We start from the raw sequence: 125,746 nt of genomic DNA, 5'->3' as shown, positions 1-125,746 counted from the left end.
TCTTGTTTTCTTGGATCCTCTAACCAATTCTATCGACATTTCTTTGCTGAAGCCACCCTCATCAGCTTTTATTTTTACATTTTCCCTAACCTTTTTAATGAAAATTTTTGAACATAGAGAAAGTCTGAAATAATTTCATAGTGAACGCTCATCAGTTCAATTCAGTCGCTCAGTCGTGTCCGACTCTTTGCGACCCCATGAATCGCAGCACGCCAGGCCTCCCTGTCCATCACCATCCCCCGGAGTTCACTCAGACTCACGTCCATCGAGTCCGTGATGCCATCCAGCCATCTCATCCTCGGTTGTCCCCTTCTCCTCCTGCCCCCAATTCCTCCCAGCATCAGAGTCTTTTCCAATGAGTCAACTCTTCGCATGAGGTGGCCAAAGTATTGGAGCTACACCTTTAGCATCATTCCTTCCAAAGAAATGCCAGGGCTGATCTCCTTCAGAATGGACTGGTTGGGTCTCCTTGCAGTCCAAGGGACTCTCAAGAGTCTTCTCCAACACCACAGTTCAAAAGCATCAATTCTTTGGCACTCAGCCTTCTTCACAGTCCAACTCTCACATCCATACATGACCACAGGAAAAACCATAGCCTTGACTAGACGGACCTTAGTCAGCAAAGTAATGTCTCTGCTTTTGTATATACTATCTAGGTTGGTCATAACTTTTCTTCCAAGGAGTAAGCGTCTTTTAATTTCATGGCTGCAGTCACCATCTGCAGTGATTTTGGAGCCCGTTGCCTTTCTTTGGGATTGGAATGAAAACTGACCTTTTCCAGTCCTGTGGCCACTGCTGAGTTTTCCTAATTTGCTGGCACATTGAGTGCAGCATTTTCACAGCATCATCCTTCAGGATTTGAAACAGCTCAACTGGAATTCCATCACCTCCACTAGCTTTGTTCGTAGTGATGCTTTCTAAGGCCCACTTGACTTCACATTCCAAGATGTCTGGCTCTAGATTAGTGATCACATCATCATGATTATCTGGGTCGTGAAGATCTTTTTTGTACAGTTCTTCTGTGTATTCTTGCCACCTCTTCTTAATACCTTCTGCTTCTGTTAGGTCCAGACCATTTCTGTCCTTTATTGAGCCCATCTTTGCACGAAATGTTCCCTTGGTATCTCTAATTTTCTTGAAGAGATCTCTAGTCTCTGCTAAGTCACTTCAGTCGTGTCCGACTCTGTGTGATCCCATAGACGGCAGCCCACCAGGCTCCCCCATACCTAGGATTCTCCAGGTAAGAAAACTAAAGTGGGTTGCCATTTCCTTCTCCAGTGCATGAAAGTGAAAAGTGAAAGTGAAGTCGGTCAGTAGTGTCCGACTCTTAGCGACCCTATGGACTGCAGCCTACCAGGCTCCTCTGTCCATGGGATTTTCCAGGCAAGAGTACTGGAGTGGTGTGCCATTGCCTTCTCCAACTCATCACCTAGATTCAACTATTACCATTTAACGCTACTTGCTTTATCACCTGTCCACTTACCTTCCTATCTCCCTGTTTATCTGTTACTCCCTCTGATTTTTCTTTTGCCTTTCAAAGTACACTTCTTTCTCAATGCTATCCCATGTGTAAAAATAATGAGTGTTCAATATTTATTTTCTGTTTTATTTTACTTATTTAGATTTTACTTTTCATATAGAGTTTAAATACACCAAGATACACAATCTTAAGCACCCTTAGACCTATGACAAGCATGTAGATCCGTGCTAACCAGATTCCTATCACGAATCAGAACCTTACCATCTTCCAGAGGGTTCCCTTGCACAATTTTTGGGTCAATTTCTGGGTTTCAGAGAGGAGTAGGGGAGGTGGGGTAATGTGGTGGAAAGTGGGAGACCAGACTTTGAAGACCCTCTTAGACCATGATGAGTATGTCGACTAAAAAAAGATGTACAACTTGAGAGTTGTGAGTTAAGTTTTCTTTGGGGCAAAATGAGGACTGCAGCCTGGGAGGCAGCATCTCAGATAGCTCTGACAGACTGCTCCAAAGCAGCAGTGGGGGAAAGTCAACATATAAGCTTTTGGTGAAGGGGGAGTTCAATGCCATGAAGCACTCCTTTTACAAAAGCTTTCTGTTAGTCACGAGGATCTGATGTCACCAGGAAGGGCTTCTCTAGATGTGAGGAGATGCAAGGACTGAGATCATAAAATCTGTTCCTAAAAACATTCAACTATCTAAAGACCTGTCCCAGCAGCTTCCCTGGACCACAGAGTGCCTCACTCCACCCCGAACTCCCTCAGGGGCTGTGGAAGGTCAACAGCTAAAGGCAGATGGCGAATGCCTTTGTTGTTCAGTTGTTGGGAGTGCTCTTGGCAAGCGCCAATTTGTAGTTGACAAGTAGTTGAATAACAAGATGAATACAGTTGCTGCTGATGATAATACACTGGATATTTTTTGTTTGCTCTTTTCTGATCCACTATGATAAATGTTGGGAGGTTAGTCAATATGGACTACCCTGGGCTTTCTTTCTTTCTTTTTTTTTTTTTTAAATATTATTTATTTGGCTGTATAGGTCTTAGTTGTGGCATACAGGATGTTCAATTTTCGCTGTGGCATGTGGAATCTAGAGTTTCGGCAACTCTTAGTTTCGACATGTGAGATCTAGTTCCCTGACCAGGGATTGAACCTGGGCCCCCTGCATTGGGAGCCTGGAGTCTTAGCCACTGGACCACTAAGGAAGTCCCACCAAGGGTTTTCTTGACCTCTAGCTTCCTGTTTGGGTTGGCCAATGGGGACACAGACAAGAGATTGAAAGGAGGGATGTTTATGTCTCCAGCACCGTGCTTGGTGTGGGAGTTGCCTCCAGTTGGTTGTATCTTTCTGCCCACAGCCTCTGTCTGGGGGTCCACTTCACACATGTCTATGTTCTTCCAAGCCTGGGGGTAATCAAAACTCCCCTCTTTCTTGCCCTTAACTCCTTCACCACCCTTGTGGTCTCCCTGCTCACTGCTCCACCTTTGTAAGTAGTCTCTCTCTTTTTTTTTTTAATTGGCATATAGTTGCTTTAAAGTAGTATGGGGCTTCCCTTGTGGCTCAGATGGTAAAGCGTCTGCCTACAATACCTATCATGTGGGGGACCTGGGTTCAGTCCCTGGGTCGGGAAGATCTCCTGGAGAAGGAACTGGCAACCCACTCCAGTATTCTTGCCTGGAAAATTCCATGGATGGTGGAACCTGGTAGGCTACAGTCCATGGGGTCGCAAAGAGTCGGACACGACTGAGCGACTTCACTTCATAGTTGCTTTAAAGTATTATGTTAGTAGCCGTGTCTGACTTTTTGCAACCCCATGGACTGTAGCCTCTGTACATGAGATTCTCCAGGCAAGAATACTGGTGTGGGTTGCCATTTCCTTCTCTAGGAGATCTTCCTGACCCAGGAATTGAACCTGTGTCGCCTGCTGGGCAGACGGATTCTTTACCACTGAGCCACCTGGGAAGTCTCATAATTCCCTGTGCTATAGATAAATCCCTATTGCTTATCTGCTTTACACATAGTAGTTTGTATCTGTTAATTCTTCTGATTTATCCCTCTTCCCCCTCGCTTCCCTCTTTGGTAAACATAAGGTTGTTTTGTATGTCTGTGGCTCTGTTTTGTATATAGATTCATTTGCATTATTTATTAGATTCTGCATATAAATGATATCATATATGTCTTTCTCTGTCTTAGTTCACTTGTATGATAATCCCTAGGCTCTCTATTTTGCTGCAAATGGCAACATTCCACTCTTTTTTGTGTGTGTGGCTGAGTAATGGTAAGCAGTCTTTTTATTAAACTCACGCCAGTCACTCACTTTGGATCTGATGTCTGCTTTCTGCCCAGACTGGAGGATGTAGTAGTTAGCCGTACTGAGAACATCCTAAGAGACACTGTCCCGGCTTAACAGGAAACACTCTATGTAATTCACCCAATGACCCCACTGGGGTCGTTGAAGAGGTGGCAAGCGTACACAGAAGAACCGTACAAAAAAGATCTTCACAACCCAGATAATCATGATGGTCACCTAGAGCCAGACATCCTGGAATGTGAAGTCAAGTGGGCCTTAGGAAGCGTCACTATGAACAAAGCTAGTGGAGGTGATGGAATTCCAGTTGAGCTGTTTCAAATCCTTAAAGTTGATGCTGTGAAAGTGCTGCACTCAATATGTCAGCAAATTTGGAAAACTCAGCAGTGGCCACAGGACTGGAAAAGGTCACTTTTCATTCCAATTCCAAAGAAAGGCAATGCCAAAGAATGCTCAAACTACCGCACAATTGCACTCATCTCACACGCTAGTAAAGTAATTCTCAAAATTCTCCAAGCCAGGCTTCAGCAATACGTGAACCGTGAACTTCCAGATGTTCAAGCTGGTTTTAGAAAAGGCAGAGGAACCAGAGATCAAATTGCCAACATAGGCTGGTTCATCAAAAAAGCAAGACAGTTCCAGAAAAACATCTATTTCTGCTTTATGGACTATGCCAAAGCCTTTGACTGTGTGGATCACAATAAGCTGTGGAAAATTCTGAAAGAGATGGGCATACCAGACCACCTGACCTGCCTCTTGAGAAACCTATATGCAGGTCAGGAAGCAACAGTTGGAACTGGACATGGAACAATAGACCGGTTCCAAATAGGAAAAGGAGTACGTCAAGGCTGTATATTGTCACCCTGCTTATTTAACTTATATACAGAGTACATCATTAGAAATGCTGGGCTGGAAGAAGCATAAGCTGGAATCAAGATTGCTGGGAGAAATATCAATAACCTCAGATATGCAGATGACACCACCCTTATGGCAGAAAGTGAAGAAGAAACAAGAGCCTCTTGATGCAAGTGAAAGAGGAGAGCGAAAAAGTTGGCTTAAAGCTCAACATTCAGAAAACGAATATCATGGCATCTGGTCCCATCACTTCATGGGAAATAGATGGGGAAACAGTGGAAACAGTAGCTAACTTTTTGGCGAGGGGCCTCCAAAATCACTGCAGATGGTAAATTGCAGCCATGAAATTAAAAGACGCCTACTCCTTGGAAAGAAAGTTATGACCAACCTAAACAGCATATTAAAAAGCAGAGACATTACTTTGTCAACAAAGGTCCGTCTAGTCAAGGCTATGGTTTTCCAGTAGTCATGTATGGATGTGAGAGTCAGACTATAAAAAAGGCTGAGTGCCGAAGAATTGATGCTTTTGAACTGCGGTATTGGAGAAGACTCTCGACAGCCCCTTGGACTGCAAGGAGATCCAACCAGTCCATCTTAAAGATCAGTCCTGGGTGTTCATTGGAAGGACTGATATTGAAGCTGAAACTCCAATACTTTGGCCACCTGATGCGAAGAGCTGACTCATTTGAAAAGACCCTGATGCTGGGAAAGATTGAAGGCAGGAAGAGAAGGGGATGACAGAGGATGAGATGTTTGGATGGCATCACCCACTCAACAGACGTGAGTTTGGGTAGAGTCCAGAGTCGGTGATGGATAGGGAGGCCTGGCATGCTGCGGTTCATGGGGTTGCAAAGAGTCGGACACGACTGAGCGACTGAACTGAACTGAACGACCCCATGGAGAAATAGAGATCTGGAGAGGTAGTCTCTAGTCCAGAGTTTCAGAATGAATCAAGTGGTGGACCCAGGATTTGAACCGATAGCAATCAAGAATAACTCAGAGCCATTGTGGGAATTTGAAGCCAAGAAGTCAGGTTGGTGTTTTGAGAACGCCCTCTGGTGGCTGGATGGAGCACGGTCAGCTGAGTTAGCATCTACGCTGGCCCTGACCCCCGCACCTCCTCTTAGGAGTCCCTGCTTTCTAGGAGACTTAGAGAAAGGCAGAACACACCCTGGTATTCTTTCCTGAGAAATCCCCTAAACATTAGCTCCCTGGCTCTGCAGAGTACTCCTGTTTCAATATTTGGCTAATGCAGCGACAACACTGAACTATATTCAGCTGTGGACACTGCCTGGGTTCCAAGATGCCTTCTTCAAGGAAGTGACATTAGAGCAGAGCTTTAAAGGACAGGTAGTCAAGGCCTGAGAGAATCCCCCTTGTTCTGGGAAAAGGGTGCATCTTTGTGAGGGAGGGAGCCTGGCCAAGGAGGCTTGGTAAATAGGTCAGGACCCATTTGGGAAAGTACTCTGGCTTTGGCACTTTTTCTTGTAGCTTACTTTGGACCTGCAGATTTCCCATACCATTTAGCTTCTGCAGTAGCAATGCTGTGTAACAAACCAGCCCTGACCCTCAGTAACATTCATTTAGCTCACAAGTTTGTGGTGCCTGGGCAATTTAGGCTGAGCTTGGCTGAATGGTTTTCCTGGGCTCAGCTGTGCTTACCCACAAGTCTGGGGCAGGGTAGGGGGTGGTGGTGGGGTGTCAGCTGTTGGGGGATCTAGCCTGGTCTCATCGCAACAAAAGTACAGGTTGAAATGGGTGGGGGCCCCTCAATTAAGACTTAGGCTGGGGATTGGCGCTCTGTCACTTCCAACTCATTCTGCTGGTGAAAGCAGGTCCCACAGCCAACCCAGAGTCATGTAACTACAAAGTTACCTGGTAAAGAGCGTGAATACAGGGAGGGGTGAGGAATCGGGGGCCAAAATTATCATCAGCTCAGAGATCTTGGGCTCTGCTCCCCAGCAGGAGACATCAGAGCTTGTCTCTGAGAGGACCCCAGAGAGCTCCCAGGTCATGGCTCTTTGCAGAAAACTCTCAGGCCCAGGGTTTATGTGGGGAAAGTGAAAGTGAAGTTGCTCAGTCGTGTCCGACTCCTTGCGACCCCATGGACTGTAGCCTACCAGGCTTCTCAGTCCATGAGATTTTCCAGGCAAGAGTACTGGAGTGGGTTGCCATTAGGGAACACAATAGAGAGAATGGCAGGGGGAAGAAGCTGTTGTGTCTGCACTTCTCATTTGGGTGTGGCTGTCTAGAGGGAGCTGGCGGGAAGCTTGGAAGACATCCACGTTTGCTGGCTGTTGACGAGTGAATGCCTTATTTGATCATATCATTGCATTATCTGTTTTCTAAAAATATTTATTTATTTACTTATTTTTCTTTGGCTGCCTGAGCAATCTTTTATCGTGGCATTCGAATTCTTAGTTGCAGCATGTGGGATCTAGTTCCCTGACCAGGGATCGAACCTGAGTCTTAGCCACTGGCCCACCAGGGAGGTCCCTGCATTATCTGATTTGAGGTTTTTAATCTAAATATATTAATTTAGATCTATTTATCATTCAATTATACATGGGCTATGTTTTTCTGAATTTTTGTCTTTAGCTCAATGAAGCCTTGCTTTGTAAATAAAGGTGCAGATGAGGGATTCATGCATCCTAAGATCTTTGGAGTCATTTCGAAATCTTTCCTCCAAGTTCTTGTGTAAGCTTTGAGCCCTGCAAACCCGCATTCCTTCTTGTGTGCCCTGCGGAAGCCACTTAATCATCCCAGCAGTTCCCTATAGCCAGATTATGATTACCTCCATTTGACGAGCGAAGAAAATTGAGTGGTTTCCACAAGTAAGTTTCCCAGAACTTTTGCTGCTTGTAAAAATGATTGGATCCAGATGATTCTAGAACTTCCCTGGTTTTTTTTTTTTTTTTTTTTTTAAGCGAGGCTCACTGGGCTGTCACCCTCAGAATGGAGACAGCTGTCTGGGCACAGAGGCCTGACCGGGACGCAGGCACGCTCCCATCTCTCTGGCAACACAGCATGCGGAACGGAGGGGCTGGTCTCTGCAGCTGTCATTCTTACAGGAACTGTGGGTGTGGGTTTTTCCTGACTCTTGATCTGGAGTAGCCTCCCTATTCTCAGGGCTCATAGGCTTTGAGAAAGTCAAGTCTGGAATAACAGCAATCCTTTTACAGCTAATCTGGCAAGCCCAAGCCCATTCTTTCACATTTGGAAGCTGTATCATTCATTTGGCCTTTCCAAGTGGCCCTAGTGGTAAAGAAGCCGGCTGTCAATGCAGGAGACATGAGACTTGGTTTGATCTCTGGGTCAGGAAGATCCCCTGGAGGAGGGCATGGCAACCCACACCACTATTCTTGCCTAGAGAATCCCATGGACAGAGAAGCCTGGCAGGCTGCAGTTCAGAGGGTCGCAAAGAGTCGGACAGGACTGAAGCAACTTAGCACACAGCAGCATCATGCATTTGGAGTATTAACTATTTTCCCTATGTGTAACCAATCAGAGCTCAAATTTCTTGATCCTTATCTCAAAGCAGTAGGAGGTACAGGGGAGGTGCCAGCCACGCAGAGATATTATTCTGGCCCAGGGCAAAGGACCTGGGTTCAGTGTTGGGCTCTTGTAATACTGATGATGTTCCAGGCTCTTCCCACTCCTATCACTGCACCCAGCTTGGAGATGGAAGGACATTAGCAGCCCACACCCTGGCACCCTCAGCCTGTGCCCACCAACCTCCCGGGAAGGCTGCCCAGGTGCAGGGACAGCCCAACGGTTAGAAAGTGCTTCCAGACAGAGTCTTGAGCCAGGTTGAGTTCTGAGAGTCCCATATGTCCAATTTTTGACAACTGCAAATATTGCTGCCAGGAACATTCTTGTCTGAGTCCTTTGGTGGACATACCTATGCCCTCCTATTCAGTATGTAGGCAGGGCTGCAAGTGCAGGGTTAAAAGATATATATATATATATATATATATATATATATATATATACACACAGTTTTCTCAAGTAGTTGTATACACTTGCTGAATTTTGCCTGTTTAAATTAAAAAAAAAAATTTAGACATACAGCTACAAACACCGCCAAATTGCCCAGACATTGCTTACATTGAGTGTATTAGTTTCCAATCGCTGCTATAACAGCTGACCACAATCTTAATGGCTTAGAATAACACAAGTTTATTATCTTACAGTTCTGGAGGTCAGAAATCTTGCATAGGTCTTCTTGGGCTAAAATCAAAAGCCATCTTCTTTCAAAAGAGACTTCCCTCATGGTCCAGTGGCTAAGACTTCACGCTCCCATTGCAGGGGGCCCAGGTTGTCTCTGCTCAGGGAACTAGATCCCGCATGATGCAACTAAGCGTTCGCATGCTGGAACTAAAGACCCCACAAGACCTGGTGCAGCCAAATTCATAAATATTTTTTAAAAGGAAAAAAAAAAAAAAGGAGGCTCTAAGAAAGAATCTGCTCCTTGCCTTCTCCAGTTTCCAGAGGCTGCCTGCATTCCTTGGCTCCCAGCCACATAACTCTGACTTCCGCTTCTGTCCACACATCTCCTTCTCTGACTCTGACCCTCTTGCCTCCCTTGTATAAAGACCCAAGTAGTTACACTGGACCTTTCCTGATAGTTGTCAGGATAATCTTCCCATCTCAAGATGCTTGAGTTAAGCACACCTGCAAATCCCCTTTTGCCACACAGCATCACATAGTCACAGGTCCTAGGGATTAGGATGTGGAAATTCTAGGGGGGGCATTATTCTATCTCCCAGGCTTCCCAGGTAGCACTAGTGGTAAAGAATCCACCTGCTTAATTCAGGAGACAAAAGAGGCATGGGTTCAATCCCTGAGTCGGGAAGATCCATGGAGGAGGAGATGGCAACTCGCTCCAGTATTTCTGCCTGGAGAACCCCATGGACAGAGGAGCCTGGGGGCTACAGTCCACCAGGTCACACAGAGTCAGACACGACTGAAGCAGTTGAGCACGTGCGTACACATTCTGTCTCCCACACCGAGCCACAGTTTCGGTACCAACAGAAAGACTCGTGTCACCCTCTATGAGTCACAGATCTGAATCAGCACTGGCTGTGGTGGCTGTGAGTGGGCCATCAGGCTCTGACAAAAGAACACAGAACCCAAAATGACATCTCCTGCTTGGCAAGGCTCTCCATACCCAATTGGTCCCTGCAGAAGTGGGTGGCCAGGTCTTCCCCTATTCATTACTGAGATTTCATCTCAATATTATTCTGATAATGACTTTGAGCTCTTCTTCTTTTTTTTTTGCCATGCTGCCCAGCTTATGGGATCTTAGTTCTTTGACCAGGGATCAAACCTGTGCCCCCTGCAGTGGAAAGGCAGAGTCCTAACCACTGGACCATCAGGGAAGTCCCAGAGCTCTTCTTCTGTACAAGGTGATGTTCTAAGAGCTTCATGAAGACTAAGTCATTTTGCATGAACGGACAACAACAACCACACTACAAATTATGATTATTCCACTGTACAAATGAGGATACTGGGGCACAGAGAAGTTAATCAATATTTCCAAGGTCACACAGCTAGGGAGTGACAAAGCTGGGATTCAGTCCCTTGTTTTGAAAGGGCTACAATCCTCTGTAGTGAGGCCAGCATCAATGCACAGCATTTCTACCCTAGGCCTACGCTCTCCTTTCTGGAGCACACAACCTTCCACCTTCAGGAATATTTCTAAGTGAGCAATGTCATCTTCAGTTGGTTTTCCCTCCCAGAGACTTGAGTCTTGAGGGAGGAGAGAGCCACCTTGTGGTGAGACAGGGCATCTGAACCCCTGGGCCCCAATTCTCCATGCGTGCACCCCACTGGACCAGTCCTGCATTCTGCTATTTCATGCCTTGAATGCACCAACGTATTAGTTGTTTATTCTATTCATTAAAAAATTTAAGAATTTACATTTTTAATTATTGTGTAACTTAGAGCACAAAACTGAAGTGTACAGCTCGATATATGCATATACTTATAAAATGAACTGTAGCCTGCCAGGCTCCTCTGTCCATGGAATTAGTCAGGCAGGAATACTGGTAGCCATTCCCTTCTCCATGGGATCTTCCCGACCTAGGAATTGAACCTGGGTCTCCTACCTTGAAGGTAGATTCTTTACCGTCTGAGCCACCAGGGAAGCCTGGTTACATATTATATAAATATAATATATATTAAATACGTATAATATATTATATAATATATTGTATAATATATAATTATATAATATATTTAATACAATTATTTGTATATATAATTATATATTATATTTTAATATAATTGTTTTATATATAATTATATTATATAATATACAAATTTACATTGTGTATAACATTATATAATAATATTAATATATAATATATAAAATATAATATATTATATTTATTATATGCAATATTATATTATATGTAACAGAAATGAATAAATACTATGCAATATAATATGTAGATATATAATATATAATATAAACATATATCTCTATATTATAACATTATATAATATATTATATATAAAATATAATTATATAACACACAATATATAATGTATAAAATACAATAAATTAATATATAATTATATAATATATAATTTTCATTATATAATATAATATATTATTTATATAGTATATTATTATATTTACATTATAATAATTTATATAATATTTAAACTGTTTTCAATACAATATTATTAGTTAACAATAATTGTTAATGATTATTAATAATATTACTAATATAATACATTAATATATTAATGTTTATACTTTTATAAATTTATATTATATATTAATATAATATAACATAATATATAAGAATATATTATAATTAATTATATAAAATATTATATTAAATATATTACAATATATAATATATAAAGTATAATAAAATAATATGATTATATATTTATATAATATAATATATAATATTTATATAATTATATATAATATAATTATAATTTATAATTATAATATTGATTCATAATATAATAATATGTTTGTATATATTATATATAATATTTATATTGTATATTAATATTATATAATATACTATAATATATTATATTATTTTATATAATATTATATAATAATATTATGATATATTAATATACATTATATATTATACTGTATATAGTATTCAGCTTCCCTGGTGGCTCAGAGGTTAAAGTGTCTGCCTCTAATGCGGGAGACCTGGGTTTGATTCCTGGGTCAGGAAGATCCCCTGGAGAAGGAAATGGCAACCCACTCCAGTATTCTTGCCTGGAGAATCCCATGGACAGAAGAGCCTGGTGGGCTACAGTTCACGGGGTAGCAAAGAGTCAGACACTACTGAGCGACTTAACTGAGTATTACATAGTATTATATAAAAATACTATATATAGTATTTTATATATATATACGTTCATTCATGTCACCACCCCTGAGGTCTGGAGACAGAACACTCATCGTTCCAGAAGGTTTCCTTGTGCCCTCCTCCAGTCAGTAACGCCCAGGGCTGGCTGTTAGTGTTCTATCACCGCGAGTCGATACTTGCATGAAAGGAATCTTTCAGTTATGCAGTCTTCTGTCCCTGACGTCTTTCACTCAACATTATGTTGTAAGATTCAACCATGTTATTGCATGTAGCTGTACTGTTATTTTTTAAGTTGCTGTGAAGGGAATTCCCTGGTGGTCCAGTGGTTAGGACTCGTTGCTTTCGCTGACAGGGACCCAGGTTCAATCCCTGGTGGGGGAAATAAGATCCCCAAGCTGCGAGGTGCAGCCAAAAAATATATATATTTCGGTGAAGCATTAAGTCTATTGTTGATGGACGGCTTCCCAAGTAGCACTAGTGGTAAAGAACTTGCCTGCCAATGCAGGAGATATTAAGAGATGGGGGTGTGATCCCTGGGTTGGAAAGGTAACCTGGAGGAGAGCACGGCAACCCACTCCAGTATTCTTGCCCAGAGAATCCCATGCACAGAGGAGCCTGGAGAGCTGTCCATAGAATCCATAGGGTCGCAGAGTTGGACGCAACTAAAGCGACTTAGCACACGTGCACGCATTGTTGATGGATATTTGGGTTGTTTCCAGTCTTTCAGTTCAGTCGCTCAGTCGTGTCCGACTCTTTGCGACCCCATGAATCGCAGCACGCCAGGCCTCCCTGTCCATCACCATCTCCCGGAGTTCACTCAGACTCAACGTCCATCGAGTCCGTGATGCCATCCAGCCATCTCATCCTCTGTCATCCCCTTCTCCTCCTGCCCCCAATCCCTCCCAGCCTCAGAGTCTTTTCCAATGAGTCAACTCTTCTCATGAGGTGGCCAAAGTACCGGAGTTTCAGCTTTAGCATCATTCCTTCCAAAATCCCAGGGCTGATCTCCTTCAGAATGGACTGGTTGGACCTCCTTGCAGTCCAAGGGACTCTCAAGAGTCTTCTCCAACACCACAGTTCAAAAGCATCCATTCTTCGGCGCTCAGCCTTCTTCACAGTCCAGCTCTCACATCCATACATGACCACAGGAAAAACCGTAGCCTTGACTAGATGAACCCTAGTCGGCAAAGTAATGTCTCTGCTTCTGAATATACTATCTAGGTTGGTCATAACTTTTCTTCCAAGGAGTAAGCGTCTTTTAATTTCATGGCTGCAGTCACCATCTGCAGTGATTTTGGAGACCCCAAAAATAAAGTCTGACACTGTTTTTACTGTTTCCCCATCTAGTTCCCTTGAAGTGATGGGACCGGATGCCATGATCTTCGTTTTCTGAATGTTGAGCTTTAAGCCAACTTTTTCGCTTTTTCACTTTCATCAAGAGGCTTTTTAGCTCCTCTTCACTTTCTGCCACAAGGGTGGTGTCATCTGCATATCTGAGGTTATTGATATTTCTCCCAGAAATCTTGATTCCAGCTTGTGTTTCTTCCAGTCCAGCGTTTCTCATGATGTACTCTGCATATAAGTTAAATAAACAGGGTGACAATATACAGCCTTGACATACTCCTTTTCCTATTTGGAACAAGTCTTTTGTTCCATGTCCAGTTCCACCTGTTGCTTCCTGACTTGCATACAGATTTCTCAAGAGGCAGTCAGGTGGTCTGGTATTCCCATCTCTTTCAGAATTTTCCACAGTTTATTGTGATCCACACAGTCAAAGGCTTTGGCATAGTCAATAAAGCAGAAATAGATGTTTTTCTGGAACTCTCTTGCTTTTTCCATGATCCAGCGGACGTTGGCAATTTGATCTCTGGTTCCTCTGCCTTTTCTAAAACCAGCTTGAACATCTGGAAGTTCACGGTTCACGTATTGCTGAAGCCTGGCTTGGAGAATTTTGAGAATTACTTTACTAGCATGTGAGATGAGTGCAATTGTGCGGTAGTTAGAGCATTCTTTGGCATTGCCTTTCTTTGGAATTGGAATGAAAAGTGACCTTTTCCAGTCCTGTGGCCACTGCTGAGTTTTCCAAATTTGCTGGCATATTGAGTGCAGCACTTTCACAGCATCATCTTTCAGGATTTGAAACAGCTCAACTGAAATTCCATCACCTCCACTAGCTTTGTTCGTAGTGATGCTTTCTAAGGCCCACTTGACTTCACTTTCCAAGATGTCTGGCTCTAGATTAGTGATCACATCATCATGATTATCTGGGTCGTGAAGATCTTTTTTATACAGTTCTTCTGTGTATTCTTGCCACCTCTTCTTAATATCTTCTGCTTCTGTTAGGTCCAGACCATTTCTGTCCTTTATCGAGCCCATCTTTGCATGAAATGTTCCCTTGGTATCTTTAATTTTCTTGAAGAGACCTCTAGTCTTTCCCATTCTGTTGTTTTCCTCTATTTCTTTGCATTGATTGCTGAAGAAGGCTTTCTTATCTCTACTTGCTATTCTTTGGAACTCTGCATTCGGATGCTTATATCTTTCCTTTTCTCCTTTGCTTTTCACTTCTCTTCTTTTCACAGCTATTTGTAAGGCCTCCCCAGACAGCCATTTTGCTTTTTTGCATTTCTTTTCCATGGGGATGGTCTTGATCCCTGTCTCCTGTACAATGTCACGAACCTCATTCCATAGTTCATCAGGCACTCTGTCTATCAGATCTAGGCCCTTAAATCTATTTCTCATTTCCACTGTATAATCATAAGGGATTTGATTTAGGTCATACCTGAATGGTCTTTAGTTATTATGGATAAAGCTGCCACCAATATCCTTGTCCATGGATATATGCGCTCATATTTCTTGGGTGTATACCAGATGTGGAATTACAAAGTCAGAGTCTCAGCAGGTCCGGCCAAACTTTTTTTTGCAAGTGCTGACTAGTATTTTTCAACTCCACAATGTAATTTTTTTTTTTTCTGTGACATGTGGCATGTGGGATCTTAGTTCCCTGACCAGGGATTGAACCTAGGCCCCCTGCAGTGGAAGCTCAGAGTCTTAACCATTGGACCACCAGGGAGGTCACCTATTATTTCTGTCTTTTAAAATGAGTCAGAAACTTGAGCCATGTGTCTTGAGACATGCTGAAGAAATCAAAACACTGTTTTAAAATTTTGTCTTGAACGAACTTTGCCCATTTCTGACTAGTTTCCTCCTTTGTTTGAAAAGTTGCCAAGGTAATAGATTGTTTTTCAGTTTGCATTTCCTGGGTTCCTAGGGAAGGAAAATGAACATTTTTTTCCAATCTGCTAGCGCACTAGATCATTTATTTGTTGTTGTTCAGTTGCTAAGTCCAACTCTTTGCGATCCCATGGATTGCAGCACTCCAGGCTTCCCTGTTCTCCACTGTCTCCCAGAGTTTGCTCAAATTCGGGTCGGTTGAGTCAGTGATGCTATCTAACCATCTCATCCTCTGCTGCCCTCTTCTCCTCCTGCCTTCAGTCTTCCCCAGTATCTGGGTTTTTTTTTTTTTTTTTTTTTTCCAATGAGTCCGCTCTTCCCATCAAGTGGCCAAAGTATTGAAGCTTCAGCATCAGTCCTTCTAGTGACTATTCAGGACTGATTTTCTTTAGGATTGACTGTTTTGATCTCCTTGCCATCCAAGGGACCCTCTAGAGTCTTCTTTAACACCGCAGTTCAAAAGCATCGGTTCTTCAGCGCTCAGCCCTCTTTATGGTCCAGCTCTCACATCCATACATGACTACTGGAAAAACCATTGCTTTGACTATACGGACCTTTGTTGGCGAAGTGATGTCTCTTGGTTTCTAAAGTGCTGTCTAGGTTGGTCATAGCTTTCCTTCCAAGGAACAAGCGTCTTTTAATTTCATGGCTGCAATCACCATCTGCAGTGATTTTAGAGCCCAAGAAAATAAAATCTGTTACTGTTTCCACTTTTCCCTCTTCTATTTGCCATAAAGTTATGGGGCCAGATGCCATGATCTTACTTTTTTGAATGTTGAGTTTTAAGCCAACTTTTTTAACTCTCTTCTTTCCCTTTTATGAAACAGCTCTTTACTTCCTCTTCACTTTCTGCCGTTAGAGTGATATCATTTGCATATGTGAGGTTGGTGATATCTCTCCGGGCAATCTTGATTCCAGACTGTGATTCATTCAGCCCAACATTTCACCCCGATGTACTCTGTATATAAGTTAAATAATTGGAGTAACAGTATATAGCTTTGTCTTACTTGTTTCCCAATTTTGAACCAGTCTGTTGTTCCATGTCTGGTTCTAACTGTTGCTTTTTGACCTGCATACAAGTTTCTCAGGAGACAGGTAAGGTGGTCTGGTATTCCCATCTATTTAAGAATGTTCCACAGTTTGTTGTGATCCATGCAATCAAAAGCTTTAGTGTAGTCAATGAAACAGAGGTAAATGATGTTCTGGAATTTTTCTCTATGATCCAAGGAATGTTGGCAATTTGATCTCTGGTTCCTCTGCCTTTTCTAAACCTAGCTGGTACATCTCAAAGTTCTGGGGGTGGGGGTACTGCTGAACCATGTCTTGAAGGATTTTGAGCACAGTCTTCAGTTCAGTCGCTCAGTCGTGTCCGATTCTTTGCGACCCCATGAATTGCAGCACACCAGGCCTCCCTGTCCATCACCAACTCCCGGAGTTCATTCAAGAGCATAACCTTACTGGCATGCAAAATGAGCACAGTTGTTCAGTAGTTTGAACATTCTTTGCTAGTTTGAACCTTTATGGGTAATGCCATTGTTCAAAGACCTGGGTCCACCGCAAGGGGGCACCACCCCACCAGGTGAATTCACAGAGTTCTGCTTCAGGGCTCATCGTTTAGGTGCAAACCTGTAGACTGCAGTGTTAAGACCCTGCCTCTCTTCCCTTAGGATATATATATTTTTTAATCAAGACTTTCTTTCCTAAGTGTCCCATCTGGATTTAGCACATAAATTTGAACCCTGGAGCAATCAAGGCCCCATAATGTCCTGCTTGGTTATGGAAGCAATGCTGTTTCCCATCTGAAGCATCCTTTCTGGTTATATAATTCTCAGACATCTTTGAAGGCTCAGGTCTAGACTTAACTCAGCCTTCCATGACCTCTGTAGGATCCCTCCCTCCCTCCTGCTGCATAATCAGATGGGTAATCCATGCTCAAAAAGATTAGAGTTATTTTTTAAAAGGGTCTCTCTGGCTGCCGTGTTGAAAATAGAATGGGATTGGGGAAGGGGTAAGGTTGCAACACAGAGATCGCTACAATAATCAAGGAGTGAAAGGGTGGTGAATTGGACGAAGGAAGTGGCAGTGAAGGTCATGAGAAGTGGTCAGATTCTAGAGGAAATCTGATAGCTAGATATGCTAATCGACTGGGTGTAGATTAGGAGAGGAAGAGAGGAAGGCCAAGCATAGCTCCAGCGATGTGGTCTGAGCACACTTAGAAAAGCTTTTATTTTGGATGATTTCAAACATATACATAAGTCGACAAAAATAGTACAGGAAACTCCCCAACCCGGACCCAGGCAGTGAAAGCACTGAGGCGTTCACTTCAACAATTGTCACCTTATGGTTAATTTTATTTCTTCTGTGCCTCCACCAGCCTCTATCCCATATTACATTAAAGCAAATGTCAGACTTCATTTCATTGAATTTGTAAATCCTTTGTTATATTTATTTCTTCAAAAATATAAGCTCCCTGCCTTTTTTGTCCTTTTTAAATTGAAGTATGGCTTGTTTGTGACATTGTGTTAATTTCTGCTGCAGAGCAAAGTGATTCAGTTACACATATACACTGTTTTTCATACTCTTTTCTACTATGGTTTATCACAGGATATTGAATATAGTTCCCTGTGCTATACAGTAGGACCTTGTTGGCTATCCATTCAAAAATGATCATTCGCATCTTCTACGCCCAAACTGCTACTCCATCCCACCCTGCCTCTCCCCTTGGCAACCGCAAGTCTGTTCTCTGTGGGTCTGTTTCTGTTTTCCAGCTATGTTAAATTGTGTCATATTTTAGATTCTGCAAGTAACTGATATCCTATGACACTTGTCTTTCTCTTTCTGACTTGCTTCCCTTAGTATGATAATCTCTAGGTCCATCCATGTTGTTGAAAATGGCATTATTTCATTCTTTTTTTTATGATTGAGTAATATTCCATTGTCCCTGGAGTAGGAAATGGTAACCCACTCCAGTATCCTTGCCTGGGAAATCCCATGGACTGAGGAAACTGATGGGCTACAGGAGACTGATGGGGTCGCAAAGAGTTGGACCCCACTTTTCCACTGAACAGCAACAACAAAGGGACAAAGTAGGTGATTAAATCGTGAATCCCACTTGGGGATTGTAAGTAGAAAAAATATGGGAGACCCCTGTAAGCTGATGATTGCTCAAGAAAGCAGGTTTGTCCAGATATGTTAAGCTCCCCTCCCTTTAAAAATAAACATGCCACACAAAATTCTTAAATATTTATTATAATATAAAATATTATTATATTATCAGTATTATTATACATAATGTTGACTATACAATAGCAACAGTTGGTTCTCACAAAGACCACCAGAGTCTCAGTAGTGCCACAAAAGGGAAAATTAAGTAAGGCTATTTGGGATGGGTTTTTCTAAGCAAGGAAGTAGCTAAGATTAAGCCAAGATTATGGCACAATCATTTAGGGTTGGTGAACACAAGGAAACGACAATCTTGCAACAAGCCTTGATAAGCAAACTTTTGTGTAATAAGTGAACTCGTTGCCTACATGAGCGATCTGTTATCCTGAAAAAGGACCTGTTTGCCCAGGTGAATAAACTGTTTGCTTAGATAAACTGGTTTGCATGAATTTCCTGGGGGTAAATATTGAGTTATGTATTATTTTACAGACATCCTTCTGGGTAAGATTTTCTTGGAACAAACCATTAAGTCACATTGAAATGCATAGTTCCAAATGCATAGTCTAAGAGAATTTAAAATACATATAGGTTAAATAGCCAATCGAGGAATGGATTTCCTTACCTGTCTCATAAAGGTATTTTTCCTGGTTTTTCAAGTCAGGAGCCTAGTGAGTTTTACATACTGCACTTGATTTTGTGTGTTTAAGTCTCTTTCGGAGCTATAGCTTCCTTCCTCTCTCTCCTTTTATCCCATTAAAATTATTTTTAAAAATTTATTAATATTTATTGCTGCAGCTGTGCCTGGTCTTAGCTGCAACACACAGGATCTTTAGTTGTGAGACAGAAACTCTTAGTTGCGGCATGTGGGTTCTAGTTCCCTGACCAGGGGTTGAACCCGGGCCGCCTGCACTGTGAGGTTGGAGTCTTAACCACTGGACCACCAGGGAAGTCCCAAACAAAATTAATTTTTGACAAAGCCAGGTCACTATCTTTCAGAGTTTCTGCAGTCTGGGTTTTGCCGATCGTATCCTGCACTGTTGTTTAACATGACCCTTTGCCCTGTGAATTCCGTTTTACTTGACAGTTAGATCTGCTGATCTAAGCCACTTCAATAACTCTGGCAGACAGTGGGAACGCGACAGAGTGAGAAGCACCAGAATCTGTCTCTCCAACCTGACAACAACTGCAACGGCAGAATCTGTCTGATATAACTATTTTGGAACTCTGGCTTCCCAGCTGGCTCAGTGGTAAAGAATCCGCTGGCCAATGCAGGAGACGCGGCTTCAATCCCTGGGTCGGGAAGATCCCCTGGAGGAGGAAATGGCAACCCATCCAGTGTTCTCTCCTGGGGGATCCCACGGACGGAGGAGCCAGGCAGGCTACAGCCCACAGGGGTCGCTAAGAGGTGGACACGACTGCGCATGCTCTCACCACACCAGCGTCTGTCGACAGGCTTAACAACTTCCAGGGGAAGGCTTGATGTAAACTGTAGTTCAGTCAGTTTAAAATACTTGATGTAAATTGTGGTTCATTTCAGTCAATGGCACAGCAGCAGCTACTCATCCACCACCCCCACCCACGCGACAGGCTACGGTGCCTGTGCTCCTGGAGCAATTTGCCTGCTTGCCCTGCAGAGAGCGGAGATCTCTGTTCTGATCGCTGATCGCTGCTTCCCCCCCAACTACCCCACCCCACCACCTATTTCAAAAGACTCCTTAATATTTTCTTTTCCATTTGAGCCTATTTTTTCTAACTGCAATAAAAGCCATTTTAAGATCCGCTTGTGGGTTGTGACCCACAGTTTGAAAGCCACTGTTCTAAGCTTTCATGATCACTTGCTTGACCTACTAGTTTCTTCCCGGCTTGCCTCCTTGTCTCCTGTCCAGCTTCCAGGCTATCTTTCTAAAAGGCACAAACCTAAGGCTTTCTTGTTGACTCAAAGGTAAAGAATCTGCCTGCAATGTGGGAGACCTGGGTTCGATCCCTGGGTGGGGAAGATGCCCTGGAGAAGGGAATGGCTACCTATTTCATTGCCAGGGAAATCCCATGGACAGAGGAGCCTGGCGGACTACAGTCCATGGGGTCACAAAGAGTTGGACATGACTAACACTTTCAAATACACAACAGCCAACACTGCACAGATGAGATTGATGGCAGTGTGTGAGCCACATATGTTCACAGTCTGGGGAGAAGGGCATTGCACACCACGTGGGGCCGCCCAGGGTTTGCACTTCAGTGCAGAGTGAATAAGCAGGGGCTGCAGGAGGCAGGCTTTGTAGTAATAAGAGGAGGAGGTGTCCCCTGGTTCTTTTGGTTTGATGGAAAAATCCAGTCTTGAAAATTCATGAAGGTGATTCAGGGGGGCGGTAATATGCATATAGATGAATCCCTGGGAGATGTCTGGGACTTTCTGATTAGTATCAAGAACATTCAATCTGTAAAAGGGAAGAACTCATTGTCCACGTCTCCTGCTGACTGGATAATAGGCCAGACTATGGGGCCCAGTACAAGCACCCAAGGAACTTACCCTAATACCCTCCAAGTCCAACCATGCTGTTGCAAACAACAACATTTCATAAAAGTGTCCGAGTAGCATTCTATTGTATAGACATCCCACGTCTTTTTTATCCATTCATCTGATGGATGTTTAAGTCGCTTCTGTATCTTGGCAACTGTAAATAATGCTGCTGTGAACACCGGGCTGGAAGTATCCACTGTTGGCCTTCCGGTTAGAATGAAGAGGTATATCATTGAGATTTTCTTTATGTCTAATGATACTGAACATTTTTTCACGTGCCTATTGGCCATTTGAACATATTCTTTGGTGAAGTATCTAGTAACTCTCTTAGAAAAGAAAGAGTTAACCACCCAGTCGTGTCCTACTCTTTGGGATCCCATGGACTATAGGCCACAAGGCTCCTGTGTCCATGGGATTCTCCAGGCAAGAACGCTGGAGTGGGTTGCCATGCCCTTCTCCAGGGGATCTTCCCGACCCAGGGGTCGAACCCAGGTCTCCTGCATCGCAGGCGGGTTCTTTACCATCTGAGCCACCAGGGGGAGCTTCAGTCTCTTAGCTTCATTTTAAATGGGTTATTTTTCACTTTATTCTTGAGGTGTAAGTGTTCTCTACGTGTTCTAGTACAACTTCCTTATCTGACATCTACCTGCAAATACTTTTCTCCTATTCTGGCAGTTTTCTTTTCATTTTTATGAAAACTAAAGCGTAAACAATTTAATTTTACAAAGTCCAATTTACACACATTTTCTTTTGTCGTTCAGCCTTTTAGTGTCATATATGAGAACTCATTTCTTAACCAAAGGTCTTAAAGATTTACTCTTACATTTTCTAAGAATTTTATAGTTTCACCTTTAGAAATGGAGTCTGTGGCTCATTTTGGCTTAACTTTTGGGCATGGTATGAAGAAGGTATCCAGCTTACTTATTTTGCGTGCAGATATGCTTGTCTCAGCACCGCTTGTTGCAAAGATTATTATATTATTCCTGCCACGTTGGCCTACCTTTTTTTTCTTGGCCGTGCCTGGCAACGTGTGGGATCTTAGTTCCTTGACCAGGGTTTGAACTCACACCCCCTGCATTAGAAGTGTGGAGTCTTAACCTCTGGAACGCCAGGGAAGTCCCACATTGAACTATCTTGATAGGTTATTGAAGATCAGTTGCAAATGTGGAGGATTAATTCCGGACTTTCAGTTAGATAGAGTTCCTTGATCTAAAACATAAAGACTAATAATAAGGTTCATTTTTTTCTATAACTTATTCTTTTACCTTTCCTTGTCATAGCTGGTGATACCTAATATATCAGACACATCTGAGATGTGCGGAATTTTTGGTTTGTTTTTGGTAGGAGCGTCAAGATGGGTTTTAATTTTTTGTTTGTGTCTTGGCTGCACCACATAGCATGTAACATCTTAGTTTCCCCACCAGCGGTCGAACCTGGCCCTGATAGTGAAAGCTCCTCGTCCTGAGGAATGGATTGGCAGGAAACTCCCTTGGAGATTTGGTTTTAAATCTTTTTTCCTGCCCATGCTGCAAACTTTTCGTGACTCCTCAGCTAGGAACGCGAGTGTGTGTGTGCGTGTTTGTGTATACACTATGTGTATGTATGATTGGGCCCCTTTTCACTTGTGTAAATTCAGTGTCATGAATAAGTGTGTGAAGGGTATGAGAATGGACGTTCCCCAAGGGCAATATTTCCTTAAAATCTACTTGCAGGGTCCAAAAAGGAGGCTTCTTTGCCGTTTCTCTGGGACCAGAAGGGAAGATCTTCTGATCCCCATTAACTGCATTGCTCTTACAATGTCCCAGTTGCCTTTTCTAAATTTTTAGTATTTATTGGTTGATTTTGGCCTCGCTGGGTCTTTGTTGCTGTGTGACTTTTCTCTCATTGTGGTGAGCAGGAGCTACTCTCTAGTTGCGATGCCCAGGCTTCCTTCTCATTGCTGTGGTTTCTCTTGTTGCAGAGCCCGGGCTCTAGGGTCCACGGGCTTCAGCAGTTGCAGTGTGTGGGCTCAGTAATTGCAGCTCTGGGGCCTCTGAACTTGGGCTCAATATTTGTGACACACGGGCTTGGTTGCTCTGTAGGGTGTGGGATCTTCCTACACCAGAGATGGAGCCAGTGTCTCCTGAATTGGCAGGCAGGTTCTTTACCACTGAGCCACCAGGGAAGCCCCTGATTTCCTTTTATTTGTTTTTAATTGAAGTCTTTTTAATGAAAATACTTTTTATGTTTTAAGTTTAAAATTATTTAATGTCCTGGTTTCAAGTGAGGCTCTGCGTCTCTGGCCTTAAAACACAGAGGACAAATATTCTGTCAACACAACCTTCCTGCACGGTGATTAAACATCTGTGTACCTCTTCCCTGGATGGTGAACGGAAGTCCATCACGGGTCTCGTGGACTCCTTAGATAGGCACTGGGTGTTTCGGACCAGGATAAAATTTAGTGATCAGGACCTTTCAGGACCTTCATTATTTCTAACACGTGTATATTTAACCTTCTTTCAATCAGGCCCAGTTAGTGACGGACAAGTTTGTCTAAAATTCCTATTTGTTTTAAAAAGGAGAGTGGTCCTGTTGATAAATACCAAGGATGTGTCAGATTCTGTACTAGTACTGAGGTCAAGGAAAACAGTCCATCCTGACCCTTCTCCAAATTACAGCCCCACCATGGAAGATGGGCAGTTTAATTTTAAGGAAAGAAAGGATGAACTGGAAAGACGTGATCAAGACTGCTTATCCTATGGAGTCAGAGAACAGGTCCAGGAAGGAATAACATTTCAGCTAAGTTGGGAAAAGACAAATCTTTTATGACAAGGAGCAGTCCTCCATACCTTCTGGGGCCCTCCTCCCCCCACCTCAAATCTTACCACCAGGTCTTCACCTGTCAATCAAGCCCCCAGGAGGGACAATTGTGATGTGTATTGATTTTCCATTGGGACCCCAAGGAAGGGAAAGGAAAACAAGAAGATCCTGCCTGGTTAACCTGAGCACATTGAGACCTTCCCAGTCAGGTTTCTTTGTGGAGGAAAAAAAAAAAACAAAGACCACACCTGCTGAGAAAGTGGTTTATTGATTGGACCCACACACAGGGGGAACATGGTGGAGATGTAGGGAAAGGATTTCACCTCTGTCTTTCAGAGCATCACCTTCATGCTTGAGATTTCTTGATTTTCTTCACTGAGGTTTCAAAGGCTTGATGCATCCATGGCCAACGGTGGATGCCCTGGACAGTAACTGAACATAGTTTTGGGGTCAATGTTAACGAGTCTATTTTGCTTCTCAGTCAGTCCCACGGAGGGCAAAGGTCTCTTTCTCCTTTGCTCTCTGCTCTTCCTGTCTCAATTCTGCTATCTCGCATGTGCTCCTAAGACTCTTGTCCTCTCTCTGCCCCTCTCTCCCCGTCTCTTCTGCCTCGTCTTGGCACCGATCCTCCCCAGATCCTCCTCCTTCCATTTGTCATCCTGCAAACTCCCTTTCTCCTTCCCTCGGGGACTCCCCTCTCTCCAGTGTTTGCAGTTTGCCTTTGTCTCGCCCTCTGTTTCCCTCTTTTGTCCCCTTTCTCCTCTTCATCCTCTCTGCATGTTTCTCCTCGTGAAACTCTGCTCCTCACTCTTCCTTCTGCATGTTTCTCCCCAATCCACTCCCTCCACCTGCCTCCTCTCTCTTCACTGGGCATCTGACTCCACCTCTTTATCCAGCTCCATCTCTTCCCTGCTCACCGCTGTCTCTTCCCACCCTCCCTGGCCACTCTTACCTCTTTTTATGGCTAGCAATACTTCCAAGCTCCATCCTGGTCGTAGTTTGGAGAGAGTGAGCACCAAGCCCCAAAAATACTCCCAATTTTTGTGCAAGTCTCATGTTTCTTGCCTCCAAAGATAAAGGGAAAGACACAGTTGGCATGGTCTGAAAAATAGAAGGGATGGGTGAAACATTAATTGCGGGAGGGTTGTTTTTAATCACGTCAGGAGAAAAGGGGGCTTCCCTGGTGGTCTGTGGCAGAGAATGCCTTGCAATGCAAGTCAAAATGCTTTCTGTTTGAACATGGGTTCGAACCCTGGTCTGAAAGATCCAGCAGGTGGAGGAGCTGTTAAGCCCAGGCACCTCAACTACTGAGCTGACACCCTGCAACTACAGAAGCTTGTACTCCTAGAAACCTGTGCTTCCCGACAAAAGAGGCCACTGCAATGAGAAGCCCAGACACCAATGGAGAGTAGACCCCACTCACTGCAACTAGAGAACTGGGCATAGCAACAAAGACCCAGAGCCACCAGAGAGAGAGAGAAAGAGAGAGAGAGAGAGAGAGAGAGAGAGAGAGAGAGAGAGAGAGAGAGAAAGGGACATGAATGGGACACCTGGGGCTGGATCAGGAGACGCCTGAGACTACCCTCTCAGTTCAGTTCAGTTCAGTCCTTCAGTTGTGTCTGACTCTTTGCGACCCCTTGCTGCATGCCAGGCTTCCCTGTCCATCACCAACTCCCAGAGCTTGCTCAGACTCGTGTCCAAGGCTTCCCTCTGGGAGGCAGTTATGGACTTTCCCCCTTCATCTGGGGAGCCAGGTGCTTCTCACACGAGGACAGGCTGCACACTCACCGCTCTCAGAACAGAATTTCCATCTTCCTACATAGTCTGCATCAAGGGAACACCACGGGAATATGGAACCATGGAATGTGCAGTCAAAATGCCTTTTGTCTTTGTAGGTGAATGGGAAAACACATTCTTCATCTGAAAGAAGAAAGACATTGTTCGCTTCTTTGGCACTTAGGGTTTCATGATGTCTGTGGTAACTCTGGCGAAATCTCCATCCAAGCCTGCCCATCAGCCCCAAACCTGCTGTGTACAGAGCCCCTGCTGAGCATCAGGGATGTCAGGGTCAATGTGGTGTGGTCCTTCCCTCAGGGACTAGGAAGGCTTCTCTAATTTTGGGAAGTTTCTACTTTATTTATTTATTTTTTTGGCAGTGAAGAAAATTTTACTTAGAAATATAAGCCTGTCTATGTGCTGTTCTGTACTTAGTTGCTCAGTCGTGTCTGTTTATAGATACAGAGAAACTGGTATAAAGAGTGACCACTACGTTGCTTCCGTTGTGTCCGACTCTTTGAGACCCTATGGACTGTAACCAGCCAGGCTCCTCTGTCCATGGGATTTCCCAAGCAAGAATACTGGAGTGGGTTGCCATTTCCTTCTCCAGGGGATCTTCCCCACCCAAGGGTTGAACCTGCATCTCTTACGTCTCCTGTCCTGGAAGGCAGGTTCTTTACCACTAGCACCACCTGGGAAGCTGTAAAGAGTGACTAGTGGACATGTTAAAAAGATATAAATTGGGAGGTTTTGTGCACAGATGTGAATTTGGGGGAGTTTCTACTTTAGCCTCTGACACCAGCTCTGAAGCCTGGACCCTATGTTCAGAGTCCAATCCCATCGTCTACAAAACATTCACCCCCGATGCTGGCTTGGACACCCCCTGGGGGTATGTGTGTGACCGAGAGGGTAGCATTAGCTCATGCTTGTGAGGCATCTTTGGAGAATCCCCGTCACAGTTCCCCGGCCACGCATGTTAGTTTGTTGCACTGGGCTGTTCTTTTCTTGTCGTTCGCTTCCCTTGTGGATCATCTTGAGGATCTGCACCGGGAACACTACCTTCGTGTGATACCTCAGAAGACTTGTCTCGGGTAAGTTCATCATCTGGAGGAAAAGCAGGAGAAAGGGAGACCGATGGAGGAAGAGCAGGAGCAAAGCAGCGTCAAGGTTTGGTGGAACAAATTGAGAGAGTAACGTGGACATATATACACCCCCGTGTGTAAAATAGATAGCCAGTGGGGAGCTGCTGTATAACGCAGGGAGCCCCGCCCAGCACTCTGCTGTCAACCTAGAGGGAGAGGATGGTGGGTGGGGTGGGAGGGAGGGTCAAGAGGGTGGGGACATATATAGTAAAGTGAAGTCGCTCAGTTGTGTCTGACTCTTCGCAACCCCATGGACTGTAGCCTACCAGGCTTCTCCGTCCATGGGATTCTCCAGGCAAGAATACTGGAGTGGGTTACCATTTCCTGTTCCAGGGGATCTTCCCAACCCAGGGATCAAACCCGGGTCTCCCGCATTGGAGGCAGACACTTTAACCTCTGAGCCACCAGTTTGTGTGTGTGTGTGCTGAGTCGCATCCAACTCTTTGCAATCCCATGGACTGCAGCCCGCCAGACTCCTAAACCCATGGGATTCTCCAGGCAAGAATACTGGAGCGGGTTGCCGTCTCCTCTTCCAGGGGATCTTCTCAACCCAGGGATCGAACCAGTGTCTCCTGGACCTCCTGCATAGGCAATCACATTCCTTTACCACTAACCCCATGAGATGCCCATATGCATATATAAATATATGTGTATATGTGCACACACATACGTATATATGGGCTTCCCTCCTGGCTAAGATGGTAACGAACCTGCCTGCAATGCGGGAGACCTGGGATCAATTCCTGGGTTGGGAAGATCCCCTGGAGGAGGGCCAGGTAACCCACTCCAGTATTCTTGCCTGGAGAATCCCCATGGACAGAGGAGCCTGGCGGGCTACTGTCCATGGGGTCACAAAGAGTTGGACATGACTGAGCGACTAAACACACACACACACACACCTCTCTCTATATATATGCACCTATGGCTGACTGGAGATGTTGTAGAAACCAACAAAGCACCATAAAGCAATTATCCTTCAATTAAAAATGAAAAACCAAAGCCACGATAACAGAAAAATAACAACCAAAAAAGAACGAAGCAGGGCCGCAACCGGAATATCACCTCTAGTGGGACCTGCCCCGCGTCTCTAGCTTTTATCTTCTTGTATGTTTTGGAGTCCTTGTTCCCCCTGGACAGACACACTTGCTGACTAGAAGGCTAAGAGAACAGGTGAGGGAGACACCGGGCGGTCCTCACCACTTGCCTCTGGACCCGCATGGATCCAGCTACAAAGCACAGGCACTGTCGTAGCAGGCAATGCGCAGGGCCTGCCTGGAGGCCACGCTGTCCTTCCCACGGCGTTCCGGAAAAAAATCTGAACGGACTTTTTGGCCAACCCGGTATTTCAAACAGTTAGCTCTACAAAGATAGAAATACTCTTCATTTGGACAAGACAGCCAACGCTGGGAGTAGGCTTCCCATGTCTGGGACAGTGCGGTGGAGATTTAGGAATGAGGCAGCTCCCAAAAAGGCCTTTGGCTTTACTGCCAAACTCACCTGGGTTTCAGTGTCATGGGGTTGGTGGGAAATTAATAAAATGTGAAACCCTTCATAGCGTCTTGCCCTTGGGACATACTCAAGAAATGGGAGATATATTTGTAACCACTATGATTATTCTCGTGACTTTTACGCTTCGGTCCATGTCTGGGGCAGGCGCTCTCTCACCAGGTCTAGCCCATCTCCCCTCTCTCACCTCCGTTCACAGGGTGCAGCTGCAGAATCACAGACACGCCGGCCCAAATCAGAAAGAGCCCCAGCCACGGCGCCATGATAGCCTGTGCTCCTGCGACTGACCGGCATCCATCTGCTCCTTTTGTAATCGGTGACCTCACCATCCCTTCAGCCTGATAAGAATCAAGCTCACCTGGATGATGCTTGATCATTCCCCAGGCTGAGAGCAAGAAGTTCAAGTTTATCTCTCAGATGGAAAGTACAGGACCTTGGCTGGCACTTTCGTGTCTCCAAGCCTCAGTGGTTTGAAAGGTATTTAAAAGGAGACCTAGGTCCAGTGGTTATGAATTCGACAAGGCAGCAGGGAGCGATAGCAGGAAGCGAGATCTTAATTCCCTGCCCAGGAATTGAACCTGGATGAGAACCAGGAATCCTAGCCATCTGCCAGCAAAGGCTAGATTCTAGAAGCAATTTTTCCCTGGATCTTTGCTCCCAGTGAAAAATGCATTTGTCATGGAGGCAAAAACTTTGAATGCAGGTACAAAGTTTATTGTTAGAGACACAGAGCAACAGCTAGTGGGAGAGCACACGGAAAAACAGTTCAGTTAAGTTAGAAGCAAGGCAGAGACGCACAACCAGAAAGGGTGCGGGTGTCTGCTTTAGTGAAGAGGAGCGTGGCAAAGAGACCCTTAAGTCATTTATATAAGTGAGTTCTTCAGGGTGTGTGTTTATCTTTAGCCAATTATCTGGTTTCCTTTTCTACACCTAACCTACCCTGGGGCCCTCCCCTGGGTGCTCATGCACCCCTTCAGCCAGGATGGATCTCCAGTGAAGGCTTCTGGGAGGAGAAAGACTCATTATGGCCTCCTGTTACTCCTGACTTTTGACCCACAAGGAGCCTTTCTGCACACTTGGAGTGGCTCACTTCTTCCCAAAAGTGGAGGGTTGGGAGTGTGGAGACCCCTTAATCCTTTATTCAAACAGGGTTTTTCCCCTCTTTGTCCTTGCCTTGATTATCACCTTGACAATTGCCATGAACCTTAAGGTGTTTACAAGAGACAAAGACTGGCTATTACCCTTGTTTCTATTGTTACTCCCCATTCCTGAGAGCAAAAGGTGGTTGAGGGTGAGTGCCTTAATTAGAGCTCATCTGTCTCTTGTCTCAGAAAATGCTAACAGTTCTAAGTATTTAGCCTGAAGCCCACTTCCTCATATCCCATGAAATGCAAACAGGAGGCTAGTTGTAAATATCTAACCTGGAACTCACTGATCTCCTGCCTGAGTTAAGACTCCATGCTTCCGCTGCAGGGGACAAGGGTTCAATCCCTGCTCAGGAGGTTAAGATCCTGCCAGCCACATGGTATGGCCAAAAAGAGAAAGACACTACTGACTTCCCAGTTGTAAGGACCACTGATAGTCCATGGTGTGAACTGTTCTAGAGTCAGGCAAAATATCTTTTCAGTTCAGTACAGTCCAGTTGCTCAGTCGTGTCTGACTCTTTGTGACCCCATGGATCGCAGCAAGCCAGGCCTCCCTGTCCATCACCAGCTCCTGGAGTTTACTCAAACTCATGTCCATCGAGTCATTAATGCCATCCAGCCATCTCATCCTCGGTCGTCCCCTTCTCCTCCTGCCCCCAATCCCTCCCAGCATCAGGGTCTTTTCCAATGAGTCAACTCTTCTCATGAGGTTAGATATGCCTAATCAACCACTTAAAGCAAGCAGAGTGCCACGTGACTCTGTAGACGATAGTTTCGGATATTTTTTGCAAGGAAACTAAGAAACATAATGACTTGGTTGGTTGCTCCTAAAGTCATCGTACTAAATGGTGAAAGAAGGTGAGCTCAGGAATTCAAACTTTCAGCCCAAGTGCTGCCTAAATGACTTGAGAGTTTCTTGATGCCTTTCTCCTAGAGCTGCATGGCTGAAATCTGGAAATCAAACATAGAACCTCATCTTTCCACTGACAGATTTGGCAACTTGATTGCAATGCAAGTTGAACCCTCAGCCTCCCTGTATGCCTACATTTGTTATTGTTGTTTCTTTGTTTCTTTTGATCACACTTTGTGTCATGGGGATTTGTTAATTCTGAGACCAGAGAGGGAACCCCAGCCCCCTGCAGTGGAAGCCTGCAGTCTTAACCACTGGACCACCAAGGAAGTCCCTGTCTATCATTTTAATTGTTCTTAGCATATAGGATTTATGGTATAAAACTTTATCTATTTCTTTTTTGGTCTTCCCTGGTAGCTCAGTGGTAAAGAATCCGCCTGCCAGTGCAGAAGACACAGGTTCTGTCCCTGGGTCGGGAAGATCTCCTGGAGAAGGACATGGCAACTGACGCCGTTATTCTTGGCTTGGAGATTCCAAGGTCCGAGGAGCCTAGAGGGCCACAGTCCATAGGGGTCACAAAAGAGTTGGGCGCAACTTAGCGACTAAATAGCAACAAGAACGGCAGCATAGCTGCTTCGCTGTGTTAGCTTCTACTGCAGAGAAGAATGAACCAGCCGTGCACACACACATATCTCCTCCTTTTTGAGTTTGAGTTTCCTTCCCATTAGTCCCTGTCTTTACTTTTTTTTTTTTAATAATAATTTTCATTTATTTCTTTGTCTTTGCCTGTGCTGGGTCTTTACTGCTCCAAGGGCTTTTCGCTAGTTGTGCCAAGTGAGGGCTATGCTCTGGTTCCAGTGCTCAGGCTTCTCATTGGAGTGGCTTCTCTTGCTGTGGAGCATAGGTTCTAGAGCACAGACTCGGGAGAGGTGACGCACAAGCTTAGTTGCTCCAAGGCACATGGGAATCTTGCCAGATCAGGGATCGACCTCATGTCTCCTGCATTGATAGATGGATTCTTTACCAATGAGCCACCAGGGAAACCCTTCCTAGCATCTTTGATGTTAAAAATAATTTCTTGTGGAGTTCCCTGGTGATAGAATGGTTAAGATTCTACACTTTCACTGCCCAGGGCCCAGGTTCAATCCCTGGTCCGGGAACTATGATCCCACAAGCACCCTGGCAAAAAAACAAACCAACCAACCAAAAAAAAAAAAAAAACAAACACACCCAACAATAAAATAAAACCCACCAACAAAAAACCCACCCCAAATAAAACAACAATTCTTGTTTTAGATGAAAGCATAGACTCAATGAGAAACTTATACCAGACCTAAGAGATAGAAATAAATGTAGAGAGAGAGAAATAGAGACAAAGAGGGTGGGAGAGAAAGCAAAAGGAAAGAGATGGCTTTTTTTTTTTTTTTAAGGTGGGGTGCGGGCACAGAATCAGTGAGAGTCATAGCAGATTCCCAGTATTAGGAGGAGGATGGAGGTATGCAGGCTGCCTGAGAAGTGGACCACTGACTCTACCCCTTGCCATTCAGTAGTACTCGTAGGATCAAGAGAAACAGCCGTGCTGTTCCGATCATCCTCTATCCAGCCCACCTTAAATATTAGAAGAAAACCAAATACCCATCACCCAACACTGTGCAGATGAGGCTGACAGCAGTGTGTGAGCCTTGTATATTCACAGTCTGGGGAGGAGGACATTGCACACCATGTGGGGCCACCCAGGGTTTGCACTTTGGTGCAGAGCAAATAAGCAGGGGCTGCAGGCTGCTTTGTAGTAACAAGAGGTGGAGGTGTCCCCTGGTTCTCTTGGTTTGAAGGAAAAATCCAGTTATGAAAATTCATGAAGTTGATGCAGGGGGTAATATGCATATAGATGAATCCCTGGGAGATGTCTAGGACTTTCTGATTAGTATCAAGAACATTCAATCTGTAAAAGAGAAGAACTCATTCTCCACCTCTCCCGCTGACTGATCAATAGTTCAGACTATGGAACCCGGTGTGAGCACCCAAGGAACTTTCTTATATTCTTGTTTTGTATCTTTTTAAAAGCATATGTATTTTTTCTTTTTGTTTATTTATTTGGCTGCTTCGGGTCTTTTAGTTGTGGTGCACAGGCTTAGCTGCCCATCAACATGTGGGATCTTAGCTCCTTGACCAGGAATTGAATGCAAGTACCCCTGGTGGCTCAGAGGTTAAAGCGTTTGCCTGCAATTTGGGAGACCACGGTTCGATCCCTGGGTCGGGAAGATTCCCCTGGAGAAGGAAATGGCAACACACTCCAGTATTCTTGCCTGGAGAATCCCATGGCTGGAGGAGCCTGGTGGGCTACAGTCCACGGGTTTGCAAACAGTCAGACACGACTGAGGACTTCACTTTCACCCTGATGCTGAAGCTGAAGCTCCAATACTTTGGCCACCTGATGGGAAGAGCTGACTCATTGGAAAAGATGCTGGTGCTGGATAAGATTAAGGGCAGAAGGAGAAGAGGGAGACAGAGGATGAGCTATCTGGATGGCGTCACTGACTCAATGGACATGTGTTTGAGCAAACTTGGGAGACAGTGAAGGACAGGGAAGCCTGGCATGCTGCAGTCCATGGAATTGTAAAGAGTCACACAGGTCTTAGCTACTGAATAACCCCTGAGTTGCAAAGCAGATTCTAAGCCATTGGATCACCAGCAAATTTCCTATTCTTATTTTTAAAAAGAGCTTTACTGAAGTAGAGGCTTCCCTGGTGGCTCAGATGGTAAAGAATCCGCCTGTAATGTGGGAGACCTGGGTTCCATCCCTGGGTTGGGAAGATCCCCTGGAGAAGGAAACGGCTACCCACTCCGTCATTCTGGCCTGGAGAATTCCATGGATAGAGGAGTCTGGAAGACCACGGGGTTGCAAAGAGTCAGACACAACTGAGCAACTTTCAAAAAAATTACTCAAGTATGGTTTGCATGCTGATCAAAAATCCACCTGTTCGATGTGTACAGAGCATTGTAGGAAGAAATTAAGAAGATCTAAATCAATAGAAAGACATTCCACGTTCATGGATGAGGAGACTTAACGTTGATAAGATGAACATACTCACTAAGTTGATCTTGCTGTTTTTATTTTTGCTGCTTTCCCTCGTCTCCTGCAGGTATTCCCACATGTGTATGTTGCTAAACCCGATAGTATCCCACGGATTGCCAAGGCTCCACTGAATTTTCTTCATTCTTTTTCTTTTCTTCAGGTTGGATAATCTCTATTGACCGATCATTAAGTTCACTGATTTTTTTATTTTGCTAGCTCAAATCTGCTGTTGGGGCCCTCAAGTGGGTTTTTTTTAATTTTTGTTATTATACTTTCCAACTTCGGAATTTCCATTTGGTTCTTTTGAAAAAAACTTCTCACTTGCTATTAGTTTTCTCTATTTGATGTATCAATATCATTAAACTTTCTTTTAAATCTATGCCATGGATTTTTTTTTTTTTTAGCTCTCAAATTTTTCTTTTCTTTTTTTTTTTTTTTTTACTGAGGGTACAGTAAATAGAGAGCTTCCCTGGTGGCTCAGTGCTAAAGAATCTGCCTGCCATAGCGGGAGACGTATATTCGGTCCCTGGGTCTGAAAGCTCCCCTGGAGAAGGAGGTGGCAACCCACTCCAGTATTCTTGCTTGGGAAATCCCATGAACAGAAGAGCTTGTGGGCTATAGTCCATGGGGTCAAAAAAGAGTTGGACACGACTCAGCAACAACAACAACATAATTAATAGACTTTTAGAAAGAACAAAATAATGCCATTTTCAGCAACATGGATGGGCCTAGAGATTGTAGTACTGAGTGAAGTAAGTTATTTGAACATATTCATAATATAAACTTTGGAATCTTTGTCTGGTAAAAGTCTATCATCTGAATCTCTGAAAGACAGTAACTTCTGATTGTCTTTTTGTGTGTAAAGTTCCCTTTTCTATATCTTTGCATAGCTCATACTTTTTGTTGAAATCAAACATTTTATTTTATTAAACATTTTTTTTAATATTGGCTAGAGCTGTTTAACAATGTTGTATTAATTTCAGCGGTTCCATTATCCATGTGTCTATTCTTTTTCAAATTCTGTTCCCATTTAGGTTATTACAGAAAATTGAGCAGAGTTCCCTGTGCTATAGAGTAGGTCTTTGTTGGTTATCTATTTTAAATATAGCAACGTGTATGTGGACATTTTATTTTTATTTTGCCTTTTAAAATTGAGGTAGGTTGATATACAGTGTTGTATGTCTCTGGCATACAAAACAGTACTTCACCTTTTAAAGGCTTATTTCATTCATAGTTATTATCAACTATTGGCTATATTCCCCGATGTTGTACAATATGCCCTTGTAGCTTATTTATTTTATTCATCGCAGTTTTTACTTCTTAACCCTCTACTTTGCTCTTCGCCCTTCTCACTGCTGTGGCTTCTCTTGTTGCAGAACATGGACTCCAGGGTGCATGGGCTTCCAAAGTTGTGGCGCGTGGGCTCAGCGGTTGCAGCTCCCGGGCGCAGGCTCGATAGTTGTGGCCCGTGGGCTTAGTTGCTCTGTGGCGTGTGGGAACTTCCCAGCCAAGGGATGGCCCAGTGTCCTCTGCGTTGGCAGGCAGATTCTTTACCACTGAGCCACCAGGGAAGCCTCTGGTTTCCTTTTATTTTGATTGAAGTGTTTTTAATTAAAACACGTTTTTTTCTGTTGTAAGTTTAAAATTATTTATTTTATGTCCTGGTTTGAAGCGAGGTTCTGCATCTCTGGCCTTAAATCAGAGGACAAATATTCTATCAACACAACCTTCTTGCGCAGTGATTAGAAGTCTGTGTGCCTCTTCCCCGGATGGGGACTGAAAGTCCATCACTAGTTCTCTTGATTCCTTAGATAGGCACTGGGTGCTTTTCATGAGGATAAAATTTTGTGGCTAGGCTCTTTCAGACCCTTCATTGTTTCTGCCACTTGTGAATTTAATCGTCTTTCAACCAGACCCAGTTAGTGATGGAAATAATATTTGTTTAAAATTCCTGTATGTTTTAAAAAGAAAAGTGGCCCTTTTGATCAATACCAAGGTATGTCAGGTTCTGCACTTAGGAGTGAGGCCACCCACGGTGAACACAGTCCATCCTGACCCTCCTCCAAATTCCTTCCCCCGTGGAAGATGGGCAGTTTAATTGTGAGGGGAGAAAAGACGAACTGGGAAGGCATGATGGGGACTCCTTATACAGGGGCATCAGAGAGGAGCTCCAGGAAGGCATAACATTTCAGCTAAGCCTGGAAAATCTTTATGACAAGGCCCATGGGATCCTTCTCCCACCCCACCTCAAATCTTACCATGGGGTCTTCACCTGTCAATCAAGCCCCCAAAAGGGACAATTGTGATGCATACAGATGTTCCATTGGGACCCCGAAGAAGGGGAAGGAAGACAAGAAGATCCTGCCTGGTTAACTGGCGCACACGGAGACCCTCCCATTTGATACACAGGTTTCTTTGTGGGACAAGGACCACACTTGCAGAGAAAGTGTTTATTGATTGGACCCATGCACAGGGGGAACATGGTGGCGATTCAGGGAATGCATTTCACTTCTGTCATCAGAGCATCACCTTCATGCTTGAGAGTTCTTAACTTTCTTCACTGATGTTTCAAGGTCTGGATTGCACCCATGGCCACGGGTGGATGCGCTGGACAGTAACAACATGGTCCTGGGGTCAGTGGTAACGAGTCTAGTTTTGTTTCTGAGCCAGTCCCACAGAGGGCAAAGGTCTGTTTCTCCTTTGCTCTCTGCTCATCCCATCTCAGCTCCTACTGTCTCATGCCTGCTCCAAAGACTCTGTTATCCTCTCTCTGCCCCTCTCTCCCCGTCTCTTCCTCCTCGTCTTGGCACCGATCCTCCCCAGATCCTCCCCCTTCCATTTGTCATCCTGCAAACTCCCTTTCTCCTTCCCTCGGGGACTCCCCTCTCTCCAGTGTTTGCATATATGCCTTTGTCTCGCCCTCTGTTTCCCTCTTTTGTCCCCTTTCTCCTCTTCATCCTCTCTGCGTGTTTCTCCTCCTGAAACTCTGCTCCTCACTCTTCCTTCTGCATCTTTCTCCCTCATCCCCTCCCTCCACCTTCCTCTTCTCTCCTCACTGGGCATCTGACTCCACCTCTTTATCCAGCTCTGTCTCTTCCCCGTTCACCCCTGTCTCTTCCCATCCTCCCTGGGCATTCTTACCATATTATTATTATTATTGCTAGCAATACTTCCAAGCTCTATCTTCGTCGAAGTTTGGAGAGAGTGAACACCAATATCTTCTAGTAACACTCCCAGTTTTTGTGCAGGTCTGATAAGACTTGTTTCCATAGATAAAGGGAAAGACACATTTAGCGTAGTCTGAAAAACAGAAGGAATGGGTGAAAACATTAATTGTGGGAGGGTCATTTTTAGTCTCATTAAGAGAAAGGGAGGCTTCCCTAGGGGTCAATGGTTAAGGATGCCTTGCAATGCAAGGGACATCAGCTCGATCCTTGGCCTGAAAGATCCCACAGGCGGAGGAGCAATTAAGCGTGGGCATCTCAACTACTGAGCCAACCCGATGCAGCTAATGAAGCCAGCGCCCCTTTAGCCTGTGCTCCTGAACAAGAGAAGCATTGCACCGGGAAGCCCACACACCAACAGAGAGTAGACCCCACTCGCTGCAACTAGAGAAAGCTCTTGCTCACTAATGAAGACCCAGAGCAGCCAAAGAGAGAGAAAGAGAGGAAGGGATGTGAACAGAACACACGGGGCTGGGTCAGAAGATGTCCGAACCTTCCATCTAGGAGACAGTTTTGACCTTCCCCCTTCATCTGGGAAGCCATGGGCTCCTCCTGTGAGGACAGTCTGCACACTCACCTGTCTTACTACACGATTTCCGTCTCCCTGTATAGTCTGCATTGAGAGAACACCAAAGGAATATGGAATCATGGGATGTGCAGTCAACAAATTTTATGCCCCTGTAGATGAACGGGAAAACACATTTCATATCTGAAAGAAGAAAAACATCGTTCGGTTCTTTGTCTCTTAGGGTTTCATGATCTCCGTGGTAATTCTGGTAACGTCTCTGTTTCAGCTTCCCGGGTGCAGAGCTCCCTGCTAAGCATTGGGGATGTCAAGGTCAGCACGATGTGGCCCCTCCCTCAGGGATTAGGAAGGGTTCTCTAACTTTGGGCAGTGTTTGCTTTATTACATTTTTGACAATGAAAAAATTTTATTTAAAAATATATGCCCATTTATAGATACAAAGAACTGGATGTAAAGAATGACTAGCTGGCACGTTAAAACTACATAAATTATGAGGACTGGTGTGCAGATGTGAGATGGGGCAGTTTCTACTTTAGCACTTTGGTGACACCAGCTCTGAAGCTTGGACCCTGGGTTCAGATTCCAGCCCTGCCGGCTATACGTTGTTCATGTCTGATGCTGTCTGGGGTCGCCCCCTTGGGGGACATGCACAGCTGCCTCCTCCCGGGACTGAGGGGGTGCAATGAGCTCCTGCCTGTAAGGTGCCTCTGGAGAATCCCTCGGTTGCCCTGCCGCACATGGTAATCTGTTGCACTGGATTGTGGCTTGTGGTCTTTCTCTTCCGTTGTTGATTACCTTTGGTTTCTGCACCAGAAGCAGTGTCTTTCTTTTCTTCAGGAGGAATGCAGTAGTCCTCAGACAGCTGCTGATCTGGAAGAAAAGCGGGAGCAGAGGAGATGGACGGAGGAGGGGCAGGAACAAAGCAGGTCGTCCCCTTCCCCTCCTGCCCCCAATCCCTCCCAGCATCAGGCTTAGGCGGGACGAATTGAGAGCATAACTTCGATACATACACACCACCCGGTGTGCAACAGACAGCTAGTGGGGAGCTGCTGTATAACGCAGGGAGCCCAATGGCGCACTCTGTGTTGTCAACATAGAGGGGTAGGTTGAGGGGTGGGGTGGGAAGGAGATTCAAACAGGAGGAGATATATATATATCCCATATGCATATATAATATACACATATTTATGTATACATATATATATACACATATTTATGGATGATTAACGTTGTGGTATGGCAGAAACCAACACAACATGGGAAAGCAGTTATCCTCCAATTAAAAATAAAAAACAGAAACAAGAGAACAGAAAAAGAGCAACAACCAAAATAGAACAAAGCAGGCCTCCACCAGAATACCTTCTGTGGCAGGACCTGCCCTGCATCTCTAACTTTTATTTTTTTTTATATTTTGAAGCCCTTGTTTACCCTGAACAGATATACTCAATGACTAGAGGGCTAACAGAACGGGTGAGGAAGACCCTGACCTGCTCTTACTGCTTAGCTGTGGACATACATGAAATCAACCACAAGGTCAGACTCAGCTGTGTCAGTCTGTTCCTAGGATATGCCCTGAGTCCACACTGTCTCTCTTATTTCTTGCAATGTTAAGGGAAAACACAGACTGAACCCAATATTCCAAACAGTGAACTCTCCAAACATCAAAAATTCTTCATCTGAACAACGTAACCAACCCTGGTCTAGGCTGCCCATGTCTGGGACAGTGCCGTGGAGATTCAGGGGTGAGACAGCTCTCAGAAAGGATTTTGGCTCTGCTGCCAAACTCACCTGGGTTTCAATTTCAGAGAGTTGCTGGAAAATCAAATACCATGTGAATCCCTTCACAGCATCTGGCCTTTCCGGCATACTTATGGTAGACGTATTTGCCATCACCATGGCCGCCTGATATGAGTAGCTGACTCTTTGGAAAAGGCCCTGATGCTGAGAAAGATTGAAGGCAAAAGGAGAGGAGGACGGCAGAGGGTAAGATGGTTGGATAGTATCACTGATTCAACAGACATCAACCTGGGCAACCTCCAGGAGACACTGAGGGACAGGGAGGCCTGGCGGGCTGCAGTCCATGGGGTTGCAAAGAGTGGGAAACCACTTAGCGACTGAACATCAAAAAGATCATTATGATTATGTGACTTTTGCACGTCAATCCGCATCTGGGGCAGGGTCTTTCGCACCAATTCGAGCCTGTCTCCCCTCTGTCACCTCCAATGACAGGGTCCAGTTGTAGAAGCATAGACGCGCCAACCCAAATCACAAAGATTCCCAAACACAGTGCCACGGTAGCTTGCTCTCCTGTGGCTGACCCACGTCGATCTGCCCAACATCTCTTCAACCTGGTAAGAATCAACTTCACCGGCACGGGGCTTGATCACTGCCCAGCCTGAGCGCATGCTGTTCAAGTTTATTTCTCAGGTGGAAAGTACAGGACATTGGCTGGCATTCTAACGTCTCCAAGCCTCAGCGGTTTGAAATACATTTAAAAGGAGACTAAGGTCCAGTCCTTACGATTTCAAGGAGGCAGAGCAGCAGAGAGTGCCAGCAGGAAGCGAGATCTTAATTCCCTGCCCAGGAATTGAAGCAGCCTGGATAAGAACCTGGAACCCTAGCCATCAGACAGCAAAGTCTAGACTCTAGCAGCAACTTTTCCCTGGATTTTTGCCCCCAGTGAAAAATCCATCTAACAGAGGCAAAAACTACAAATGTGGGTGCAAAGTTTATTGTTAGACATAGCACACGTGGAAAGCACACAGTGAGAAACAGTTTGTTTAATTAAGACAGAAGCAAGGCAGAGATGCACACCAGAGAGAAAGGGTGCGGGTGTCCCCTTTAGCGAGGCGGACCGCGGTAAAGAGGTGGTGAAGTCATTTATGTAAGTCAGTTCTTCAGGGGCTTTGTTTACCTTTTGCCAGTTATCTGGTTTCTTTTCCTACACGTGACCTACCTTGGGATCCTCCTCTGGGAGCGCATGCACCCCTCAACCAAGACAGATCGCAAGTGAAGGCTTCTAGGAGGAGCAAGACTCATTATGGCCTGCTGTTATCCCCTGACTTTTGACCCACAAGGAGCTCTTTTGCACACCTGGAGTATCTCCCTTGTCCCAGAAATTGAGGGAGGAGAAACCCCTTAATCCTTTACTCAGACAGGGTTTTTCCCCTCTTTGTCCTTGCCTTGATTATTACCTTGACGATTGCCATCCTGGTTTTCTCAAGGTGTTTACAAGAGACCAAGACTTTCCATTAACCCTGTTACTTCCGTTCTAGAGAGCAAGCAGGAGGCTGATGGTAAAGGCTTAACTGGAGTCCTTCTATCTCTTGTCTCAGAAAACCTAAATATCCAGCCTGAAGCCTACTTCTTCAGACCCCATGAAATCCAAACAGGAAGCCAGTTATTATTTTTTTTCTGATTTAATTTATCTTTTATTTTTTCTTTTAGCAAACATTAGATAATATGAACAAAATTATACTGTTAACTATAGTTACACATCCTTATTTGCTTTATATGTTATAAACATACTTAAGCATATAACATTCACTGAAGTAAATTAGACATATTCCAGAACTCTGACACATAGTTTTCTAAGTCAGGACAAAAGAAAGCTTATCAGATTTTCCTACAAGACCAGCATCATACAGCAAACTAAACTAGTATATGCTGCTTTTAACTTAACATGTGCCATTTTTCAGACTTTAATTTTAGGTCACAGCTAAAATAATTTTTGGAGAAGGCAATGGCACCCCACTCCAGTACTCTTGCCTGGAAAATCCCATGGGCGGAGGAGCCTGGTGGGCTGCAATCCATGGGGTCGCTGAGAGTTGGACATGACTGAGCGACTTCACTTTCACTTTTCACTTTCATGCATTGGAGAAGGAAATGGCAACCCACTCCAGTGTTCTTGCCTGGAGAATCCCAGGGAAGGGGGAGCCTGGTGGGCTGCCATCTATGGGGTCGCACAGAGTCGGACACGACTGAAGTGGCTTAGCAGCAGCAGCAGCAAAATAATTTTTATCTCAAGTTTTATGAAAGAACAGAAGCTGAGACATGCAAATCCTGTCCATAACCAGTTATAAATATCTGAGCTGGAGCCTATCTCCTGCCTGAGTTAGGGCTCCACGCTTTCACTGCAGGGGGCATGGGTTCAACCCCTGGTCAGGGAAATAAGATCCCACAAGCAGCATGGTGTGGCCCAAAAATGACTGCTGACTTCCCAGTCATAAGCAGACCACTGATAGTCCATGGTGTGAACTGTTTTAGGATCAGGCAAAATATCTGTTAGATATGCCTAATCAATCACTTATAACAAACAGGGTGTTATATGGTTCTGTGGATGATAATTTTGAACATTTTGGGGGAAACTAAGGAATATGATGACCTTGGTCTGTTGCTCCTGACATCAGCACACAAAATGATGAAATAAAAAGATGAGCTCAAGAATTCAAACTTTCAGCCCAAGTGCTGCCTAAGTGACTTGGGAGTTTCTTGACCCCTTTCTGCTAAAACTGCAGGGCTGAAATTGCTGGAAAATCAAACACAGAACCTCATCCGGCCACTGGCTGATTTGGCAGCTTGATTACAATGCAAGTTGAACCCTCAACCTCTCAGGGTGCATACTCTTTTTTTTTGTTGTTGTTATTTGTTTTTTTTTTTGGTCACCCTTTGCGGCATGGGGGTTCACTAGTTCCATGACCAGGGATGGGACCCAGGCCTGCAGCGGAACCCTGGAGTCTTAACCATTGGACCAGCAGGGAAATCCCTCTATATAGTTTTTACTGTTATTAGTGTATAGGATTTATAATGTATACCTTATTTTTTTTTTTATTAACTAACTTTTATTGCAGTATAGTTGCTTTGGTCTTCCCTGGTGGCTGCTCAGTGGTAAAGAATTGTCCTGCCAACGCAGAGGACACAAGTTTGGTCCCTGGGCTGGGGAGGTCTCCTGGAGAAGGAAACAGAACTCAGGCTAGTATTCTCGCCTTGGAGATCCCAAGGTCTGAGGAGCCTGGCAAGCTACAGTCCGTGGGGTTCACAAAAGAGCTGGACATGACATAGTGGCTAAACAGTAACAATGTAGTTGGTTTGCCATGTTGTGTTAGCTTCTACTGCATAGCAAGATGATATATAAGCATGTATGCATATGCATATATGAATATATATGCTTATATGAATATATATGCATATATGCATACATGTATATATATCCCCTCCTTTTTGAATTTCCCTTCCATTAGTCCCTGTCTCCTGTTTTCCTCTTTTTTTTTTTTAATTTATAATTTTTACTTATTTACTTGTTTTTGGTCTGTGACGGGTCTTCATTGCTCCAGCAAACAACAACAAAGGACTTTCCGCCAGTTGTGAAAAGCAGGGTCTACCCCCTAGTTCCAGTGCTCAGGCTTCTCATTGTGGAGACTTCTCTTGTTGCCACGCACAGACTCTAGGGCACAGATTCAATAGTGGTGGCACACAAGCTTAGTTGCTCCGAGGCATGCGGGATCTTCCCAGATCAGGGACCGATCTTGCGTCTCCTGCATTGGCTGGCAGGTTCTTTATCACTGAGCCACTTGGGAAACCCTTCCTAGCATCTTTGAGTGTGTAAAAAAAACTTTTTTTTTGAAATTCGCTGGCGATGGAATGGTTAAGACTCTGCCCTTTCATTGCCTAGGTTCAATCCCTAGTCTGGGAACTATGATCCCACAAGCACCAAGGCAAAAAACCAAACAAACAACCAGACCAGAAACCATCCCAAACAAAAACAACAACAAAAAACCTCTTTTTTTTTTTTTTTGTGAAAACCTCGACTCATCAAGAAATTTATGCCAGATCTGAGTGATAGAAACAAATATAGAGAGAAATAGAAACAATGAGAGTAAGGGAGAAATAAAAAGGAAAAATAAGGCAGGTTTGTTTTTTTTTTTTTTTTTAGTGTGGAATGTGGGAGTAAAAACAGTGAAAGTGAAAGTGAAGTCGCTCTGTCGTGTCCGACTCTTTGAGACCCCGTGGACTGTAGCCTGCCAGGCTCCTCTGTCCATGGGATTCTCCAGGCAAGAATACTGGAGTGGGTTGCCATTTCCTTCCCCAGGGCATCTTCCCAACCCAGGGGTTGAACCCGGGTCTCCCGCACTGCAGGCAGACGCTTTACCCTCTGAACCACCAGGGAAAAACAGTGAGAGTCACAGCAAATTCCCAGTATTAGGAGGAGGATGGAGGCATGCAGGCTGCCAGAGAAGTGGGCCTTCTGCCCCTCGCAGTTCAGTAGCACTGGTAGAGTCATGAGGGAAAAAGCCATGCTGTTCTGACCATGTTCTGTTCAGTCCACCTTAAATATTAGGGATGAACCACACACGCGACACGCGACACCCGACTGCGCAGATGAGGCTGACGGCAGTGTATGAGCCTCAGATACTCACAGCCTGGGGAGGAGGACATCCCACATCACGTGGGGCCACCCAGGGTTTGCACTTGGGTGCAGAGCGAATAAGCAGGAGCTGCGGGAGGCAGGCTTTGTGGCAAGAAGAGGAGGAGGTGCCCCCTGGTTCTCTTGGTTTGAAGGAAAAATCCAGTCATGAAAATTCATGAGCTTAATGCAGGGGGGATAATATGCATATATCCTGGGGGATGTCTAGGACTTTCTGATAAGTATCAAGAACATTCAATCTGTAAACGAGAAGAACTCATTGTCCATCTCTCCTGCTGACTGGATAATAGTCCAGGCCATGGGACCCAGTGTAAACACCCATGGAACTTCCTTTTATTCTTTCTTTTTTTTTAAGTCTCTATTTTTTCTTTCTTTCTTTTTACTTATTTATTTGGCTGTTTCGGGTCTTTAGTTGTGGCATTCAAGTTTAGTTGCCTGTCGACATCTGGGATCTTAGTTCCCTGACTAGGGATTGAACCGGTACACCCTGTGTTGCAAAGCAGATTCTTAGCCACTGGACCATCAGGGAATTCCCTATTCTAGTTTTTAAAAAGAGCTTTGCTGAGTATAGTTTGCATGCCTATCAAAAACCCACCTGTTTGACGTGTACAGCGCATTGCAGGAAGAAATTAAGAAGACGTAAATCCACAGAAAGACGTTTTATCTTCATGGTTGAGGAGACTCAACGTTGTTATGATGGCAATACTGGACAAATCGATCTCACCATCATTTCTGCCCCTTTCTTCTCCGGCTGATATTCCTATGTGTGCATGTTGCTAAATGGGGTAGTGGCCCACGGATTGCCAAGGCCTTGTTGAATTTTCTTCATGCTTTGATTTTTCTAAAATTGTGCTTAGTCGCTCAGTCCTGTCTGACTCTCTGCGACCCCATGGACTGTAGCCCACCAGGCTCCTTTTTCCATGCGGACTCTCCAGGCAAGAACACTGGAGTGGGTTGCCGTTTCCTCCTCCAGTTTTTCAGACTGGATTATCTTTATTGATCTATCACCTAGTTCACTGATCCTTTTGTTAGCTCAAGTCTGCTGTTAGGGCCCTCTAGTGAGTTTTTTGTTGTTTTTGTTATTGTGCTTTCCAACTAAGGAATTTACATTTGGTCCTTTTGAAAAAAACATTCTAATTATTGGTATTCTCTATTGGATGTATCAATATCATTACATTTTCTTTTAAATCTGTTTGTTGTTTTGCTCAGTTGCTCAGTCATATCCAACTCTTTGTGACCCCATGGATTGCAGCATGCCAGGCTTCCCTGTTTTTCACTATGTCCTGGAGTTTTCTCAAACTCATCTCCATTGAATCGGTGAGGCCATCCAACCCATCTCATCCTCTGTTGCCCTCTTCTCCTCCTACCCTCAATCTTTCCCAGCATCAGGGTATTTTTCAATGAGTCAGCTCTTCACATCAGGTGGCCAAAGTGTTGGAGCTTCAACTTCAGCATCAGTCCTTCAAATGAATATTCAGGGTTGATTTCCTTTAGTTGATTGACTGGTTTGATCTCCTTACTACCTGAGAGACTCTCAGAAGTCTTCTCCAACACCACAGTTCAAAAGCATCAGTTCTTCAGCACTCGGCCTTCTTTATGATCCAACTCTCACATCTCTATATGACTACCGGAAAAACCATAGTTTTGACTATATGGAATTTTTATTGGCAAATCAATGCCTCTGGTGTTTAATACACTTTTATAGGTTTGTCATAGCTTTTCTTCCAAGGAGCAAGGATCTTTTAATTTCATGGTTGCAGTCACCGCCCACAGTGATTTTGGAGCCCAAGAAAATAAAGTCTGTCACTGTTTCCAGTTTTTGCCCCATCTATTTGCCATGAAGTGATGGGACCTAATGCCATGATCTTCATTTTTTGAATGTTAAGTTTAAACCAGCTTTTTCACTCTCCTCTTTTCACCTTCATCAAGAGGCTGTTTAGTTCCTCTTCATGTTCCACCATTAGGGTGGTGTCATCTGCATATCTGAGGTTATTGATAACTTCTCCTGGCAATCTTGATTCCAGCTTAAGCTTCATCTAGCCTGGCATTTTGCATGATGTAGCTTAAGCTTCATCTAGCCTGGCATTTTGCATGATGTACTCTAGCCTCAGATATGCAGATGACACCACCCTTATGACCCCAAGATGCTTGTTCCTTGAAAGAAAAGCTATGACAAACCTAGAAAGTGTATTAAAAAGCAGAGGCATTACTTTGCCTACAAACTTCTGTATAGTCAAATCTATGGTTTTCTCAGTAGTCATGTATGGATGTGAGAGCTGGACCAGAAAGAAGACTGATGCTTTAGAACTGTGGTGTTGGAGAAGACTCTTGAGAGTGCTTTGGACTGCAAGGAGATCAAACCAGTCAATCCTAAAGGAGATCAACCCTGAATATTCATTGGAAGGACTGATGCTGAAGCTGGAACTTTAATACTTGGGCCACCTGATGATGAAATGACTGATTAATTGGAAAAGACACTGAGGCCGGGAAAGATTGAAGGCAGGAGGAGAGGGCGAGATGGTTGGATGGTGTCACGGACTCCATGAAAATGAGTCTGAGTAAGCTCTAGGAGATGGTGAAGAACAGGGGCGCCTGGCGCCCTGCAGTCCATGGGGTCACAAAGAGTTGGGCATGACTGAGCGACTGAACAAAAAAACTCTGCATAGAGGTTATAAAAGCAGAGTGACAAGACACAGCCTGATGTACTCCTTTCCCAGTTTTGAACTACTCCGTTGTCCGGTTCTAACTGTTGCTTCTTGACCTGCATACAGATTTCTCAGGAGACAGGTCAGGTGGTCCAGTATTCCCATCTCTTTAAGAATTTCCCACAGTTTCTTGTGACCCACACAGTTAAAGGTTTTAGGGTAGTCAATGAAGCAGAAGTAGATGATTTGGGGAATTCTCTTTCTTTTTCTCTGATACAACAGATGTTGGCAATTTGATCTCTAGTTCCTCTACCTTTTCTGAATCCAGCTTGTACCTTTGGAAGTACTCAATTCAGGTACTGTTAAAGCCTAGCTGGAAGAATTTTGAGCATTACCTTGCTAGCGTGTGAAATGAGTGCAATTGTGTGGTAGTTTGAGCATTCTTTGGCATTGCCTTTTTTTGGGATTGGAATGAAAACTGACCTTTTCCAGTCCTGTGGCTACTATTGAGTTTTCCAAATTTCCTGGCATATTGAATGCAGTACTTTCAAAGCATCATCATTTAGGATTTGAAACAGTTCAACTGGAATGCCATCACCTCCACTAGCTTTGTTCATAGTGATGCTTCCTAAGGCCCACTTGACTTCACACTCCAGGATGTCTGGCTCTAGGTCAGTGACCACACCATCGTGGTTATCTGGGTTATTGAGACCTTTTTTGTATAGTTTTTCTGTGTATTCTTGCCATCTTTTCTTAATCTTCTGCTTCTATTTTGTATATCATTGGTATTTTCTTTATGTCTGATGATGTTGAACACTTTTTCATGTGTCTATTAGCCATTTGTACAATTCTTTGGTGAAGTATCTATTCAATCGCTGTAGCTCATGTTTAAATTGTGTTATCACTTTATTATTGAGGTGTCAGTATTCTCTACATGTCCTAGATTCAAGTTCTTTATCTGATACCTGACCTGCAAATACTTTTCTCCCATTCTGTCAGTTTTCATTTCTCTGGAAACTAAAGCCTAAATTTAATTCTGATAAAGTCCAATTTATAAACCTTTTCTTTTGTCATTTGTCCTTTCAGTGTTACATATAAAAACTCATTTTTTTACCCCATGGTCTTGAAGATTTACTTGTATATTTTTTCTAAGAATTGTGTAGATTCAGCTTTTAAAATTAAGCACACGACTCATTTTGACTTTACTTTTGCACGTGGTATGAAGTAGGTATCCAGTTTATTTAGTCTGCTTGCAGATATACTTGTCTTGTAGAGAAGGGATTGGCAACTCACCCCAGTGTTCATGCCTGGAGGATTCCATGGACAGAAGAGCCTGGTGGGCGATGGTCTATGGGATCGCAAAGAGCGAGTGATGTGACTGAGCAACTATCACACACACGCAATATGCTTGTCTCAGCACCGCTTGTTGCAAAGAGTATAATATTATTCTTGCCATGTTGAGCTATCTTTTTTGTTTTTTGACCACACCTCGTGGCATATGGGATCTTAGTTCCCTGATCAGGGTTAGAACTCGCACCCTCTGCATTGGAACTGCCGAGTCTTAACCATGGGACCTCTAGGGAAGTCTCCACACTAAACTACCTTGATGTGTTGTTGAAGATCAATTGCAAATGTGATGGATTATTTCTGGATTTTCAAGTAGAGTTCATTGATTTAAAAAATAAAGAAAGAAAATAAGGTTCATTTTTTATATAACATTTTCTATTTTTTTCTTTGGCATGGCCAGTGATATCTAACATACCAATTATTTAGCATGTATTGTCTGAGATGTGCTAGTTTTTTGATTTGTTTTTGGTAGAAGCATCAAGATTGGTTTTATTTGTATTTATTTATTTATGTTTTGGCTGCACCAAGCAGCATTTGAGATGTTAGTTTCCTCACCAGGGATCGAACAGTGAAAATGCTGCATTTAACCACCAACTACCAGGGAATTCCCTTAGAGACTGGTTCTAAATCTTTTTTCTGCTTATGCTGTAGACTTTTCATTATTATTCAACTGGGAATGCATGTGTCTGTGTATGTGTGTGTGTGTGATCTTTCCAATCTTCAGTTGTGTGATTTCATGAACCACTGTGTGAAGGGCTTGGGAAAAGACTTCACCCAAAGGGCAGTATTTCTATATAATCGGTTCAGAGAGTCAAAAATGGAAGCTTTTTTGCTCTTTCTCTAGGACCAGGAGAGATTTTCTGAGCTCTAGTAACTGCATAGCCCTTATATTATCTGGGTTTCTTTAAAAAAATTTTTTTTTAAATTATTTATGTTATTTTTGGTGTGCTGGTTCATCCTCGCTTAGCAGGCTTTTCTCTAGTTGTGGCGAGTTGGGACTACTCTCCAGTCTCGATGGGCAGGCTTCTCAATGCAGTGGCTTCTCTTGTTGTGGAGCACAGGCTCCTCTGTGGTTGCGGCACGTGGGCTCAGTAACTGTGCCTCCCAGACTCTAGAGCACAGACTCAATAGCTGTGGTTAGGCTTAGCTGCTCCGAGGCTTCTGGGAGCTTCCAAGACCACGGATCAAACCCATGTCTCCTGTATTGCCAGGCAGATTCTTTACCGCTGATCTGCCAGGGGAAGCACTGTTTTTTTCTTATTTGTACATTTTTATTAAGCATTTTTTTAACAGCTTAATTTATTCATTTTTAATTGAAGTATAATTGCTTTCAATATTGTGTTGGTTTCTGCCATACATCATCATGATTGTTTCCTTTTACTTATTTTTATTAAAACATTTATAATGAAAACTTTTTATTTATTACCTTAAAATTATTTATTTATTTTTATGTCCTGGTTTTAAGTGAGGCTCCAAGTTTCTGGCCTTAAATCACAGAAGACAAATATTCTATCGATACCTCCTTCCTGCACAGTGATTAAAAGTCTGTGCATCTCTTCCCCAGATAGTGACTGAACATCCATCACCAGATCCCGAGGATCCTATAGACTCTAGATGTTTTTGAAGAGGATAAAATTTAGTGTTTAGGCCCTTTCAGGCCCTTCATTATTTCTGACATCTATGAATTTGACCTTCGTTCAGTCAGGCCCTGTTAGTGATAGAAAAAATATTTGTCTAAATTTCCTTTTTTTTTTTTAACAAAATTCAAATCAAATTTAATTCTCCCATCCAGACTATTCACTTATTTTGCAGTATTTCCTTTTGATTTTTAAAGAACTAATTAATTAGTTAATTTTAATTGGAGGCTAATTACTTTCCAATATTGTAGTGGGTTTTGCCATACACTGACATGAATCAGACATGGGTGTACATGTGTCCCCCATCCTGAACTGTCCTCCCCACTCCCTCCCCATCCCATCCCTCAGGGTCATCCCAGTGCACCGGCTTTGAGTGCCCAGTTTCGTGCATTGAACTTGGACTGGTGATCTATTTCACATATGGTAATATACATGTTTCAATGCTATTCTCTAAAATTCTTATTTGTTTTTAAAAGGAGAGTAGTCCTTTTGATAAATGCAAAGGATGTTAGGACTGAGGCCAGGGCAAGCACAGTTCTCCTTGTTCCCTTCCTGTCAATTATAGTCCACCTGGAAAGATGGGCAGTTTAACTGTAAGGAGAGAAAGGATAAACTGGGAAGACTCGATTGGGCCTCCTTATACTGGGGAGTCAGAGAATAACTCCAGGAAGAAATAACATTTCAGCTAAGTTGGGAAAAGACAAATCGTTTATGACAAGGACCAGCCCTCCATACCCTCTGGGACTCTCCTCCCATCCCACCTCAGGTCTCACCGCTAGGTCTTCATCTGTCAGTCAGGCCCCCAGGAGGGACAATTGTCATGTGCATTGATGTTCCATCAGGACTCCGAGGAAGGGAAAGGAACACTAGAAGATCCTGCCTGGTTAACCTGAGAATGCTGAGAGCCTCTCATTGGATACACAGGTTTCTTTGTGGGACAAAGAAAGGCCACACCTGCAGAGAAAGTGGTTTATTGACTGGACCCATGCACAGGGGGAACACGGTGGACATGCTGGGAAAGAATTCACCTCTGTCATTCAGAGCACCACCTTCATGCTTGAGAGTTCTTGATTTTCTTCACTGAAGTTTCAAAGGCTGGATTGCATCCATGGCCAAGGGTGGATGCACTGGACAGTAACTGAACATAGTTTTGGGGTCAGAATTAATGAGTCCGTTTCATAGTCAGTTCCACGGAGGGCAAATGTCTGTTCCTCCTTTGCTCTCTGCTCTTCTTGTCTAGATTCTTGTCCCATCTCAGCTCCTAGTGTCTCTCGCCTGCTCCAAGATTATCTTGTCCTGTCTCTGCCCCTCTCTCCCCTTCTCTTCCACCTCATCGTGGCACTGATCCTCTTCAGATCCTCCTCCTTCCATTTATCATCCTGCAAACTGCCTTTCTCCTTCCCTCCGGGACTCTCCTCTCTCCAGTGTTTGCACTTTGCCTTTGAGTCTCCCTCTGTCTCCCTCTTTTGTCCCCTTTCTCCTCCTCATCCTCTCTGCGTGGTTCTCCTCACTCTTCCTCCTGCCTCTTTCTCCCTCATCCCCTCCCTCCACCTGCCTCCTTTCTCCTTCTCAGTGGGCATCTGACTCCACCTCTTTATCCAGCTCTGTCTCTTCCTTGCTCACCCCTGTCTCTTCCCATCCTCCCCAGAACACTCTTACCTTTTTTTTTTTTTAATACCGATCGCAGTACTGCCAAGCATATTCTCGCTCAAAGTATTCAGTGAGTGAACACCAAGCTAAACCAAAAGCACTCCCTTCTGTTGTGCAACGGAAATATCGTTTATCGCGATATATAAAGGGGAAATGACATTTGGGACGGTCTGAAAAAAGAATGGGTGAAAACATTAATGGTGGGAGGGTTATTTTTAGGCTTGTCAAAAGAAAAGGGGGCTTGCCTGGTGGTCCCGTGGTTAAGAATGCCTTGCAATGCAAGAGATACTGGCTCGATCCCTGGTCCAGGAAGAAACCAATGCTGAGGAACAATTAAGCCGCTGCCTCAACTACTGAGTCCACACATGGCAGTGACAGAAGCTGGTGCACCCAGAGCCTGTACTGCACCAGCCAAGCCGCTGCAACGAGAAACCCACCCGCCAGCGAAGAGCAGCCCCCACTGAGACTAGAGAAAGCCCACGTGCAGCGACAAGACTCAGCACAGCCTCCCCCCCGCCCCCAAAAGAGACCCAGAATCAGATCCGAATAGAACTCATGGGGCTGGGTCAGAGGCTGCCTGAGGCTTCCATCTAGGAGACAGTTATGAACCAACCCTCTTCATCTGGGAAGCCACATACTCCTCATATGAAGACGAGCTGCACACTTACCTCTCTTACTACAGATTTTCCATCTTCCTACATAATCTTCATCAAGAGAGCACCATTCTCTTTCGGAATTCACTGACGTGCACTTATAATATATTTTGCGTTTATAGGTGAATGGGAAAGCACATGGAGGACCTGAAAGAAGAAGTCCTTGTTCCCTTCATTGACTCCTAGGCTTTCATGATCGCTGGTAACTCTGGCAAAGTCTCCGTTCGAGACTGTTGTGTACAGAGTCCCCCGCTAAGCCCTGGGGATGTCAAGGTCTGTCTATCGTGGTCCCTCCCTCAGGGACTAGGAGATTTCTTTAACTTTGGACAGCCTCTACTTTAGCATGTGGCGGCAGCTCTGAAGCCCGGACCGTGGGTTCAGGTTCCGGTCCCACCATCTACACATGCTCACCCTTGATGCTCTCCTGGGTCGCCCCCTTGGGGAACGTGGACGCCTGCCTCCTCCTGTGACTGAGAGGATAAGATTCGCCTTGCCTGTGTAGTGTCTTTGGAGGATCCCCATCACAGGCACCAGGGCACCCGAGTTAGCTTATTGCATTTGGTCGTGGTTTGGCTGTCATTCTGTCCCTTGTTGATTACCTCAAGGAACTCAACTAGGAAAGTAGGACGTACTGTCGTCCTCATGCGGCTTCTCCACTAGAAGAAAAGCAGGTGCGGAGGAGGTGGATGGAGGAAGAGAAGAGCAAAGTAGGGCTGGGGTTAGGGTTAGGAGGCAGGAACTGCTAGAGTAGGGTTGACGTATATACATTTCAGGAGTGAAATAGCTAGCTAGTGGGAAGCTGCTATATAACACAGGGATCCCAGCCTGGCGCTCTGTATTGTCAATGTAAATGGGTAGGATGTGGGCTGAGGTGAGAGGGATGCTCAAGAGAAGCGCAAATGTATATACTTATGGCTGATTCATGTTATTGTGTGGCAGAAATCAACACAAGATTATAAAGCAATTATCCTCCAATTAAAAATAAAAACAAAACCAAAATAAGAAAAAAACCACCACCACAAAAGAACACAGCAGAGCCACACCCAGAATATCATCTGTGGTGGGGCCTGCCCTGCATCTCTAACTTTATGTTCTCATTGCTCCCGGAGGACACACAGGGACTCAAGCTCAAAACCGGGGCTCAGCCGAAGCACCCTGCCTCCCCCATGCCCCTGCTCTGCCCATCTCGACTCCTGCCCTGTCATGCCTGCGCCAAAGACTGTGCTGTCCTCTCTCTGCCTCTCTCTCACCTTCTCTTGCCATGAATCCTTCCCAGGTCCCCCTCCTTCCGTTTACCATCCTTAGCATCCGGCTACGGATCAGGGATGTCAAGGTCAATATGGCGTAGTCCCTCCCTCAGGGACTAGGAAGGGTTCTCTGACTGTGGGCAGTTTTTACTTTATTGTTTTTGACAGTGAAAAAAAATTTATTTACAGATATACACATGTCTATAGATAGGAAGAAATCAAAGTCAAGAGTGGCTAGTCGACATGTTAAAAGCATCTAAGTTGTGAGGATTGGTGTACTGATGTGAATCTGGGGAGCTGCTACTTTATCATGGGACACCAGCTCTGAATCCCGGGCCCTGGGTTCCGATTGCAGCCCCACCATCTACAGAGGCGTATCCCTCATGCTCTCCGGAGAAGCCCTCTTGGGGACTGTGCACACCTGCCTCCTCCCGTGACTGAGAGGGTAAAGTTGGCTCCTGCCCTTCAGCATCTTTGGAAGACCCCCATCACAGTCTCCAGGACCCGCGTGTCAGCTTGTTGCATTTGATCGCTGTTTCGTTGTCATTCTCTTCAGTGTGTGATTACCTTGATCAGCAGTGGTGTAAGACCAAGTTGTAGTGAGCATTCCGAGAACGTTGTACACAGCCGGCGGCGGCTCATCTAGAAGAAAGGCAGGAGCAGAGGAGATGGATGGAACGGAGTAAGAGCAAAGCAGGGTTAGGGTTAGCTGGGATGAATTGAGAGAGGAGCATTGACGTGTACACCGCCATGTGTCAAACAGAGAGCTGGTGGGAAGCTGCTCAGTAACAGGGAGCAGAGGATGGGGCGGCGTGGGAGGGAGGCTTGCGAGGGCGGGGATGATATACATATTTGATATTATAAATATATTTGCTACTCCATAGGCTGCATAAATACATATATACATGTTTATGGCTGATTTGCATTGTCACACGGCAGACACCAACACAACATTGTAAAGCAGTTATCCTCCAATTCAAACTAGAAAACAAAGTAAGAACAGCTAAAAACTAGCAGCAACAGCCAGACAAGCCCAAAGCAGAGCCGCAAGCAGACTGTGGTCGGTCGCAGGACATGCCCTGCGTCTCTTTCACTCTCTTTGATGTTCTGAAGCCCTTGTGCACCCTGAACAGATACACTCGATGACTAGAGGGTGAACACACAGGTGAGAGAGACCCTGACACATTCGCATTGCCCCCCTACCGAGACACATGGATTCGACCACAAAGTCAGACACTCACTGTTCTTTGAACCTGCCCTGAGACCACACGGTCCCTGTGACTGGGTTGGCCCCAAAGTTGGTTCTGGTTTTTCCATACAATGGTACGGCAAAACAGGAAGGAATGTTTTTTGGCCAACCCGATATTTCCAACAGTCAACTCTACAAACATCAAAAACTCTTCATTTGAACAACATAACCAACCCTGGCATAGGTTGCCCATGTCTGGGACAGTGCAATGGAGATTTAGGAAGGAGACAGCTCCCAGAAAGGCCTTTGGCTCTGTTGCCAAACTCACCCGGGTTTCAATTTCATAGAGTTGCTGGAAAACTAAATAAAATGTGACTGTCATAGCGGCTGGCCCTTCTGACACATTCAAGAGATGGCAGCGGTATTGGTTACAGTATTATTATTGTCGTGACTTTTACTCATCAGTCCACGTCTGGCGTGGGCTTCCTTGGTGGTTCAGCATTAAAGAACCCACCTGCCATTGCAGGAGGCGTGGGTTTGCTCCCTGGGTCGGGAAGACCCCCTGGGGAAGAAATGGCAACCCACTGCAGTATTCTTGCCTGGGAAATTCCACGGACCAAGAACCTGACGGGCTACAGTCAAGTGGGTTGCAAAAGGGTCAGACACGACTGAGCGACTAGCACTGCAAATCAGCGTGTCTGGGGCAGGGTCTTTCTCACCAATTCTAGTCCGTCTCCCCTCCCTCACCTCCATTCACAGGGTGCAGTTGTAGAAACACAGGCACACCAGCCCAAATCAGAAAGAGCCCCAGACGCGGTGCCATGGTAGCTTGCTCTCCTGAGGCTGACCAGCATCGATCTGCTTCTTATTTAACCGGTGACCCCAGCGTCCCTTCACCCTGATAAGAATCAACCTCACCTGGTCAATGGTTGATCATTCCTCAGCCTGAGAGCATGCAGGGCAAGTTTATCTCTCAGATGGAAAGTACAGGACATTGGCCGGCAGTCTAACGTCTCCAAGCCTCAGGGGTTTGAAATGCACTTAAAACGAGACCCGGGGCTCTGTCTTCCACTGCTGAGGCACAGATTCGGCCCCTGTTGGGAACTAAGATCCTGCAAGTCACACCGTGTGACCAACAAATAGGAAAAAACACTAACGAGCTCCCAGGCTTAAAGTGACTGATCTCGGAGGGAGAGCAGTGACTGGTCCTCTAGAAAGAACTTAGCTCCCTGCCCTGGAATTAAACCTGGGTCACCCGGATGAAAACTAGGAGTCTAAGCCGCTAAACTAGCTTAGGCTAGAGTCTAGAAGCTAAGGAGGCCTGGCTCTTGCTCCTGTTTGAAAGCAAGAATGTTTCCAGGAATCAAAAGTGTCACAACAAGTACCACGGTTATTATCAGAGACATTGCACAACAGAGGGAGACCACACAGAAAAACAGTTTGTTTACCCAACTCAGAAGTTAGGCAGAGATGCACACCCAGAGAGACATACCCAGAGAGACAAAGGGTATGAGCATCCTCTCCAAGGAGAAGAGTGTAGGAGCTCAGAAGCTGGGCAGAGATGCACACCCTGAGAGGAGTGCGGGCGACCTGGAGGAGGAGTGTGAGGTACGGAGGTGACGTGCACCACTTTTATAGGACAGCCCCTCCGGGTGTCTGTTCACATTTGGGCAATTATCTTGCTTCTTTCTTCACAGCTGTCTGGTCCATGGACCAGCAAGATATGTGCTCAAGTTCTTGCTAAGATGGATCCCAACACAGAGGCCTACGCCTGCTTGTCTACACTTATTCTGGAGTGGGGCCGCCTCCCTCTTTGACTCCGAGAAGGCTTTCTGGACAAGTGCAGACGGGGCAGTCAGCCTTGATCTCTTGACCTCAGGAGTGGGCACCTTATCTCTTCATTTGAGCCGAGCTCAGCGCCTGCCTCTAGCTTTGTCCTTGGAGTATCTGAATTTTACTTGAATTTTACTCCACTTGACGAATACCAGGTGTCCAGCTCAGAGACCCACTATCTCCTACCTTAAGGTGACTCAGAGTCCACGGTGTGAACTGTCTTAGAATCAGGCAAAATGTCTGTTAGATATTCCTGATCAACCACTTACAACAGTCAGGGAGCTCTGTGACTCTGTCGGGGATACTTTTGAACATTTGAGTGGAACCTAAGGAATATGAAGGTCTTGGTTGCTTGCTCCCAATGTCACTGGTGAAAGAAAGAGGGGCGCTCAGGAATTCCAACGTTCAAGCCAACTGCTGCCTAAATGACTTAAGAGGTTCTTGATCCCTTTCTACTATAGCTGCTGGGCTGAAACTGGTAGAAATCAAACATAACACCTCCTCTGGCCATTGGCTGACTTGCCACCCGATTCCGAGGGAAGCAGAGCCCTCCGTCTGTCAGGTGGCTGCGAGTTTTCTTTTTGTTTGTTAGTTTTGTTTGCCTTGCCACCTGGGGTTTCCTAGGACCCTGAGCAGCGGAAGCGCAGAGTTTAACCACTGGACCACCAGGGAAATCCCTGGCTGCTGCTTCTGTTGTTGTCAGCATGCAGTCTTTATGATATAAAGCTCCTTTGTTTTTTCTTACGCAACCTCTGTTACAGTGTAGTAGCTTTAGGCTTCAGTGGTGGCTCAGTGGTAAAGAATCGCCCTGGGATATCTGGGTCAGGAAACTCCCCGGGAGTAAGAAACGGCAAGCCACTCCAGTATTCTCGCCTGGGGAATCCCGAGGCCAGAGGAGCCTAGTCGGCTACAGTCCATGGGGGTAACAAAAGAGCGGACATGACTCAGTGACTAAACAACCACACAGTTGTGTTCGCTTCTACTGCATTAGCAAAGTGAATCAGCCACACAGATACACATATCCCCTCCTTTTTCGATTTCTCTTTGATTCGCTTTTTATTGATTGGTTTGTTTACGGCAAGTGGGGGCTAGTCCCTGGCTGTGATGTGCGGGCTTCTCATTGCGGTGGCTTGTCCTGTTGCAGAGCAAGGGCCCTAGGGCCCTAGGGCTTCAGCAGTTGCAGTCCCCAGGCTCTAGAGTAGGCTCAGTAGCTGTGAGCCGCGAGCTAAGCTTGCTCTGCGAAACGTGGGATTGTCCGCGACCAGTGCTGGGACCCGTGTATCCTGCATTGGCAGATGAATTCTTTACCTCTGAGCCCCCAGGGAAGCCCCTGGTTTCCTTTTATTTATCTATTTTTATTAAAACATTTTCAACTGAAACTTTTTATAATTTAACTTGAAAATTATGTTTCATTTTTACCTCCTGGTTTCAAGTGAAGCTCTGAGATACTGGCCTTAAATCACAGAGGACAGACATTCTCTCTCTCTTTTTTTTTTCCCCATGCACTTTTCCATAACCCTTTGTAAATACCCACTGTCAGATTCTCAGTGTGAGACCAAACTCTTGGGGGCTAGAGCTGGTCTGAACTGCCTTTTGAGCTACCCTGCTGCTGCTGAGTCACTTTAGTCGTGTCCGACTCTGTGCGACCCCATAGATGGCAGCCCACCAGGCTCCCCCGTCCCTAGGATTCTCCAGGCAAGAACACTGGAGTGGGTTGCCATTTCCTTCTCCACAGACACTCTCTGAATACCTCCTTGCTGCACAGTGATTGAAAGTCTGGGTCGCTCTTGCCTGGGTGGAGACTCAAAATCCACTGCCAGGTGCCAAGGATTCCTTAGATAGGCACTGAGGGTTTTTTTTTAATTTAAATGTATTCATTTTTAACTGAAGGACAATCGCTTTGTAATTTTGTGTTGGTTTCTGCCATACGTCAACATGAGTCAGCCGTAAGTACACACGTGTCCCTTCCCTCCACCTCTGGCCCCATCCCACTCCTCTAGGCTGTCACAGAGCCCGGGTCCGAGCTCCGGGAGCCGTCTCGCAGATCCCCACTGACTGCTTTGCGTATGGGACTGCGTGTGCTTCCCTGCTCCTCTCTTCATTCGTCCCATCCTCTCCTTCCCACCCTGTTTCCAAAAGTCTGTGTCTATGTCTGTGTCTCCACTGCTGCCCTACAAATAGGCTCATCAGTACCCTCTCTCTAGATTCCATACGTGTGTGTTAATACGCAATATTTGTTTTTCTCTTTCTGAGTTACTGCACTCGGTGTAATAGCCTCTAGGGTAACCTGCCTCACTGGAACTGACTCAGATGTGTTCCTTTGTATGGCTGAGTAATATTCCATGGTATATATGTACCACAGCTTCTTTACCCGTTCATCTGTTGACGGACATCCAGGTTGCTTCTATGTCCTAGCTGTTGTAAACAGTGGTGCAATGAACATTGGAGTGTGTGTTGGTGTTTTTCCAGTTATGGCTTTCACAAGGTATATGCCCAGTACTGAGGCTGTCGGGTCATGTGTAGTTTTATTCCCACTTTTAAAGGAATCTCCATACTGTATTCGATAGTGGCTGTTATCAATTTACACCCCCACCAACAGCACAAGAAGTCTCTCTTCTCCACACCTTTTCCAGCATTAATGGTGTGTACATTTTTGGATGATGGCTATTCTGACTGGTGTGAGGTGAGACCCCACTGTAGTTTTGATTTGCATTTCTCTAATAATGAGTGACGGTAAGCATCTTGTTGTGTGTTTATTAACCATCTGTATGTCTTTGAAGAAATGTCTATTTAGGTCTTCTCTCCATTTTTTGATTGGGTTGTTTGTTTTCTGGTATTGAGTTGCACGAGCTGCTTGTATATTTTGGAAATTAATCCTTTGTCAGTTTTTCATCTGCTGTTATTTCCTCCCTATGCTGAGGGCTGTCTTTTCACCTTCTTTACAGTTTTCTTTGCTATGCAAAAGCTTTTAACTTTAATTAGGTGCTACTTGTTTATTTCTGCTTTTATTCCGTGACTCTAGGAGGTGGATCATGGAGGGTCTTGCTGTGATTTGTGTCAGAGAGTGTTCTGCCTGTGTTTTCCTCTAAGAGTTTTCAAGTTCCCTGTCTTCCATTTAAGTCTTTAACCCATTATTGAGTTTATCTTTGTGTGTGGTGGTAGGAAGTGCTCCGGGTTCATTCTTTCACATGTAGCTGTAAGAGTTTCCCAGCACCGCTCAGTGAAGAGACTACCCTTCCTTCATTGTCTGTTCTCGCCTCCTTTGTCAAATGTCAAGTTCCGTGGATGCACGGGTCACTGTCTGGGCTTTCTCTCGTATTCCGTTGGTCTGTATTTCTGTTCTTGTGATAGGCACTGAGTGATTTCTCAGGACAAAATTTAGTGATCAGGCCTTTACAGGCCCTTCATTATTTCTGACACCTGTGAATTTAACCTTCTTTCAGTCAGGCCCAGTTAGTGATGGAAAAAGTATTTGCCTAAAATTCCTGCTCATTTTAAAAGGGAGAGTAGTCCTTTTGAAAAATGCCGAGGATATGTTGGATTCTGCACTTACGTCTGAGGCCAGGGCAAACAGAGTCCATCCTGACCCTCCCCGCTAATCACAGCCCCCTAGGAAGACAGGCCATTTAATAGTAAGGAGAAAAAGGGTGAACTGAGAAGAAATCTGGGGACTCCTTATACTGGGGCGTCAGAGACTACCTCCAGAAAAAATAACATTTCAGCTAAGTTGAGAAAACAAAACTTTTATGACAAGGACGAGTCCTCGGTACCCTCTTGGACCCTCCTCCCACCCCATTTCAAGTCTCATGACCAGGTCTTCACCTGTCAATCAAACCCCCAGGAGGGACAATTGTGATGTATATTGAGATGTGTGTTGATGTTCCAGCCTAAGGAGAGGAAAGGAAGACAAGAAGGTCCTCCCTGATTAACCTGAGCACGCTGAGAGCCTCTCATTGGATACACAGGTTTCTTTGTGGGACAAAGAAAGGCCACACCTGCAGAGAAAGTGGTTTATTGACTGGACCCATGCACAGGGGGAACACGGTGGACATGCTGGGAAAGAATTCACCTCTGTCATTCAGAGCACCACCTTCATGCTTGAGAGTTCTTGATTTTCTTCACTGAGGTTTCAAAGGCTGGATTGCATCCATGGCCAAGGGTGGATGCACTGGACAGTAACTGAACATAGTTTTGGGGTCAGAATTAATGAGTCCGTTTCGTAGTCAGTTCCGCGGAGGGCAAATGTCTGTTCCTCCTTTGCTCTCTGCTCTTCTTGTCTAGATTCTTGTCCCATCTCAGCTCCTAGTGTCTCTCGCCTGCTCCAAGATTATCTTGTCCTGTCTCTGCCCCTCTCTCCCCTTCTCTTCCACCTCATCGTGGCACTGATCCTCTTCAGATCCTCCTCCTTCCATTTATCATCCTGCAAACTGCCTTTCTCCTTCCCTCCGGGACTCTCCTCTCTCCAGTGTTTGCACTTTGCCTTTGAGTCTCCCTCTGTCTCCCTCTTTTGTCCCCTTTCTCCTCCTCATCCTCTCTGCGTGGTTCTCCTCACTCTTCCTCCTGCCTCTTTCTCCCTCATCCCCTCCCTCCACCTGCCTCCTTTCTCCTTCTCAGTGGGCATCTGACTCCACCTCTTTATCCAGCTCTGTCTCTTCCTTGCTCACCCCTGTCTCTTCCCATCCTCCCCAGAACACTCTTACCTTTTTTTTTTTTAATACCGATCGCAGTACTGCCAAGCATATTCTCGCTCAAAGTATTCAGTGAGTGAACACCAAGCTAAACCAAAAGCACTCCCTTCTGTTGTGCAACGGAAATATCGTTTATCGCGATATATAAAGGGGAAATGACATTTGGGACGGTCTGAAAAAGAATGGGTGAAAACATTAATGGTGGGAGGGTTATTTTAGGCTTGTCAAAAGAAAAGGGGGCTTGCCTGGTGGTCCCGTGGTTAAGAATGCCTTGCAATGCAAGAGATACTGGCTCGATCCCTGGTCCAGGAAGAAACCAATGCTGAGGAACAATTAAGCCGCTGCCTCAACTACTGAGTCCACACATGGCAGTGACAGAAGCTGGTGCACCCAGAGCCTGTGCTGCACCAGCCAAGCCGCTGCAACGAGAAACCCACCCGCCAGCGAAGAGCAGCCCCCACTGAGACTAGAGAAAGCCCACGTGCAGCGACAAGACTCAGCACAGCCTCCCCCCGCCCCCAAAAGAGACCCAGAATCAGATCCGAATAGAACTCATGGGGCTGGGTCAGAGGCTGCCTGAGGCTTCCATCTAGGAGACAGTTATGAACCAACCTCTTCATCTGGGAAGCCACATACTCCTCATATGAAGACGAGCTGCACACTTACCTCCATCACTACAGATTTTCCATCTTCCTACATAATCTTCATCAAGAGAGCACCATTCTCTTTCGGAATTCACTGACGTGCACTTATAATATATTCTGCGTTTATAGGTGAATGGGAAAGCACATGGAGGACCTGAAAGAAGAAGTCCTTGTTCCCTTCATTGACTCCTAGGCTTTCATGATCGCTGGTAACTCTGGCAAAGTCTCCGTTCGAGACTGTTGTGTACAGAGTCCCCGCTAAGCCCTGGGGATGTCAAGGTCTGTCTATCGTGGTCCCTCCCTCAGGGACTAGGAGATTTCTTTAACTTTGGACAGCCTCTACTTTAGCATGTGGCGGCAGCTCTGAAGCCCGGACCGTGGGTTCAGGTTCCGGTCCCACCATCTACACATGCTCACCCTTGATGCTCTCCAGGGTCGCCCCCTTGGGGAATGTGGACGCCTGCCTCCTCCTGTGACTGAGAGGATAAGATTCGCCTTGCCTGTGTAGTGTCTTTGGAGGATCCCCATCACAGGCACCAGGGCACCCGAGTTAGCTTATTGCATTTGGTCGTGGTTTGGCTGTCATTCTGTCCCTTGTTGATTACCTCAAGGAACTCAACTAGGAAAGTAGGCTTTGGGATACGTACTGTCGTCCTCATGCGGCTTCTCCACTAGAAGAAAAGCAGGTGCGGAGGAGGTGGATGGAGGAAGAGAAGAACAAAGTAGGGTTAGGGTTAGGGCTAGGAGGCAGGAACTGCGAGAGTAGGGTTGACGTATATACATTTCAGGAGTGAAATAGCTAGCTAGTGGGAAGCTGCTATATAACACAGGGATCCCAGCCTGGCGCTCTGTATTGTCAATGTAAATGGGTAGGATGTGGGCTGAGGTGAGAGGGATGCTCAAGAGAAGCGCAAATGTATATACTTATGGCTGATTCATGTTATTGTGTGGCAGAAATCAACACAAGATTATAAAGCAATTATCCTCCAATTAAAAATAAAAACAAAACCAAAATAAGAAAAAACCACCACCACAAAGAACACAGCAGAGCCACACCCAGAATATCATCTGTGGTGGGGCCTGCCCTGCATCTCTAACTTTATGTTCTCATTGCTCCCGGAGGACACACAGGGACTCAAGCTCAAAACCGGGGCTCAGCCGAAGCACCCTGCCTCCCCATGCCCCTGCTCTGCCCATCTCGACTCCTGCCCTGTCATGCCTGCGCCAAAGACTGTGCTGTCCTCTCTCTGCCTCTCTCTCACCTTCTCTTGCCATGAATCCTTCCCAGGTCCCCCTCCTTCCGTTTACCATCCTTAGCATCCGGCTACGGATCAGGGATGTCAAGGTCAATATGGCGTAGTCCCTCCCTCAGGGACTAGGAAGGGTTCTCTGACTGTGGGCAGTTTTTACTTTATTGTTTTTGACAGTGAAAAAAATTTATTTACAGATATACACATGTCTATAGATAGGAAGAAATCAAAGTCAAGAGTGGCTAGTCGACATGTTAAAAGCATCTAAGTTGTGAGGATTGGTGTACTGATGTGAATCTGGGGAGCTGCTACTTTATCATGGGACACCAGCTCTGAATCCCGGGCCCTGGGTTCCGATTGCAGCCCCACCATCTACAGAGGCGTATCCCTCATGCTCTCCGGAGAAGCCCTCTTGGGGACTGTGCACACCTGCCTCCTCCCGTGACTGAGAGGGTAAAGTTGGCTCCTGCCCTTCAGCATCTTTGGAAGACCCCATCACAGTCTCCAGGACCCGCGTGTCAGCTTGTTGCATTTGATCGCTGTTTCGTTGTCATTCTCTTCAGTGTGTGATTACCTTGATCAGCAGTGGTGTAAGACCAAGTTGTAGTGAGCATTCCGAGAACGTTGTACACAGCCGGCGGCGGCTCATCTAGAAGAAAGGCAGGAGCAGAGGAGATGGATGGAACGGAGTAAGAGCAAAGCAGGGTTAGGGTTAGCTGGGATGAATTGAGAGAGGAGCATTGACGTGTACACCGCCATGTGTCAAACAGAGAGCTGGTGGGAAGCTGCTCAGTAACAGGGAGCAGAGGATGGGGCGGCGTGGGAGGGAGGCTTGCGAGGCGGGGATGATATACATATTTGATATTATAAATATATTTGCTACTCCATAGGCTGCATAAATACATATATACATGTTTATGGCTGATTTGCATTGTCACACGGCAGACACCAACACAACATTGTAAAGCAGTTATCCTCCAATTCAAAATAGAAAACAAAGTAAGAACAGCTAAAAACTAGCAGCAACAGCCAGACAAGCCCAAAGCAGAGCCGCAAGCAGACTGTGGTCGGTCGCAGGACATGCCCTGCGTCTCTTTCACTCTCTTTGATGTTCTGAAGCCCTTGTGCACCCTGAACAGATACACTCGATGACTAGAGGGTGAACACACAGGTGAGAGAGACCCTGACACATTCGCATTGCCCCCTACCGAGACACATGGATTCGACCACAAAGTCAGACACTCACTGTTCTTTGAACCTGCCCTGAGACCACACGGTCCCTGTGACTGGGTTGGCCCCAAAGTTGGTTCTGGTTTTCCATACAATGGTACGGCAAAACAGGAAGGAATGTTTTTGGCCAACCCGATATTTCCAACAGTCAACTCTACAAACATCAAAACTCTTCATTTGAACAACATAACCAACCCTGGCATAGGTTGCCCATGTCTGGGACAGTGCAATGGAGATTTAGGAAGGAGACAGCTCCCAGAAAGGCCTTTGGCTCTGTTGCCAAACTCACCCGGGTTTCAATTTCATAGAGTTGCTGGAAAACTAAATAAAATGTGACTGTCATAGCGGCTGGCCCTTCCGACACATTCAAGAGATGGCAGCGGTATTGGTTACAGTATTATTATTGTCGTGACTTTTACTCATCAGTCCACGTCTGGCGTGGGCTTCCCTAGTGGTTCAGCATTAAGGGACCCACCTGCCATTGCAGGAGGCGTGGGTTTGCTCCCTGGGTCGGGAAGACCCCCTGGGGAAGAAATGGCAACCCACTGCAGTATTCTTGCCTGGGAAATTCCACGGACCGAGAACCTGACGGGCTACAGTCAAGTGGGTTGCAAAAGGGTCAGACACGACTGAGCGACTAGCACTGCAAATCAGCGTGTCTGGGGCAGGGTCTTTCTCACCAATTCTAGTCCGTCTCCCCTCCCTCACCTCCATTCACAGGGTGCAGTTGTAGAAACACAGGCACACCAGCCCAAATCAGAAAGAGCCCCAGACGCGGTGCCATGGTAGCTTGCTCTCCTGAGGCTGACCAGCATCGATCTGCTTCTTATTTAACCGGTGACCCCAGCGTCCCTTCACCCTGATAAGAATCAACCTCACCTGGTCAATGGTTGATCATTCCTCAGCCTGAGAGCATGCAGGGCAAGTTTATCTCTCAGATGGAAAGTACAGGACATTGGCCGGCAGTCTAACGTCTCCAAGCCTCAGGGTTTGAAATGCACTTAAAACGAGACCCGGGGCTCTGTCTTCCACTGCTGAGGCACAGATTCGGCCCCTGTTGGGAACTAAGATCCTGCAAGTCACACCGTGTGACCAACAAATAGGAAAAAACACTAACGAGCTCCCAGGCTTAAAGTGACTGATCTCGGAGGGAGAGCAGTGACTGGTCCTCTAGAAAGAACTTAGCTCCCTGCCCTGGAATTAAACCTGGGTCACCCGGATGAAAACTAGGAGTCTAAGCCGCTAAACTAGCTTAGGCTAGAGTCTAGAAGCTAAGGAGGCCTGGCTCTTGCTCCTGTTTGAAAGCAAGAATGTTTCCAGGAATCAAAAGTGTCACAACAAGTACCACGGTTATTATCAGAGACATTGCACAACAGAGGGAGACCACACAGAAAAACAGTTTGTTTACCCAACTCAGAAGTTAGGCAGAGATGCACACCCAGAGAGACATACCCAGAGAGACAAAGGGTATGAGCATCCTCTCCAAGGAGAAGAGTGTAGGAGCTCAGAAGCTGGGCAGAGATGCACACCCTGAGAGGAGTGCGGGCGACCTGGAGGAGGAGTGTGAGGTACGGAGGTGACGTGCACCACTTTTATAGGACAGCCCCTCCGGGTGTCTGTTCACATTTGGGCAATTATCTTGCTTCTTTCTTCACAGCTGTCTGGTCCATGGACCAGCAAGATATGTGCTCAAGTTCTTGCTAAGATGGATCCCAACACAGAGGCCTACGCCTGCTTGTCTACACTTATTCTGGAGTGGGGCCGCCTCCCTCTTTGACTCCGAGAAGGCTTTCTGGACAAGTGCAGACGGGGCAGTCAGCCTTGATCTCTTGACCTCAGGAGTGGGCACCTTATCTCTTCATTTGAGCCGAGCTCAGCGCCTGCCTCTAGCTTTGTCCTTGGAGTATCTGAATTTTACTTGAATTTTACTCCACTTGACGAATACCAGGTGTCCAGCTCAGAGACCCACTATCTCCTACCTTAAGGTGACTCAGAGTCCACGGTGTGAACTGTCTTAGAATCAGGCAAATGTCTGTTAGATATTCCTGATCAACCACTTACAACAGTCAGGGAGCTCTGTGACTCTGTCGGGGATACTTTTGAACATTTGAGTGGAACCTAAGGAATATGAAGGTCTTGGTTGCTTGCTCCCAATGTCACTGGTGAAAGAAAGAGGGGCGCTCAGGAATTCCAACGTTCAAGCCAACTGCTGCCTAAATGACTTAAGAGGTTCTTGATCCCTTTCTACTATAGCTGCTGGGCTGAAACTGGTAGAAATCAAACATAACACCTCCTCTGGCCATTGGCTGACTTGCCACCCGATTCCGAGGGAAGCAGAGCCCTCCGTCTGTCAGGTGGCTGCGAGTTTTCTTTTGTTTGTTAGTTTTGTTTGCCTTGCCACCTGGGGTTTCCTAGGACCCTGAGCAGCGGAAGCGCAGAGTTTAACCACTGGACCACCAGGGAAATCCCTGGCTGCTGCTTCTGTTGTTGTCAGCATGCAGTCTTTATGATATAAAGCTCCTTTGTTTTTTCTTACGCAACCTCTGTTACAGTGTAGTAGCTTTAGGCTTCAGTGGTGGCTCAGTGGTAAAGAATCGCCCTGGGATATCTGGGTCAGGAAACTCCCCGGGAGTAAGAAACGGCAAGCCACTCCAGTATTCTCGCCTGGGGAATCCCGAGGCCAGAGGAGCCTAGTCGGCTACAGTCCATGGGGGTAACAAAAGAGCGGACATGACTCAGTGACTAAACAACCACACAGTTGTGTTCGCTTCTACTGCATTAGCAAAGTGAATCAGCCACACAGATACACATATCCCCTCCTTTTCGATTTCTCTTTGATTCGCTTTTATTGATTGGTTTGTTTACGGCAAGTGGGGGCTAGTCCCTGGCTGTGATGTGCGGGCTTCTCATTGCGGTGGCTTGTCCTGTTGCAGAGCAAGGGCCCTAGGGCCCTAGGGCTTCAGCAGTTGCAGTCCCCAGGCTCTAGAGTAGGCTCAGTAGCTGTGAGCCGCGAGCTAAGCTTGCTCTGCGAAACGTGGGATTGTCCGCGACCAGTGCTGGGACCCGTGTATCCTGCATTGGCAGATGAATTCTTTACCTCTGAGCCCCCAGGGAAGCCCCTGGTTTCCTTTTATTTATCTATTTTTATTAAAACATTTTCAACTGAAACTTTTTATAATTTAACTTGAAAATTATGTTTCATTTTTACCTCCTGGTTTCAAGTGAAGCTCTGAGATACTGGCCTTAAATCACAGAGGACAGACATTCTCTCTCTCTTTTTTTTTTCCCCATGCACTTTTCCATAACCCTTTGTAAATACCCACTGTCAGATTCTCAGTGTGAGACCAAACTCTTGGGGGCTAGAGCTGGTCTGAACTGCCTTTTGAGCTACCCTGCTGCTGCTGAGTCACTTTAGTCGTGTCCGACTCTGTGCGACCCCATAGATGGCAGCCCACCAGGCTCCCCCGTCCCTAGGATTCTCCAGGCAAGAACACTGGAGTGGGTTGCCATTTCCTTCTCCACAGACACTCTCTGAATACCTCCTTGCTGCACAGTGATTGAAAGTCTGGGTCGCTCTTGCCTGGGTGGAGACTCAAAATCCACTGCCAGGTGCCAAGGATTCCTTAGATAGGCACTGAGGGTTTTTTTTTTTTAATTTAAATGTATTCATTTTTAACTGAAGGACAATCGCTTTGTAATTTTGTGTTGGTTTCTGCCATACGTCAACATGAGTCAGCCGTAAGTACACACGTGTCCCTTCCCTCCACCTCTGGCCCCATCCCACTCCTCTAGGCTGTCACAGAGCCCGGGTCCGAGCTCCGGGAGCCGTCTCGCAGATCCCCACTGACTGCTTTGCGTATGGGACTGCGTGTGCTTCCCTGCTCCTCTCTTCATTCATCCCATCCTCTCCTTCCCACCCTGTTTCCAAAAGTCTGTGTCTATGTCTGTGTCTCCACTGCTGCCCTACAAATAGGCTCATCAGTACCCTCTCTCTAGATTCCATACGTGTGTGTTAATACGCAATATTTGTTTTTCTCTTTCTGAGTTACTGCACTCGGTGTAATAGCCTCTAGGGTAACCTGCCTCACTGGAACTGACTCAGATGTGTTCCTTTGTATGGCTGAGTAATATTCCATGGTATATATGTACCACAGCTTCTTTACCCGTTCATCTGTTGACGGACATCCAGGTTGCTTCTATGTCCTAGCTGTTGTAAACAGTGGTGCAATGAACATTGGAGTGTGTGTTGGTGTTTTTCCAGTTATGGCTTTCACAAGGTATATGCCCAGTACTGAGGCTGTCGGGTCATGTGTAGTTTTATTCCCACTTTTTAAAGGAATCTCCATACTGTATTCGATAGTGGCTGTTATCAATTTACACCCCCACCAACAGCACAAGAAGTCTCTCTTCTCCACACCTTTTCCAGCATTAATGGTGTGTACATTTTTGGATGATGGCTATTCTGACTGGTGTGAGGTGAGACCCCACTGTAGTTTTGATTTGCATTTCTCTAATAATGAGTGACGGTAAGCATCTTGTTGTGTGTTTATTAACCATCTGTATGTCTTTGAAGAAATGTCTATTTAGGTCTTCTCTCCATTTTTGATTGGGTTGTTTGTTTTCTGGTATTGAGTTGCACGAGCTGCTTGTATATTTTGGAAATTAATCCTTTGTCAGTTTTTCATCTGCTGTTATTTCCTCCCTATGCTGAGGGCTGTCTTTTCACCTTCTTTACAGTTTTCTTTGCTATGCAAAAGCTTTTAACTTTAATTAGGTGCTACTTGTTTATTTCTGCTTTTATTCCGTGACTCTAGGAGGTGGATCATGGAGGGTCTTGCTGTGATTTGTGTCAGAGAGTGTTCTGCCTGTGTTTTCCTCTAAGAGTTTTCAAGTTCCCTGTCTTCCATTTAAGTCTTTAACCCATTATTGAGTTTATCTTTGTGTGTGGTGGTAGGAAGTGCTCCGGGTTCATTCTTTCACATGTAGCTGTAAGAGTTTCCCAGCACCGCTCAGTGAAGAGACTACCCTTCCTTCATTGTCTGTTCTCGCCTCCTTTGTCAAATGTCAAGTTCCGTGGATGCACGGGTCACTGTCTGGGCTTTCTCTCGTATTCCGTTGGTCTGTATTTCTGTTCTTGTGATAGGCACTGAGTGATTTCTCAGGACAAAATTTAGTGATCAGGCCTTTACAGGCCCTTCATTATTTCTGACACCTGTGAATTTAACCTTCTTTCAGTCAGGCCCAGTTAGTGATGGAAAAGTATTTGCCTAAAATTCCTGCTCATTTTAAAAGGAGAGTAGTCCTTTTGAAAATGCCGAGGATATGTTGGATTCTGCACTTACGTCTGAGGCCAGGGCAAACAGAGTCCATCCTGACCCTCCCGCTAATCACAGCCCCTAGGAAGACAGGCCATTTAATAGTAAGGAGAAAAGGTGAACTGAGAAGAAATCTGGGGACTCCTTATACTGGGGGCGTCAGAGACTACCTCCAGAAAAAATAACATTTCAGCTAAGTTGAGAAAACAAAACTTTTATGACAAGGACGAGTCCTCGGTACCCTCTTGGACCCTCCTCCCACCCCATTTCAAGTCTCATGACCAGGTCTTCACCTGTCAATCAAACCCCCAGGAGGGACAATTGTGATGTATATTGAGATGTGTGTTGATGTTCCAGCCTAAGGAGAGGAAAGGAAGACAAGAAGGTCCTCCCTGATTAACCTGAGCACGCTGAGAGCCTCTCATTGGATACACAGGTTTCTTTGTGGGACAAAGAAAGGCCACACCTGCAGAGAAAGTGGTTTATTGACTGGACCCATGCACAGGGGGAACACGGTGGACATGCTGGGAAAGAATTCACCTCTGTCATTCAGAGCACCACCTTCATGCTTGAGAGTTCTTGATTTTCTTCACTGAGGTTTCAAAGGCTGGATTGCATCCATGGCCAAGGGTGGATGCACTGGACAGTAACTGAACATAGTTTTGGGGTCAGAATTAATGAGTCCGTTTCGTAGTCAGTTCCGCGGAGGGCAAATGTCTGTTCCTCCTTTGCTCTCTGCTCTTCTTGTCTAGATTCTTGTCCCATCTCAGCTCCTAGTGTCTCTCGCCTGCTCCAAGATTATCTTGTCCTGTCTCTGCCCTCTCTCCCCTTCTCTTCCACCTCATCGTGGCACTGATCCTCTTCAGATCCTCCTCCTTCCATTTATCATCCTGCAAACTGCCTTTCTCCTTCCCTCCGGGACTCTCCTCTCTCCAGTGTTTGCACTTTGCCTTTGAGTCTCCCTCTGTCTCCCTCTTTTGTCCCCTTTCTCCTCCTCATCCTCTCTGCGTGGTTCTCCTCACTCTTCCTCCTGCCTCTTTCTCCCTCATCCCCTCCCTCCACCTGCCTCCTTTCTCCTTCTCAGTGGGCATCTGACTCCACCTCTTTATCCAGCTCTGTCTCTTCCTTGCTCACCCCTGTCTCTTCCCATCCTCCCAGAACACTCTTACCTTTTTTTTTTTTAATACCGATCGCAGTACTGCCAAGCATATTCTCGCTCAAAGTATTCAGTGAGTGAACACCAAGCTAAACCAAAAGCACTCCCTTCTGTTGTGCAACGGAAATATCGTTTATCGCGATATATAAAGGGAAATGACATTTGGGACGGTCTGAAAAAGAATGGGTGAAAACATTAATGGTGGGAGGGTTATTTTTAGGCTTGTCAAAAGAAAAGGGGCTTGCCTGGTGGTCCCGTGGTTAAGAATGCCTTGCAATGCAAGAGATACTGGCTCGATCCCTGGTCCAGGAAGAAACCAATGCTGAGGAACAATTAAGCCGCTGCCTCAACTACTGAGTCCACACATGGCAGTGACAGAAGCTGGTGCACCCAGAGCCTGTGCTGCACCAGCCAAGCCGCTGCAACGAGAAACCCACCCGCCAGCGAAGAGCAGCCCCCACTGAGACTAGAGAAAGCCCACGTGCAGCGACAAGACTCAGCACAGCCTCCCCCGCCCCCAAAAGAGACCCAGAATCAGATCCGAATAGAACTCATGGGGCTGGGTCAGAGGCTGCCTGAGGCTTCCATCTAGGAGACAGTTATGAACCAACCCTCTTCATCTGGGAAGCCACATACTCCTCATATGAAGACGAGCTGCACACTTACCTCCATCACTACAGATTTTCCATCTTCCTACATAATCTTCATCAAGAGAGCACCATTCTCTTTCGGAATTCACTGACGTGCACTTATAATATATTCTGCGTTTATAGGTGAATGGGAAAGCACATGGAGGACCTGAAAGAAGAAGTCCTTGTTCCCTTCATTGACTCCTAGGCTTTCATGATCGCTGGTAACTCTGGCAAAGTCTCCGTTCGAGACTGTTGTGTACAGAGTCCCCGCTAAGCCCTGGGGATGTCAAGGTCTGTCTATCGTGGTCCCTCCCTCAGGGACTAGGAGATTTCTTTAACTTTGGACAGCCTCTACTTTAGCATGTGGCGGCAGCTCTGAAGCCCGGACCGTGGGTTCAGGTTCCGGTCCCACCATCTACACATGCTCACCCTTGATGCTCTCCAGGGTCGCCCCCTTGGGAATGTGGACGCCTGCCTCCTCCTGTGACTGAGAGGATAAGATTCGCCTTGCCTGTGTAGTGTCTTTGGAGGATCCCCATCACAGGCACCAGGGCACCCGAGTTAGCTTATTGCATTTGGTCGTGGTTTGGCTGTCATTCTGTCCCTTGTTGATTACCTCAAGGAACTCAACTAGGAAAGTAGGCTTTGGGATACGTACTGTCGTCCTCATGCGGCTTCTCCACTAGAAGAAAAGCAGGTGCGGAGGAGGTGGATGGAGGAAGAGAAGAACAAAGTAGGGTTAGGGTTAGGGCTAGGAGGCAGGAACTGCGAGAGTAGGGTTGACGTATATACATTTCAGGAGTGAAATAGCTAGCTAGTGGGAAGCTGCTATATAACACAGGGATCCCAGCCTGGCGCTCTGTATTGTCAATGTAAATGGGTAGGATGTGGGCTGAGGTGAGAGGGATGCTCAAGAGAAGCGCAAATGTATATACTTATGGCTGATTCATGTTATTGTGTGGCAGAAATCAACACAAGATTATAAAGCAATTATCCTCCAATTAAAAATAAAACAAAACCAAAATAAGAAAAAACCACCACCACAAAAGAACACAGCAGAGCCACACCCAGAATATCATCTGTGGTGGGGCCTGCCCTGCATCTCTAACTTTATGTTCTCATTGCTCCCGGAGGACACACAGGGACTCAAGCTCAAAACCGGGGCTCAGCCGAAGCACCCTGCCTCCCCATGCCCCTGCTCTGCCCATCTCGACTCCTGCCCTGTCATGCCTGCGCCAAAGACTGTGCTGTCCTCTCTCTGCCTCTCTCTCACCTTCTCTTGCCATGAATCCTTCCCAGGTCCCCTCCTTCCGTTTACCATCCTTAGCATCCGGCTACGGATCAGGGATGTCAAGGTCAATATGGCGTAGTCCCTCCCTCAGGGACTAGGAAGGGTTCTCTGACTGTGGGCAGTTTTTACTTTATTGTTTTTGACAGTGAAAAAAATTTATTTACAGATATACACATGTCTATAGATAGGAAGAAATCAAAGTCAAGAGTGGCTAGTCGACATGTTAAAAGCATCTAAGTTGTGAGGATTGGTGTACTGATGTGAATCTGGGGAGCTGCTACTTTATCATGGGACACCAGCTCTGAATCCCGGGCCCTGGGTTCCGATTGCAGCCCCACCATCTACAGAGGCGTATCCCTCATGCTCTCCGGAGAAGCCCTCTTGGGGACTGTGCACACCTGCCTCCTCCCGTGACTGAGAGGGTAAAGTTGGCTCCTGCCCTTCAGCATCTTTGGAAGACCCCCATCACAGTCTCCAGGACCCGCGTGTCAGCTTGTTGCATTTGATCGCTGTTTCGTTGTCATTCTCTTCAGTGTGTGATTACCTTGATCAGCAGTGGTGTAAGACCAAGTTGTAGTGAGCATTCCGAGAACGTTGTACACAGCCGGCGGCTCATCTAGAAGAAAGGCAGGAGCAGAGGAGATGGATGGAACGGAGTAAGAGCAAAGCAGGGTTAGGGTTAGCTGGGATGAATTGAGAGAGGAGCATTGACGTGTACACCGCCATGTGTCAAACAGAGAGCTGGTGGGAAGCTGCTCAGTAACAGGGAGCAGAGGATGGGGCGGCGTGGGAGGGAGGCTTGCGAGGGCGGGGATGATATACATATTTGATATTATAAATATATTTGCTACTCCATAGGCTGCATAAATACATATATACATGTTTATGGCTGATTTGCATTGTCACACGGCAGACACCAACACAACATTGTAAAGCAGTTATCCTCCAATTCAAAATAGAAAACAAAGTAAGAACAGCTAAAACTAGCAGCAACAGCCAGACAAGCCCAAAGCAGAGCCGCAAGCAGACTGTGGTCGGTCGCAGGACATGCCCTGCGTCTCTTTCACTCTCTTTGATGTTCTGAAGCCCTTGTGCACCCTGAACAGATACACTCGATGACTAGAGGGTGAACACACAGGTGAGAGAGACCCTGACACATTCGCATTGCCCCCTACCGAGACACATGGATTCGACCACAAAGTCAGACACTCACTGTTCTTTGAACCTGCCCTGAGACCACACGGTCCCTGTGACTGGGTTGGCCCCAAAGTTGGTTCTGGTTTTCCATACAATGGTACGGCAAAACAGGAAGGAATGTTTTTGGCCAACCCGATATTTCCAACAGTCAACTCTACAAACATCAAAACTCTTCATTTGAACAACATAACCAACCCTGGCATAGGTTGCCCATGTCTGGGACAGTGCAATGGAGATTTAGGAAGGAGACAGCTCCCAGAAAGGCCTTTGGCTCTGTTGCCAAACTCACCCGGGTTTCAATTTCATAGAGTTGCTGGAAAACTAAATAAAATGTGACTGTCATAGCGGCTGGCCCTTCTGACACATTCAAGAGATGGCAGCGGTATTGGTTACAGTATTATTATTGTCGTGACTTTTACTCATCAGTCCACGTCTGGCGTGGGCTTCCCTAGTGGTTCAGCATTAAGGGACCCACCTGCCATTGCAGGAGGCGTGGGTTTGCTCCTGGGTCGGGAAGACCCCTGGGAAGAAATGGCAACCCACTGCAGTATTCTTGCCTGGGAAATTCCACGGACCGAGAACCTGACGGGCTACAGTCAAGTGGGTTGCAAAAGGGTCAGACACGACTGAGCGACTAGCACTGCAAATCAGCGTGTCTGGGGCAGGGTCTTTCTCACCAATTCTAGTCCGTCTCCCCTCCCTCACCTCCATTCACAGGGTGCAGTTGTAGAAACACAGGCACACCAGCCCAAATCAGAAAGAGCCCCAGACGCGGTGCCATGGTAGCTTGCTCTCCTGAGGCTGACCAGCATCGATCTGCTTCTTATTTAACCGGTGACCCCAGCGTCCCTTCAACCTGATAAGAATCAACCTCACCTGGTCAATGGTTGATCATTCCTCAGCCTGAGAGCATGCAGGGCAAGTTTATCTCTCAGATGGAAAGTACAGGACATTGGCCGGCAGTCTAACGTCTCCAAGCCTCAGGGGTTTGAAATGCACTTAAAACGAGACCCGGGGCTCTGTCTTCCACTGCTGAGGCACAGATTCGGCCCCTGTTGGGAACTAAGATCCTGCAAGTCACACCGTGTGACCAACAAATAGGAAAAAACACTAACGAGCTCCCAGGCTTAAAGTGACTGATCTCGGAGGGAGAGCAGTGACTGGTCCTCTAGAAAGAACTTAGCTCCCTGCCCTGGAATTAAACCTGGGTCACCCGGATGAAAACTAGGAGTCTAAGCCGCTAAACTAGCTTAGGCTAGAGTCTAGAAGCTAAGGAGGCCTGGCTCTTGCTCCTGTTTGAAAGCAAGAATGTTTCCAGGAATCAAAAGTGTCACAACAAGTACCACGGTTATTATCAGAGACATTGCACAACAGAGGGAGACCACACAGAAAAACAGTTTGTTTACCCAACTCAGAAGTTAGGCAGAGATGCACACCCAGAGAGACATACCCAGAGAGACAAAGGGTGTGAGCATCCTCTCCAAGGAGAAGAGTGTAGGAGCTCAGAAGCTGGGCAGAGATGCACACCCTGAGAGGAGTGCGGGCGACCTGGAGGAGGAGTGTGAGGTACGGAGGTGACGTGCACCACTTTTATAGGACAGCCCCTCCGGGTGTCTGTTCACATTTGGGCAATTATCTTGCTTCTTTCTTCACAGCTGTCTGGTCCATGGACCAGCAAGATATGTGCTCAAGTTCTTGCTAAGATGGATCCCAACACAGAGGCCTACGCCTGCTTGTCTACACTTATTCTGGAGTGGGGCCGCCTCCTCTTTGACTCCGAGAAGGCTTTCTGGACAAGTGCAGACGGGGCAGTCAGCCTTGATCTCTTGACCTCAGGAGTGGGCACCTTATCTCTTCATTTGAGCCGAGCTCAGCGCCTGCCTCTAGCTTTGTCCTTGGAGTATCTGAATTTTACTTGAATTTTACTCCACTTGACGAATACCAGGTGTCCAGCTCAGAGACCCACTATCTCCTACCTTAAGGTGACTCAGAGTCCACGGTGTGAACTGTCTTAGAATCAGGCAAAATGTCTGTTAGATATTCCTGATCAACCACTTACAACAGTCAGGGAGCTCTGTGACTCTGTCGGGGATACTTTTGAACATTTGAGTGGAACCTAAGGAATATGAAGGTCTTGGTTGCTTGCTCCCAATGTCACTGGTGAAAGAAAGAGGGGCGCTCAGGAATTCCAACGTTCAAGCCAACTGCTGCCTAAATGACTTAAGAGGTTCTTGATCCCTTTCTACTATAGCTGCTGGGCTGAAACTGGTAGAAATCAAACATAACACCTCCTCTGGCCATTGGCTGACTTGCCACCCGATTCCGAGGGAAGCGGAGCCCTCCATCTGTCAGGTGGCTGCGAGTTTTCTTTTGTTTGTTAGTTTTGTTTGCCTTGCCACCTGGGGTTTCCTAGGACCCTGAGCAGCGGAAGCGCAGAGTTTAACCACTGGACCACCAGGGAAATCCCTGGCTGCTGCTTCTGTTGTTGTCAGCATGCAGTCTTTATGATATAAAGCTCCTTTGTTTTTTCTTACGCAACCTCTGTTACAGTGTAGTAGCTTTAGGCTTCAGTGGTGGCTCAGTGGTAAAGAATCGCCCTGGGATATCTGGGTCAGGAAACTCCCCGGGAGTAAGAAACGGCAAGCCACTCCAGTATTCTCGCCTGGGGAATCCCGAGGCCAGAGGAGCCTAGTCGGCTACAGTCCATGGGGGTAACAAAAGAGCGGACATGACTCAGTGACTAAACAACCACACAGTTGTGTTCGCTTCTACTGCATTAGCAAAGTGAATCAGCCACACAGATACACATATCCCCTCCTTTTCGATTTCTCTTTGATTCGCTTTTGATTGGTTTTGTTTTACGGCAAGTGGGGGCTAGTCCCTGGCTGTGATGTGCGGGCTTCTCATTGCGGTGGCTTGTCCTGTTGCAGAGCAAGGGCCCTAGGGCCCTAGGGCTTCAGCAGTTGCAGTCCCCAGGCTCTAGAGTAGGCTCAGTAGCTGTGAGCCGCGAGCTAAGCTTGCTCTGCGAAACGTGGGATTGTCCGCGACCAGTGCTGGGACCCGTGTATCCTGCATTGGCAGATGAATTCTTTACCTCTGAGCCCCCAGGAAGCCCCTGGTTTCCTTTTATTTATCTATTTTTATTAAAACATTTTCAACTGAAACTTTTTATAATTTAACTTGAAAATTATGTTTCATTTTTACCTCCTGGTTTCAAGTGAAGCTCTGAGATACTGGCCTTAAATCACAGAGGACAGACATTCTCTCTCTTTTTTTTCCCCATGCACTTTTCCATAACCCTTTGTAAATACCCACTGTCAGATTCTCAGTGTGAGACCAAACTCTTGGGGGCTAGAGCTGGTCTGAACTGCCTTTTGAGCTACCCTGCTGCTGCTGAGTCACTTTAGTCGTGTCCGACTCTGTGCGACCCCATAGATGGCAGCCCACCAGGCTCCCCCGTCCCTAGGATTCTCCAGGCAAGAACACTGGAGTGGGTTGCCATTTCCTTCTCCACAGACACTCTCTGAATACCTCCTTGCTGCACAGTGATTGAAAGTCTGGGTCGCTCTTGCCTGGGTGGAGACTCAAAATCCACTGCCAGGTGCCAAGGATTCCTTAGATAGGCACTGAGGGTTTTTTTTTAATTTAAATGTATTCATTTTTAACTGAAGGACAATCGCTTTGTAATTTTGTGTTGGTTTCTGCCATACGTCAACATGAGTCAGCCGTAAGTACACACGTGTCCCTTCCCTCCACCTCTGGCCCCATCCCACTCCTCTAGGCTGTCACAGAGCCCGGGTCCGAGCTCCGGGAGCCGTCTCGCAGATCCCCACTGACTGCTTTGCGTATGGGACTGCGTGTGCTTCCCTGCTCCTCTCTTCATTCGTCCCATCCTCTCCTTCCCACCCTGTTTCCAAAAGTCTGTGTCTATGTCTGTGTCTCCACTGCTGCCCTACAAATAGGCTCATCAGTACCCTCTCTCTAGATTCCATACGTGTGTGTTAATACGCAATATTTGTTTTTCTCTTTCTGAGTTACTGCACTCGGTGTAATAGCCTCTAGGGTAACCTGCCTCACTGGAACTGACTCAGATGTGTTCCTTTGTATGGCTGAGTAATATTCCATGGTATATATGTACCACAGCTTCTTTACCCGTTCATCTGTTGACGGACATCCAGGTTGCTTCTATGTCCTAGCTGTTGTAAACAGTGGTGCAATGAACATTGGAGTGTGTGTTGGTGTTTTTTCCAGTTATGGCTTTCACAAGGTATATGCCCAGTACTGAGGCTGTCGGGTCATGTGTAGTTTTATTCCCACTTTTTAAAGGAATCTCCATACTGTATTCGATAGTGGCTGTTATCAATTTACACCCCCACCAACAGCACAAGAAGTCTCTCTTCTCCACACCTTTTCCAGCATTAATGGTGTGTACATTTTTGGATGATGGCTATTCTGACTGGTGTGAGGTGAGACCCCACTGTAGTTTTGATTTGCATTTCTCTAATAATGAGTGACGGTAAGCATCTTGTTGTGTGTTTATTAACCATCTGTATGTCTTTGAAGAAATGTCTATTTAGGTCTTCTCTCCATTTTTTGATTGGGTTGTTTGTTTTTCTGGTATTGAGTTGCACGAGCTGCTTGTATATTTTGGAAATTAATCCTTTGTCAGTTTTTCATCTGCTGTTATTTCCTCCCTATGCTGAGGGCTGTCTTTTCACCTTCTTTACAGTTTTCTTTGCTATGCAAAAGCTTTTAACTTTAATTAGGTGCTACTTGTTTATTTCTGCTTTTATTCCGTGACTCTAGGAGGTGGATCATGGAGGGTCTTGCTGTGATTTGTGTCAGAGAGTGTTCTGCCTGTGTTTTCCTCTAAGAGTTTTCAAGTTCCCTGTCTTCCATTTAAGTCTTTAACCCATTATTGAGTTTATCTTTGTGTGTGGTGGTAGGAAGTGCTCCGGGTTCATTCTTTCACATGTAGCTGTAAGAGTTTCCCAGCACCGCTCAGTGAAGAGACTACCCTTCCTTCATTGTCTGTTCTCGCCTCCTTTGTCAAATGTCAAGTTCCGTGGATGCACGGGTCACTGTCTGGGCTTTCTCTCGTATTCCGTTGGTCTGTATTTCTGTTCTTGTGATAGGCACTGAGTGATTTCTCAGGACAAAATTTAGTGATCAGGCCTTTACAGGCCCTTCATTATTTCTGACACCTGTGAATTTAACCTTCTTTCAGTCAGGCCCAGTTAGTGATGGAAAAGTATTTGCCTAAAATTCCTGCTCATTTTAAAAGGGAGAGTAGTCCTTTTGAAAATGCCGAGGATATGTTGGATTCTGCACTTACGTCTGAGGCCAGGGCAAACAGAGTCCATCCTGACCCTCCCCGCTAATCACAGCCCCCTAGGAAGACAGGCCATTTAATAGTAAGGAGAAAAGGGTGAACTGAGAAGAAATCTGGGGACTCCTTATACTGGGGCGTCAGAGACTACCTCCAGAAAAAATAACATTTCAGCTAAGTTGAGAAAACAAAACTTTTATGACAAGGACGAGTCCTCGGTACCCTCTTGGACCCTCCTCCCACCCCATTTCAAGTCTCATGACCAGGTCTTCACCTGTCAATCAAACCCCCAGGAGGGACAATTGTGATGTATATTGAGATGTGTGTTGATGTTCCAGCCTAAGGAGAGGAAAGGAAGACAAGAAGGTCCTCCCTGATTAACCTGAGCACGCTGAGAGCCTCTCATTGGATACACAGGTTTCTTTGTGGGACAAAGAAAGGCCACACCTGCAGAGAAAGTGGTTTATTGACTGGACCCATGCACAGGGGGAACACGGTGGACATGCTGGGAAAGAATTCACCTCTGTCATTCAGAGCACCACCTTCATGCTTGAGAGTTCTTGATTTTCTTCACTGAGGTTTCAAGGCTGGATTGCATCCATGGCCAAGGGTGGATGCACTGGACAGTAACTGAACATAGTTTTGGGGTCAGAATTAATGAGTCCGTTTCGTAGTCAGTTCCGCGGAGGGCAAATGTCTGTTCCTCCTTTGCTCTCTGCTCTTCTTGTCTAGATTCTTGTCCCATCTCAGCTCCTAGTGTCTCTCGCCTGCTCCAAGATTATCTTGTCCTGTCTCTGCCCCTCTCTCCCCTTCTCTTCCACCTCATCGTGGCACTGATCCTCTTCAGATCCTCCTCCTTCCATTTATCATCCTGCAAACTGCCTTTCTCCTTCCCTCCGGGACTCTCCTCTCTCCAGTGTTTGCACTTTGCCTTTGAGTCTCCCTCTGTCTCCCTCTTTTGTCCCCTTTCTCCTCCTCATCCTCTCTGCGTGGTTCTCCTCACTCTTCCTCCTGCCTCTTTCTCCCTCATCCCCTCCCTCCACCTGCCTCCTTTCTCCTTCTCAGTGGGCATCTGACTCCACCTCTTTATCCAGCTCTGTCTCTTCCTTGCTCACCCCTGTCTCTTCCCATCCTCCCCAGAACACTCTTACCTTTTTTTTTTTTAATACCGATCGCAGTACTGCCAAGCATATTCTCGCTCAAAGTATTCAGTGAGTGAACACCAAGCTAAACCAAAAGCACTCCCTTCTGTTGTGCAACGGAAATATCGTTTATCGCGATATATAAAGGGGAAATGACATTTGGGACGGTCTGAAAAAAGAATGGGTGAAAACATTAATGGTGGGAGGGTTATTTTTAGGCTTGTCAAAAGAAAAGGGGGCTTGCCTGGTGGTCCCGTGGTTAAGAATGCCTTGCAATGCAAGAGATACTGGCTCGATCCCTGGTCCAGGAAGAAACCAATGCTGAGGAACAATTAAGCCGCTGCCTCAACTACTGAGTCCACACATGGCAGTGACAGAAGCTGGTGCACCCAGAGCCTGTGCTGCACCAGCCAAGCCGCTGCAACGAGAAACCCACCCGCCAGCGAAGAGCAGCCCCCACTGAGACTAGAGAAAGCCCACGTGCAGCGACAAGACTCAGCACAGCCTCCCCCCCGCCCCCAAAAGAGACCCAGAATCAGATCCGAATAGAACTCATGGGGCTGGGTCAGAGGCTGCCTGAGGCTTCCATCTAGGAGACAGTTATGAACCAACCCTCTTCATCTGGGAAGCCACATACTCCTCATATGAAGACGAGCTGCACACTTACCTCCATCACTACAGATTTTCCATCTTCCTACATAATCTTCATCAAGAGAGCACCATTCTCTTTCGGAATTCACTGACGTGCACTTATAATATATTCTGCGTTTATAGGTGAATGGGAAAGCACATGGAGGACCTGAAAGAAGAAGTCCTTGTTCCCTTCATTGACTCCTAGGCTTTCATGATCGCTGGTAACTCTGGCAAAGTCTCCGTTCGAGACTGTTGTGTACAGAGTCCCCGCTAAGCCCTGGGGATGTCAAGGTCTGTCTATCGTGGTCCCTCCCTCAGGGACTAGGAGATTTCTTTAACTTTGGACAGCCTCTACTTTAGCATGTGGCGGCAGCTCTGAAGCCCGGACCGTGGGTTCAGGTTCCGGTCCCACCATCTACACATGCTCACCCTTGATGCTCTCCAGGGTCGCCCCCTTGGGGAATGTGGACGCCTGCCTCCTCCTGTGACTGAGAGGATAAGATTCGCCTTGCCTGTGTAGTGTCTTTGGAGGATCCCCATCACAGGCACCAGGGCACCCGAGTTAGCTTATTGCATTTGGTCGTGGTTTGGCTGTCATTCTGTCCCTTGTTGATTACCTCAAGGAACTCAACTAGGAAAGTAGGCTTTGGGATACGTACTGTCGTCCTCATGCGGCTTCTCCACTAGAAGAAAAGCAGGTGCGGAGGAGGTGGATGGAGGAAGAGAAGAACAAAGTAGGGTTAGGGTTAGGGCTAGGAGGCAGGAACTGCGAGAGTAGGGTTGACGTATATACATTTCAGGAGTGAAATAGCTAGCTAGTGGGAAGCTGCTATATAACACAGGGATCCCAGCCTGGCGCTCTGTATTGTCAATGTAAATGGGTAGGATGTGGGCTGAGGTGAGAGGGATGCTCAAGAGAAGCGCAAATGTATATACTTATGGCTGATTCATGTTATTGTGTGGCAGAAATCAACACAAGATTATAAAGCAATTATCCTCCAATTAAAAATAAAAACAAAACCAAAATAAGAAAAAACCACCACCACAAAGAACACAGCAGAGCCACACCCAGAATATCATCTGTGGTGGGGCCTGCCCTGCATCTCTAACTTTATGTTCTCATTGCTCCCGGAGGACACACAGGGACTCAAGCTCAAAACCGGGGCTCAGCCGAAGCACCCTGCCTCCCCCATGCCCCTGCTCTGCCCATCTCGACTCCTGCCCTGTCATGCCTGCGCCAAAGACTGTGCTGTCCTCTCTCTGCCTCTCTCTCACCTTCTCTTGCCATGAATCCTTCCCAGGTCCCCCTCCTTCCGTTTACCATCCTTAGCATCCGGCTACGGATCAGGGATGTCAAGGTCAATATGGCGTAGTCCCTCCCTCAGGGACTAGGAAGGGTTCTCTGACTGTGGGCAGTTTTTACTTTATTGTTTTTGACAGTGAAAAAAAATTTATTTACAGATATACACATGTCTATAGATAGGAAGAAATCAAAGTCAAGAGTGGCTAGTCGACATGTTAAAAGCATCTAAGTTGTGAGGATTGGTGTACTGATGTGAATCTGGGGAGCTGCTACTTTATCATGGGACACCAGCTCTGAATCCCGGGCCCTGGGTTCCGATTGCAGCCCCACCATCTACAGAGGCATATCCCTGATGCTCTCCGGAGAAGCCCTCTTGGGGACTGTGCACACCTGCCTCCTCCCGTGACTGAGAGGGTAAAGTTGGCTCCTGCCCTTCAGCATCTTTGGAAGACCCCCATCACAGTCTCCAGGACCCGCGTGTCAGCTTGTTGCATTTGATCGCTGTTTCGTTGTCATTCTCTTCAGTGTGTGATTACCTTGAGCACCAGCAATGGTGTAAGACGGAGTTGTAGTGGGCGTTTCGGGAAGGTCGTACACATCCGGCAGCGGCTCATCTAGAAGAAAGGCAGGAGCAGAGGAGATGGCTGGAACGGAGTAAGAGCAAAGCAGGGTTAGGGTTAGCTGGGATGAATTGAGAGAGGAGCATTGACGTGTACACCGCCATGTGTCAAACAGAGAGCTGGTGGGAAGCTGCTCAGTAACAGGGAGCAGAGGATGGGGCGGCGTGGGAGGGAGGCTTGCGAGGGCGGGGATGATATACATATTTGATATTATAAATATATTTGCTACTCCATAGGCTGCATAAATACATATATACATGTTTATGGCTGATTTGCATTGTCACACGGCAGACACCAACACAACATTGTAAAGCAGTTATCCTCCAATTCAAAATAGAAAACAAAGTAAGAACAGCTAAAAACTAGCAGCAACAGCCAGACAAGCCCAAAGCAGAGCCGCAAGCAGACTGTGGTCGGTCGCAGGACATGCCCTGCGTCTCTTTCACTCTCTTTGATGTTCTGAAGCCCTTGTGCACCCTGAACAGATACACTCGATGACTAGAGGGTGAACACACAGGTGAGAGAGACCCTGACACATTCGCATTGCCCCCCTACCGAGACACATGGATTCGACCACAAAGTCAGACACTCACTGTTCTTTGAACCTGCCCTGAGACCACACGGTCCCTGTGACTGGGTTGGCCCCAAAGTTGGTTCTGGTTTTTCCATACAATGGTACGGCAAAACAGGAAGGAATGTTTTTTGGCCAACCCGATATTTCCAACAGTCAACTCTACAAACATCAAAAACTCTTCATTTGAACAACATAACCAACCCTGGCATAGGTTGCCCATGTCTGGGACAGTGCAATGGAGATTTAGGAAGGAGACAGCTCCCAGAAAGGCCTTTGGCTCTGTTGCCAAACTCACCCGGGTTTCAATTTCATAGAGTTGCTGGAAAACTAAATAAAATGTGACTGTCATAGCGGCTGGCCCTTCTGACACATTCAAGAGATGGCAGCGGTATTGGTTACAGTATTATTATTGTCGTGACTTTTACTCATCAGTCCACGTCTGGCGTGGGCTTCCCTAGTGGTTCAGCATTAAGGGACCCACCTGCCATTGCAGGAGGCGTGGGTTTGCTCCCTGGGTCGGGAAGACCCCCTGGGGAAGAAATGGCAACCCACTGCAGTATTCTTGCCTGGGAAATTCCACGGACCAAGAACCTGACGGGCTACAGTCAAGTGGGTTGCAAAAGGGTCAGACACGACTGAGTGACTAGCACTGCAAATCAGCGTGTCTGGGGCAGGGTCTTTCTCACCAATTCTAGTCCGTCTCCCCTCCCTCACCTCCATTCACAGGGTGCAGTTGTAGAAACACAGGCACACCAGCCCAAATCAGAAAGAGCCCCAGACGCGGTGCCATGGTAGCTTGCTCTCCTGTGGCTGACCAGCGTCGATCTGCTTCTTATTTAACCGGTGACCCCAGCGTCCCTTCAACCTGATAAGAATCAACCTCACCTGGTCAATGGTTGAACATTCCTCAGCCTGAGAGCATGGTGTTCAAGTTTATCTCTCAGATGGAAAGTGCAGGACATCGGCTGGCAGTCTAATGTCTCCAAGCCTCAGTGGTTTGAAATGCATTTAAAATGAGACCTAGGGCTTTGAATTCTGCTTCAGGAGTGCAAGTTTGATCCCTGGTTGAGGAACTAAGATCCTACAAGCTGCGTGGTGTGGCCGAAATAAAATACACTATTGACCTCCCAGTTTTAAAGCAACCACTGATAGGCAAAATATCTGTTAGATATGCCTAATCAACCATTTAAAGTAACAAGCAGGGTTCTATGTGACTCTGTTGATAGTACATTTGAACATTTGGGGAGAAACTAAGGAATATAATGACCTTGGTTGGTTGCTCCTAAAGTCATCAGACAAAATGGTGAAAGAAAAAGGTGAGCTCAGGCACTCAAACTTTTAGCCCAAGTGCTGCCTAAATGGCTTAAGAGTTTCTTGACCCCTTTCTCCTAGAGCTGCTGGGCTGAAATTGCTGAAAATCATACATAGAACTTTATCCTGCCATTGGCTGATTTGCCAACTTGATTGCAAGGCATGTTGAACCCATAGTCACTCAAGTTGTCTTCTGGTTTTCTTTTTGTTTGCTTGTTTGTCTGTGTCTTGTGATACAGGGGTTCTTGGTTCTACAGCCAGGGATGGAACCCAAGCCCCTTGCAATGAAAGCTCAGAGTCTTAACCACTGGCCCACCAGGGAAGTCCCTGTCTACTGTTTTTGTTAGCATATAGTATTTGTGATATAAGCTTTTTTTTTATTAAATAATTTTTATTTCAGTATAGTTACTTTGGGCTTCCCTGGTGGCTCAGTGGTAAAGAATCTGCCTGCCAGTGCAGGAGACACGAATAGATCCCAGGGTCAGGAAGATCCCCTGGAGAAGGAAATGGCAACCCACTCCAATATTCTTGCCTGGGAAATCCCAGGTGGAAAGGAGCCTGGTGGGCTACAGTCCATGGGGTCACAAAAGCGTCGGTTATGACTTACTGACTAAACAACAGGATCATAGCTGCTTTACAATGTTGGATTAGCTTCCACTACATAGCAAAATGAGTCAGCCATGCATATACAATATCCCTGCCTTTCTCAATTTCCCTCCCATTTGTCCCTGCATACTATCGGGACTCCCAAGTGTCCCATTGGTAAAGAATCCTCATGCCAATACAGGAGACCCACAAGAGGCAGGAGATAAGGGTTCAGTCCCTGGGTCGAGAAGATCCCCTGGAGAAAGGAATGGCAAGCCGCTCCAGTATTCTTGCCTGGAGAATTCCATGGACAGAGGAGACTGTCAGGCTATAGTCCATGCGGTCGCAAAGAGTCAGACACAACTGAGTGACTAACTTTCACGCGTTCACTCAGAGAAATACCATATGATATTACTCACATTTGGAATCTATTTTTTTTAAGATATAAACAAACTTATTTACAAAACTGAAGCAGAGTGTATACAGTTTGAAAACAAATGGTTACCAAAAGATATTGGAGTGGGGTGCCATTTCCTTCTCCAGGAAATGAAACATGAAAGCTGGGAGGGATAAATCAGGAGCTTGGGATGAGCACGTGCACCTTGCTGCTGCTGCTGCTGCTAAGTCACTTCAGTTGTGTCCAACTCTGTGCGACCCCATAGACGGCAGCCCACCAGGCTCCGCCACGTGTACCCTACTCTGTATAAGATAGACAACCAGTGAGGACCTACTGTATAGCACGGGGAACTCTACCCAATACTCTGTGATAACCTGTATGAGAAAAGGATCTAAAAGAGAATTAATAAATGTATATGCATAACTAAATAGCTTTGCTATACAGCTGAAACTAACACAGCAGGGTGTGAGCTCAGTCACTTCAGTCGTGTCCGACTCTTTGCCACCCTATGGGCTGTGGCACGCCAGGCTCCTCTGTCCGTGGGGATTCTCCAGGCAAGAATACTGGAGTGGGGGGCCGTGCCCTCCTCCAGGGGATCTTCTCCACCTGGGAATTGAAATCATGTTTGCCAGCATCTCCTGCATTGCAGGTGGATTCTTTATCCACTGAGCCACGTGGGAAGCCCATATAACATGGTAAAACAACGGTACTCTATAAAATTAAAATATTAAATAAATAAAGGATTTGTTCTTTCCTGACCTATCTGAAATGTTCTTTCTGGAAATATATTGGGGCTCCTCAGTATGAGGATCTCTGGTCAGGTCCTGCCAGGTTTCTTACTTCCTTCTTGCAGTTAAGTTGTCCCTCCTCCTCAGCGGACTGTAATCTTTGGAAGAACCAGGTGGACTGGGCTCTCTGCCTTGGCATCATTCCTTAATGTAGAACCTGGCACAGATTTGGTCCCCCGATGTTTTTCAAAGGGCATGTTTTCCTTTAAAATAAAAACCAGATATTCTGGAGAGCAATATATGAGTTAGTAGCTGAACTTGAATAAGACAAAGTTAAATTCACAAGTGTCAGAAATAATGAAGGACCTGGAAGCCAGAGCCTAATCTTTGGGTGTAATAGAGGCTGTGGGAGCTGGTGATTGACCTTTAAGTCACCATTCAGGTGAGGTTGCCATTCTTGGCCTTTATGATGTGGAGATTGATAACTGAGGCTAAAACTAAAAACCTGGAGAAGAGCACAGCAACCCACTCCAGTATTCTTGCCTGGAGAATCCCGTGGACAGAGGAGCCTGGCGGGCTACAGTTCATAGGGTTGCACAGAGTCAGACACGACTGAAGAGACTTAGCGCTCACAAAACTAAAAAACGGGTGATATTAAGGGCTATCCAGTTAAGGAACCTAGAAAACCTTCACCTGTGGTTCCAGAAAAGCAGCAAAGAAATTTTCATTTTTGTGACTCTAAGTGGATCACAAAGAAACATTTATTTAGGGACCTGCCTGGCAGTCCAGTTGTTAAGACTCTGAAGTTCCATCCCTGGTTGGGGGAACTAAGATCCCGCATGCTAGCACTGTGCGGCCAAAATAAAAGAGAAGAAATATTTATTTAAGGAAATACACTGAATATCAGTAGAACAGCAAAAGTCTGTGAGATTTGGAATGATGCTCTGTATGTGCCTCCAGCTCTGGTTGATGAAAGTAACGTTAACTGGGTGTAGCAAAAAGAAGGTTCCTGGGCTTCCCTGCGGGTCCAGTGGTTAAGAATGCACCTTTTTTTTGCTTTTGTTTTATGTTTTGGTAGGTTGTTTTTTTTTTTTTTTTGGCTGTGAGATATGTGGGATCTTAGCTCCCTGCTGTTGCTGCTGTTAAGTCGCTTCAGTCATATCCGACCAGGGATCAAATCTGCACACCCTTAAGTGGAAGGTGAAGTCTTAACTGGACTCTCAGGGACATCCCCAACAATGGAGATTTTGGTGGTAAGCAATGAAGAGGCGACTAGTAGCCCCACCGTGTCAACTAATTAAACCCTAGGCTCACTGTCTAACAAAAGAGAACTAGAGAAAGAGATAACTAACAGGAGTCCTCTGGGGGTCAGGACAAACTCAAAGCTTGGCCTCGGAAATGACCCTTGACTGAATTTAATAGAGTCTGAATGTAAAGCAATTTATATCCCAGGCACTGTCAAAAACAATAGGATAGGTGCTTTCCTGGGGGGTCCAATAGTTAAGAATCCACCTGCCAATGCAGGGGACACGGGTTCCATCCCCGGTCGAGGAAGCTTTCGCATGCTGTGGGGCAACTAAGCTCATGGGCCACAATTATTGAGCCCTAGAGCCTGTCCCCTGCAGCAGGGGAGGCTGCAGCAATGAGAAGCCTGTGCACTGCAGCAAGAGAGTAGCCCCTGCTCACTGCAGCAAGACAGTAGCCTGTGCAGGGCAGCAAAGGCCCATTGCAGCCAAAAATAAATTTAAATTTTTTTTTAAAAAAAGAAGAATCAGCCAGAAACTACTGGGACCTAAGAGCTGGGTGTGATAACCAGAGAGATTGGGGGAAAGACAGACAGGTGGCCTTGGTAGAACCACTGTCTTTCCAGGTAGACTGTGTGTATGCCCAAAGGAGGTGCCCTCCCAAAGGGAAGACTAACATCAGAGGCTCTCTGCAGAGAAAATAGACATCACTGAAATAGTCTAGCCAAGTCACTGAACAAACAAACAGACAAGCAAAGAACAACAAAAGGAAGCCTGTTGTTTATTATTATTGCTGGTTCTAATCAGTATCCAGAGTAGGGACAATGTATTATATAAAATGTTCAGGTTTCAATAAAAATACTGGACACTTATAATGATACAAGAAAGTAAGACTCTTATACAAAGTTGCAGGTTACAAAATAAATTTTAAAATCAATTGTATTTCGATAATACACTGGCAATGAATACTCTAAAAACAAAATTAATAAAAATATCAAAAAGAATAAAACACTTGTTCAGTTGCTAAAGAAGCACAAATTATTTTAAAAAATCAGAAACTATTTCTGAAAGAAATTAAGAAAGGCCTAAATAAATGGAAAGACCCCACGTTCATGGATTGGAAGACCTAAAATACTGTTAAGATGGCCTGTGCCCTTGTGCTTAGCCACTCCGTCATGTCCGACTCTTTGAGACCTCAGGGAGGGACTGTAGCCCGCCAGGCTCCTCTATCCCATGGGATTTCCCAGGCAAGAATGCTGGAGTGGGTTGCCATTTTCTTCTCCAGGGGATCTTCCTGATCCAGCGACCGAACCCACGTCTCCTGAATTGCAGGCAGATTCTTTACTGTCTGAGCCACTAGGGAAGCCCATTAAGATGGCAATACCCCCAAACTGATCCAGAGATTCAACTCAGTCCTTATCAAAACTCCAGCTTTCTTCTTATTCTAAGATTTGTGTGGAAACTCAAGGGACCCAGAATAATTTAAGCAGTCTTTTTTTTTGTTTTCCAAGATTTGTGTTTTAAAATCATTTAATTTTTTTTTTTTTTTTTTTTTTACTTTGGCCACACCACACAGCTATTGGGATCTCCGTTCCCTGACCAAGGATTGAATCTGGGCCATGGCAGAGACAGCCCAGAATCCTAATTACTTAGGTCTCCAGAGAACTGCCCAAACTAGTTAATTTATACAAGTGATATTTTGCTACAAAATAATTTTCTTACTTTAAAAAAATACATATAGTGCAAATTTAATGTGTTGCGCACCTGAAGATTATGTCTGCCACCTTTTGTTTATCTGTTCCCCTAGTCGTGGATATTTGAGTTGCCTCCGACTCCCTACAAAAATGCACGGAGGGGTTATACAAATTGTAGTTCCAAAGTTTTTAGTGTAGAGCAAGGAACAGATAAATTGCCCAATAAATGATTATTGTCTTCATTAACATTAAACAATAATAAAAGAATCTGAACAACTAATTCTGCAACCCCTGATCAAAACTCACCTCCCCCTCTGACATCACTGCCCTAAACGAGGATGTGCCCATCTGGGTACTAAAACATCATCACAAAACAAAGGAATTTTCAGATTCTTTCCTTTCTGCAGTGCTCATCCTTCTCAGACTTCTGCCTCTCTTCTTGTCTACTCTCTAGAACTTACTGCCTTTTTTTTTTTTTTCTTTCTCATTAGCATCAAGTTTCAGGTAATCAGCGGCAGTTGGTGGTGGTTAGTTTTGTTGTTTCTTTTTTTTAAAGATTTCTTTGGAGAGGGTTGTTGGCAGAATAAGGAGTTTAGGGGTTTTTTATTTAGACTTTACATTTTATTTATTTATTCATTTACGGCTGCACTGTGTCTTCATTGCTTTGAGTGGGCTTTCTCTACTTGCGGCCAGCTGGGGCTACTCTTCATTGTGGTGTGTGGGCTCTATACTCCAGCTCAGTACTTGTATCATACAGGTTTAGTTGCCCCACAGCATGTGGGATCTTTCTAGACCAGGAATTGAACCCACGTCCTCTGCACTGGCAGACAGATTCTTAACCATTGGACCACCAGGCAAGTCCCTAGTTTTGTTGTTCAAGAGGAATGTGTGTGCATGCATAGTAGAAGTTTGAAAGTGAAAAGTGAAAGTGTTAGTGAGTCGTGTCTAACTCTGCGACTCCATGGACGGTAGTCCACCAGGCTCCTCTGTCTGTGGAATTCTCCAAGCAAGAATACTGGAGTGGGAAACCATTTCCTTCTCCGGGGGAGTCTTCCTGACCCAGGAATCAAATCCACATTTCCTGTATTGCAGGCAGATTCTTTACCATCTGAGTCACCCAGGAAGACTCAACAGCGGAAGTTTGGCTCACTTCAATAAGCAGTTCCGGAAGACCCGTAGCATCAAGTTGCCAGTCACATTTCATGGATGCTATTAAGTCGTAAAGCTGTCGGAAACAATGCCTGTCCCTGAAGTGTTGTTACCTTGTCTGGGGAGGTTATACATTGTGTGGGAACAGTATGATATTGAAGGGAAGCTGGCAGGTACGTCAGGGCTCTGTGGAGGGAGATCAGTGCCAGCGAAATCAAGCAAGGTCTGCTGGAGTTGCAGGGAGGCATCTAGTGGGACCCTCCAGGGTGGGTAAATGGGAACAGGAGATGGAGTTTCAGAGAGGAAAGGACACAAATGCAGCCCTAGAGGGAGCGACGAGTATCATGGGTGATGTGGAGGCTGACGTGGGTGGGTGAAGTATCTACATGGCAGGGTTATATTTTGCTGTCACTTTTATCTGCCTACACTCCCGTTCTTCTTCTTCTTCTTTTTTTTCCCGTATTTTTGGCTGCACTAGGTCTTCCTTGTTGCACACAGGCTTTCTTCTAGTTGCAGTGCCCGAGCTTCCCGTTGTGGTCGCTCTCTTGCTACAGAGCCCAGGCTCTAGGGCGTGTGGGGTCAGTAGTTTCCACCACCCGGGCTTAGTTGCCCCGCAGCATGTGGGATCTTCCTAGAACAAGGATGGAACCAGTGTCCCCTGCACTGCAAGGGGAACTCTTTAACTACTGGACCAAGGGGGAAGCCCCCCATTCTTTGTATTACTTCTCTTGCCCTTTCTCCTCCAGTTAGTCAGTAGGCCTATTACTCTAGAAATGCAAAGAGCCAAAAACACCTTTATGTTGAGCCTTGAAGTTTCAAAAGAGATTATGTAAATTGAAATGGAAGTAGATGTAATTCCAAAGGCCTAACTTTTGCTTATTAGACATGGAATTTTTAAGTTTCAGTGTAAGAATGAAGGCTTTATGGTATGAGTGGTTTTTTTTTTTTGTTGTTTATTTGTTTTTAAGCTATTCATCTTATGGAATTTCAGTTTCTTGATCAGGGATTGAACCTGGGCCCTAGTGTTTGTTGGCAGTCAAAATCTTGGCTTTCTCTGCCCCACAAAGAGAAATAAAAATACAGAGATAGAGTTGAAAACAATAGGTGGCTTAAATTCTCAGCTGGCAGAGGGGAAAGCTAGGCTCATGCCTCAAGAGCTGTGCCCACCCCACCGTGAGGAGCCTAGGGGCTTATATAAGATGAGGGCTTGAAATGGGGGCGGGGTGGGGGGGGTCAGTGATGAGGATCAAAGGTGTTAGGGTCTTGTCTTCTCCCTCCTGCATTGTTTCAAAATAGCCACAGGCTGGTGTCAGGTAGCCTCCGGCAGTCTGGAGGCCCAGTAGTTGGGTCTATTGTCTTCTGTGTATTGTTATAGAGGCCTCCTTTCTGATCTGCAAGAAGAGAAAAACTACAAGGGTTGGTTTGTAGAGAGTGGTAAGCACCAGATACAGAATGTAATTAGCATAGAATCAAAGGATAAGAGGTGCAAAATGTAGCTCATGCAGAATTAGGGGTCAGAAAAGAAAATTTAGTTGCAGACTACAAATAAGAAAGTGAAATTGCTCAATTGAGTCTGACTCTTTGCAACCCCATGGACTGTAGCCATGGGGTTTTCCTGGCAAGAATACTGGAGTGGGTTGCCATTTCCTTCTCCAGGAGATCTTCCCGATTTGAACCCAGGTCTCCCGTATTGTAGGCAGACGCTTTACCATCTGAGCCACCAGGGAAGTCACATAAATAAGAAACAAAGTAAAAACATCCCTGGTGGCTCAAATGGTAAAAAAAAAAAAAAAAAGTGCCTGCAATGTAGGAGATCCAGGTTCAATCCCTGGACCAGGGAGGTCCCCTGGAGAAGGGAATGGTTACCCACTCCAGTATTCTTGCTTGGAGAATCCTATGGACAGAAAAGCCTGGCAGGCTATAATCCTTGGGGGTTGCAAAGAGTCCGACAGGACAGAACTACTAACGTTTTCACTTTCAAAGTAAAAACTAGGAATGTTCAGGCCTGTTCACTGTTCTGTTTACCTTCTTTGTTCTCAGAAAAGGGAAAGAAAAACGCATTCCTCTTTTTTCCTTTTCAGTGCAAAATAGGCCCTCAGCAGTGAGAGGGCCAAGTCCCCAACCACTGGACTGGCAGGGAATTCTTATGGCATGATTGTTGAAAAAAGAAAAAATAGATATGAGAAGAATGTGTGCTAGTGGCCTGTAGGTGGTGGGTAATAAATTCCAGGGTCTAGGTCCCATCTCTTTCCCAGGGACCTTAGGAAAAAGCAAGTCTCTATGAAATTATCTTTTCTCCAGAACTTGGAGGAATTTCATCTATTATATGGGATTCCTAGGCTGCTTCAGATTCCTGGAGGACCTCAGTGGGATTTCAGAGCAGTTGGAAGAGGCTCCAGAGTGGTTAAGAGGGATGGCAGAGCTCACAGGGCCTGCATGGAGCCCATGAACACCAGACCAGATCAAAGGTTTCCCAGTGGAAGCCAGCAGGACTGGAAGCTGAGAACCAGACATCAGTAAGAACTTGAACTTCAGCTGCATGAGGGGTGAAAACTAGACAGTCACCTCATTCCCACCAGCACTACCGCAAAGCTGTGGATAAAGAGAGTGGAAAGGAAAAGAAGTCCTGAATTGATCGATTAGATCTGAAATGATGCTTCCCCATCTGCCTACAATGCAAGAGACCTGGGTTCAATCCCTGGTTCGGGAAGATGCCCTGGAGAAGGGAATGACAGCCTCCTCCAATATCCTTGCCTGGGAAATCACATGGACAGAGGAGCCTGGCAGACGACAGTCCACGAGGTTGCAGAGTATAGACACGACTGAGCGACGAAGCATGAGCAGGGGATCTGAAATGGCTGAGAAAACTCTGGCTGAATTTATAACAATTTATTCAAACAGGTTAAGTTTCTTTTTCTTCTTCTTCTTTTTTTTTCATAATTACTTGGCCCTGCTGGGTCTTAGTTGCAGCATAAGAACTCTTGATTGTGGCATATGAGATCGAGTTCCCTGACCAGAGATTAAACTGGGCTCCCTGAACTGGAAGCACAGTCTTAGCCACTGGATCACCAGGGAAGTCCCAAACTGATTAGGTTTTATCTACCACTAGGTAGCAGCAGCAGGTAGAATGGGGGTTGTTATAAGCAAAAGTATCATAAAAATTAGTCATACATTTGAATAGCTTATATATTTATATTATGAAATTAGAAAGTTTGCACACTTGAGTTTTTGGCCTGAGAAATTTGTTCATGCCATGTCAAGCTTATTAGCATATTATAATTTTTTAAATACCAAAACTATTCACAGGCCAAATTTTTTAAAATGGTAGCTTTCCTTCATTCACTCAGGAATGTCTTCTGCAACTGTATTCAGTGCCGTTAAGAAACCAGCATCAGATTTCAATCATGGCGGCTTCCATTTCGGGCTACACCTTCAGGGCTGTGTGTTTCCACAGCGCCAACAGCAACGCTGACCACCTGCAACTCTCTTCTTCCATTGCTCTCAGGAAGGATTTTTTCGGGGAGAGGTAAGGCGAGAGGAAACCCTCAGCATCAGTGACTCCCAAATCATCAACACAGAATTTCTGCAAGTAATTGAAATCCATAACCATCAGCCTTGTTCAAGACTTTTTAGTTTTTATGACTATGCAAGCAAAGGTAATGAAGAGAGCTTGGACAGGATTCTTCAGGATCGGAGAAAGAAGGTTATTGGGTGGTACCGATTCCAGTGAAACACACAGCAGCAGATGTTATACAGAGAGCAAGTGATCCATAAGCAGCTCACCTGCACCCTCGGGGCGGCTGACCTCATCTTCCTCCCCTTCAGCTTCATCTCCATGCCAACAATTCCACTCATGCTTTAGAATATGTTCTGTTTAGATACAAGATATAATTAAAGGCTATCCCCCACTATTCCCAATCTAGGCAATACTAGCCAGCAAGAGTATAAGGTGTCTTCAGTGCCAAATACTTCTTAGAATTATGTCAAAGTTATTAAAGAACATGGTACTGACTTTTTTTGACAAGGACAGACTAATGAAAGCCATCAGGGTGATTTATCAGGTTTATAACGCGGTTCAGCAGAAAGTGCAAGCAGTGCGTGCAACTGTAGAAAAGAGCAAGCAAGTTGTTGAATCTTGTCAGGCAGAAGTGAACCAATTAAGAAGACAGATCACTCAGAGGAAGAATGAAAAGGAAAAAGAAAGACGATTGCCGCAGGCAACACTGAGCAGACAGATGCCATCTGAAAGTGTGGACCCCACCTTCAGCCCTCAGATGCTCTATCCAGGGTTCACAGCAGAAGGTCAAAGTACACCTGGAGATGCAGAGGCCTCAGACCCGCCTCTGCCTAATTCTGATCTTCACCCAAACAATCAAGAAAGTACTCTGAGCCATTCTCACATGGAAACTAGCATGTTTATGCCTCAACCTCAAGTCATGGACTCCTCCAGTTATGCCTCCACCAATGCTGGACTGAAATATCCTGAAAGTGGAGCAGACCCCCTCCTTCCCAGAGAGCAGCTGGAGACAGTGCTGAGTAATCACACGACAGTGATTGTGAAAATTTGATTGACCCTACAGAGTCCTCTAATAGTGAATACTCACATTCAAGGGATTCTGGACCCATGACACATCCTGACGAGGGCTCCAGGAATGCTTAGACCTCCCAGATTTAACTGAACGCAAGAAACTCTCCAGTTAGCACTGTTTTTCTTAATTGCTAATTGAGAGAGTTTTTGAGGACTTCCTCTTGGGCGAGAACTGCTTTCTCAGACCCCTGGACTCCCCAAGACAAGTTTCTGGGCACAGACTTTGGAGGAGCCTCCAAGGGGTCCATGTGGGGTCCTTGCCTGCAGACACAGTGCAAGGCTCACAACAGAGTCATTAAGATAATCAAATTGTCCGAATTCTGGTGCAATTCATGATGTACTGGTAAATTTAGGCAAAGATAAATTTATCAATGCCGTTTCTGTTCTTTAAAATAATTTGGAAATTAGAGACTAACCACAATTAATCTATAAATGTTCTATAAACAAAAACCTCATCTCTTGCATTATCATGCCTTCAAATTTACTTTTTAAAAGGAAAACTAGTTTAGCAGCAATGTTCAAAGATTGGAGCAAATCAGATGTACCTTCTTTTGTCTGCATGACTTTGTGAGATCAAAAGAGAGGGCTTTGTTTCCACTTTTTTTCTATTCGCCTGATATGTGTTGTCACTTACAATGGTTGCCTTTAAAAAAAAAATGTAGGAATACTAATCACCAGTAAGTAATCATCCAAATAAGTATGTCATAAAATAAATTACTTGGTTTTCTTTCAGGGAATTCCAGTGACTGTTATGTTGCACTAGCCATGTTTATGGTCTCTGTTCTGGAGTCTTTTTTTTTTTTTAATGTTTCTACTGTTCTTTTTTTTAAATATAAATTTATTTATTTGATTGGAGGTTGTTCTGGAGTCATAAATGAAGTACACACAGCAGTATAACAGAAAGGAGTTATGTTCTAGACCCGAGTTTTACGAAGAACAGACTCCAGACACCGTGGATTTAGCCAAGTTCGTACATAAAGGAGATAACTTGTGTAGATCTTCTGACAAATCCTAGTGTTAGTCTTATTTGTGGAAGAAAGACATTTAATAAACTGTTTGGGAAGCTTGGTTATTGAACAGAGATTCATTTTCAATCGGAATAACCATACTTTTTAAAGTTACCGTTCGGCATATAGCTGTGGAATGTGTAGAGACTGTCTTTGGGGATGCACTTAACATTTTTATTTACTGCTTCTTTTCTAGTTTTGCCCAGAATGTGTGAAACCACTACAGAAGTTCATGAGTATGACATGCTCCTGGTTTGGAAACGACAAGACCCCTTCTCCATTTATGACAGGGCCAGCCCACAAAGCTAATGCCATGGATTATAACTGCCTTTTCTTTGGACTAGTTACAACCTGTAAGAATAAGGAAGTTGTTAAAAAAAAAAAAAAAAGCTTAAAATCCAGGTTCTGAAAAAGTAGTTTCGTTTTCTAAGAAAGAAGTTTTAGTCTGACTGGAAATTAAGTGCTCAAACTGCCATTCTTCAGGTAGTCACTTGACGGATTCTGTATCTTACTACTCTCCAGTTTTACTGGCCTATACCACTCCCATTTGATTTGAAATGTTTCAGGGCTTCCCTTGTGGCTCAGCTGGTAAAGAATCTGCCTGCAATGTGGGAGACCTGGGTTTGATCCCTGGGTTGGGAAGATCCCCTGGAGAAGGGAAAGGCTACCCACTCCAGTATTCTGGCCTGGAGAGTACAGTCCATGGGGTCACAAAGAGTCAGATATGACTGGGCAACTTTCACATCACTTCACTTCAGACCGCTTAATCCGCGAATGTGTTCCAGTGTTTACCAGCTACCTTCTCGTGGCTTCAGCACCAGTGTGAATTTTTTTATCTTTTTAAGTGCCATCACCATCTCCTCTGTTCAGATTTTGACATTCAGGAAAACATTTTTATTTTTATGCCATACTGAAACCTACAATGCATATCTGACAAAGCAGTTAAATGTGACAATAAAAACTTATTTAATCATGAAAAAAAAAAAAAAAAAAGAAACCAGTGTCTTATAGGAAACACCCACTTGGCTTTTTTGGTTTATTTTATTTGTTTCTGATTTTGTGTTTTACCTTGAATAGTATTTACCAGCTATGGCTCTGAATGCTTGTAATTTCCCACATTTATATGTCCCCTCATTAAGTTAACATTTTGTTGGTGTTTCTTCTCACTCTTTAGATTTACCAAACTGACACAATGGAGAGCTGGATGCCTAAGAACAAAGATAAAATATTAACTTGTGTGGGGAAACTTTAACTCCAAAAGTTAGAACTAGAGAACTTTCTAGAAAGAACTTGGCTGGACTATGCTACGATCAGCCTCCCTGTCCTTTGTGGGAGGGGTCAACAGTTTGCAATAAAAGTCTCTCCTCCCACCTCCAGTGCAATTTATTGTATGTCTGTTAAGTCTCAATAAAGCTGCTTTTTATAAAATGAAAAAAGTCTGTTTCTCTTTACTCTTTTACTTTGCTCTATATAGCTCCTGTATCACTGGAGTCTTTTACAATAACATAGACTTTATGTATTCTTGAGTAATAAGTTAAATAAAAAAGCGTAAGAATTTGAAAAAAAAACAAAAACAAAACCTCCCCATCCACGTTATTGTTTGGCTCACACTCACCAGAACCTATGGAGCCCTAGCTCCATCCTAAGTTCTCTCTGTCCACTGAAGAGGCATTAAGTAAGCAGCAGAGTTGAAAAAGAATGATATAAAGTGGGCAAGGAACAAACAGGATAGGGGAGACAGGGCCCATTGTAACTGAAGAATTGGAATCTGATTTTTCTGACACACCTCCCCAGGAATTATTAGAACCCCAAAGCACATGATTTTGGCCTTATGACTGGGTTGGGAGTGTTCTAGAGGAGGATAATGTTAGTCTCCTGTCTAGCCAGCAAGAGAAGGAAGCCTACTACAGTGAAAGGAATACCAGACTTTATGGCTTTGTCCATAGCTATGTAAGTGTGAGAAATTCACTCAAGTTTTTGAGATCTTTGATTCCCTTTCTGCAGATGTGTGGGTTGGAGACCACGAATTTTAAGGACACTCTTAGCTCAATAACACCACGTCTAGTCTTGAGGCATACACAAATCACAGCAGAAACTTTACTAGAAATGTCAAATACATTCACAGGAGCTGCTCTTCAAATCTCCACCTGCTCCTCAAGCTGCCAACGATCAGTCTGAAGAGATGATTAGGGACCAGAAGCACTCCCTCCAAGGACAAGCAGTAACAGCATCAGCAGTAGCTTTAACTTCCAAACTGAAGTGTGAAGCCACGTGGCCCCACTGTCAATCTTTCGGGTCGAAATGGACATGAAGGGGCAAGTTTCCTTCACCCACAGAGGTCCTATTTTAAAGACCCCAGACATCAGCCTGCAACCAATGATCGATGTACAGCCTTTGACCTCCAAAAGTGAGCTGACATTTCCTGTGGAACAAGGACGGGGCGACACATAGATGTTTGAGGAAATCAGAGGGGAATCCAGTCCTCACCTCATTCCTGGAACTCAGTGTCAGAACCTCGTAGGCTACATGCATATGCCTGAGGTTTTCTGGCCTCTGAAACCATCAGAGGTTCGGCTTACCTTCAGCGATCTGGAGTTTCCCCTGATAGCATCGATCTGTATCGTTGGGGCAGGCCAGAGAAGGAGCATTCAAACAGGACCCCACAGCCAGACAGGTTGGGCAGCGGAGGCCTGTTGTCCCTTTGGTTTCTGAAGAGTGAAGAGAGAGAAAGTTAAGGATGTGTCCTGCCTCTGGAGTTCTCTCTCCTTGCTGCCTTCTCTTCCTTGAGTCTTTCCTGCTGATGCCTCTCTACTCAAGGCCTGTTACTACCACCTCCCCATCCCTTTCCAACTGATTTCTGTGCTGTCAGAACACAATCCAACATGACTTCCAAACTGTGCATAGGTGTGGAGGTACAGATACACAAAGGACCCAGTTCCTGCCATCTAGGATCACTGTCCTGAAAAGGACAGACATGTAAGTAATTAGCTACCATACAACCCTGTGAGCACTGTGGCCACGGTATGGTAGCAAAGAAATGGAAGAATGCTTAATTATCTAAAATAATTTGGTTGAATTTTTCCCAGAATAGACACCTCAGTTGAGATGGAGGAAGAACAGAGGTTAGCTGTGTGAAGTGGGGGTTGCGTGAGGGTAAAAAAGGCAACAGCAAGGACAGAGGCCTGGAAGTGTCAGCTGGCTTGGTGGATTTGGGAATTGTGAGAAATCACCAGGTGTTGCTATTCAGCTGGTAGGCACAGACAGGCAGGGCTGGACTGTTTTTTATAGCCAGCATCCATTCTGATTGGTCAGCAGCATCTCCATTGTTAAAATATTTTGAATCCTGCCCTAGCTAAAACACAATAAATGAGGGAAGAGAAGAAAATGACCTGAAAAGGTAGGTGTGGCCAGGTTACTGTAGACTTTGAGGACAAATGCAGGAACTGGGCTGTGGCCACATGGCAATGGGGAAGCTGGAGCAGTTAGACCGATGCCACCAGCCTGCTCAGAAACCTCCACTGACATCTTATTGCTTAATAAACCCCAAATCCACTTTACACTGCAGCCTTCACTGATGTCCCTCTGCTTGGAGTACTGTTTACAGTACTCCGAGGTGACAATTTAGAAAAAGAGAGACAAGCAGAAGGTCTGAGGTTCTTTTGTGTATGGCCCACTTGAACCTAAACCAAGTAAGAACACAGAGAAGGAAGCCTCCCATTTTCTTTTCAGGAGTGTATAGAGTTTCTCTTATGGGGGAAGAGCACCCATCTCTCCCCTCACAGGGTACCTTCTTTGGTCTCTTGTATATTCCATATATCATATAATCCCTCTCTGTTGTTGCAAAAGGGATCCTCGCAGTAATTACTGTAGGAGATTGCAACTAGGCCAGGGTCTGCAGCGTGCCTGATATACGTTATTGCCGGTGTCCCATCCAAGCTGCAGCTCTTAGTGGCCAAAATCGCTGTCTTGGTCCCTGCTGTGAGACAGGAAGGAAAGAAAGCGGGTGGGGATGCTACTGTTTGGCCTGGGGAAAGCGGAACAGTCTTAACATGAACATAATCCTCTCCCCTCTACCCCGCCCCCACCAACCCAATCGCCCCTTTCTCATTTTACCAGTTTTGACCAGCAGGATGGTTTCCTGGCACAATGCCCCATTGTCACAAGCTTCAACTTTCTCTGAGGTCCAGTTGAACGTGTTTGCTGGATCCTCTTGGATACCCGTGAATGTACCCTTTTGACAAAACAATTTCTGTGCCACTGGGGAGAGAAGGAGATAAAGATGAGCACTTGTCCTTCTCTGCCGGGGCCCCAAATCACTCTTTTTTCACCAGAAATCCACCCTCCTTGACCCAACCACTCCCTACCCCCACATCTCCAATACATACTGATCAAGGTCGAGGCTCCTACAAGAAACAGCAGCAGCAGACCCTGAAAGCGACAGGCTCCCATGGCTTCTTTTAGAGACGTCTGGAAGAACTGATCAGGATCTGTGATTTGATGGACATGGACAGGAAGCTTTTCAGCCACATGGAATAAGATAAAATCTGAGCAAGCACCGACTTAAGGGCAGAGCTTACGGGGATATATAAAACGATGGCTTCTAAAGTCATTCTTTCCCGATCTAGCTTGTGAGTTTCGGCAACTTAACTAGTTAACAAGCCTCGGTTTCCATAGCTGTACTTCTCAGACTCGGCCACCCATACCAACGAGCTCCACAACCTGTACTCTCCAACCTCTGGAGCCATAATCCGGCCTACAGGCCCCTTCTCCCTCAGACTCTAGAGTCCAGATTCAAACCTATGCCCTGGAGGCTCAGCTCTCTCGGCCTCCATCTTCATCCGAACCCGGGATTCTGAGATCTCAGCCTGGTCCTAACTAAGGATCCAGGAGTTTGGGTTCAGCCACCTTTCCTGGCAGGACGCGTGATTCTGGGCACCCAGCCCTCCCCCTCTCAGATCAACGAGCGCAAGGCTCCAGCTTTCGCCCCGCTAACTCCAGGAGTCCCGCTCCCACCCCAGCCTTATCTTTACCCAGGACCCAGGAAACTGGGTCCTCAGCCCCTCTTTTTCTCTTTAAGGGACCAAAATTCCTCCTGACTTCCAGATAATCTCACAAAAATATACTGGTGCTGAAGCAACGCCCTGGAACGCTAACACTCTCGCAACCCCGCCTTCTCCTTCAAGCTCCCTCAGGCACGGAAGGCGGGACCTGTTTCACGCGACAGCTCATTCGAAGCCCCATTGGTTGACACAAAAGAGTCTTCTAGCTCATTGGATGAGCCTGGAGGAACCCCTGCACCCCATTGGCCTATCCTTGACCGGCTTGGAACATACACAGGCACAGAATGGCGAGTGGCGTAGAAGCTGGAGGACCGAGAACTCGCCGGTGTTGGTAGTGCTAGGCGCGTTCAGTTTCGGGGTGGCGCATACCCAAATGACCTTGCTTAAACTTTTCTACAGTTTGATCTATAGAGTTCATACTTCCCTAGGCTCACTAGGAAGGCAAACCTTTGGCTTTCACCCCCGGAACTCTTCTCCTAGCCCAGGTTCCTCTCATGGTACCAGCTTGGCCCATTCCCAGCATCCATCCCAGTGGCCATTATCTGTTGGGAGTCAACTTGGTCCCCTCACTCTTCACTTGCAGTGGTTCCTGCTCAGCCCAGGCCTCATCCTCTGTACACACCAGGGTGCCAGCCTCCTCCGTGGTCTTCTGGAAGACTGAATAGAGGGATGCTGGCTTCAGCGTTATTTCTGGCACCCTTAAACGGCAGAATGCCATTGTAGCTAACCCACATATTGGTGTCAGTATCATAAACCAGACGCAGCATTCAGATTTCTTGTTTATGGCTGGAAATCATTACATATATATATATATATATATATATATATATATATATATATTACACATATGTATACTTACATATAAGTTCTCTGGATGTAACAAAGATGCCATATGTGTTCTTTTAGACTTGGTACTGTTTCTGTGAGTTTTGTGGTTATTTTTCATAGAGAAAATACCACAGTAAGAATGGTGTTGGTAAAATTCTTAACTTTATGTGAAAACATATTAAGAGCTTCCAGTTGGGGACTGTTAACATTAAGAATATAATTATTAATATTGTTATTCATGTAAATATTAGAAAGAGTTAATATACATAGTAAGAGAGCATTCTGGTCCAAAGACCCTGCCCCTCAGGACCCAGGAATCTGAGCCACACTCCCTTATTTTGGGGACTCAGGCCTCCAGAACTCACCTCCTCTGATCTGTAACAGTATGTGGTTTTCCTGGGTTATTGTGTAACTGTAGGTCTGGAGCAAGGTCTCAGATCTTGGCCACCAATGCCAGTGTGGGACCAATGAGTTAAGGGTAACTGGAGGGCAGAGAGGGTGGTTGGAAGCTGCATAGACACCTGCTTGGAGCTCCAGAATCTTAAGACCCTTATCCCTTCCCATGCCTCTGAGTAGCACTCATCCTGCCTCTTCAGTTCTAGCTCCATACCTGGCATCTAGCAACTGTAGTGAAGGTCATCTTAAATAACACATTGGCCTGTTAATTAGTTTGCTGAGGCTGCCATAGCTAAGTACCATGGGATTGAGAGGCTGGAAGACTCTTTTTCTGTCTTTGGACATTGTTCCATGTATTTCTCCCTGGAAGGTTGTTTGCACCCAAATGCACAAGCTTAAATAAAGGGCTTCCCCCACAACCCCTGCTCTATTCTAAAGTAAATTGCCTGTGTCTGCTCACTTAGCCCTGGTAGGGATACATGGCATTTTACTTCTGTGTTTTAAATTAACTTTTGGCATGGTTAAGGTGGCCTCAAACCACCTCTGAATAAAGTAACTAAAAGCAGACATTTTAACAAGAGCTAGTGCTGCTTTAAAATGTTAATCACTAAAAAAAATAAAAATAAAAAAATTAAAATGTTAATCACTGATATAAATATAGTAAATCTTTCTTTGAGTTCGGTTTTTAAAGCCATCAGTAACTCGGTAGAAATTCCTTTTTTTTTTTTTTTAAATTTTATTTCTTTATATTTGTCTGTGCCAGGTCTTAGTTACCACACATGGAATCTGTTAGTTTCAGCATGCGGGATCTAGTTACCTGACCAGGGATTGAACTCAGGCTTCCTGCATCAGGAGGTGGAGTCTTAGCCACTGGACCACCAGGGAAGTCCCCATCCTTCTCATATCTTGGGAATTGTAGGTGTTGGTCATCTCGGGTAACTTCTCAAGACATAATAGGGAGACCCATAGTGTTGCTGGTTTCAATGCTCACGCACCACAAATCTTGGATATTGAGGTGCCCATGCTTCCGGCAGTGAGCCAACTTGGTCCCTTACCCACCCACCCTGGGTGAGGCTACCCTGACGGGTTCAGAGATGGACGAATACGGATCTACTCTTTAAGACTTGAGAGCTCAGGGTAGGTTGTGCAAGAGCATTTGTGCATACTCATTGGCTCTCTCTGGGGTGTGGGCCATGCTGTGCTGGGACTGACTCCACCTGGTTCATGAGAGTCAATTTTCAGGAGTTTTTCAAGCCAGTTGCTAAATAGAGCCACTATTAAAAATTAAATTTTGTCAACTTAAAACTAAATTATATTGAAGCAAAGGTAAGACTTCCCTAGTAGTCCAGTGGTTAAGAATCTTCCTGCCAATGCAGGGGACCCAGGTTCAATCCCTGGTCTGGGCAGATTCCACATGCTTCAGGGCAACCAAGCCCACGTGCCACAGCTATTGAGCCTGTGCACTGCAGCTACTGAAGTTCACACACCCTAGAGCTTGTGCTCCACAGCAAGAGAAGCCAGCAAAATGAGAAAGCCTGCTTAGCCATAAATAAACAAATAACAAACACTTTAAAACGAAGGTAATAAATACTCAAAAATCATCACTTCCTAAATTATCTATTATTTTACCATTACCTATGCCCTTGAGGCTATTTATAACTATTGTATTTGTATGGTGTGTGTGTGTGTTCGCAGTCTCTCAATCACGTCTGACTCTTTTGTGACCCCCATGGACTGTAGCCCGCCAGGCTCCTCTGTCCATGGGATTCTCCGGGCAAGAATACTAGAGTAGGTTTCCATTTCCTCTTCCAGGGGATCTTCCCGACCCAGGGATCAAACCTGTGTCTCCTGCATGGTCATTTTTTCCCAACTCCATAGGCAAGGACATCATGATAGCTTGAAACCAGCCACAGTGGGAGTATTTACACCAAGGACATTGGCAAATGCTACAGATCAGAGTTTTTCTTTCTCCCTTCGGGGAGGCAGCTGTTCATTTACCAGCACACCATGAGTGTACGTGGCTTTGTGTTCAAGTGTGGATTTATGTAGAAAGGAGTTCTCTCCCCCATTTCAGTACTGGGCCTCTTCATGCCAGTTATAAATCTATGAAGTGCATGGCACCCCCCGCCCTAGATGTAGAGCAATCCTCTTTGTTATATATTGTTGCAGTCATATGTTTCAAATACATGAAGGAGTTCCCTGGTGGCTTAGTGGTTATGATTCTGGGCTTTCATTGCCATGGCCTGGGTTCAGTCCCTAGATGGGGAACTGAGATCCCGCAAGCTGTGCAGCACAGCCAAAAATAAATAAAATTAAATTAAATATACGATTACTCCCAACTCCTGCACCATCCTTTGTGGTTTCCCTGGATCCAGTATTAATGGTTGTAATCAGCACTGCCCTTAATAAATTCGACTCATTACCCAACTTGGGTGAACAATTTATTTCCTGCTACCAGGTGGCTCAGTGGTAAAGAATCCGTTGCCAATGCAGGAGATGAGGGTTCAATTCCTGGGTCAGGAAGATCCCTGGAATAAGAAATGACAACCCACTCCAGTATTCTTCCTTGGAAAATCCCATGGACAGAGGAGCCTGGAGGACTTGGCAGGCTATAGTTCATAGGGTCACAAATAGCTGGACATGACTGAGTGACTGAACCTGAAGCCGGGACCCTGACCAATTCAGACATCAGGATCAGCAGTGGCATCCAGCAACAGACAAACAAACTTGTATTCTGGGATTAGGTTTCCACTACATGGGAGAAGCACAGGGATGACCACCTTGATGGAAAAAGATAGGGCGCAGGTGAAAGAAGTCCTGTGACAATTTCATAGTTGGTCAAGTTATCACTGGGGTAGCAGTGAAAGAAGTGCAGATGGAAAGCAGGGTATTGGGGGCTGAAGTGGGTGTGGCACCTTGTTACTATGGCAACAGTGGTGCACAGGTTGACTGGGGAGTCAGCTGGTTTCTTCCGATGACCCTAGTGAGCAAACGTGGGGGAAGAGGAGCAATGGAAAGATGAGATCGTCCAAATGGAAATGTGACGGACAATCAGAGAACTCGCGTGGCAGAGCATCTCTTGTTTCCAGTCACAGGGCAGATCTGGCTGAGGACCAAGCCTAAGACTCGAGTGAACGGGCTGCAGAGATGCACTGCCAGGTAAATGTTCAGTGTTGCCAGTCTGTGTTAAGGGAATGTGACTCTCAGATGTGGGATAGAGACCACTCACAGGAAAATGCTTCTCCTCCAGACCCACAAGAACGAATTTCTAATGTAGTCCAAAGAAGCACAGGACTTGGTCTTGCACGTACACACCACACATTGAGAGCGTTAGAGAACCTCACCAGTTTGCACGGGCAGGAATCCCAGAGCGTGTGTATGGGCAGATTCTGCGCCAGTTATGGCCTCTCAGCTCCAGATTCATTGCCCTGCTGGATCCTGCAAGCAATTTTGTTCATCAGTGGCACCCCACTCCAGTACTCTTGCCTGGAAAATCCCATGGACGGAGGAGCCTGGAGGGCTGCAGTCCGTGGGGTCGCAAAGAGTCGGACACGACTGAGTGACTTCACTTTCACTTTTCACTTTCATACATTGGAGAAGGAAATGGCAACCCACTCCAGTGTTCTTGCCTGGAGAATCCCAGGGGCGGAGCCTGGTAGGCTGCCGTCTATGGGGTTGCACAGAGTCGGACACGACTGAAGCCACTTAACAGCAGCAGCAGCAGCAGCCAGGGACAATGTTAGGCTTTGCCAGTAGAGGGTGGTAGAGGGACACTGCAGGCTGAAGAGCTTGTCTTCCAGCCCCAAGTGTGGAGGTTGCTCCCTAGATGCACTTATCTTATCTTCGTCATGTGCTAAGTCGCTTCAGTCGTGTCCGACTCAGTGCGACGCTATGGACTATAGCCTCCCAGGCTCCTCCATCCATGGGATTCTCCAGGCGAGAATACGGGAGTGTGTTGCCATGCCCTTCTCCAGGGCATCTTCCCGACCCAGGGATCAAACCCTTGTCTCTTACATCTCCTGCATTGGCAGGCAGGTTCTTTACCACTAGCGCAACCTGGGAAGCTCTGTGTTCTTCAGGCTTAGTAGCAAATCCCCTCTTAATCCTCACCCCGTGTTGCTAGATAATGATTCTTTCTTTCCTCTCTGGTCTCGTGGATCTTAGTTCCTAACTAGAGATGGAACCATGTCCCCTGAAGTGGAAGCTCAGAGCCCTAGCCGTTGGACTACCAGGGAATTCCCTCATGATTCTTTCATTTTTAAATATTTCCTTTTTTAAATATTTATTTTTATTTATTTTGTTGTGCTAGGTCTTAGTTGCAGCACTTGGGATCTTCAATCTTTGTTGCAGTATGTGGGATCTCACTCCCTGACCAGGGATTGAACCCAGGCCCCCTGCATTGGAAGGGCAGTCTTAGCCACTGGACTCTCAGGGAAGTCCAATAATGATTCCTTATACTAACTGGGGTTTGATCCCTGGTCAGGGAACTAAGATCCCACGGGCTGCGTGGCCAAAATAAAAACAAAATAAAAAACTTTACCTGTTAAAATTAGCATGTGGTTCCTGACACATGCCTGGACCCCGACTGATACAGATTCTAAGGGTGTGAGACTAGACAGGACCAAGGGGAAGGCTTCATGGGGCCAAAATCTTTCACAGGGAATATAGGAGCGGATGTATTTGTTCAAGCACCCGGGGATAGAATTACTACTCTATTGGGTTAGTGAGTTAACTAATGTCTCCATGCAGTGACAACAAGTGCGTTAACTTTCTCCAGGTGACCTGGCTTTTGACTCCACTCAGCGCCCAAACCAACAAAGGCAGAGGCCAACCTCAGCCTGTTATGGCATCTTTCTACAGCAGGACTCTTCAGGACGTATACCCAGCTCTCGAGACTGACCTTTCTCCCTGCAGGGTAATGCACACTGTGGGTGCTGTTCCGCCTGCCTTGTGCTCACTGCTTCTGTCAACATTGCCATCTGGGGACTTAGGAAATAAATGTCTGCTCTATTGCTACAGGATCCCAGGAAGTTTTTTAAAATTAATTAATTAATTTTTCTCTTTTTTGTGTGTGTGCTGCCCTAGGTCTTCCTTGCTACATGGGCTTTCTCTAGTTGGGGTGCACAGGCTTCTCATTGCTGTGGCTTCTCTTGTTGCGGAGCACAGGCTCTAGGGCGTGTGGGCTCAGTAGTGGTGGCATACAAGCTTATTTGCCATGTGGCCTGTGGGATCGTTCTGGACCAGGGATTGAACCCCTGTCCCCTGTACTGGCAGATGGAGTCTTAATCACAGGACCACCAGGGAAGTCCTCCCATGAAGTATTGCTTCCAACTAGAGGACGTATTTTAAGGCAAAGGAACTGAGGCAGTTAACTACCCCCAGGGAGCTCACTGACCTTCCAGGTGCCCCCCTACACAGACACAATTGGCTTATCAGAAGGGTCAAGTGGCCACGATGGCTTTTGAAGGCACCAGGAAGAGAAAGTACCTTGCCACCCAACAGGAGATGCCCTAGGTCTCAAACTGGCCAGTCTATCGTGTCACCTGCCCTAGAGCCAGAAGGCAGGGGTCCATGACACAGGGGAGGATAAGGGAGTGTCCCCGCCCATCAGTACACATGACAACCCACCTAAAGGATTTTTGCTCCTGGTCTCTGTGACCGCGGGCTTGGTGTGGGTGAGAAACCCAATCAGAGCCCTAATCAGCCAGAAGCCAGGCCTGCCCCCAGGCTATTTTGTGTTCCTCGTGCTGCTGAAAGAAGAGGCAGAGAAGACGACCAGAGGGACCGTGACCACCAGAGGGGGGCTGGTTTGCCGGGTCAAGGGGGACTAAGTTTGGAAGCCAGGGGATGTGTTGGGGGTAATATTTACTTGCCGGTGGCCCTGTTCAGCAGAAAGTGGCCAAAAGCCAATAAAGACAAGACTATTGAACACTTACTTCCCTTAGGAATGAAGATTTGTGTCCCAACGATGTCCAGAGGAGGTTTGGCAGGTGGTAAGAGAACGTAGAAGGGGTGGTAGAAGCAGGCGGCTCTCATCACCACCAGCCACACAGTCAGGGCCTTTGCAGCTCTCTTACAGGTTTTTCCCCCATTCCCCTCTCATTGAGGTTCATGAAGAACTGGCCATCTAAAGCTGCGGGCGTGCGATCCCTTGTCGTTAGCACAAGATGATTCTATGATTAAGGAACAGATGGGAACTGTGTGTCTTCTGTACTGCGGACTCATGGGGTGGATTGTGCAGTTTCCTTTTCCTCATTCATTCTCTCCCCTTCTCCCCCTGCCCTGAGTTGTGGGGACTGTTAGTGGGATCTCCACCTTCCAGCTGGGTCCGGTGGAAGGGGAGCCCCAGCAGGAAACCGCAGGGAGGACACTGAGTGAGGTTGGGGTGTTCATTCCCCGGCTCCCTCCCTGTAGCGTCGTTGTGGGCTGGGTGGATTTTTCAGCCTGAGATCACGGCTCCTGTCAGGCAGCCCTCTCTAAACACCACCCCCTTCCAGATTCTAACAACAGTAATGACTTCCTAGTCTTTCAAGCCTAGGATAACAGACCCAGTGATATCAGCCTCAGGAAATGGTGCCAACCCTCTCATTTCTCTGCTTCACACAAACCATTATGTCAATTTATTCAAGTGGTGTGAGCCCCCTGTTGGTGCTGCCTGCTAAAATAGAAGCTTCACTGGTACACCTTCACTTCCCAAGTGATTGTTTGTGTGTGCTCAGCGGCTCAGTCGTGTCTGACTCTGCAACACCATGGACTGTAGCACGCCGGATTCCTCTGTCCATGGAATTTTCCAGGCAAGAACATTGGAGTGGGTTGCCATGCCCTCCTGTGGGGGATCTTCCCCACCCAGGGATCAAACCCAGGACTCCTGCATTGCAGGCAGATTCTTTACTGCTGAGCTGCCTGGAAAGGCCCCCCAAGAGGCCCTAATACTTCTGCTTGCAGGGCCTGGAAGACTCTGCTACCACCCAAGCTGGTCCAGGGGGGCTGTGGAGAAGACCAGTGAGGGATGACCTGAAATGTGACTCTCTCACCGGCTTCCTCTCCTCCCTTGAGCCAGATCTCTGGGAGCCCTGCCCTCCCCTCACATAGAAAAACCCCTGCGTGTGGGGAAAGGACAATGTCTTTATTATCGCACACAGGTGGCCTCTGGGTGAATGTCCCTCCTCCCAGCGGATCAGTTCAGCTGTTCTCAGGCCCTTCCATATACTGTCACCAGGTCAGATAGTGTGTGTGTGTGTGAGTGTGTGTGTGAGTGTGTGTGTGTGTGTGTGGTGGTGGTGGAGGGGGTGGTGATAAGGACTGGGACATCATTCAGTGTCCAAGGCTGTTGAGTTATGAGGTCAGAGGGAGAGATGGGGCGTGGGGGGTCAGCAGGAGCTAAGGATCATGGGGGAACAGGGTCAGCAAGGAGGGCGCCCCATACCAAAGGGCTAGGGACAGCCCCACTGCCCAAGCCAGGGAAGGGACAGGGGCAGCTCCACTTTGGATTAGAGGCTGATCCACCTCAGTGACACCCTCACGGGTCTCAGTCACATCAAAGACCCCGATACTCTTCGTACGGCTCAACAAGGTGCTGGAAGGGTGGGCCACGCAGCCCTGGATGCCCACTGGGGAGACCAGCCCACCTAGAGAGAATAGATAGAGTCAGAGAGGGTTCAATGCTCCTCATGCTTAAGTTCCTAGACCCTATTAATCCTAGACCTTCCCCTACTCCACCTCAGACCAAGAGACCAGGCTTAGTCCCCTCCTCCCTCAGACCTAGAAAATCTGGGTTCCCAAGCCCCTCCCCTCAACCCCAAACTTGTGAGCCAGGTGTGGAGCCCTGTACCAAGGTCACAGGATAAAAATCTCTGGAACTGACCAAGCCCCATAGCAACTGTTGCCATGAGCCTCTGGATCTAAAGCGACCAGTTCCCTGACCTGGTAGTAGATAAAATAGCCACCCTATAGCATCCTAACCAATCACCTAATGCCACCATTCCAGTAGGAATTTTCTCTGTCTTGAGGCTGTAAAAACTGGCTACTAGCCTGCGAAAGGGTTTGGCTCTCCCTTGAACCAGCCCACTGTTTGGTTTTCCCACTCTATTAAACTTTATTCTCCTCTCTTTCTGCCTCATATCTGGAAATTCTTTTCCAGCCTGCACATGGACCACAACACCAGGGTCTCAAGCACTCTCCCACCTCGGGACCCCGTGAATCCAGGCCCCCAGCTCGAGTACTCACCTCCCTGGAGAAAAATCTCACCCTTGTAACAGTGACTGGTGCCCTTAGGACACGTCACAACGTTAGAGCTTTGTGAGCAGGATCCAAGGGCCAGACAGATGGGACATTGCAGGTGTCCTGGGGCCGGGGCGGCTGGGGAGCAGAGAGAAGGTTGGGAACACAGAGCCCTGCGCTTAGCTGCAGCCACCCTCCTTGAGCGCCGAGATGTGTCCCTCCCTATCCTGGGCCCCACCCAACCCGCTGGCATCACACACCTGGACGAGGGAGGACATTGATCAGGACACTGCTGCTGGCAGCCGAGTTGCAGTAGTTGGAGGAGCAGACCCGGGTATAGGAGGCGACCAGCACTCCGGGGGGCCTCGAGTGGATGGAGGTAGCCTGGGTTCTGACCTGGCTGCAGCCTTTGCTTCCCAGCAGGATCGACCTGGGTCCTGAGGGGTGAGAGAGAGAAAGCTGGGCGGTGAGAGTGGAGGCTCCAAGGGCAGCAGAGTCAGGGGCTCGTCAGGCAGGAGACAGGTACGTGACCAGGGGCACAGGTCCTGTAGAGAGCACAGGGGAGCCTGGGGCCAGAGTCGGGGTCCTCACCAGTCAACACGCCTTTTTCAAATGCAAATTTCTGAGCCCAGATGAAACAAAGCTAGGTTTTTGGAAGCCAGTAGGAGCGCTCTCTCTCTCTCTCTCTCTCTCTCTCTCTCTCTCTCTCTCTCTCTCTCTCTCTCTCTCTCTCTCGGCAGCCATCCACCACATTTGCCACCTCTTGGACACGACTGAAGTGACTTAGCAGCAGCAGCAGCACGATAAACAAGAAATTAGTTTGTGAACAATAAAGAAAGCAGGACTGGCCCCAGATAGCTAGATACATGTGAAGCTCCAATACTCTGGCCACCTGATACGAAGAGCCGACACACTAGAAAAGACTCTGATGCTGGGAAAGATTGAGGGCAGGAGGAGAAGGGGACGACAGAGGATGAGATGGTTGGATGGCGTCACCGACTCAATGGACATGAGTTTGAGCAAGCTCTGGGAGATGGTGAAGGACAGGGAAGCATAGTGTGCTACAGTTCATGGGGTTGCAAAGGGTCAGACACAACTGAGCGATTGAACAACAACAGCAACAAATATGAAGGAAATGATTTCAGCAAGTCTGAACACTTGCATCTTCCCATAGAAGATAGAAGATTGCTAAATCTCTTCATGTGAGAGATTTAGTTTTCTCTTAATTAACAATAATCTTTCCTACTCAGATTACCTGCTGCTTGCTGCAAATGTGTATAACATTCCCACTGAATAAATAACTCTCAACTTTTAGGTTTGGGGGTTTTTTAGTGACAGGGAGCCTTCAGAGCACAAACTGTAACCTTCACATCATTCTCCCGATCTCCCGTCCCCACTGGACTTCTGTCCACAGCTCTTGTCTTCATACACGATATCTTACTCTTTTGTTTTGTTTTGCCTGTAGCTTCCCCACTGGCCTGTAAAGCTACAAGAAGGCAAATGTAATGGGATCTATTGCACCTAAAACAGTGCCTGACTCATAACAGCAGTTCCTTAGACTTTGAATGAAATGAGTTAAGAGCCACACACGACTGAAATGACTGAGCAAAAGCTTTCTCTGTGCTGGCTCTGTTCTCAGCCCTTTGCCTGGACTTCCAGCTGTATCCTAGTGACTACTCTGTGAAGTAAGTCATTGTTACTGCCATCATTTCATCCCAATTTTCAGAAGGGGAAACCAAGGCACAGATAGAGGAAGAATTGGATTTAGAACTGCAAGCCTGAAGGGACCGTGGCAGGAAATTAAGTGCACAGAATCCAGGGCAGGGGGCTTCCCTGGTGCTCCAGTGGTTCAAATTCCTTAACCACTTAAGGAGGATTCCTTGCAATGCTGGGGACACCGGTTCGATCCCTGGCCCAGGAAGATCCCACAAGCTGTGGGGCAACCAAGCCCGTGAGTTGCAATTACTGAAGCCCACACGCCCTAGAGCCTGTGCTCCCCAACAAGAGAGCAATGAGAAGCCGGCGCACGGCAGCTAGAGAGTAGCCCCTGCTCTCCGCAACTGGAGAAGAGCTCATGTAGCAACGAAGATCCAGAGCAGCCAAAAATAAACAGAGAAGTATGTTTTTTTAATCCAAGGCCGGATACGACCCAGCAATCCCACTCCTGGGCATACACACTGAGGAAACCAGAATGGAAAGACACACATGTACCCCCAGTGTTCATCACAGCACTGTGTACAATAGCCAGGACATGGAAGCAACCTAGATGTCCACCGGCAGACGAATGGATAAGAAAGCTGTGGTACATATACACAATGGAATATTACCAGCTATTAAAAAGAATGCATTTGAATCAGTTCTAAAGAGGTGGATGAAACTGGAGCCTATTATACAGAGTGAAGCAAATCAGAAAGAAAAGCACCAATACAGTATATTAACGCATATATATGGAATTTAGAAAGATGGTAACAATGGCCCTGTATGCGAGACAGCAAAAGAGACACAGATGTAAAGAACAGACTTGGACTCTGTGAGAGAAGGTGAGGGTGGGATGATTTGAGAGAATGGCATTGAAACGCATATTACCATATGTGAAATAGATTGCCAGTCCAGGTTCAATGTATGAGACAGGGTGCTCAGGGCTGGTGGGATGAGATGGTGAGAGAGGTGGGAGGAGGTTCAGGATGGGGAACACAGGTACGCCCATGGCTGATTCATGTCAATGTATGGGAAAACCACTACAATATTGTAAAGTAATTAGCCTCCAGTTAAAATAAATTAATTAATTTTTTAAAAATCCAAGGCAGGGAGACACAGGACCCCATGCAGGGGTCTTGCCCTCTTGCGCAGCCCACGCACCTACATCTATGAGCAGAAGGGTCTCCTGACACACCTCCCCAGGGTTACACTGCTGCTCCCTGGATGTGGACCACTTGACAGGGTCCCGGCTCAGGTTTGGAGACATCTGCAGTATGATCCCCCGATAACACGTCAGAACACCTGCAGAGAAAGAATCAACAGGGTCTGTGGAAGCCAGGGACCCGCTGTGTGTCTTCCTTCTGGTCCCACGCTTGGGAAGATGCCCACATTCTTGAGCTACCCTGCCAGCCCGTTGGGCCACTGGTCCCTCAACCTCAGATGTAGAAGGGATCTTCAGGGCTTCCCTGGTGGCTCAGATGATAAACAATCTGCTTGCAATGTGGGAGATCCTGATTCAATCCCTGGGTCAGGAGGATCCCCTGGAGAAGAGAATGGCCACCCACTCCAGTATTCTTGCCTGGAGAATCCCACGGACAGAGGAGCCTGGCTACAGTCCATGGGGTTGCAAAAGAATCAGACATGACTGAGTGACTAACACTTTCACTTCTTTCATTTTGGAAGTCTGAGCCCTATCCTCATTCATTACCCTGTTTCTGCTCAAACACACTACAGGGGCCTTTTTCAATGCCCCCCGAGGACAGCTGCTCTTTCCATCAGCTGCGATGGAGACAGATGGCTCTTCCTTAGCCTGAGTCAATCTCTACTTCCCTCTCTGGGCCTCAAGGTCCTCATCTGGATAAAGAGAAATGTAGCCTAACACCATATATGTCTTCACTGAGCAACGCTATGTTCCAAACAGAAATACTCAAATGCCTTGTGTGCACTGAACACTTAAAATGTGTCCAGCTGCCATCATCAGTTTCCAAGGATGAACCCTCTCCAGAAGCTCACCTCACCTGGATTGCTTCATTTCCTCCTGGCACCCCCTACCCCAAACAGGTTGTCATCCTCATCACCCCGATTTTCCAAGTGAGAAACAGAGGAGTTTTGAAAGCCGCTTGCCCAGTGTCCCACCGCAAGTGAGTTAGGAGCTAGGCTGGGAACTCAGGCATTATTCTGGCTCCTTGCAGGGGGTGATGGGGAAGAGGAGGACTGATGACCACCCTGGGCCACCTCAGCCCCTGTAGCCCTCGGCAGTCTAGTTTGAAAACCATCACACCGACTCTTGAGACCATCACACGATCAGCTGGGATGTGTCTCCTGATGCAGAACCTCTCGGGGCTGACCAGGCAAGTAACCCACAAATGTGTTAACTTTCACAACAGCCCCCGTGAAGGAGGGTCACTCATTCCCCGACTTCACAGACACGTCATGGCTCCTGCAGCCATCCTCTCAGCCTGGTTCCCGCTCTGCCTACTCCCGTCTTTCCCATCTTGGCCAATGGCACCTCCTTTCTTGCAGTTGCTCAAGTTGAAGACATCGCTGTTATTCTCGACAAGCCCTCTTCTCTTACACCCCATGTTGCGCCCATCAGGAAATCCTGTCGGCTGAAGCTGCCTCCTCCACGGCTTCCACCAGGGTCTAAGACTCCTTGGCTCTCACCTGCTTCTTCCTGAGTCTCCCTGGAGGGTCCCCCCCCCCTCCCGCCGCCATGCCCACATTCCCTTCACTCTATTCTCCACCAGGCATTCAGAATGATTCCTATAAAAGAAAGGTTGTTTCACATCAATCTTTTGTTCAGAAAACTCCAGTAGATCCTCAGCCCATGCAGAATAAAATTCCAAGTCCTAAAAATGGCCCCAAAGGCTCTACCTGAGGTGCCCTCCTCCCTCTGCACAGTCCTCCTGTCCTGCTCTGCTCCCGCTTAATCACTCTGCTGGAGTCCCACTGATTCCTGGAGTCTTCTTTGAACCACACATGGAGGCACATGCCTGCCCCCATGCCTTTGGATATGCTCTGCCACCTCTGACCATCAGTGAGAGTCTCCTCCTCTCTGAACTTGGTGAAAGAGGCTCTAAGCAGTGGTAATCCTCAAAAGCTGGTTCAGTGGCAGAGCCCAGACTGAAACCCATGTCTTTCCATTCAGAAGCTAAGCTCTTAACAGTTGCGCTCTCCCGGGCCGAGCTGACTCACTGCTCTAGCTGGAACCACGATCCAGTTCCTTAGGGGGACAGTCAAGGCTGTTAAAATCCCGGACCTTTGGTTCTTCTTCGGTCTGGGCTCCTGCGGTGGCCTGTTTTGCACCCAGTCCTCTCCTGCCCCCATGCCTTCCGGGAGCTGTTCCCTGGGATGTCCTTCTGTTCTCCACTTACTCCCTGACATCTTGCTCCACCCTAGCTGGGGGCTTCCCTTTTGGTCCAGTGGCTAAGATGCCACACTCCTATTGCAGGGGGCCCAGGTTCAATCCCTGGTTGGGGACTAGCCTCCACATGCCACAACTAAGAATTCACATGTCTCAACTAAGACCCAGTGCCGCTGCTGCTGCTGCGTCGCTTCAGTTGTGTCCGACTCTGTGCGACCCTATAGACGGCAGCCCACCAGGCTCCCCCATCTCTGGGATTCTCCAGGCAAGAATACTGAAGTGGGTTGCCATTTCCTTCTCCAATGCATGAAAGTAAAAAGTGAAAGTGAAGCCGCTCAGTCGTGTCCGACCCAGTGCAGCCACATATATCAATAAAAATTAAACAATTTTTAAAAAAATCTGGCTTTGATGCGGAAAGCCAATGAAACAGGGACATATGTGAGGAATATCCATTTGTGGTGTAACGGCTGTGTTGTATGTGACACGTGTGTGGTCTGGGCAGCGCACATATGTGGGATATGTGTGGGGTGTGTGAATGTGTAGCAGGCCTGTGGAGGGTGTGGGGTAGTATGGGAATGTGTGAATGTGCACGGCGGGTGGGTGCGTGCTGTGTGGTGTGTGTGTATAGTGACAGAGTGCGTTGGTGATGCATGTGGTGTGTGCTCGTCATATGAGTGCACCGTGGTGCGTGTCCCGCGTCTCTGTGCTGCGTGTGTGTGTCTGGTGTTGGGTATGCGCCGGGTGTGGCATGTGGTGTTGTATGGTGTGTGAGGGGGAGGAAACACGTGTGTGGTGTGTACACAGCACAGTGTGTGTGGTTGTGTCTCTCGTGTGTATTGTGTGATGTGTGGTGTGTGTGTCTAATTTGTGTCTGAATGTCTGCTGGACTATGTTACCTAATATTCCTGCTAGTCCCAGAGATGTGGGCCAAATAAGTAAACTAGCATTAATTAAAAAAAAAAAAGATTCAGACTCTGTCCCTCCCTGACCATGGTTCCCCTGCCTTTAGCAGAAAGGCCAGCCCCATCAGTCTGGCTAGGAAGCTATCTGACCCACCACCAGGACCCCCACCTACCTCTCGGCTCCCCCCACCAACATCCAGTCCCAAGACACAGCAGGGTGTTCCTTCTGCTTGGAAGGGCTCTGCCTTCACCACCCACACTCCCCTTGTCCGCCTGGAAAACTTGTCACTGCTCACCGCTCCCAGCTGTACCTCATCCTCGCCATGAGCCCTCCTCGGGCAGAGCCCAGGGAGCCTTCTTGAAAACAGCGGGCTGCCCCCACCTCCAAGCCTTTGCCCATACTATCTCCTCTGGCTGTTTGTGCCCTTTTGCTCTTCTGTGAATGAACTGCCGCTCATCGTTAAGACATGGGTCATAGCTCACCTCCTCTGTGAAGTCCTCCCTGATTTCCCCCTTCCAGAACATCAGTATCTTCTTCCTCTGAGCTCCCCCAGGCTCCCTTCAGGACAGCCTCGTGGCTACCTGTGTCTGTGATGTCTCTGTTCCCAGTCCCAGAGGCCCTTTAGGGCAGGGCCAGGGTCTGAGTCCTCTGGGGTCTCCACAGGAGACCTTGGAAAGCTGTATGAACTCCTGTCAGCAAACACATCCTGGGGAACCCATCCTTACCCAGCCCTTGTGCTGCCCGAGGCTGGAAACCTTGGTGCCAGGGACATCTGGGTTCTGTCCTCAAAGCTCCCAGTCCAGCCAGAGAGATCCAAACAGGAACGTTTGCTGAACTCACTCAATTCTCTGCCTGAAGCTTGGTCAGGGAGGACCCTCCTCCCACTTTCTCCAGACCCCACTTCCCTCCTCGCCCCACCCCTCTCCTCATCCTGCTCCCTGACATCAAGACGTGCCAGGCCACGCTCATCCACTGGTGTTCCACCTGGACTGGGTTTCCGTGGGTGAGTGGGAACCCTCCCCGGGTCCTCGTTTGGCTCTCACTCTCCTTGTCACACCTGAAGCACCCTTGACATCCTTCTGATCACTTTTTCTCTGCAGCAGGGCTGCTGGGGCCTCCGGTACCAGGGGTGGGGGTTGGGTGAGGGTGGGATGCCAGAGTTGGGGCGGGTGTCAAGGGGAAGCCAGAGACCCCAAGGTCAGGGAGGTGGAGAAATAGAATCGGAAGCAGCTAGTCACGCCCAGCAGGGAAACCAGCAGGCAACTCCTGCAGCCAATGGAGAGAGCGGCATTCGATGTGGCCCACCCTCTTTGCCTCTCTGACCTTCCTCCTAGCTCCGTTGCTCCTCTCCCACCTGGACAGGCTGTCCTAACTGAGCCAGGCTCAGCATCATTTAAAACACCTGTCCTATAGATCTCGTGTCCTATAGATCTCCTGTCCTATAGATCTGTTCCCTGGACCACGTACCTTCTCTGTTTCCTGGTATCCTCGCCCGAAGTGCCTACTGGGAGAATCTCTCCCATCACACCTGCCTAAGTGAGTAGTAACATCTGAATGACCTGTGATGCTGGTTTTGCTGGGATGTTTGGATGCCTGCCTTTCCCAGGGTTGTCATACCCCGGAACTTCCGCCCCTGTCACTTGGTCTTGTCACCGGGACATTCACCTTTAGGGCTGCAAGTCTCCCGCAGGCTGATGGGCCCGATTTCCTGGGTCCCGTTCAGCAGGTTGCAGCCTGCTTGAGAAATGCATCCTTGGACTTTGAGTCTGGTGGAGCCGCCCTCTGGAAAGCAGGAGAAGGTGGAGACACTGTTACCGGGACCAGCCAACACTCAGGGGGAAGCCAGGCCCGCCCTCCTCAGGGTTCCCATCCTCACCTCGCTTTCCTCCCCAAGAGACTCAGATCTTGATCCTCAGCCCCACATGCCGCCCCCCCAGCCTCCCCCAAACCTGGCCCTGACCCACCTCCTGGCGGCTCACCAGCAGTGAGGTGGAGGACCCCATTGTAGCAGTGTGAGCTCTCGGCCGGGCAGGTCACCTCTGGGGCCGACAGACAGCCTTCTGTAGAAAAGCAGACTGGACACCGCACAGAACCTGGGACTGGAGAGGCGGGAGACAAAGGCGGGAGGGAGCAAGGGGGCTCTGAACTCAGACCGGGCGCCTTCCCTCCACCCTCCTCGGCTTTTCAGCTCTTCACAGCTCCCAAGAATCAGCTCCCTTAGCCTCCCTGGGCTCCTCTCAGGAAGGTCTGGGGAGCAAGGCATTAGGCCCCTTGACTAGAGAGAGAGACCAAGGCAGGGAGGGAGCATGAGATCTGGGGAAGGCTGCCTAGTAAGGGGAGGGGAGGGGCGCCCTGGGAGGACCCAGCGGCTCCACTGAACTGTGGAAGAAGAGGAGATGCCCATGTCCACCAGCGATGCCCAAGAGTAGAGAAACGCAAAGGGCAGAGCGAAATCCGATTTACGATCTCAGACAGAAGAGTACAGTGGGAACCCACAGGTCAATTTCAGTTCGGAAGAGGAGATGCCAAAACTCTGATGGGCAAGTTCCCAAACCCCACAGGAAAAAGAGAAGGAGTGGGCAGCAGGTTAGGGCCAGAGCCGCAGTCGGAGGTGGGTAGTCGAACGTGAGGGAACATCGGTCCAGTGCTGCTAAGGGACTGTTAGGAGAAGCTGTGCTGGGGAGGCTGGACGGGGTTGAGGGGAGGCAGGGAGGGATTCTAAAAGAACAGTGCCTGTGTGCTCACCCCAACCCCCTCAACCCCACTGCCCCCTCCTCCGGGCAGTGCCTTTCTCCCCCCACCTCCGGCACCTGTGGGTGGGAGCGGGGTCCAGAGAGGGAGGCTGGTGGAGAGGTCGTTGCACAGGTCCTCCCGGCATACCCGGGTGTAGGAGGTGATGGACAGGCCGGGGCCTGCCCTGTGCTCGGTGACGCGGGCCTCCTGATTGGCTGCCTGGGTGCAGCCTTTGATGAGCAACAGGTACAGGAGGGGTTCTGCGAGGAGAGAGAAGCAGGCCAGGGTGGGGTCAGGGCTCCAGGGTCCTAGAGGGAGGGTGTGCATCTGGAAGGGTGCAGAGGAGGCCCCTGGGCGGCTCAGGTGGGCGCCGCTCCTGGTATTTCGGGGAGCGGTCTTCTGAGTTTGTACACAGAATGCAGCTAGGACTAGAGGGTGGGGTGATAGGGGCATCTCTCCAAGGGAGAGGCTGCAAGTCAGGAGCGGGACCCGTCTCACCGTTCTGGGTGATAATCACTGTTTCCTGGCAGCCCAAACCTTCCCCACAGTTCTGCTGGGAAGTCTTCCACTGGAAGGGCTGTTCCGATACATTCCTCACGGTCTCTGCTATGCCCCAGTGACAGTTCAGGGCCCTCACTCCTGAAACGGGAGGAGCAAATCCATCTGAGCTCAGCCTCCAGGTAGATCCCCTCCCTGGCCGGGTCTCTCACTCACCGGGCAGGGGGAGGGTGATGCCCAGCAGGGCCAGCAGCAGGGCAGAGCTCATGGTCTGGGTGGCGGGAATGCTCGCTCCCGCTCTTTCTCCCAGGAAACAGCACTTTTATATCTCGTCACACCCAAGGTAGTCCAGGAAAGGGTGGGGAGGACAGGGTCTTGCTAAACAAGGCCAGGGCCTCCTTCTGAGTCTCCATAGCTTAAAGGTGGTGGGGTAGGGTGGGGTGAGGTGAGTAGAGTGAGGATCCAGGGGAAGGATGGGGGAGGAACCTGTGTCCTCTTTCCTTCCCCAGACCCAGGGGTCCAGCTCCCCAGCCCCTCCTCCTTCAGACCAAGGATTCAGCCCCCGCGACCCCCGCTCCCCCTCTGACCCAAGAGTCTGGCTGGGCCCGCAGGCCCTCTCGACAGTTAGAGACCCCCAGACCTCACTGGTCCAGGTCCCCAGCCCTCCTTCCTGCAGAGCCCAGCTCTGTGGGTCCCCACCCTCAACCCTGTTTCAGGGTAGTTTGAGAAGGCGGTTTCCTCATCTCCTAGCAGCTCGGCCACCTTCTGGCCCAAGATGGGGAAATGACCCAACTGCCTGTGAGGACACTGGGCGGTGAGTCTTGCCTGGTCCGTATGCTCTCCCTACCTGAACCCTTGCCCCCCATGGATTCCTGCTTCTCTTGTCCTTCTCTTTCCTTCCTGTGTGCGTGTTAGTCGCTCAGTCGTGTCTGACCCTTTGTGACCCCATGGACTGTAGGCCGCCAGGCTCCTCTGTCCATGGGATTCTCCAGGCAAGAATACTGGAGTGGGTTGCCATGCCCTCCTCCAGGGGATCTTCCCCACCCAGGGATCGAACCCGTGTCTCTTACGTCTCCCGTACCGACAGCCGGTTTCCTTACCACTAGCGCCACCTTCCTATACTGCTGTCCTTTTTATTCTCTTTTTCATGAACTTCCTTCACGCTTCCTCTTCTTCCTCTGTTCTCTCCACTCTCAGCACAACCCGGTCCTAGAACTTCTGCTTTCCCGCCACCCAGGAGGGAGGTGAGGAATGGCGGGGGTGGACAGGTGGTGGTGGAGACTGGGTATCTATCAGAGAATGAGGATATTCCTTGGCAAAGCAAAGTGTCTTTGCCAGAAATAGAAGAGCGGTGTGCTAGGAGATCAGCTTTTCAGAAAAACAACATCATAACATCAGCCTATTTCTGTGATGTACATCCTCGTATCCTGTCTGGTTTTAAGCTACCAATCATTTTCACAACCAGCTCGAAAATTTCCTAAATATTTAACAATTGGCTTTCGCAAAACCTGCACAAACCAGCTCTAGCATGCTGGGTAGGAAGAGACAGGGAAGAATAGGTGATGTCTATCTGTGACTGCAGAGGCCAGATGTGAATGTGTGAGAAAGAGAGGGGAAACGGAGAAAAGATGGAGAACAGCAGCAGAAGAGAAAGAAATGAATATGAAAGTTGCAATCACGTTTATTTCAGCATCCTTTTACGTTTTATTTTTCTTTGCGTGTGCAAGTTTATTTTTTTAAGAATTTTTAAAATTAATTTTGCTCATTTATATTTTTTGTTCACGGGTGCGCAGGCTTTTCTCTAGTTGCGGAGAGCAGGGGCTACTCTTCATTGCGGTGCCCGGGCTTCTCATTGCGGGGGCTTCTCTTGCTGCGGAGCATGGGTGCTAGGGTGCACAGGTTCAGCAGTTAGGGCCCGTGGGCTCAATAATTGCAGTTCCCAGTCTCTAGAGCATAGACTCAGTAGTTGCGGCACACAGGCTTCGTTGCTTCGAGGCATGTGGAATCTTCCCGGATCAGGGATCGAACCCACATCTCCTGCATTGACAGAGCGGATTTACCACTGAGCCACCAGGGAAGCCCCTGTTTTGCAGGTTTAAAATGTGCTCCATGGACAGAGGCATGTTCTGGTCATCTGCCACTGTGTCTCCACCACTAACATGACGGAGCCTAGATGAACAACAAATATTTATTGAAGGAAGGGAGAGAGGGAGGAAGGAAGGAAAGGCACAGTGGAGCCATCACTACCTTTGTATGGGTTGTGTGCTGTGATTCATACTGTGGCTGTGTGAATGGCGCCCTCTGGAGTTGTGTGCGTACTGAAGCAATGTGCCTGGAGGAAGAAGGAAGGGGGGCAAAGAGGCCCATAAGGTTGTTGCTGGTGTTGTTTAGTTGCTCAGTTTTGTTTGACTCTTTTGCGACCCCATAGACTGTAGCCCATCAGGCTCTTCTGTCCGTGGGATTCTCCAGGCAAGAATACCGGAGTAGGTAGCCATTTCTGGAAGAAGCCAGACACAAAAAGTCACATATTGTATGATTCATTGATGACATATAGTCAGAAGAAGTAAATCCATTGAGACATAACTGGTGGTTTCCAGGGGCTAGGGGATGGGGGAATTGGGAGCAACCTCGTAATAAGTAGAGTTTTATTTGGAAGCGATGAAAGCATTTTAGGACTATCTAGGTGGTGGTCATTGGAGAAGGAAATGGCAACCCACTCCAGCGTTCTTGCCTGGAGAATCCCAGGGACGGGGGAGCCTGGTGGGCTGCCATCTGTGGGGTCGCACAGAGTCGGACACGACTGAAGCGACTTGGCAGCAGCAGCAGCAGGTGGTGGTCATACAGCTTTGTGACTAAGCTGAATGCCACGGAATTGTTCACTTTAAAACGGTTTCCATTTGGTGAATTTCATTTCAATAAAAAATTATTACACTGAATGAAAGAAGCCAGATGGAAAAAGAGAACCTACTACAAGATTTCACTTATATACAATTCTGGAAACTACAAACTAATCTACGGTAACTGAAATAAGGTGAGTGAGTGCCTGGGTACTGTCGGGGTGGGGCTGAGTACAGAGGTAGGGATTACAAAGGCTCATGTGGAAACATTTTAGGTAAACATGTAAAATTGTTCAAAATTTCAGATTCTCCATCTTTTTTTCTTTAGTTGACTTAGTTGCCCTGAGCCATGTGGGATCTTCCCAGACCAGGGATCGAATCCCGAGTTCCCTGCATTTCAAGGCAGATTCTTCACCATGGGGCCAGCCAGGACATCCCCATGTGGAAGTCCCCATGTGGAAACTTGGGTGGAATGCTTACATTCATTATCTGAACTGTGTTGATGACCTTACAGAGTGTGTGTGCATATGAAAACTCATCGAACTGTATACTTCAAATGTGTGTGGTTTCTTGCCTGTCCATTACGGCTCACTAGAGCTGTAATCAAGGCTTGAGGTTATGGATTGCCTGTGTTGTCAGGAGGAGAGAATACTACCCCACCACTAATACGCCCAAGTTGGTAGACCCTGGATGTGTGCACACTGGTGTGCAATAATTATAACTGCTGGCCTTTATGTAGCGCTCACTGTGTACAGGGCACTTCAGGTGTCTTAGCTCATTTAATCACCCAAGTGAGTCAGTTGAACTTCACTTGACTCAACTTTCCTACCCCCTGGCCTTTGCATGTTCTGGGTCCTCTGCCTGGAACTCATTTCTGCCCTTTTGTGAAAAGTGAAAGTGAAAATCTGAAAGTGTTTGTTGCTCAGTCATGTCCGATTCTATGTGACCCCATAGACTGCAGCCCACCAGGCTCCTCTGTCCATGGGATTCTCCAGGCAAGAATATTGGAGTGGGTTGCCATTCCCTCCTCCAGGGGATCGTCCTGACCCAGGGATCCAACTTGCATTTCTTAGTCTCCTGCATCTGCAGGCGGGGTTTTTTGTTTTTGTTTTCATTAGCCCCTAGCACCACCTGGGAAGCCCCAGGGTGCTACAGTCAAAAGTACGTGCCCACGACCATGACCTCGGAGGTGAAAGTATACTTCAACCAATATGGATTCTCCCTAGCAGTCAGGGCCCCAGCTCAAATGGGGACCCATTCCGCCTGCATAACTTGAAAAGAGATTCTAAATGAGACAATTGGAAAAAGCATGAGACTGTTGTGGAGACACAAGGGTTAGAGCAGTGTCCTGGTTCTGATACCACTGTGTTTCTGTTGCTGTTTTACTGCAACACGGAGGGGTTGCAAGACAGACACTCAAGAGAGAACCCTCTCTGGAGATGGCTACTTGACAGGAGCTCCAACTTCAGGCTGAAAAATTCACACAGCCAACAGCAGCAGTACAGGGAGGGAGCTGGGCAATTAACACCCCAGCTTCACTCAGTGTCCTCCCTGCGGTCTCCTGCTGGGGCTCCCCTTCCACCGGACCCAGCTGGAAGGTGGAGATCCCACTAACAGTCCCCACAACTCAGGGCAGGGGGAGAAGGGGAGAGAATGAATGAGAAAAAGGAAACCGCACAATCCACCCCGTGAGTCCGCAGTACAGAAGACACACAGTTCCCATCTGTTCCTTAATCATAGAATCATCTGTGCTAATGACAAGGGATCGCATGCCCACAGCTTTAGATGGCCAGTTCTTCATGAACCTCAATGAGAGGGGAATGGGGGGAAAACCTGTAACAGAGCTGCAAAGGCCCTGACTGTGTGGCTGGTGGTGATGAGAGCCGCCTGCTTCTACCACCCCTTCTACGTTCTCTTACCACCTGCCAAACCTCCTCTGGACATCGTTGGGACACAAATCTTCATTCCTAAGGGAAGTAAGTGTTCAATAGTCTTGTCTTTATTGGCTTTTGGCCACTTTCTGCTGAACAGGGCCACCGGCAAGTAAATATTACCCCCAACACATCCCCTGGCTTCCAAACGTAGTCCCCCTTGACCCGGCAAACCAGCCCCCCTCTGGTGGTCACGGTCCCTCTGGTCGTCTTCTCTGCCTCTTCTTTCAGCAGCACGAGGAACACAAAATAGCCTGGGGGCAGGCCTGGCTTCTGGCTGATTAGGGCTCTGATTGGGTTTCTCACCCACACCAAGCCCGCGGTCACAGAGACCAGGAGCAAAAATCCTTTAGGTGGGTTGTCATGTGTACTGATGGGCGGGGACACTCCCTTATCCTCCCCTGTGTCATGGACCCCTGCCTTCTGGCTCTAGGGCAGGTGACACGATAGACTGGCCAGTTTGAGACCTAGGGCATCTCCTGTTGGGTGGCAAGGTACCTTCTCTTCCTGGTGCCTTCAAAAGCCATCATGGCCACTCGACCCTTCTGATAAGCCAACTGTGTCTGTGTAGGGGGGCACCTGGGAGGTCAGTGAGCTCCCTGGGGGTAGTTAACTGCCTCAGTTCCTTTGCCTTAAAATACGTCCTCTGGTTGGAAGCAATACTTCATGGGAGGACTTCCCTGGTGGTCCTGTGATTCAGACTCCACCTTGCCAATGCAGGGGACAGGGGTTCAATCCCTAGTCCAGGAAGATTCCAGATGCTGTGAGGCAACTAAGCCAATGTTGCCACAACTACTGAAGCCTGTGCACCTCGAGCCTGTGCTCCACAAGAGGTCACTTCTGTGAGAAGCCTGCCCACTGTAACGAAGAGCAGCCCTGGCTCACAGCAACTGGAGAGAGCCCACCTGCAGCAATCAAGACCCAGCGAAGCGAAAATTAAATAAATCAACTTTTTTTTTTTTAAGAATAGAACTATTTCTCACAGTTTTGGGGGCCGGACGTGCTCAGGGTGCTAATGTGATCAGGTTCTGGCGAGGGCCCTTTTCTGGACTGCAGGTGGTAGGTTTCTCATTGCATCCTCACATGGCTGGAGGAGAGCCAACCAGCTCTGCCTTCCTCATAAAAGGGCACTGTGGTAATTAATGTTCAACTTGCCACATCTAAGGGTTGCCCAGATAGCTGGCAAAACATGATTTGGGGGTGTTTCTGTAAGGGTGTTTCCAGGAGACAATAGCATTTGAATTGGTGCACTGAATAAAGGTTTTTGCTGTTGTTCAGTCACTAAGTCATGTTCAGCTTTTTGTGACCCCATGGACTGCAGCACACTAGGCTTCCCTGACCTTCTCCATCTCCTGGAGCTTGCTCAAACTCATGTCCATTGAGTCGGTGATTCCACCCAACCATCTTGTCCTCCAATGTCCCCTTCTCTTCCTGCCTTCAATCTTTCCCAGTACCAGGGTTTTTTCTAATTAGTCAGCTCTTCTCATCAGGTGGCCAAAATATTGTAGCTTCAGCTCCAGCATCAGTCCTTCCAATGAATATTCAGAATTGATTTCCCTTAGGATTGACTGGTTGGATCTACTTGCTGCCCAAGGGACTCTCAAGGGTCTTCTCCAACACCAAAGTTCGAAGCATCAGTTCTTCAGCGCTCAATCTTCTTTATGGCTCAACTCTCACATTCTTATGTGACTGCTGGAAAAACCATAATTTTGACTATACAGACGTTTGTGGGCAAAGTGATGTCTCTGCTTTTTAATTTTGCTGTCTAGGTTTGTCATAGCTTTTCTTCCAAGGAGCAAGTGTTTTTTAAAGATGAATAAAGGTGGCCCTTGTAGAAAAAAGTGGGCTTCTTCTAGTTCGTTGAGGGCCTGAGTAGAACAAATAGGTAGCAGAAGGAAGAATTCGCTCTCTGCTTGAGCTGAGACGTCACTATATCCTGCCCTGGGACATCAGTTCAGTTCAGTTCAGTCACTCAGACATGTCCTGACTCTTTGCGACCCC

General features: G+C 46.6%; 7 protein-coding genes, 1 long non-coding RNA gene, 2 other non-coding genes and 1 pseudogene across 17 annotated transcripts; 2 read left to right on the top strand and 9 right to left on the bottom strand.

The window, feature by feature from the left end:
* The first annotated feature begins 12,298 nt into the window (after positions 1-12,298).
* Positions 12,299-12,371, top strand: TRNAE-UUC (transfer RNA glutamic acid (anticodon UUC)). The gene has a single exon. It is a non-coding gene; the product is annotated as a tRNA-Glu (tRNA).
* A 2,616-nt stretch (positions 12,372-14,987) lies between these two features.
* TRNAG-UCC (transfer RNA glycine (anticodon UCC)) lies at positions 14,988-15,060 on the bottom strand. The gene has a single exon. It is a non-coding gene; the product is annotated as a tRNA-Gly (tRNA).
* Positions 15,061-23,950: 8,890 nt separating this feature from the next.
* Positions 23,951-28,405, bottom strand: BSP1 (binder of sperm 1). The gene is given in 5 exon segments (NM_001143665.2): positions 23,951-24,132; positions 24,653-24,801; positions 25,489-25,620; positions 26,536-26,580; positions 28,312-28,405. Coding segments are annotated over 4 exon segments (390 nt in total). The 5' UTR covers positions 28,388-28,405; the 3' UTR covers positions 23,951-24,132; positions 24,653-24,664.
* Positions 28,406-36,355: 7,950 nt separating this feature from the next.
* On the bottom strand, positions 36,356-39,927 carry LOC114117902 (seminal plasma protein A3-like). The gene is made up of 5 exons (XM_027977935.1): positions 39,902-39,927; positions 39,163-39,293; positions 37,741-37,815; positions 36,997-37,128; positions 36,356-36,495 (listed from the first exon to the last, which is right to left on the bottom strand). Exons 1-5 carry the CDS (start codon positions 39,925-39,927, stop codon positions 36,356-36,358), a joined length of 504 nt encoding a protein of 167 aa, XP_027833736.1.
* A 10,026-nt stretch (positions 39,928-49,953) lies between these two features.
* On the bottom strand, positions 49,954-54,597 carry BSP5L (binder of sperm 5-like). 2 transcript variants are annotated; one of them, XM_042230697.2, is made up of 5 exons: positions 54,485-54,597; positions 53,116-53,190; positions 51,317-51,448; positions 50,658-50,818; positions 49,954-50,136 (listed from the first exon to the last, which is right to left on the bottom strand). In XM_042230697.2, exons 1-4 carry the CDS (start codon positions 54,558-54,560, stop codon positions 50,670-50,672), a joined length of 432 nt encoding a protein of 143 aa, XP_042086631.1. In that variant the 5' UTR covers positions 54,561-54,597; the 3' UTR covers positions 49,954-50,136; positions 50,658-50,669. The 2 variants fall into 2 exon arrangements, with proteins under 2 accessions (XP_042086631.1, NP_001137138.1); NM_001143666.2 differs by having other exon boundaries at positions 49,955-50,138; positions 50,659-50,818; positions 54,485-54,582.
* A 4,969-nt stretch (positions 54,598-59,566) lies between these two features.
* On the bottom strand, positions 59,567-64,203 carry LOC114117818 (seminal plasma protein PDC-109-like). The gene is made up of 5 exons (XM_060398109.1): positions 64,091-64,203; positions 62,727-62,801; positions 60,925-61,056; positions 60,272-60,430; positions 59,567-59,751 (listed from the first exon to the last, which is right to left on the bottom strand). Exons 1-4 carry the CDS (start codon positions 64,164-64,166, stop codon positions 60,282-60,284), a joined length of 432 nt encoding a protein of 143 aa, XP_060254092.1. The 5' UTR covers positions 64,167-64,203; the 3' UTR covers positions 59,567-59,751; positions 60,272-60,281.
* Positions 64,204-69,164: 4,961 nt separating this feature from the next.
* LOC121816427 (uncharacterized) lies at positions 69,165-72,388 on the bottom strand. 2 transcript variants are annotated; one of them, XR_009596485.1, is made up of 4 exons: positions 72,321-72,388; positions 70,520-70,651; positions 69,867-70,025; positions 69,165-69,347 (listed from the first exon to the last, which is right to left on the bottom strand). It is a non-coding gene; the product is annotated as an uncharacterized LOC121816427 (long non-coding RNA). The 2 variants fall into 2 exon arrangements; XR_006056035.2 differs by lacking the exon at positions 72,321-72,388 and adding an exon at positions 71,144-71,481.
* Positions 72,389-78,750: 6,362 nt separating this feature from the next.
* Positions 78,751-83,382, bottom strand: BSP5 (binder of sperm 5). Of its 5 annotated transcripts, none has more exons than XM_042230684.2 (6): positions 83,289-83,380; positions 81,917-82,024; positions 80,737-80,760; positions 80,112-80,243; positions 79,454-79,613; positions 78,751-78,932 (listed from the first exon to the last, which is right to left on the bottom strand). In XM_042230684.2, exons 1-5 carry the CDS (start codon positions 83,362-83,364, stop codon positions 79,465-79,467), a joined length of 489 nt encoding a protein of 162 aa, XP_042086618.1. In that variant the 5' UTR covers positions 83,365-83,380; the 3' UTR covers positions 78,751-78,932; positions 79,454-79,464.
* A 9,701-nt stretch (positions 83,383-93,083) lies between these two features.
* On the top strand, positions 93,084-94,357 carry LOC101105272 (BRISC complex subunit Abraxas 2-like; annotated as a pseudogene).
* Positions 94,358-97,342: 2,985 nt separating this feature from the next.
* TEX101 (testis expressed 101) lies at positions 97,343-108,981 on the bottom strand. The gene is made up of 6 exons (XM_027977580.3): positions 107,498-108,981; positions 99,663-99,764; positions 99,391-99,534; positions 99,065-99,253; positions 97,857-97,985; positions 97,343-97,699 (listed from the first exon to the last, which is right to left on the bottom strand). Exons 1-6 carry the CDS (start codon positions 107,595-107,597, stop codon positions 97,464-97,466), a joined length of 900 nt encoding a protein of 299 aa, XP_027833381.2. The 5' UTR covers positions 107,598-108,981; the 3' UTR covers positions 97,343-97,463.
* Positions 108,667-119,276, bottom strand: CD177 (CD177 molecule). 2 transcript variants are annotated; one of them, XM_015100020.3, is made up of 9 exons: positions 119,194-119,276; positions 118,978-119,118; positions 118,557-118,739; positions 117,711-117,845; positions 117,412-117,528; positions 112,641-112,781; positions 110,042-110,218; positions 109,788-109,919; positions 108,667-109,189 (listed from the first exon to the last, which is right to left on the bottom strand). In XM_015100020.3, the coding sequence occupies exons 1-9, from the start codon at positions 119,243-119,245 to the stop codon at positions 108,942-108,944; spliced, it is 1,326 nt and encodes a 441-aa protein (XP_014955506.2). In that variant the 5' UTR covers positions 119,246-119,276; the 3' UTR covers positions 108,667-108,941. The 2 variants fall into 2 exon arrangements, with proteins under 2 accessions (XP_014955506.2, XP_014955507.2); XM_015100021.3 differs by having other exon boundaries at positions 117,726-117,845.
* Between the last annotated feature and the right edge of the window lie 6,470 nt (positions 119,277-125,746).

This window comes from Ovis aries, chromosome 14, assembly GCF_016772045.2.
Source record: "Ovis aries strain OAR_USU_Benz2616 breed Rambouillet chromosome 14, ARS-UI_Ramb_v3.0, whole genome shotgun sequence".
In the NCBI taxonomy this organism is placed as follows: domain Eukaryota; kingdom Metazoa; phylum Chordata; class Mammalia; order Artiodactyla; family Bovidae; genus Ovis; species Ovis aries.
The sequence above is the reverse complement of the archived record's forward strand: the minus strand, read 5'-3'. Positions and strand labels throughout refer to the sequence as shown.

What these genes read in the sequence shown, in the direction of transcription:
- LOC114117902 (XM_027977935.1), bottom strand. Translation starts at nt 39,927, where the DNA reads ATGCGCTCCCAGAGGAGGATCCCAAG. An exon ending in TCCCAGAGGAGGATCCCAAG is followed by an intron (nt 39,294 to 39,901) that starts GTAGGTCACGTG and finishes GATTCTTACCAG; the next exon opens with GTTGAAGAGATGTTGGGCAG. An exon ending in GAAATCGTGTAGTAAGACAG is followed by an intron (nt 36,496 to 36,996) that starts GTGAGTGTGCAG and finishes TCTGTTTTTCAG; the next exon opens with ACTACGCTAAATGTGTCTTT.
- TEX101 (XM_027977580.3), bottom strand. Translation starts at nt 107,597, where the DNA reads ATGAGAGCCGCCTGCTTCTACCACCCCTTCTACGTTCTCTTACCACCT. An exon ending in CATCCTGCTGGTCAAAACTG is followed by an intron (nt 99,254 to 99,390) that starts GTAAAATGAGAA and finishes CCTGTCTCACAG; the next exon opens with CAGGGACCAAGACAGCGATT. An exon ending in GAAACTCCAGATCGCTGAAG is followed by an intron (nt 97,700 to 97,856) that starts GTAAGCCGAACC and finishes CTTGTTCCACAG; the next exon opens with GAAATGTCAGCTCACTTTTG.
- CD177 (XM_015100020.3), bottom strand. Translation starts at nt 119,245, where the DNA reads ATGAGCTCTGCCCTGCTGCTGGCCCTGCTGGGCATCACCCTCCCCCTG. An exon ending in CATCACCCTCCCCCTGCCCG is followed by an intron (nt 119,119 to 119,193) that starts GTGAGTGAGAGA and finishes CTCCCGTTTCAG; the next exon opens with GAGTGAGGGCCCTGAACTGT. An exon ending in GACCCCGCTCCCACCCACAG is followed by an intron (nt 117,846 to 118,556) that starts GTGCCGGAGGTG and finishes CCGCCTCTCCAG; the next exon opens with TCCCAGGTTCTGTGCGGTGT.
- BSP5 (XM_042230684.2), bottom strand. Translation starts at nt 83,364, where the DNA reads ATGGCACCGCGTCTGGGGCTCTTTCTGATTTGGGCTGGTGTGCCTGTG. An exon ending in CACCATTGCTGGTGCTCAAG is followed by an intron (nt 80,761 to 81,916) that starts GTAATCACACAC and finishes CTTTTCTTCTAG; the next exon opens with TGGAGAAGCCGCATGAGGAC. An exon ending in GAAAATCTGTAGTGATGGAG is followed by an intron (nt 79,614 to 80,111) that starts GTAAGTGTGCAG and finishes TTCTTTTTTCAG; the next exon opens with ACCGTCCCAAATGTCATTTC.
- BSP5L (XM_042230697.2), bottom strand. Translation starts at nt 54,560, where the DNA reads ATGGCACCGCGTCTGGGGCTCTTTCTGATTTGGGCTGGTGTGCCTGTG. An exon ending in ACTGCACCCTGTGAATGGAG is followed by an intron (nt 53,191 to 54,484) that starts GTGAGGGAGGGG and finishes CCTTTCTTCTAG; the next exon opens with ATGAGCCGCCGCCGGCTGTG. An exon ending in TTACACCACTGCTGATCAAG is followed by an intron (nt 51,449 to 53,115) that starts GTAATCACACAC and finishes TTCTTCTTTCAG; the next exon opens with GTCCTCCATGTGCTTTCCCA.
- LOC114117818 (XM_060398109.1), bottom strand. Translation starts at nt 64,166, where the DNA reads ATGGCACCGCGTCTGGGGCTCTTTCTGATTTGGGCTGGTGTGCCTGTG. An exon ending in ACTGCACCCTGTGAATGGAG is followed by an intron (nt 62,802 to 64,090) that starts GTGAGGGAGGGG and finishes CCTTTCTTCTAG; the next exon opens with ATGAGCCGCCGCCGGCTGTG. An exon ending in TTACACCACTGCTGATCAAG is followed by an intron (nt 61,057 to 62,726) that starts GTAATCACACAC and finishes TTCTTCTTTCAG; the next exon opens with GTCCTCCATGTGCTTTCCCA.